The sequence below is a fragment of the Neovison vison genome, chromosome 12 (assembly GCF_020171115.1).
Source record: "Neovison vison isolate M4711 chromosome 12, ASM_NN_V1, whole genome shotgun sequence".
Classification (NCBI taxonomy): domain Eukaryota; kingdom Metazoa; phylum Chordata; class Mammalia; order Carnivora; family Mustelidae; genus Neogale; species Neogale vison.
In genome coordinates, this window is record NC_058102.1 from 62,306,075 (window position 1) to 62,450,253 (window position 144,179).

Genomic DNA, 144,179 nt, shown 5'->3' on the forward strand with positions numbered 1-144,179 from the left:
TCTTCTTAGTACTTGAATATTTTCTTAATACCTGCATAATAGCTTTAAAAGAGTGTAGCAAATGTAATAAATGTCATTCTTTATAGAAGTTAAGAAAGCCTATTTAAGGGGCTCCTGGGTGGCCCAGTGGGTTAAAATCTCTGCCTTCAACTCGGGTCATGATCCCAGGTCCTGGGATCAAGCCCCGCATCCCGCATCGGGCTCTCTGCTCAGCAGGGAGCCTGCTTTCTCTCTCTCTCTGCCTGCCTCTCTGCCTACTTGTGTCTGTCTAAATAAATAAAAAAGATCTTTTTTTAAAAAAAAAAAACTTATATTTAAGTTTCTGTGTATCTCCCTGTATGTTCTTCCCTAAATCAACCAAAATACCTAGTTTTCTATTTAAATGCCATTTTCTATTTAAATGCCAATCAGCACTTCATTCAAACTTTGTCTTCATCATCGGTAGTATTTAAAAAATATTAATTTTAGGGCGCCTGGGTGGCTCAGTGGGTTTAGCCGCTGCCTTCAGCTTAGGTCATGATCTCAGGGTCCTGGGATCGAGTCCCGCATCGGGCTCTCTGCTCAACAGGGAGCCTGCTTCCCTTCCTCTCTCTCTGCCTGCCTCTCTGCTTACTTGTGATCTCTCTCTGTCAAATAAATAAAATCTTTTTTAAAAATATTAATTTTAGTTTCTCTCATTAAAATTATTGCCAAAATGAAGAAATTAATATGTAGGAAATAGCGATAAAAGTGAAAATCCTCACTTTCAACTGACCACACGTTTTTGGTCTCCAGATAAATCTTTTGTTGAGTCCTTCCCCGACTATTTCTGTGCTTTTTAAATTGTTAAACATTCAGTTTCAGGATTTGGCTTTTACTCAAGACCTCTGTAATAGTTCTTTATTCTTTTTTATGGCCAGGTACGATGTGCCATAAATTATCTAGTCATTCCTACTGGTTGACATTGAAATTGTTTACAGATTTGGTGTCATATAATAAATACAGTAGCATCCTTGAAAATATAGTTGGAGAGATTTCTGTAGTGTAGTCTCCTGGAGAGATGATTAGCTGACTTAAAGAGTTAGTGAGTTGTGTCTATTTTAAGTTTTGGTATTGCCAAAGTTTTGGTGTGCTGTAAACATAAACTATCAACTGGGTATGAATGTGTTGTTCCTGCACTGTATCAGTACTTAAATATCAACCTTTAAATTTTAATCAGTCTAAGTGGAAAAGTGGGTTATGAGAATTGCCCAGGTTGATTCTCAGTTCAATTAAAAACTAGCTTTGTGGTTTGGGGAAGTTGAACTTTTGTCTTTTTTTTTTTTTTTTTTTTTTTTAAAGATTATTTGACAGAGAGAGACAGCAAGAGAGGGAACACAGCAGGGGGAGTGGGAGAGGGAGAAGCAGGCTTCTCACCAAGCAGGGAACCTCATGTGGGACTCCATCCCAGGACCCTGGGATCATGACCCAAGCCAAAGGCGGAAGCTTAACGACTGAACCACCCAGGTGCCCCATAATTTTTCATTTGTAAAATGGCATGCTATGGTTACTTACTTGATACAATTTGTATAGTCCTTGTTTTGATCATGGTTTGAAAGAGTACAGTCTTAATCTTTGTTTTCTTACTCCTTTTTCAAAAAAAGATTTAATTATTTTAGAGCATGTGAATGGGTGGGGGGAGGGGCAGAAAGCCGGGGTGGGGGGATATAAGCTGACTCCCTGCTGAGTGCAGAGCCCAACGTGGGTTTCCATTCCATGCCCCTGAGATCTTGACCTGAGCCAAAATCAAGTCAGAGGCTTAACTGACTCAGCCACCCAGGTACCCCTGGATCTTCTAATCCCTTTAAACTCCTTCTAGACTTGGTCTTTTCTTATCATTGGAAGAAATCTCATGTAAGTTACTTCATCTTTCTGATTATTCTTGGGGAATAAGAAGCTCTCCAATCACATGTAATCACAAAAATAATCTCATTTTCATCTTGACTTCAGTATTTTATCTCTGAGTCAGTTTTAATGGTACAATTAGATGAGTTTTGACAGATGCACATAACCATGAAATCGACAACAATTCCACAACATTTCCGTTGGCCTCCCAGAGTTTCCTCATGCTTGTCTGTATTGCGTCCTCTGCAGCCCAGGCCAGCCAAACACTGAGCTATAGTCTCTTAATGTAGATGGGTTTCCATTTTCTAAAATTTAAGCGAATCATATAGAGTGTACTCTATGGTGTTTGGCTTTCACGTAGCATGATGATTTTGAAATGCAACAACAAATATGCTAAATATTTACATTTCCTACTTACCTAGTGATCACATTTTATCTGTTTTCTATTTATATATTAAGTAGGTAGTGGGAGCACAAAATTACCTGAACTCTTCTGACTTCAGGTTATTATTCCAGATCATCACTTCAGATTTATTATGTATGAAAGACTTCTGGAATGTGATTAGGCAGTGTTTAAAGAAACTTTTAAGGCAGTTTTTTAAAAAGAAGTTATCTTGTAACTTATTATCAGTTTTTAAGATAGTTGTGTGGCCTAAGATGGAAGTCTTTGGGTGTTTATACTGAAGAGCAAGTATTTCTACCAAAGAAATTTGTTGTGCCGTACTAGGGATGTCCTGAAGGTAACTGTTAGTGTTTGAATTTAATAAACTATTAGTGAAACACAGAATATTAGAGCCTCTGCGAAGTTCAAGGGTCTCTGCCCTGGATGCTAGGGGTTTGGCGATGAACAAAATAAATATTCTTTTTTTTTTTTTTTTAAATAAATATTCTTGATCTCATGGAACTTAAAAGTGTGTGGATGGGGGATGACAGACAATATGTAAATGAGTAAAATGTACAGAGGGTTGAGGTGGTATAAGTTCTATGAAGGAAAACAAAATGGAGGGAAGGACAGAATTTGTCATGCATGTTAAGTAGGGTAGCTCATAAGGCCTTACTGAAGGGTTATACTTGAGCAAAGCCTTGTAGGAGCTTTAGTGGGAAGTCATGTAATATCTGGGGAATAAGCATTCTTGTCACAGAGAACAGCAAGTATAAAAACCCTCGAGGCAAGATCATTTATTCAAATGTACATTTCGCTTACATTGTCTTAGCATGACTCCAGGCATTGGTGATGCTGTGTTTAACAAGATATTAAAAAACATTAAAAAGTAATTTTATCTTTGCGGAGATGGGAAGCCGTTGGAAGGATTTGAGCAGAGAAAAGTGATGTTCTGAATTGTTTTTAAAGAGTCATTCTAATGACTGAAGAATTGACTATATAAGGGAGCAAAGGTAGAGGCTGGATGAGCATTTAAAAGACTGTAAGTATAATCTGGAACCAGAATGTGTGGTGGTAACAAGTTGGAACTTGGAAATTCATTGGAGGTAGATTTGCTGAGAGTTCAGATGTGGTATGAGAGTTAAGAATGAGTCCAGGTTATTTTGGCATGATACTGGTTAAAATAGAACTGCCAGCCTCAGTAGTTATGGGAACGACTGACTGCAAGATGGACAGGAGAGAGCTGAATTAAGCTTTGAATGGTTTATATTGGGATGCTTATTAGATGGCCAAGGTGGAGGTACCATGAGTTAGGGGAATTTGTTTTTTCCTTAAAAAAAAAAAAAAAAAGGATTTTATTTATTTATGAGAGTGTGTGTGCAGGGGGAGGAGCAGAGGGAGAGGGACAAGGAGACTCAAGTGCTGAGGGTTGAGCCCAACACAAGGCTTGGTCTCTGGACCCTGGCATCATGATCTGAGCTGAAACTAAGAGTCCTAAGCTTCACCAACTGAGCCACCCAGGCGCCCCAATTTAGAGGAATTTATAGTAGAATTGATTTAAGGTAGAAGACCAGTGAATTCAATTTACATACTTTCTTTGAAAATCTAGGTGAGGTTGTTAAATTTCACCTCCAGTGAAGAGTTTATAAATTCCTTGAGAGTTGGCTTGAGCAAGAGCAGGACCTGGGTACTTTCTGAACAAGCAGCAAGCTGCATTAATTCAACCTAAGACCTAGTTAGAAACAGATACTTGATATGCTTAACAGCTGCCAAATGATGGTAAACAATGATCAATGGTTCAAGTTGATTGTGATAAAAAATTTAGGTATAGTAAGAACTGCTTATCCTTACATCCCGTGTACCAAAGGTAACCCAATTAAATCACTTATTTTTAACGAACATGGAAATACTTCATTTCATTTATTTCATTTCATTTCATTTTTTAAGATTTTATTTATTTGAGAGACCAGGAGAGAGAGCCTGAGTGGGAGTGGGCAGAGGGAGAGGGAAAAGCAGACTCCCCCCGAGCAGGGAGCCCAACTCTAGGCTCCATCCCAGGACCGTGGGATCATACCTTAGCTGAAGGCAGACACTTTACTGACTGAGCCACCCAGGCGCCCCTATTTTATTTTAAAGATTGATTTATTTTAGAGAGAGAAGCAGTCTCCTTGCCACGTGTGGAGCTGGACTTGGGGCTGAGTCTCGCCCTGAAATTGTGACCTGAGCTGAAATTGAGCTGGAGGCTCAGCTGGCAGTGCCATCCATGCAAGCTCCCTGGGAACATCTCAGGTTTTATTTTGTATTTCAGCCAGAAATTTTTTAGAATTGAAATTTAGTTGATAATACAATGTTGCATTAGTTTCAGGTATACAACCTAATAATTCAACAGTTCTGTACATTATAAAATGCTCTATTGTCTAAGCTGTGCTTTTCATCCCTGTGACTTTTTCTTAGACATATTTCACTCAGTGTAATATTAAGTCGATCCATCTTGCAAAGGACAAGATATCTTTTTTATGGCTGAGTAATATTCCATTATTCTTACATATAGTGTGTGTATATATATATGAGATACATGTACGTATACACACCATAGCTTCATTGATCTACTGATGGACACTTAGGTTGCCTCCATATCTTAGTTATTATAAATAATTCTACAAGAATTATTTAAATTATTATTTGAATTAGTGGTTTTATTTTCCTTGGGTTAAATGCCTAGTGTGGGGATGTACTGGGTCATAGGGTAGTTCTTTTCTTAATTTTTTGAGGAACTTCCATGCCGTTTTCCACAGTGGCTGAACTGTCCCACCAGCAGTGCACAAGTGTTCCCCTTTCTCTACGTCTTCACCAACGCTTGTTAATGTTTTGTCTTTTTGACACTAGCCATTGTGACTGATGTGAGCTGATAGCTCATTGTGGTTTTGATTTGCGTTTCCCTGGTAATTAGTGATACATGAGCACCTTTTCACGTGTCTGCTAGTCATCTGTGTATCTTTGGGAAAATTTCTATTCAGATCATCTGCCATTTTTTAAAAAAATATTTTATTTATTTATTTGACAGACAGAGATCACAAGTAGGCAGAGAGGCAGGCAGAGAGAGAGGAAAGGAAGCAGGCTCAAGAGAGCCTGATGCGGGGCTCGATCCCAGGACCCCGAGATCACAACCCGAGCCGAAGGCAGAGGCTTTAACCCACTGAGCCACCCAGGTGCCCCCATCTGCTATTTTTTATTTTTTATTTTTTTATTTTTTATTTATTTATTTAAAAGGTTCTATTTATTTATTTATTTATTTATTTTTAAAGATTTTATTTATTTATTCAACAGAGAGAGATTACAAGTAGGCAGAGAGGCAGGCAGAGAGAGAGAGGAGGAAGCAGGCTCCCCACCGAGCAGAGAGTCTGATATGGGACTCGATCCCAGGACCCTGAGATCATGACCTGAGCTGAAGGCAGCGGCTTAACCCACTGAGCCACCCAGGAGCCCCTCTATTTATTTATTTGACAGAGAGAAATCACAAGTAGATGGAGAGGCAGGCAGAGAGAGAGAGAGGGAAGCAGGCTCCCTGCCGAGCAGAGAGCCCGATGTGGGACTCGATCCCAGGACCCTGAGATCATGACCTGAGCCGAAGGCAGCGGCTTAAACCACTGAGCCACCCAGGCGCCCCATCTGCTATTTTTTAATTGGATAATTATTTTTTTAGTTTTGTGAGTTCTTTATATATTTTGGGTATTAATTCCTTATTGGTTATATCATTTGCAATTAAGTGAATTCTCTAATATGGGTTAAGTGGGCATTAATACTACCACTTGGAATAATGGGAATATTGAACATTTATCAAACACCAAGTGCCAGACTCTCTTCTAAATATTTCAGATATATTGACTCATTTAATCCTTAAAATAACTCTGCGAAGTTGGTATCACTCCATTTTATGGTGCGGGAAACAAGTGCAGAGAGGTTAAATGGTATTTCCAAAATCACATAAATAGTAAATATTTGGAGAAATTTCTTGAAGAATTTGTGAATGGTATTCCAGAGGAAGTGACTTTCAAACTGGACATAGGATTTGCCAGAGGAAATGGCGTGTTCAAAGAAGACAGAAAACTTAGTACAGTCATGTAAATACTTAGTACCCAACACCTACTTAAAGTACTTTGAGCAGAAATGAATATTTTCTGTTTACACTTCAAGGACTTGAGAGTATGGAGAGGACGGCAGTAACAATTTCTGTGCGGTGTGAGGTGCCATGTCGGAGCTAGGCCTGGGGTATTGTGGAGGCCCAGCGAGCATTTGGCCAGTCCTGGAGCATGAGAGCAGGCAGCCGTCAGGTACCTTTTAGAGCTGATGACCAAGTTAGGCTGGGAATGGAGGGGGAGACGGAGTGGTTTAACCTGGGAGGATCTCCATGTGCCACAGTGAGGAACTGCCTGGGGTCAGGGGTCGGGGCTGGTGGTGGTGGTGGTAGTGGTGGGTGGGTGGGTGGGTGGGGTATGGAGGACCCCATGCTGAAGACCTTATCTCCATGCACCACAGGCTGGGCTCTCTGAAAGACTGGTGGGAGCAATTTAAGGTTACAGAAAGGGAACTGTTGGTCAGATTTGTTTTGGCCACCACGCCTCCTAGTAGATAAGCTGGGCCTGTTGGAGTGGCGATGGGAAGACTTGTCCAGAGTTTACTACTGGGGAAGTTAATATCAGGTTTTAGTCAAATTCACTATCCAGTTCCAACTTGTTTTGGAGTGAGGTGAGGGAGTAGGACAAGTGTCCTTTTAAGGGTGCCTGGGTGACTCAGTCAGTTAAGCATCTGTCTTCGGTTCAGGTCATGATCTGGGACTGAGCCCGGTGTCGGGCTCCCTGCTGAATCTGCTTCTCTTTCCCTTCTGCCTTCTCTCTCATAAACTCGAGCTCTGTCTCTCTTGCTCACACTCTATCAAATAAATAAAATGTTAAAAAACAAAGCAAGTGTCCTTTTTGCTCTGTGATGATCTGTACCAATGCATGTTTTCTTTTGAAATGGGATGTAGAAATGTAATGGAGTAATACAGAATACAGTCCATTACTTATTTTATCTTTTTGAGAAATAAAACACCAAAAATGCCCTTAAATCCTTAGAAGTGGTCTTGCCTTATGGTGCCTGGGTGGCTCAGTCTGTTGGTGTTCAACTATTGATATATTTTTTTAAAGATTTTATTTATTTATTTGACAGAGATCACAAGTAGGCAGAGAGGCAAGCAGGCAGAGAGAGAGAGGAGGAAGCAGGCTCTCCGCTGAGCAGAGAGCCTGATGTGGGGCTCGATCCAGGACCCTGGGATCATGACCTGAGCTGAAGGCAGAGGCTTTAACCCACTGAACCACCCAGGCGCCCCTCAACTATTGATTTTGGCTCAGGGCATGATCCCAGGGTTGTGAGATCAAGTCCCGTGTCAGGATTTGCACTCAGTGGGGAGTCTGCTTGAGATTCTCTCCCTCTCTCCCTCTGCCCCACTCCTGCCCTAGTGCATGCTCTCACCCTCTTTCTCAAATAAATAAATAAATCTTTTAAAAATAAGTGGCCTTGGGGCACCTGGGTGGCTCAGTGGGTTAAAGCCTCTGCCTTTGGCTCAGTTCATGATCCCAGGGTCCTGGAATCAAGCCCCGAATCAGGCTCTGCTCAGCATGGTGCCTGCTTCCTTCTCTCTCTCTCTCTCAGATCTCTGCCTACTTGTGATCTCTGTCTGTCAAATAAATAAATAAAATCTTAAAAAAAAAAGTGGTCTTGCCTTTATGATATGTCATATTCAAACCAGCAGACAAGTCCCATCTGGATATATTTCCAAATAGGGAAAAATATAACCTCATTACCATGAAACTGAGCCAAAAATTATTTGTTTTTTGTATTCAGCATTAAGGCTTATTTTGTGACATTGTGCAAATCCCTTAGGAATTTAGCAACATAGCGAATATTTCCTAAAATAGAGAGAGCACAAGCAGGGGGAGTGGCAGGCAGAGGGAGAAGCAGGCTCCCCACCAACCAAGAAGCCTGATGCGGGACTGACGTGGGCCTCTATCCCAGGAACATGGGATCATGAGCTGAGCGGAAGGCAGACGCTTAATCGACTGAGTCACCCAGGCGCCCCAAGATATAGGGAAGTAAGGTACAGCTGGGGAGATGTCCACAAAATGCATGCTCTGGAATTGTGTATATTTACTTAAGATTAGCTATAGACTTTTAGCTTTAAGCTAATTTATGAAGCTAGTGTAAAGAGAAAGTTACAAGATGCATAGTGTTTATACTCAGTCATTAAGCATTAGAATTGACTGGACAGAGAGTGAGACAAATTTGCATACCTTCATATTTAATACTGACAATTAACATATAAAATGCAGGTTTCACTATTTTTGTTTTATAGATGAGTTACTAAGGTAACTTTCCCAGTACTATACAGCCAGCAAGTTGCTGAGTCTGATTCAAAACCCAGAGGCCTTAGTACTATGTCTTTTTTAAAGGGTGTGTGGGGCAGAGGAAGAGAGAGAGAATCCTAAGCAGACTCCACACCCAACACGGAGCGCCATCTCATGACCTTGAGGTCATGACCTGAGCCGATATTGGGAGTCAGATGCTTAAGTGACAGAGTCACTCTGGTGCCCAACTACTGTGCTTTTTTGATAAGAGGTTAATAAGTTGAATGTATTTGTCAAGGCTGTGTTAAAAGCTTTAGGTCAGCATTTCAGAAAGAAAACAATTAGTGTCAAGGATTTTTTTTTTTTTTTTTCTGATGGGTTCTCTGGTATTTTATGGAATTCCTTGTTACCTTCAGAAGATTTCTTTCTTTTTTATTTATTTGACAGAGTGTGCACAAGCAGGGGGAGCAGCAAAGGGAGCGGGAGAAGGAAGAGTCCCTGCAGGGCTCTATGCGGGACTCCATTTCAAGACCCGACCCAAGTCGAAGACAGATGGTTACCGACTGAGCCACCTAGCTGCCCCGGGTCAAGGAAGTCTTAACCAAGTTTTCATGATCATTTCCTTGCCTGCTTCCAAACTATTTACACTTCTTTTTTTTTTTTTTTTTAAAGATTTTATTCATTTATTTGACAGACAGAGATCACAAGTAGGCAGAGAGGCAGGCCGAGAGAGAGGAGGAAGCAGACTCCCCGCTGAGCAGAGAGCCCGATGCGGGGCTCGATCCCAGGACGCTGGGATCATGACCTGAGCTGAAGGCAGAGGCTTCAACCCACTGAGCCACCCAGGTGCCCCCTATTTACACTTCTTAACACAAATCTGATTGCCTAGGGATTGAAATTACTTAAAAATATTTTTTTGAAATCACTTCTAATTTATGACACATAACAAAGTAAATATGACAAAAAAAAAAAAGGGCAGCAGTGGAAGTATTTATCTTCACTTCTTTCTTCTCTAATGTTCTTCCTCTTTGCAGATCTGAGTTTCTGACCAATATTTCCTTCTCTCTGAAGAGCTTTTCTTTTTTAAATATTTTATAAATTTTTAAATAGTCTCCACACCTAACATGGGGCTTGAACTCATGACCCAGAGATCAAAAGTCAGATGCTCTATTGACTGAGCCAGCCAGGTGCCCATGAACAACTTCTTTTAATATTTCTTGCAAGACAGGTTACTGGCTACAAATTCCATTCTTGTTTGCCTGAGAAAGCATTTCTCCTTTACTTTTTTTTTTTAATTGAAGTGTCATTGACTACAATATCATATTAATATCAGGTATATAACACAGTGTTCAACACACACACACACACACATTATGAAGTGATCACTGTGATAAATCCAGCCACCATATGTCACCACACAAAATTGTTACTGTATTGTTAACCATGTTCTCTATGCTGGACATTGCACCCCTGTCACTTATTTTATAACTAGAAGTTTGCAATTTTTAATCCCCTCCATTTTGCCCCTTCCCACCCCATCTCCCTTCTGGCAACCGGATTGTTCTCTGTATCTATGAGTCTGTTTCTGTTCATTTATTTTGTTTTTTAGATTTCACATATAAAGTGAAATCATATGGTATTTATCTCTCTCCTTCACTTTTGAAGGATAATTTCACAGGATACAGAATTTTAGCCTTTTTTTTTTCTCCCAACACTTTATAATTTTTTTTTCTTTCAACACTTTAAATATTTCATTCCACTTTCCTTAACTGTGTGGTTTCTGAGAGATGTCTGATGTTATTCTTATCCATGCTGCTCTATAGAGATGGTATTTTTTTGCCTCTGGCTTCTTTCCACAATTTCTCTTTATCTTTGATTTTCTGCAATTTGAATATGACGTGTCTAGTTGTAGATTTTTTTGGCATTTTATCTTGCTAGTTCTTTGAGCTTCCTGTACCTGTGGTTTGCTGTGTGACATTAATCTTAGGAAATTCTCTGTCTCTATGCTTTAAATATTTCTTCTCTTCATTTTCTCTCTCCTTGTCTTCCCATTGCACGTAGCTATCCCACTGTCCTTGGATATTCTGTTCCCTTTTTCTTTTCTTTTCTTTTTTCCCTTGCTTTTCTAGTTTTGGAAGTTGTTACTGATAGATCCCCAATCTCACAGATGCTTTCCGCAACTGTGTCCAGTCTACTAATGAGCCAATCAAAGTCATTCTGCCTTTCTTTCACAGTATTTTTGAAATCTAGCATTTCTTTTTGATTCTGTTAATTTCTGTCTCCACTTACCCATCTGTCCTTGAGTGTTGCCTACTTATTTTCATTAGTATTTTAGTACTTCTCTTAGCATATTCATTTTTAAAATTTCTCAGTCTGATAATTCCAACAGGCTTGCTCGTCTAAGGCTGGTTCTGATGCTTGCTCTGTCTCTTTACAATGTGCTTTTTGCCTTTTAGCCCCCATGTAATTGCTGAAAGCTGGACGTGATGTGCCCGGTATAAAGAACTGTGTTATTTGGCATCAGCACAGTAGTGGCGAGGTAGGCAGAGAGGGAAGTGTGTTAACAGTCCAGCCGTTGGTGGACTGGGACCTTCACCAGTGTCTCATGTTTCTCCCTCCTCGGATGGCTAGAGGAGACTAGAGTTGGATATTGACCTTATCTCACCTGGAAGACTTCTCCCAGATAAGTTAGTCTCTCATTAAACTGTGTACATTTAGGCTCTGGGAAAACAGTTTCCCTTGAAGAATGCGTTGGGTGTTTTTCAAAATGTCTACTTTCCCCCTCTTCTGGCAAAAGCAGGAGAGGACTTTTTTCTGTCTTCACTCTGAGAATCTTAGAAATCCTGCAGGTAAACGTTAGAAAACTGTAGGAGAACCTTCCCTAAGACTGGGTTCCCTTGAGTTTTTAACCTCTCAGACTTGTCCACACTGAGCCTTAGCAGTTTGCCAATTATGGTTTAGGTTTTTCTAACCCAGTGCTAGCTCCCATGGCAGTTTCTGCCCCAGTGAAGTTTTATCTACCCGTCTGTCTCTCCAGTTTTGGGAGCAGTGGCTTGCCCTGTGCTCTTAATTCTCTGATGGACCTAAGAAGAGTTGCTGATTTATAATTCAGCTTTTCACTTGTTAGGACAGAGTGATGACTTCCAAACTCCTTCCATGCCTGAATAGAAACCAGCCAGTTCACACTGCTAGAAATAAATAGTAACCTGCTGTTGATTTATGTCCATGGCTCTGGCGTCATTACTGTAAATGAGAATAAGTATATACAAGGGTCAGGGATGTGTTTTCAGATTGCATACTATGTAATTTATATCAACTTACATTAAGTATTCTCATGCAAAATTACAGTACAGTATTCTCATTTTTTCTTCTACAATTTATTATTCAAAGCAGAGCAACTCAAAGAAAAAAGAAGGAATCACATGAGCAACAAGGATGGCTCAAATGAGGATTGAGAAAGTCCAGTTGTTCAGTACTTCCTGAATTCCTACTCTGTGCAGTGTTCTGGAGATGCAGGAGTGAATAGAACAAAAGGCCTGCCCTCGTGGAACTTCATGTTCTCTGGAGAAGTAAGGGATCAGACAATAACGTATTTGAGGTCGATGATGAGGGCCATGAAGAGAAGTGAAGCAGCATGAGGAACTAAAAAGGTAGGTGCTGCTTTAGTGAGCAGAGTCAGGGAAGTTCTCTTTGTGGTGGTGATGTTTGAGCAGAGACGCCTGGCTAACATGGGATGTGTGGGAGAAGCGTGTTCTGGGCAGAGGCTGTAGTTTCCCAGGCCTGAGGTAGGAGTGGGCTCAGCCCGCTGCATGAAGAGAAAGCCAGCCAGTGTGGCTGGAACACAGCAGGTGAAGGGAGACCAGAGGCATGTCAAACTTTGTTCTGTAAAAAGTGGCTGGGTGCTTTCAGGTGTCTGTCCTAGCTGCCAGTCTTTGACACTGTAGCAGGAAAGCACCCAGAGGTGTTACATAGGCAAATGGGCATGGCCATATTCCAGAAAAGCCTTTTTTAAAATAAATAAATAAATAAATAAAAACATGCCATGGGCCAGATTTTACATGTTGGCCCTAGTTTGCTAACTGATAATTAAGGGTCTTAGAGGCCATTAGAGAGAGTGCTCTGAGTTTTATTCTAAATATGACCAGAGTCACTGGAGTGTGTTGAGCAGGTGAATAAAGTGATAGGACTAACCTTAAAAGGATTACTAGTTACTTCTCAGGGAACAGAGTGTATTGTTCACACATGGAAGCAGGGAAAGCTGTTGGGGGTTCTATGTGAGTCAAGGGAAGAAATGGTGGCTTCACCTGAGGTAGAAGGAGAGAGGTTGGCAAGATGGGGTATGAGGTGAGTGTGTGTGTGTGTGTGTGTGTGTGTGTGTCTGTAGCGGGTGACTCTGAAGGGTATTTGAGCAGTTGAGTTAAGCTTTGGGGAAGAGTTAACAAACATGAGATTTGGTAGAGAAATTGAGTTTGGTTAAATGTGAGATGCTATTAGACATGTCAGTGCCAGAAGTGAATAGGCAGTTGGGTGTATTCCATTCTTCTCTCTTCCAGGAGGATAAGTGAAGGTGTGAAAATTATCTGAAAGAGTGAATGGAATAAGCAAATGTGATAGAAATACTAGACAGCGCTGAAATAACGTGAGGTTTATTGTCCTAACTTTCAAGTGAGAACAGATATCTCTACTGTGTATATTTCCCCCAGCCCTGGGTGCAGGTGTGGAATTAGTGGAGGGTTGGTTTTAACTAGAGCTTGATTTTATTAGGCAGGTAGAATGGAGGAAAAAATTCCTTGGAAAATGTGTGGTCTATGGAATGCAATTTGGGTGGGGAGTGAAAAATCAAGGGATCATAGGTTCTGGTGGACTCATTGTCTCTAGTGGGAATGAACTAGAAAAGCAGGAGTTTAGTTGGAGTGGAATGCTTGAGATTAAGACTTTGCTCACAATACATTAATTGCTATGTTAAATATTCGGCAGATCACTCTGAGAGTGGGTGATTAAGGTGGGAGTGAGGATGTGATCACTGGATATAAGGAAGTTGAGTCACTGAGAGGCTAGAGTGTGCCACTAATCCCTTACATGCATTTTGGAATCTGAATGATCATTGGAGCAGTAGTGGAGATCAAGACTATGCTTAGAGGAAAGTGCAGACTCTAGTGAAGGTGAATGATGGGGAGTGAGCTGAGAAAGTTGTAACTACTAATTCCCATCAGCTTTGTGACTTTGCACCATCAGGTAACCCCTTGATGTCTGTCTCTTTCTCTTTGTAGTGATGGGTCTGCGAACTGCATGATTAAAGGCTGGGAAGGGAAAAATAGAAGTTTCTTCCTAGTATAGTGATTATCTCTGAGGATAACTCACTTCATGTCTGAGTTTAATGAATCCATCAATCCAGAATGTTTTTCAGTGACACAGTCACAAAGTTGTCAACCAAGTCAGAAGGCCAAAATCATAAATGCTCATTATTAACTGACTTTTGTATCTTGTGTTACAGTTGTCTGTATTTTTCAGTTTCTACCATAATGTTTTATATTTTAAAAGATGTCCAATAAATTGTTATTAAATGAATGGAAAAGATTTCCTAAAATTAACTTTTTAAGAAAAAATTTTCACCCTTTATGTAATTATAACATGATGAAAATAGAAAATGGTGGTTATAATTCTGCATATTTTGCTTAAAGTGTATGGCATTTACTAATTTTTAAAAAAGATTTTATTTATTTATTGGAGAGCGGGAGAGCAAGTACATGTGGTGGGAAGGGCAAAGAGAGAGAACCTTAAAGCAAACGCCTCTGCTAATTGTAGACCCTGAGGTGGGGTTCAAACTCACGACCCATGGGATGATGAGTTTGACCTGAGCCAAACCAAGAGTTGGACACTTAACCAACTGGACACCCAGGTACCTGTTGTTGTTGTTGTTGTTGTTGTTTTAACATGTGAATGACTCTAATGTATACTCTAAAGGGTATACATTCTTTCTGTTAATAAGAATTTTGTAGTCTGTAGTACTGAATAGCCAGTGTATGTTATAGGTAACACACACTGTTTTTGTTTTTTAGAGAAAGAGACCATGAGTGGGGCAGAAGGGGTAGAGAGAGAGGGAGAGAAAATCTTAAGCAGGCTCCACACTTGGCATGGAACCCAACTCAGGGCTCAATCTTGTAGCCTTCAGATCATGGCCTGAGCCAAAATCAAGAGTCAGATGCTTAACTGACTGAGCCACACAGGTGCCCCAGCTAAGGTATGTTTAAAATAACAAATTATCAGGCTTATTCAAAACTCAATTGGGTCAGAAGGAAGCAGGAAAATGATTCATTTCTGATTAAGTTTGCAATCTGATCTTATCTCAAGGATTTCATATTTCATAATATGTATTTTATTAACATAAATAAATTTATTTCATAATACATATTTCATAATAGGTATTTTATTAACAAGGATTTCATAACAGGTATTTCTTATTTTCCTTTAAGTAGCTCATAAAAAGTGATCTGTAAAGAAGTACTCTTAAATCGTGATGCTCACTTTTCATTTAAAATGTAGAGGTATCTCCTAGGTTAGAATAAATCTAACCAAAGAGGCAAAGAATCTATACTCAGAAAACTATAGAACACTCATGAAAGAAACTGAGGAAGACACAAAGAAATGGAAAAATGTTTCATGCCCATAATTGGGAAAATAAATGTTGTTAAAATGTCTATACTAACTAGAGCAATCTACACATTTAATGCAATCCCTATCAAAATCCCATCCATTTTTTTTTTCAAAGAAATGGAACAAATAATCCTAAAATTTATATGGAACCAGAAAAGACCTCAAATAGCCAGAGGAATGTTGAAAAAAAACCAAAGCTGGTGGCATCACAATTCCAGACTTCAAGCTCTCTTACAAAGACTTCAAGCTCTATACAAAGCTGTCATCATCAAGACAGTATGGTATTGGCACAAAAACAGACACATAGATCCATGGAATAGAATAGAGAGCCCAGAAATAGACCCTCAACTCTATGGTCAACTAATCTTCGACAAAGCAGGAAAGAATGCCCAGTGGAAAAGAGACAGTCTCTTCAACAAATTGTGTTGGGACAATTGGACACCCACGTGCAGAAGAATGAAACTGGACCATTTCCACACACCACACACAAAAATAGACTCAAAATGGTTGAAAGACCTAGATGTGAGGCATGAATCCATCAAAGTTGTTGAGGAGAACCCAGGCAGCGACCTCTTTGACCTCAATCGCAGCAACTTCTTCCTAGACACATTGCCAAAGCAAAGGAAGCAAGGGCAAAAATGAACTATTAGGACTTCATCAAGATCAATAGCTTTTGCACAGCAAAGGAAATAGTCAACAAAACCAAAAGACAACGACAGAATGGGAGAATATATTTACAAATGACATATCAGATAAAGGGTTAGTATCCAAAATCTATAAAGAACTTACCAAACTCAACACCCAAAGAACAAGTAATCCAATCAAGAAATGGGCAGAAGACATGAACAGACATTTGGCAAAGGCATCCAAATGGCCAACAGACACATGAAAAAGTGCTCCACATCACTCAGCATCAGGGAAATACAAGTCAAAACCACAGTGAGATACCACCTCACACCAGTCAGAATGGCTGAAATTAACAAGTCAGAAAATGACACGTGTTAGGGAGGATGCAGAGAAAGGGGAACTCTCCTACACTGTTGGTAGGAATGCAAGCTGGTGTAGCCACTCTGGAAAACAGCATGGAGGTTCCTCAGAAAGTTGAAAATAGAGCTACCCTACAACCGAGCAATTGCATTACTGGGTATTTACCCTAAAGATACAAACGTGGTGATCCAAAGGGGCACATGCACCCCAATGGTTATAGCAGCAATGTCCACAATAGCCAAACTATGGAAACAACCTAGATGTCCATCAACAGATGAATGGATAAAGAAGATATGGTATATGTATACAATGGAATATATTTGTAGCCATCAAAAGAAATGAAATCTTGCCATTTTTAACAATATGGATGAAACTAGAGGGTATTACGCTAAGTGAAATAAGTCAACCAGAGAAACAGAATTATCATATGATCTCCCTGATACGAGAAATTTGAGAGGCAAAGTGGGGGGTTGGATGTCGGGAAGGAAAAAATGAAACACGATGGGATGAGGAGGGAGACAAACCATAAGAGACTCATCTCACAAAACAAACTGAGGGTTGCCAGGGGGAGTGGGGTATGGAGAGAGTGGTGAGGTTATGGACATTGGAGGAGGGTATGTGCTATGGTTAGAGCTGTGAAGTGTGTAAGCCGGATGATCCACAGACCTGTACCCCTGGGGCAAATAATACATTGTATGTTAATTTCAAAAAAAAATAACTATAAAGCTCATTAGGACAACTAGGGGAAATAGAACAGAATTAGATAATAGTGTTGCATTAATATTAAATGATTTTCAGATGTCTGAAATCTGCTTCAACATGTGTCAAGATGGTCTGGAGGCAGACACAGATGGAATAAGTTTGGTCACATATTGATATATCCTAAAACTGAGGGTTGGGTGTCACACATTCATTATCCTTCTCTCTGTACACTTAAGTATGCTTGAAGTTTTACACAATTTTTAAAAAATGAAACCCAAAAAAGAACTTGAAGAAACAAATTACTCTGATATTGGATGGGAAAGGACATTCTACACATTAACAAGAAAAAGTCCCTAATTTTAAAAAAAAAAAGATTGAGATTTGATAAAAAATCTGTATAAAAATAACAAAAGTTAGACAAACACTGCCTGCAACATACAAGAGAAAAGGATGACTATTCTTACATGAATGAATAATAAATGGGGTTCTGGGTGGCTCATTTGGTTAAGCATCTGCTTTCAGCTCAGATCATGATTCTGGGGATCCTGGGATCAAGTCCCATACTGGGTTCCCTGCTCAGCGGGGAGCCTCCTTCTCCTTTTCTCTTCCTACCCGCATTCCCAACCCCTGTAAAATCTTTTTTAAAAATAAAAGGAATGAATAATAAAATAATAAATAAATAAACCAATTAAATAATAAATAATAAAACCAATAAAACCAACCAAATAATAATAAAACCAATCAACAAGCACAATAATATACCAGGCTTTATTGGAGTAAAATAAATATAAATTAAAACAATGAGCTGCCCTTTATACTTAATTATTTTTATTTTAATGATACTATTCAGGATTAGAAGGGCACTTTAAAAACAATGCCACATACCATTTCTAGAATGCAAATAATAAAAGACACCAGAACGAAAAAAAAAAAAGTGTCTACTCTTTGAGAAAATAATTCCCATTGTAGGATTTTAATTTGGGGAATAACCAAATACACACGCAAATTTTTCAGTTCAAGAATGTTTATGAAAGCATTATTTATACTGGTGAGACACTGAAAACTAGAATACTCAATAACAGGTGACCTGCTAACTGAACTACAGGATGCATTTCCAATGGGGTATTGCATCAGTACTAGGAGTCCAGGGATGAGAAGATGCTCAACATAGCCAGGATCATTTGTTAACCTAATATGAAAAAAAAAAAAAATCTGTGTACACAGGAACATCCGAGTGGCTCATTCGGTTAAGTGCCTGCCTTCAGTTCAGGTATTGATGAAAACATCCTCATGTATTGATACCTAATATATTAACAAAACATTATTAGGGGGATCCTGGTTGGCTCAGTCTGAGTCAGGATTTTGGCTGTCATGATCTCAGGATTCTTAGATCAAGCCCTGTGTTGGGCTCCACCCTGAGCATGAAGCCTGATTAAGATTCTCTCCCTCTCTCTGTCCCTCCCCCCACTTACATTCATACTCTCTTAAAAAATTTTAATTTAATTTTAAAGACGTTATTAGATTATAAATTTTTGCCTACTTATCTGTATTTTATGTGACTTTCATATGGAGAAAATTTTCAAGGAAATTATTTCATACTTTGGAAAATGTCCTTTTTGGCTAGGAATTACTTTAAAAAGATATAGAAGTGAACGCTACTGAAAGTGAAGTCACCATTTTTCCTTGTATGTTATCCAGTTGCTACTTTAAGTAAAAATTTAACTATTTGTAGTGTTAGAGTTTTTTGAAATGCAGATCTGTTTTCTCTCCCCAAAGCAAAGCCTACACAACCTAAATCCAGATTCGATACATATTTCTTCTTTATGAATTAGGTAAGCATGTAAACCAAAAAGGGAATCTTCCTTCACACATGATATACTGTTTCCTGCGGGATCCAACAGTCTGGCTGAGTCTTGTCCCTGAAACAATAATTGATTTAGGACCAAAACCTTCCTCTTCGATATTCTGTATATATGACTGCAAACAAGAGGTTTCTTCAATTTTCCAAATATTATCCTAAGTTTTCTTCTTACTTCTCTCTGGCTGTACATGGGTGAAAAACACAAGCTATTACAACGTCTCCTCTTAATCATGGCAATGGAACATTTCTCAGCTAGTTGTATGGCACTTAGTAAAAATTAGTTCAGATAGCTTTCATTAGAAAAAGAGTGAAAATCTTCAACCACCAAATCAAAGTAGTTTGCACAAACTGTGACTGTAAATGAAAGCTGTTTAAGCCAAGTAGGCAAGTAAAATTTGTCAAAAACATTAGCTTTACCAAAGCCAGCTGCCGTCCAGTGTTAATTTCACAGATAAATTGTTTCCACACTTTATCACTAATGCCCTTAATGGATTCTTAGGAGATTTATAAATTTTAAAAGAACTCTAGCAACTAGAAACAAAGTCTAACATTATCACAGCACCAGAATTCACTTAACAAATATTTCTTGAGCATTTGCTATGGGTCACACTATCAGGGGAAAGAGTACTTGTAGATAAAGGATTTTTTTTTTCCTAGCTGCCTTCTAAATATAAACTCAATATACCTCTATATACTCTATATAGATATATACCTCAATATACCTCTATATACCTTCACCTCTTTCTGGATTCATTTTTTTATGGGAATAAATAGAAACCTCCATATTTTTTATTTATCTGTATTACTAACATAATGTATTATTTGCTTCAGGGGTACAAGTCTGAGATTCATCAGTCTTACACAATTCACAGCACTCATACCCTCCCCATAGCACATACCCTCCCCAATGTCCATCACCCAGCCACCCCGTCCCTCACACCTCTCCCCTCCAGCAACCCTCAGTTTGTTTCCTGAAATTAAGAGTCTCTCAGGGTTTGTCTCCCTCTCGGGTTTCATCTTGTTTCATTTTTCCTCTCTTCCCCTATGATCCTCTGTCTTGTTTCTCAAATTCCACATATCAGTGAAATCTTATGATAATTGTCTTTCTCTGATTGACTTATTTCACTTAGCTTAATACCCTCTAGTTCCATCCATGTTATTGAAAATGGTAATATTTCATTTTTATGGCTGCATAATATTCCATTACATATATATACACACCACATCTTCTTTATCCATTCATCTATTGATGGACATCTAAGTTCTGTCCATAGTTAGGCTATTGTGGACATTGCTGCTCTAAACATTGGAGTGCATGTGTCCCTTCAGATCACTACATTTGCATCTTTAGGGTAAATACCTAGTAGTGCAATTGCTGGGTCGTAGGGTAGCTGTTTTCAACTTTCTGAGGAGCCTCCATACTGTTTTCCAGAGTGGCTGCACCAGCTTGCATTCCCACCAACAGTGTGAAAGTGTTCCCCTTTCTCTGCATCCTCCTCAACACATGTCATTTCCTTTCTTGTTAATTTTAGCCATTCTGACTGGTGTGAGGTGGTATCTCATTGTGGTTTTGTTTTGTATTTCCCTGATTCTGAGTGATGTGGAGCACTTTTTCACATGTGTGTTGCTATTTGGATGTCTTCCTTGCAGAAATGTCTGTTCATGTCTTCTGCCCATTTCTTGATTGGATTCCTTGTGTGTTGAGTTTAATAAGTTCTTTATAGATTTTGGATACTAGCCCTTTATCTGATATGTCATTTGCAAATATCTTCTCCCATTCTGTCAGTTGTATTTTGGTTTTGTTGACTATTTCCTTTGCTGTGCAAAAGCTATTGATCTTGATGAAGTCTCAATAGTTCATTTTTGCCCTTGCTTCACTTGCTTTGGCAATGTGTCTAGGAAGAAGTTGCTGCGATTGGGGTCAAAGAGGTCACTGCCTGGGTTCTCCTCAACAATTTTGATGGATTCATGCCTCACATCTAGGTCTTTCAACCATTTTGAGTCTATTTTTTGTGTGTGGTGTGTGGAAATGGTCCAGTTTCATTCTTCTGCACGTGGGTGTCCAATTGTCCCAACACGATTTGTTGAAGAGACTGTCTTTTTTCCACTGGGCATTCTTTCCTGCTTTGTCGAAGATTAGTTGACTATAGAGTTGAGGGTCTATTTCTGGGCTCTCTATTCTGTTCCATGGATCTATGTGTCTGTTTTTGTGCCAATACCATACTGTCTTGATGATGACAGCTTTGTAAGAGAGCTTGAAGTCTGGAATTGTGATGCCACCAGCTTTGGTTTTCCTTTTCAACATTCCTCTGGCTCTTTGAGGTCCCCATATAAATTTTAGGATTATTTGTTCCATTTCTTTGAAAAAAAATGGATGGGATTTTGATAGGGATTGCATTAAGTGTGTAGATTGCTTTAGGTAGCATAGACATTTTTATAATATTTGTTTGCCAATCCAAGAGCATGGAACATTTTTCCATTTCTTTGTGTCTTCCTCAATTTCTTTCATGATTACTTTATAGTTTTCTGAGTACAGATTCTTTGCCTCTTTGGTTAGGTTTATTCCTAGGTATCTTATGGTTTTGGGTGCAATTGTAAATGGGATCGACTCCTTAATTTCCCTTTCTTCTGTCTTGTTTTTGGTATATAGAAATGCAACTGATTTCTGTGCATTGATTTTATATCCTGACACTTTACTGAATTCCTTTACAAGTTCTAGCAAATTTGGAGTGGAGTCTTTTAGGTTTTCCACATAAAATATCATATCTGCAAAGAGTGATAGTTTGACTTCTTTTTTGCCGATTTGGATGCCTTTAATTTCTTTTTGTTGTCTGATTGCTGAGGCTAGAACTTCTAGTACTATGTTGAATAGCAGTGGTGATAGTAGACAGCCCTGCCATGTTCTTGACCTTCACGAAAAAGCTCTCAATTTTTCTCCATTGAGAATTATATTCGCTGTGGTTTTTCATAGATGGCTTTGATGATATTGTGGTATATTCTCTCTATCCCTACACTTTGAAGAGTTTTGATCAAGAAAGGATGCTGTACTTTGTCAAATGCTTTTCAGCATCTATTGAGAGTATCATATGGTTCTTGTTCTTTCTTTTATTAATGTATTGTATCACACTGATTGATTTGTGGATGTTGAACCAATCTTGCAGCCCTCGAAATAAGTTCCACTTGGTCGTGGTGAATAATTCTTTTAATGTACTGTTGGATCCTACTGGCTAGTATTTTGGTGAGAATTTTCGCATCTGTGTTCATCAAGGATATTGGTCCGTAATTCTTTTTTTCGATGGGGTCTTTGACTGTTTTTTGGATCAAGGTAATGCTGGCCTCATAAAATGAGTTTGGAAGTTTTGATTCTATTTCTCTTTTTTGGAACAGTTTCAGGAGTATAGGAATTCCTCTTTAAATGTTTGATAGAATTCCCCTGGGAAGCCGTCTGGCCCTGGGCTTTTGTTTTGGGAGGTTTTTGATGACTGCTTCAATCTCCTTCCTGGTTATGGGTCTGTCCAGGTTTTCTATTTCTTCCTGGTTCAGTTGTGGTAGTTTATATGTCTCTATGAATATATCCATTTCTTCCAGATTGTCAAACTTGCTGGCGTATAGTTGCTCATAATATGTTCTTATAATTGTTTGTATTTCTTTGGTGTTGGTTGTGATCGCTCCTCTTTCATTCATGATTTTATTTCTTTGGGTCCTTTCTCTTTTCTTTTTTATAAGTCTGGCCAGGGGCTTATCAATATTATTAATTCCTTCAAAGCTCCTAGTTTCATTGATTTGTTCTATTGTTTTTTTAGTTTCTATTTCATTGATTTCTGCTCTGATCTTTATTATTTCTCTTCTCCCGCTGGGTTTAGGCTTTCTTTGTTGTTCTTTTTCCAGCTTTTTTAGGTGTAGGGTTAGGTTGTGCGCTTGAGATCTTTCTTGTTTCTTGAGAAAGGCTTGGATCACTATATATTTTCCTAGGACTGTCTTTGCTGTGTCCCACAGATTTTGAACCATTGTGTTTTCATTATCATTTGTTTCCATGAATTTTTTAAATTCTTCTTCAATTTCCTGGTTGACCCATTCATTCTTTAGAAGGATGCTCTTTGATCTCCATGTATTTGGGTTCGTTCCAAATTTCCTCTTGTGTTGAGTTCTAGCTTCAGAGCATTGTGGTCTGAAAATATGCAGGGAATGATCCCGATCTTTTGATACTGGTTGAGACCTGATTTATGACCCAGGATGTGATGTATTCTAGAGAATGTTCTGTGTGCACTAGAGAAGAATGTGTATTCTGTTGCTTTGGGATGGAAAGTTCTGAATATATCTGTAATGTCCTTCTGGTCCAGCGTGTCATTTAAGGCCTTTATTTCCTTGCTGATCTTTTGCTTGGATGATCTGTCCATTTCAGTGAGGGGATGTTAAAGTCCCCTACTATTATTGTATTATTGTTGATGTGTTTCTTTGATTTTGTTATTAATTTGTTTTATATAGTTGGCTGCTCCCAGTTAGGGGCATAAATATTTAAAATTGTTAGATCTTCTTGTTGGACAGACCCTTTGAGTATGATATAGTGTCCTTCCTCATCTCTTATTATAGTCTTTGGCTTAAAATCTAATTGATCTGATAGAAGGATTGCCATCCCAGTTTTCTTTTGATGGCCATTAGTAAGGTAAATTGTTTTCTACCCCCTCACTTTTTTTTTAAAGAGCTTATTTATTTATTTGACATACAGAGATCACAAGTAGGCAGAGAGGCAGACAAAGAGAGAGGAAAGGAAGCAGGCTTCCTGCCGAGCACAGAGCCCGACACAGGAATCGATGCCAGGACCCTGAGATCATGACCTGACCCAGTGGCAGAGGCCTTAACCCACTGAGCCACCCAGGTGCCCCCACCCCCTCACTTTAAATCTGGAGGTGTCTTTGGGTCTAAAATGAGTTTCTTGTAGACAGCATATTGATTTTTTTTTTAATCCATTCTGATATCTTGTATATTTTGATTGGGGCATTTAGCCCATTTACATTCAGGGTAACTATCGAAAGATATGAATTTGGGGCCATTGTTATGCCTGTATGGTGACTATTACTGTATATTGTCTCTGTTCCTTTCTGGTCTACTACTTTTAGGCTCTCTTTGCTTAAAGGACCCCTTTCAATATTTCCTATAGGGCTGGTTTGGTGTTTGCAAATTCTTTTAGTTTTTGTTTGTCCCAGAAGCTTTTTATCTCTTCTTCTATTTTCAATGATAGCCTAGTTGGATATAGTACTCTTGGCTGCATGTTTTTCTCATTTAGTGCTCTGAATATATCATGCCAGTTATTTCTGGCCTGCCAGGTCTCTGTGGATATGTCTGCCAATCCAATATTTTTACCATTTTGTGTTACTTCTTTCCCGAGCTGCTTTCAGATTTTCTCTTTTTCACTAAGACTTGTAAGTTTTACTATTAGATGATGGAGTGTGGACCTATTTTTATTGATTTTGAGGGGGATTCTCTGTGCCTCCTGGATTTTGATGCTTGTTCCCTTGGCCATATTAGGAAAATTCTGTACTCTAATTCACTCCAATATACCTTCTGCCCCCCTCTCTCTTTCTTCTCCTGCTGGAATCCCAATTATTCTAATATTGTTTCATCTTATGGTATCACTTATGTTTCGAATTCTCCCCTTGTGGTCCAGTAGTTGTTTGTCTCTCTTTTGCTCCCCTTCTTTATTCTCCATCATTTGGTCTTCTGTATCACTAATTCTCTCTTCTGCCTCATTTATCCTAGCAGTAAGAGCCTTCATTTTTTATTGTGCCTCTTTAATAGATTTTTTGATTTCAGCTTGGTTAGATTTTAGTTCTTTTGTTTCTCCAGAAAGGGCTTTTATATCTCCCAAAAAGGCTTTTATTTCTCAGACAGAATTTCTCTAATATCTTCCATGTCTTTTCCAAGCCCAGCTAGCACCTTGAGAAATGTCATACTGAAGCCAAATCTGATATATTACCAATGTCTGTGTTGATTAGGTTCCCTAGCCCTTGGTATTGTCTCTTGTTCTTTTTTTTTTTTTTTTTTTTTTTTGTGGTGGGTTTTTCCACCTTGACATTTTATCCAGATAAGAATATATGAACAAGAGAATAAAATACTAAAAGGGTGGCAAAGACTACACAAAAATGTAAGCTAACCAAATCAGAAGAGACCCCAAATCAGGAGGAGAAGAAAAGAGGTAAAAAAACTTAAAGAAAAAAAAAATATATTTTAAAGTATATATTTATATATATATTTATATATATATATATAAAAATATTAGACTGAATACAGGAGAACCACCCACTTGATTTAGGGTATATTTTCTTCTCTTAGAAGAAACTATCTCCCAAAATTTTAAAGAAAGAAAAACTTATATATATATACAAAAATAAGGGTAAGCACAATGAAATGATGGAATATGACTGTAAAGATGAAAATTAAAACAAATTCTAAAATGGAATTGGTAAGATAAGTTGGTTGGAAAAGAAAGAAAAAAACAGTGGAGAGAATTTGCTCAAGCTGGAGGCTAAAACAAAGCCTTGTGCTAGATATAGGGTATATTTTGATCTTTAAGAAGAAATTGTACCCCCAAATTTTTTAGAAGAAAAAATCTATATATACACAAAAAATAAAGTTAGATACAATGAAGGATAAAATATGACTATAATAAGGAAGGTTTAAAAAGATTTTTTAAAAGAAAGGTATTATTAAAATAAACTAGTTTACAAACATTAAAAGGGGAAAAAGGAAAATTAGAAAAAAATCAGAATAAGAAAAAAAAATTAACTAACTTTGCAAGACTAAAGAATCATGGGGAGGAAGTCATGAAATCCATCGTTGGTTTGCTTTCCCCTCCTCTCGAATTCCTCTGCTCTCCTTGATCAGTGACCTTGGTCTTGACCGGATGTTCTTGCTGATTTTCTAGGGGAAGGGCCTGTTGCAGTGATTTTCAATTGTCTTTGCCTAAGGTGGAATTGGACCACCATTGCCAGGGGCCAGGATAAGTAATCTGCTCAAGTTCGCTCTAGTGAGGTTTTGTTCCCTGAACGCTTTCTGTAGAGCTCTGGAGGATGGAAAGAAAAATAGCGGCCTCCCAGTCTCCAGCCCGGAGGAGCTAAGAGCTTGTGGCCCTACTCCTCAGTGTCCTCTTGGAGAAAAGCAGTTAATCCCTCCATCTCCCTGGTTTCTGGCCATGTTCTGAGTTTACCTGGCCTGTGACCGAGCATTTCTGTCTCTGGAGCACAGCCCTGATTGGAGTCTCCAAACCCAGCAGATTTCCTGCTGCATTGCTCTTCTGGCAGAGGAAGGTGAGTCTCCCCAGATCTGCCACTTGTGGGGTCCCTGCTCAAAGAGCAGTGGTATGACTGTGCTGCGGATACAGTTTAAGGTAAAGGAGTGAGGCTCTGTCTCCTTGGGTCTGTTTCTGTAGTCAGCTTCCCTGCTCCAATACCTGAGAGCTCTGCCACACTCAGACACCTCCTATCTTTCAGTGACCCCATGGGACCTGCGACCACACTGTCCCCGTGAGGGCTCCACCCTTCCTTAGCCTCTGGAGCGATGTCCCTCAGTGGAGCAGACTTCTAAAAGTTCAGAGTTTGTGCTCTGTTGCTCCACCACTTGCTAGGAGCCGGCCCCTCCCTCCATGGTCTATCTTCCCATTGCTTCAGATTCACTTCTCTGCCTGTCTTACCTTTCAGAAAGTCGTCAATTTTCTGTTTCTAGAATTGCTGCTCTTCTTCTGTTCAATCTCCTGCTGGGTTTGTAGGTGTTTGGAATGGTTTGATAACCATACAGCTGAAGTCCTGTGACCTGATGTCCTCTCAGTTGGCTACTCCTCCACCATCTTGACTCTTCTCCCTTTATAGCTGGTTTTTTTTTTTTTTTTTAGATTTTATTTATTTATTTGACAGACAGAGATCACAAGTAGGCAGACAGGCAGGCAGAGAGAGAGAGAGGAGGAAGCAGGCTCCCTGCTGAGCAGAGAGCCCGATATGGGACTCGATCCCAGGACCCTGAGATCAAGACCTGAGCCGAAGGCAGTGGCTTAACCCACTGAGCCACCCAGGCACCCCCTTTATAGCTGTTTTTAAAACAAGGACTCAACCGAGGAGCAAGCAGTGCATTTACGGGTTAATGTCTCTTTGTTTTTATTTATATTTATTTATTTATTTATAAAAGATTTTATTTTTATTTATTTGACAGAGAGAGAAAATCACAAGTAGGCAGAGAGGCAGGCAGAGAGAGGGGGAAGCAGGCTCCCTGCTGAGCAGAGAGCTGGATGAGGGGCTCAATTCCAGGACCCTGAGATCATGACCTGATATGAAGACAGAGGCTTAACCCACTGAGCCACCCAGGTGCCCTATTTATTTATTTTTGAAGATTTATTTATTTATTTGAGAGAGAGCGAGTGCACACAAATAGGGGGAGTACCGGAGGGAGAGGGAGCGAATATCCCAAATAGACTCTGGCCCAGCACAGAACCTGACTCTGGGCTTGATCCTGCGACACCTAAATTATGATCTAAGCTGAAATGAAGAGTTAGGTGCATATCTGACTGAGCCACCCAGGTGCCCTTTGTTATATCTCTTTAAATCTCCTTTAGGCTAGCCAGTATAGTTTAGCTTAATTATTATTATTTTGTCCTTCACAACACTGACAGTTTTTGAAGTGTCCAGGTCACTTATTTTACAGAATTTCCCTCAATTTAGATTTGTTCAACAGCTTTCTTGAGATTCAGCTGGAACGTTTGCCTACAGCAATATACGCAGTAATCCTTTCATGATGTTTTGGCCATTCAGTGTGATACACAAAAGGGCACATGATAGCGGTTTGTCCAGTTATTACTGACGTTTAATCATCTGGCAATCTGCTGTCTGCTGTGTCTCAGTAAATTCTGTTTTCCACCAGTCTTTCATCCAGTGGTTTTAATATCCATTCATAACTATGGCCCGAGTCAGTTCTGACTGTGGTAGTTATAAAATGATAGTACTCAATATCCATCATCTTTATATATTTATTTGTTGACATTCTTCTGTCGTCTCTCTTCCCTTTCTTGTTTGACATGTCCCCATTTAGTGAGCACTTCATTTTTGGCACAAGGAGTTGTTCAAAATTCAGCTTACACTTTCTTTATTACACTTTCTTTATTACACTTTCTTTATTCACTTTATTCACTTTCTTTATTCACTTTCTTTATTCAGCTTTCCCTGAGCATTTTCCCAGGGAGTCCTAGTTCCTTTTAAGGGACAGAGTATTTGGAAACCAAGATCTAGGCCTGGGTGTAGAATATTTCCATCATCCTGAGAAGTTTTCTTGTGTCTCATTCAAGTCTAGTCCCTTACCCTCACCTCAGTCCCAAGCAAATACTTCTTACCTTTCTGTCACCATAGATTAGGTCGAATTCTTCCCCAAGGTTTCATATAATTGAAATCATGTTGTATGTTCTCTTTTGTGTTCACCTTCTTTTGCTCAGTCTGTTACTATTTTGCCCTTGTGTATTGTTTACAGTGTTCCATTGCATGGATATACCAGTGGTATAACCCTTGGCTTGCTTCCATTTTTTGGCTACTATGAATAAAACTGCCATGAACATTAGTGTCAAAGTCCTGTGAGGACATAGCTTTTCATTTCTCTAGGGTAAATACAACGTGTGGAATTGCTGGGTCATATGTTAAGTGTAAGTATGTTCAATTTTGTAAGAAGAAATAGCCAAACTGTTCTCCAAAGTGGTTGCACCATGTCTACCATAAGTGAAAGAAAGTTTGGATGTTCCATATCTTCATCAACACTTGTTATTGTTGGCATTTTTAATTTAACTATTCTAACTGGTGTCTGGTGTGTAGTGTTGTGTGAAATATGCTTTTATTTTGTATTTCTCTGATGACTAATGATGTGGAGCATCTTTTCATATATGTATTGGCATTTGTATATTTCTTTGAAGTTTGTGTACATATCTTTTGCTTATTTTTAAATTAACTTTTTTGGCTCTTTCTTAATTATTGTATTGTAAGAGTTTACTATATAACCTGGATATACTTTCTTTTTGTTCACATAGATGTATATATACGTAATACAGTTTGCTTTTTATTTTTTTTTTATTTTTTATTTTTTTTAAAGATTTTATTTATTTATTTGACAGAGAGAGATCACAAGTAGACGGAGAGGCAGGCAGAGAGAGAGAGGAGGAAGCAGGCTCCCTGCTGAGCAGAGAGCCCAATGCGGGACTCGATCCCAGGACCCTGAGATCATGACCTGAGCCGAAGGCAGCGGCTTAACCCACTGAGCCACCCAGGCGCCCCTACAGTTTGCTTTTTAAATTTAAATAATATCTCTTGAAAAATAGAAGGTTTTCATTTTTTGAAGTCCAAAGTATTTGGATTGGTTTTTGCTTTTGTTTTGTTTTGTTTTGATGGTTTGTGTTTTGTGTCCTAGCCAAAACTATTTTTGCCTACCTCAGGTTAATAAAGATTTTCTCATATATATTTTCTTCTACAGTTTTATAGTTTTAGCTTTTACATTTAGTTCTATGTGCCGCTTCAAGTTAAATTTTGTTTATGGCATGAAGTCAGTACATTTATTCTATTTAATACCCAGTTGTTCCAGCACCATTTGTTGCAAACACTATTTCCCCCCATTGGATTACCTACCCTTTGTCAAATATCAGTTGATCATGTATGAGTGAATCTATTACTGTACTCTTTATTCTATTCCATTGATCTCCATGTTTATCCCTATCTCAATACCTCATATTTTTGATCACAGTAATCTTATTTTTTTTAAGGATTTCACTTATTTATTTTTGTGAGAAAAAGAGAGTGAGAGAGAGTATGGGGGGAGGGGCAGTGGGAGAAGCAGGCTCCCGCTGATCAAGGGGGACCAAGGCAGGACTTGATCCAAGGACCATGGGATCATGACCTAAGCTGAAGGCAGACACTTAACTGATTGAGCCATCTGGGTGCCCTGATCATCGTAACTTTAAATTAAATTCTGAAATCAGGTGGTGGAAGTCTTTCAACTTTGTTCCTCTTTTTCAAGATTGTTTTTGGCTGGTTTTCTTTTTTCTTTTTTCCTTTTGTGTGGGTGTGTGTGTGTGTGTGTGTGTGTGTAGTTTTTTTTTTTTGTTTGTTTGTTTTTTGCTTTTCCATCTACATTTTAGAATCAGCTTGTTAGTTTCTACAAATAGACTTGCTAAGATTTTGATTGGTTTGATTGGGATTGTCTTGAAAGTATAGATCAGTTTGAGGAAAATGACAGTTAACAATATTGGCTTCCAACTGGTGCATATAAGGAACTCTCCTTTTTTTTTAGGTGTTTTTAAAATTTGTTTTGTTTCTATTCTATGGTTTTCTTTGGCTAAGTTATGTAAATATTTAAATTTATCATTAAGTATTTCATATTTTTGGTACTAATGTAAATGATGTTTTTAAAAGATTACTATTTCCAGTTGTTTATTTATTTATTTATTTGACAGAGAGAGATCACAAGTAGGCAGAGAGGCAGGCAGAGAGAGAGAGGAGGAAGCAGGCTCCCTGCCGAGCAGAGAGCCCGATGTGGGACTCGATCCCAGGACCCTGAGATCATGACCTGAGCCGAAGGCAGTGGCTTAATCCACTGAGCCACCCAGGCGCCCTCCAGTTGTTTTTTTTACCTTCTCATTTGTTTTTATTATTTTGAATTTATTTTTTGAATTTATTATTTTCAATATATAAATATATATTTATATTATGTTTTAAATAAATATTATATATTACATATAATATATATAAGATATAAATAAGTATTTATTATTTTGAATATATTGAGAAAAACACCATTCAAAGGTAAAAACTAGGTATTAAAAAGGTGTGCTTAGCAATCCTGTTCTATCACCTGCCCTTCCTGCTCTTTCTCATCCACTGCCTATATGAAAAAATTTTACTAATTTCTGTTTCACTCTTTGAAGGTAGAATTGCTCTAAAAGTCCAAACACTCTAGAAACTATGATCTGGCATAGTTCGTTTGGTTTTGGAGGGGACCACATTTTAGACTCAACATAGAGCTTTTTAGAAAATGGGGAGGGGTTCTGACACCTGTCATCTTTCCTTGGAGGTAGAGGTGATGACCCACGGTGGCCGGTTCAAAGAACAGGCTTTTCCTGAAACATATATTACATAATTGGTGAAGTTAATTTCTGGCAAGAGAGTTGTCCTATAGGACTTTTGGAAGTATTTTATATTTTCATGCTTGTTGCAAAATGTAAATACAGTAGTCCCCTCTCATCCATGGTTTCATTTTCCAAGGGTTCAGTTAGCAATGGTCAACTGGTATCTGGAAGCAGATGATCCTGCTTCTGATGTAAGGTTGGAAGGTCAGCGGGAGTTTAATGCTACGTCACAGGGCCTACGTCATTTACCTCATTTCTTCTCATCATGTAGGCATTTTATCATCTAACATCATCCCAAGAAAGGTAAGTACAGTTCAGTAATAAATCTGGAAGGAGACCACATTCACAGAACTTTTATTATTGAATATTATAATTGTTCTACTTTATAATTACTGTTTTTAATCTCTTACTGTGCCTAACTTGTAATTAAACTAGATCATAGGTACTTACGTATAGGACAAAACATAGTTATGTATAAGGTTTGCTACTATATATGATTTCAGCCATTCACTGGAGGTCTTGAAAGGTATTCCCTGTGAGTATAATGTATATATAATCCGTCTTTTAGGAAAATAATAAAAATTGGATAAGGTCAAAAGACAAGAGCAATAGTTTATTCATCCTGTTTGTTAGTAACAAGGAGATGTAGTAGACATGAGAGGGACTCATCATTTCTGATTTTATAGACATATGGGCTACTTGGCACCGTTTCTCCTGTCCTCCTGAGTGCATAGTGGATTACATCTCATCTCATCTTGAATTGCAGCCGTGTGAAATATGAGTGGAAATAACATACTTTCAAGTAAACATTTAAGGAGATGTTTCAAGGAAACATTTAAGGGCTGGAGCAAATTGTTCCTTTTTATCTCCTTCCCCCTGCTGCTCTGAATAATGTGTTTCAGATGGTGGAGTCTCTGTGTCAGCCTGGGTCCCTGATCGAGGGAGCTTGGAGCAGCCACCTCTCTGACATGCAACAGGTGTATAATTTGAGTAAGAAATAAACCTCGGTCATTTTAAGCTACTGACAGGAGGGTTATTTTATGCTGCAGTGTAACTACTTTTCCCTAATACAGGAGAAATTTATTAATTTTATGGTGGATATTGGAGGCTGGGGGCTTTAGAGAAACTGAACCAAGAGTCTCCAAAAACAGATAGATGTGGAGATCATGAGTTCAGTTTGGATCCAGAACTAGTAATTAGCAACAATCCATCTAAAAAGTGAAAAAGGCATTATAATATGGATTTACTGCTGTGGAAATGTAAATGAATTAAAAGTTTAGTTTCTTGTGATGGGAAGGAGCCTATGGAGAGGACATAGTTAAGGATACAGAAATGAGGGAAAATAATTGCTAATATGTCCTGTAGAAGGCTGGAAAGATGGGATCTCCAGAGCACAAGGGGCTTAGATAGGAGGAGGAACGTTACCTTTCTTGGAGCAGGAGGAGGAAAGATAGGTGCAGACTTAGGTGGGTTTATAGATCTGCTGGGGGGAGCTTGAGGGATAATAACTGCTTCAGTGGGAACACAATGCTTCCCACCCCGGCTGCTGATCCAAGTGCTTCGCAAATTATAACTCGTTCAGTCCTCCTCACAACACTGCTATGTGATAATCTTTTATTTTTATTTATTTATTTTTTTAAGATTTCTTTTTATTTATTTGAGAGAGAGAGGATGAGAGAGAGATCACGAGCAGTGGGGAAGGATAGAAGGAGAAGCAGACTCCCCCCTGAGCAAGGAGCCTGATACAGGACTTGATTCCAGGATCCTGGGATCATGACCTGAGCTGGACAGATGCTTGATGACTGAGCCATCCAGGCGCCCTGTGAGAGATATTCTTATCCCCATTTTACAGTTGAGGAAACTAAAGAAGTTCTTGATAGGTGAATTCACTTCGTCTTAAAAGCTCAAGGTCATCTGCTGAGGTTGAAGGTAGAGGTACAACAGGAACAGCTTTTTCAAGAATCCATCCACCCTCACCCCTAAAACTACTTCACATTAAAAAAAAAACATATTTGACTAGGATGATGAATATTTTTTGTAACTTATGTATATTATCAATGAAAATACCTTTAAATAGCTTTGTCACTTTAGTTGACACGTAACCTACAACCTAAGTATGAATTGTGAGATTCTGTGCAAATTCAAGCTCCAAATCGTTCTTTTAAATTCTTTACCCATCACATTGCTGCTCCTAAATCTCTCCTACAACTCCTGAGCTGCTACTGATGGTGGAAGTGTGGAACATTGGAGAGGTTGAGCGTGAGAGCGAGCCAGGAAAAACCAGTGTTCTCTCACACTGGCCAGGACCACCCAGTCCCTGTCTTTAAAGCCGTCTGCCCCGTCTGAAGCTTTTGTACAACTGCCCATCTGGGTCAGAGAGGCCACTCTCTTCTCAGAAATCTTTTTATTCCTGTTTAGTTAAAGCTCCCCTCTCTTGACATCAAACTTTTTAATGGTTTTTAAGTGCCCGTGCTTTCTTCTTTTATTTCTTCTCCTTTCACAATCATAAGGATTTCATCAGAATTTTGGGTTTTGATCTCCTGCCTGAGTGGTGATTTCTTAAGAAATATGGGCGGTCCCACTTTCCTCCCACTAAATGGGTCTCATGTATCCGTTAAGGGAGTAAACAGAGAAAGTGAATATTGGTTCCAGAATTATAACAATTTAGACTGATCTGAATATCCTTCTTAGCATAAGTTGATACTGCTCTGGAGGGTGAATGTAGTGGTGGTTTCTGTTGTATGTAGGCATAGGGATGGGATGCGAATCGCTCTTGCTGATGTAGACAAGACACTTGAGTTCTTCCATCCATGGAGGGCTCGTGAGATGAAGAATAGCCTAGGTGAGTCAGGGAGTTAGAAATGAGATCCCTGCATAAAAACAGGACTCCTGGAGGCCACTGGAGGGAAGTCTCAAAGGATTAATGAAATCTGCCCAAATGAGACGTCATTGGGAAGAATTGAGTACAATAGCCATGGTAGCTGAGACAGAGAGGGAATGAAAACGAGTTACTGTTTCTGTTGAAGTAACATGTGACTATACACTTGTGGAAATAGATTTTGGTATGTAGAGAAATTATTTGGTGGAATTTTGTAAATGCTTCTATCACAGTTGTGAATTATTAAGGAAAAAGTAACTGATGCCCTGGGTTTTAATTTTGCTGTCAGAAGCATAAAGTATCTTTGATGACCGCTCCTACTCAGAAGATGAGCTTAGCATTGTTCCTTAAAGGTCTGAGTGGTTCTGCAATTTGCTTTTACCTTGCAACCCTGTAGGGAAAGTGTTGGGTTTTTTATATATATTTTAAAGGTTATTTATTCGAGAGACAGAGAGAGAGAGAGCATGAGCATGCAGGAGAGGTGGGAGGGAGGGGCGGGGGAAAGGGATAGAGAATCTCAAGCAGACTCCCCACTGAGTGTAGGCCTGTCCTCGGGGCTCAATCTCATGACCCTGAGATCACAACCTGAGACCAAACCAAGAGTGGGGCACTCAACCGACTGTGCTGCCCAGGCACCTCAGGTTTTTGTATTTCAGGGTCGTTGACAGTGAACAAACTGGATGGCTCAGAGGATAAGAGGAGGGTGGCAGGGCTGGTTGAAGGCTGATTCAGGAAGAAAGGCCCTTGACTTTGGGAAGAGTCAGCCTGCAGCACCCGAGACTGTGTGTGGAGACTGGACAGTGAGGCTCTGGGTTTTGAGAGCGTCACTGAGTATCTCTCCAGGTGAGCCTGAGGTAAGAGCAAAGGGCAGCTGGGACTGCATCTCAGAGCTTCCTGGAGGTGATGGTGACCAGGCTGTCAGCCTGTCAGCATTTTCACTGCAGAAGGAACATGGTTATCACGACAACCACTAAAACCCCTCCCCTCGTTTTCCAAGCCCCGTATCATCTCCAGGAATTCTTGTATGATCTTAGGGAAATAGATGGGAAGACTTTCCCCTGAATACCCACCATCCTTCTAAACCATTTACACTGAATTTTCCATTAATCCTACTAGGTGAAGGTAGGTTGGGACTAAGACTGAAATTAATTTGATTTATAAAAATAAAAAAAAAAAGAAAATTTAAGTCTTATTACTGAGCCTCATGAAGCAAATTCATACCTACTCACTTCTTTATAATTAAAACCTGTGGGAGTCAAATGAAAAGCTACTTGGCAAACAATGTTTTACAAAGCACTTTGCTTTTGAAGTATTATTTTTCAATGATTAATTACTTTCTCTAAGAAAAAAAAATCCCAACCCCAAATGTATAGTGTATTCATTCAGTAATTTCCAGCCTTATAGTGAAACCAGATTATTCTGTTCTTTTTATTTTTTCCCTCTATCTTTGGACAGAGCGGTCTCTCTGTCATGCTCATTTGTTAGGTGATCTCAAGTGTCCCAGCCAAGCGAGAGCCTACGAGCAATGCATTCATATGTTTAGGTATTCATTTATTTGCACTTTCATAGCACTTATTATAGGCCATATAAAGCTAGTAAGCACTTACAAATAACAGCTTATTAAACAGCTGGACAGGTCTTGGCATATGGGTTATGTGGACACCCTTGCTTCTCTTCACTTTCATCCTCCCTGTGTGAATATTTAGCTGGTGGAGAGAAGCCATCAGTTTGGGTCTGATGTCTGTTTGTCCAGGATTCCCTGCTCTCCTGTGCTTTGGTGTCTTTAAACATGCTGTCCCTTCGACCTGGAGCACCGTCCACACCTTTCTTCTTGAATACCCAGCTTTGATCATTCATCCTTCTGATTTTGGCTTGAGCAACAGCCTTCCTTGGGTACCTCTCCATCTCATTTAGGATTTCCTGTTTTAGCTGAGGGTCCTGGGGCATCAAAGGACTGATCATATTTGTGTCCATCTGTGTCATTGTGTCTTTTCCCTTAGCCTGTCGGCTCCATGGAACCAGGAACCTTATTTCTTATTTCTCTCATCCTCGCCTTCCCATGTTCTGGAGTTTATGTTGCCTGGCACGTAATGGACACAAAACAAAATGATGTGGAATTACGAATAAATGTTATTCTCACATGTATTCTTGGATTTGTTTTGGAGACATCCAAAACTCAGTTTCTGGTTACCATGAAAAATAGCAGATGTTTTCTGAACTTCTAAGACAAAGCTGGGGGTAGGTGTGACCCAACTCTTATTAAGAAGGATGGGCTGCAATTTGTTTCTTAGCTCATCGCATGTGGTAAGTTCATAGATGAGAGAACGGGCATTGAACTCCTTGATCACTTGAGCCAAGATGATAATACTGTTGAGAATCCATCCTTAGTTGCCCTGGTGGGGAAAAAACAATTGTGTCTAACTGGTGTTGAGTTTTTCTTCGGATAGAATGTATTTTGGTGTCACGTGAGTATTTAAAGAACTGGTTGGTCTGTTCCTCGATAATGGAATTACCTAGGAATTTAAAAGTCAAAGTGTTGGGGCGCCTGGGTGGCTCAGTGGGTTAAGCCTCTGCCTTCGGCTCAGGTCATGATCGCAGAGTCCTGGGATCCAGCCCTGAGTTGGGCTCTCTGCTCAGCAGGGAGCCTGCTTCCCTTCCTCTCTCTCTCTGCCTGCCTCTCTGCCTGCTTGTGATCTCTGTCAAATAAATAAATAAAATGTTTTTTAAAAAGATATTTATTTATTGATTTATTTGCTTGCTCTCTGCTTATGAAATAACCATTTGTAAATATTCATTTATCCACTCATCCACAAGACAGATATATTTTAAGCACATAATTTTTTTTTTAAAGATTTTATTTATTTATTTGACAGAGAGAGATCACAAGCAGGCAGAGAGGCAGGCAGAGAGAGGAGGAAGCAGGCTTCCCGCTGAGCAGAGAGCCCGATGAGGGGCTCAATCCCAGCACCCTGGGATCATGACCTGAGCCGAAGGCAGTGGCTTAACCCACTGAGCCACCCAGGTGCCCCTTAAGCACATAATTTTTATTAGGCATTAGTAGCTTGGGCAATAATGACAAGAATTATGTGATAGGCACTTTACATAATGTATTATCTCTAATTCTCGCAATGACCTTGAAAGGAAGGTTGCATCAGATCCATCTTACAGACAAGACAAGTTGCTGGAGTTTGGGTTGCGTGTCCATGATAGCTCAGCAAGTCTGTGAGTGAGCCCTGATTTGATTCCCGTCCCATCTGACAAATCCCCTATTTTTCCATCTCTTTTGTCCTAAAAACAGAGGGCACAAGATCTTCTACTTTGAAGACCTTGATAAGCTTACAGCTCATTTTGGATGGACATAATGAAAAGTGAAACATGATCTGGTTACTTGGGTACTTGATTTGCTAAGCCTTCTTCTGGAAAAAGCATGTAGAGAGGAGAAAGCAGAAGTTCCTAAATAAATGTGTTCCACTTTTCTGTCCATACCAGACACAATAAATGAAGTGAAGCTAATTTCAAACCACCAAGTCTGGAAAAATCCCTGGAGAGCTGTATTGCTCGTATTCTGTGTCAAATCTTCAGTTGTCCTCAAAAGCCCACTGACGACTTTAGGTCAACAAACAAACAAACAAACAAAAAACAGGAAAGGGATGGGTCTGTGTGGCTGTGAGCTGGCTGCTGATTTCCCTGGATCTCAGGGCACATCATTAAGTAGGTGAGTAGACAGGGAACTTGGCCTGCGGTGCGGGGGCAAGATAGCAATTTTTGTTCCCACTCACAAATCAACCCGCTTTGCTTCAACAGAATGCTGCCTGAGGTCCTGCTCTGTGTCTCCACCTTCCTGTTTGCCTGGAGAGAGACTCCAGCTGCAGGCAGCGGATGCCACGAAGAGCCTTTGATTTCTTCTCCAGAGTACTGGGGCACATGTATTTGCTGGGGAGTCAACAGAGTTCTTAGTGTTGTAGTCCTATTTTCCAACGCAGTAAGATAGCCCATGTATGATTTTAGCACCAAGAAACAAAGAAAAGTGTTTCCTTTTTTGCCAAAAAGAAGAGGAAGGGGGAGGAAGAGGAGAGGGAGGAAAAGGAGGAGAAGGAGAAGAAGAGGAAGAGGAAGAAGGAAAAAGTACCATTACAAAATCCTGACGGATTCAGGCCGAGCAAGGAAGATACGGTTCAGGCCGTGTGGTAGGTACACTGCAGGCTTTCCTAAGGCTCAGGGACTGGAATACTGAAATGTAGCTTTGTTTAGGACTGCGATAGGTTCCATGAGCTTGCTCTCTGCTTGTGAAAGGGAAACTTGCCTTTTGAAGGAATGTGGTGCACAGGCTCTTAACATAACATGAAAGGAAAGGTTCTTCGGGCCAAGAAATCACTCACATGAGATGAAATCCTTTTAAACAAATCTGGCGGCAAGCTTTTCCTGGAAGCTTGAAAGAAGAGTGAAGTGGCTTAAACTTGTATTCGTGGCAGTCCCCGTCAACCTTTGGTAAGGGGTTCGCAAAGCCCGGGTGAAAACGCAACCCCAGCCCTTGCGGCTCTTGTTTCCTGCAGCCAAAACGGTGTGCCAAACCCTCTCCAGCTAATTCAGAAAGCTTTCCGGTGGTGGTGATGATTTTTAGATTTATGGCAAATTCTACATCTGACTAGAGACACCGCACATTTGGAAAAACAAGGTGTGAGTCCTCCTGGCTGGGAGCAACCCACCCATGCCTCCCAGTCATGATGTTGGAGTTCAGAGCTACAGGGGCAGGCAGTTCAGCATTGAGGGAAACGGGCCCCTTTGGAGGGTTTTGTTCTCTCTGCAACCAAGGACTGAATCTCTTTTCTTTAAATTTTTATTTATTTTTAAAGATTTTATTTATTTATTTGACAGAGCTCACAAGTAGGCAGAGAGAGAGGAGGAAGCAGGCTCCCTGCGGAGCAGAGAGCCCGATGTGGGGCTCGATCCCGGAACCCTGGGATCACGACCTCTGCCTAAGCAGAGGCTTAACCCACTGAGCCATCCAGGCGCCCCTGAATCTCTTTTCTTCATGACATTTAGCTCCCACCTTTTTCTTTGCCAGTGGCCCCATTCACAAGTCATGTTTTGCTGAGGACATCTCGATACTTCTGGAAGCGCCTGAACTTGCATCCTTCCGTTCCCAAGCTTCGGTACAAATCTACTGTCTTCTTATTTTCAAGTTTTTCCCATCCCGTGAACATTCCTCTTTAACATGGAAACACACTGTCAGCCCTGCTCGCTTGACCTTCCGTATCACTGATGATTTGTGGACACCAAGAAGGCACCACTGCCTCAGCCTTCTTTTTCCCAGCGTGGGTCTTTTCTTCTTATGGAGAGATGGCGGCCTGTTGTTTGGGAGGGCCCTCTGACTGCAACCTTTGGAGAGAATTCGACCAAGGCCAAGAACTCAGCCAAGAAGTTAAATTGAATCAAACTTCTGAAAAGTGTACAAAACACAACATGAGGCCTCTATCTTCTGGAATAAGGACCCAAATAACCCCGAAAAGTTACTTCCCTCAGCAGCACAGGCATGATAGGCAATATGGGGATGTTATTACTTTTTTACTTTTCTCTTTCATCCGGAATCTCCTAGGACGGAAAAGAAGTAATTGTTCACATTGGGAGTGGTAGCTGTCTTACGTCCCGCTTTCGCTTGTTCTTTTTTCTTTCTCTGACTCAACAGAACACAATTGTTTGAAGTTCGTTTGCTTTTGCCATCAGAAAGGGCAGCATTCAGTCCTCTACCCAAACGCAGGAGAAATGTTTGTAGATTTATGACAAACGCTAGACCTGCCTATGGTAAAGAATGTGTATTTATTTCAATATGAAAGGCAATCCCCTGAGAGCACTGTGTGGGAACCGTGCTGTTTAAATATTTTTGTGCTGGAAAGACTGTCTTTTTCAAATCATTCTTGGCTTCCAGCCCTGGAGAGTGAAGCCTCATCCCAAGGGGCAGGAGAAAATTCCTGGGTTAGAAATCAAGAGATGTAAAAGACCTGGCTCGTTCTCTGCTGCGAATTTGCTTTGTCGCCTTGAGCATACCATTTCCCTCCCTCTACACCTTGGTGGACTGATGAGTGGAATGAGATGGTTGAACTGAGGCACTGAAATTGGACTTTCTTCTTTTAGTTTATGTTTTTCACAACAGTGTCCTCTTTTCAAATGTCATCTTGCGTAAACTCTAGTACATGATATAGATAAAAGCTATATTTAATTAGATCATTTGTGAATTCTAAATTACAACCTTTATTAAAGAGTCAGGCCAGGGCTCCTGGGTGGCTCAGTGGGTTAAGCCGCTGCCTTCGGCTCAGGTCATGATCTCAGGGTCCTGGGATCGAGTCCCGCATCGGGCTCTCTGCTCAGCGGGGAGCCTGCTTCCTCCTCTCTCTGCCTGCTTCTCCGTCTACTTGTGATTTCTCTCTGTCAAATAAATAAATAAAATCTTAAAAAAAAAAAAGAGTCAGGCAACAAGGATGCCATTTGGGTGTTCCTAGACAACTGAAATGGGAGTTGTAGGAATTTCCTGGGGCTGCTGTCACAAACTACGAAAAACCAGTGGCTTCGACCAACAGAAATTTATTCTCACTCCGTTCTGGAGCCTAGACATCCAGAAATCAAGGTGCTGGCAGGGCAGTGCTCCCAGTGAAGCCTCCAGGGCAAGACGCTTCCTAGCCTCTTGCCCCTTGACCCTGCTTGGCTTGAGGTAAACTAACTCCCGCCTGCCTCATCTTCCCCTGACTGCCTTCCCTCTGCGTGAGGCTCTGTCTTCACGTGGTAATCTCCTCTCTTGTATCTGTTTTCTCCTTATAAGGACACCAATATTTGGGTTAACTTGATTACCTCTGCAAAACCATATATATTTTTTATTTTTGAAGATTTTATTTATTTATTTAAGAGAGAGTGACCGATCGAGAGAGAGCATGAGCAGGGTGGAGGGGTGGGGGAGAGAGAGAAACAGACACTCCCCTGCTCAGGAAGCCCAATGTGGGGCTCGATCCCAAGACCCTGGGATCATGACCTGAGCTGAAGGCACACGCTTAACTGATAGAGCCACCCAGGTGCCCATGCAAAACCATATTTTTTTTAAAGTCAGGTCACATTCACAGGTACTAGGGGTTAGAATTCCAACATATCATTTTGGGGAAGGATTATAGAATATAGTATATAGTTATATTAACAAGTATTTATTTTGTTTAGTAGTACAGTATTGAGAAAGATACTGGTCCACCCTAATTGTAATTTTTTTAAACATGTCATCTTGCAATCCCAATCTCCCTCTCTTAAACTGATCCAGAGATCTCAAAGAGCCATATTAGGAAATTTACATATCAACATTAAATTACTGACAATATCCTAAAAAGGTTTAACCTTCCTTAACTAACAAGCGTTCACTTTTTAAAAGGAATTGATGATTAGATTCCTGAGATCGCCTAAATCATCACTGCATTTGGCTGACACTTTGTTTTCAAATGTCATAAAACCCTGAGTTATTCAGTGGTGCCATTTCAAAAACATCTCGTTAGTGGCATATTCTGTCTGACATTCTCTTAAAATTGCAAAAGAGTAAAAATAGTATTACTTTGTATTGAGTCTAAACTTGGTTTCAGTTTTGTTGCTGACACTTTTTCTGCTGTTGTGAGCACAGACACAGGGAGCAGGGACGGTGACTACAAGAATGAACCCATTTAGCTGGTGAAAATTAGCATTTAGATACTCCAGCTGGTTACAACTAAATCACACTTAAGACATTTTTAATTGACAAAGTTTTTTTTTAAAAAGCACAGAAGTTATTTACATTTTAATTTGAAATATCTGTAGCAAAGCCTTATCTTGGAACTCCTAACAACTTTAATGTAAAACCATGCATTCTGGAATTTATCACCCTTATCATTAAAATAACTAAAAAGTCCCCAGTTTAAAGTCTGACGCCTTAATAAATTTGACAGTTTTTACGTCTTATTCAACTTCTTTCACAATGCTGAATAGACATTTCTTCGGCACAATTCTTTGGTACAATAACCACAAGCATATTTCAGCCACTGCTTTTATCTGAGCAACCCTTTTTATATCATCAGAGTAGAAATGATATGTTTTTTGACAAGTTATTCAATGATATAATCAAATCTAAAAACCTAATTTTTTCTCCAGTTTTGTATTATCTAGAAAGCCTTCCTTGTGTTCATTTTAAAAAAAAAAGTAATCTCTCCTTCCAACATGGGGCCCTAACTCACAACCCCAAGATCAAGAGTTACATTTGGGCTCCACTGACTGAGCCAGCCAGGTGCCCCCTGTTTTTGTTGTAGTTGTTGTTTTAATTTTATTTATTTACTTCTTTGAGAGAGTGACAGAGAGAGATCACTAGCAGGGGGAAGTGGGAGAGGGAAAAGAACACTTCCCACTGAGCAGGGAGCCTATGCAGGGCTCGATCCCAATACCCCAGGATCAGGACCTAAGCTGAAGGCAGATGCTTAACCGACTGAGCCACCCAGGTGCCCCCGTGTTTTTAGAGTATTCCTTGTGTTCATTTGTGTGACTCTTTATAAAAACAAGCAAAATGTAGACAACTGAAAATCCATGTTTTCATTTATCTGAATCTTAAAACCTGAACTTTGAAAGAATCCATCAGATATGTACTTTGAATGTGCTTTTGGGGGTTAGATCAGTGATGGGAACCAGCATGGGTATGGGTTCTCAAAGGTATTTGGAAATATGTGGGGGCAGTTTTGGTTCTCAATACCTAAGGCCACACCTGACCCTTGGTTTCCTTGAGCCAAGGAAGCTAAGTGACTCACACTCGTCTCAATAGAAATGTCAGCAGAAAAGAAGAAGGATTATATTTTTGTAAGTATCTGCTTATTTAATATAACTCAGACTTTAGCAGGCTCTTTTTGGTACAGTTTGGTTTTTCCTCACTTGTAACTTTGAATGGGTCTGTTGAGGATCTTTCATTGTCAGATTTCAATTTTGTTCATATAAAATTTTAGTTGATGACACTAAAACTTTAGTTGATGACACTACACCAGTAGGCAGGAATATTGGAGTTGCTTATTTTTTCAGAACTTTTGTGTTTTGTTGCAAAATCATATAATTTAGCCGGACTAAAGATCGGAAAATTTCACTGCATGAATTTTAAGAATTTGAGCAATTTTTGTCTCACTGAAATGAGACTGAGTGACCACTCTCATTGAACTTCCTTGCCTTCACAAGATTTCACGTGAAACATATATAGGCACTTGGTTTCATTTCACTGACCGTTAGTTAAATATCACTTAGTGTCAAATTGGCCCTTCTCACAATGAGATGCAATCTTATTTATTTATCATATTTTCTCATTAAACTTAATCTTTTAACTAATGACTCATTTCTATTTTTAAAGGTAGTTGATCTCACTAGAAAATTTTTAGGTAATCAGCTCACTTTGGGGTACCAGCTGAAAAGGTGCCTTTTCCTATTCCCCCACCATCTTGTCCTCCCCTAAAAGAATTTAAACAAAAAGTAGCTAAAATAATTATCATGACATGTGTTACTTGTTTGCTGCACAGCTTTCTGCGGCTTTCTGACAAGAGCAAACACAGGGCAGAAGCATCTGCGCCTTGCCAGGCATTTGATGAATTTGATTAATGTATGCTGAGGTAAGTCTACACCCCTGTGTAATTGTATGGGAGAGACTATGTGCAAGTATGAGTTAAAAAAAAAAAAAAGACTGTTGCAGAATTACTAGCTATTCAGGGCATTATATGTGTCCCAAAGATAGCTTAAAGAAAAAGGTATAGTTCAAGGTCTGCATAAAGATGAGGAAACCTGAGTAAAAGTTAATATGATGGTGGTCTCCAGTGTTTACAAAGACACTTTAAAAATAGTTCCAAAGTAAAAAATAGTTACAATATGTAATGACTGATTTATACCAGCTGGCCTAATGGTCTTGCTTGGTCCAGTCCAAGCTAGTTCCATGCTTTTCTTTTTCCTCAGTCTGATCTCATCACGTCTATGTCAGCTTCAGTTTAAATAATTCTGGAAAAACACGGACCCTTCTCAAGATCTCGTTTCCCCTCATCCAGTTCCTGATTCTAAACTCCCAGGGGCTGACTGACATAATCATTGTTTGACATCGTGGAGGAGGGAACCCTTCATTTCTTGGTCTTTCCTTAGCTTGTTTTACTGGGGAGTGAATGGCAAGTTTGCCTGATTTTATTTAATTTGTACCAAACAACTTGTCAAAAGTGATAGCTCTCAAATTTAGCTACATTCTCTTTTACTTATGTCAGGAGGTCCATGCCCTACTTTTTTTTTTTTTTTAAGTTTTATTTATTTAAGTAATTTCAACATGCAACATGGGGCTTGAAGTCATGAACCCAAGATCAAGAGTTGCAAGCTCATACCACTGAGCCAGCCAGGTGCCCCATGTCTTACCTTTGTAATGTGTGGACCTTTGCCTTGCAGATGGCCTCCAGGCAGGTGGACATCCATGTCTACCCACACGGGACCCATGGAAACGTCTGGATTTCCTCCATTCCCTTAGGAGCTGCAGGAAAATCCAGGGGTTTGTTTCTATCTCCTTTTTGATATAGATATGCCTTGTTGTTCTCTCTACCTTCTTGCTCCCTTAGAACCCAGAGTGCTCTATATGCTGTGACTTTCAGAATACTCCATACTTGGAGCTGAACACATGTTCTGTTTACTTTGGGATTTCCCAATTAAATGTTGGAGGGTCAGAGGGAGAAGAAGATTACCTGCTGAGAAGGGAGCCTGATGTGGGACTTGATCCTGGGACTCCAGGATCATGACCTGAGCCAAAGGCAGTTGCTTAAACAACTGAGCCACCCAGATGCCCTGAGATTTTTTTTTTTTTTTTTAATTTGTGGCAAAAAATGGAGGGGCTGGTGAAAAATCTGTTCTCCCACTTTGAATCTACTTCTTGTAATATTTTGTGGTCTTATCTGGGCAAGGGTAGGGGAGGCAATTTCTTTGTGACCTTAGAGATGAAAAATGTGGTATCTTTTTCTCTCCCTGTTTTATAGCAAAAGATTCTGCTGTGGGAGGATCAGCTATTTTACTGGGCAGCTTGCAAAGAGTGCACCACTAATACTTTGAAATCTCACCATGCCACACAAATTAAACACAATGACCTGAAAATTAGCACTTTAAGAATCAACCATTTCTTCTTCCCTGAAATTTATATGAAAGCAGTTTAGCTAGAAGATGTGTAAAGCTCCTTCAAAGATTCTTCAGTTTTCTGATGCTGAGTGATGATGACAATTATACTTTGATTTCTCAAGGATTAACACAAGCAGGATGGAGGCACTCATCATCTGCTTAAACACTGTTAACAGTGGGAAGATATCCTTTGTAAAGAAAATGTGAATTGGTGGTCTCAAGGTTGGAAGGAAGGAGAAGAGAAGGGATACATAGGGGAAAGTCTAGAAGGGTCCTGAGCATGAGGGATTTTTTTCCCCTTCGAGATGGGGGATGCGCCACCTTCCTGGCACACAGATGTATTCATTAATTCAGAAGTTCTCTGAGCCCTGTAGTTTTGGGATTTTTTTTTTTAAAGTAGGTTCCATGCCTAATGTGGAACACAATGTGGGGCCCAAACTCATGACCCTGAGATCAAGATCTGAGCTAAGATCAAGAGTCAGACACTTAGCCAATTGAGCCACCCAGGCATCCCTGAAGTTTTTGGGATTTTTATGGATGTTTCGTCATGTAGGCATGATCAATTATTAACTCAATCTCCAGCTCCTCTCCCCTCTCCAGAGGATGGGAATGGACCTGAAAATCCAAGTCTGCTAATCATGGCCTGCTCTTTCTGCACTTGATCTTAGCCAAAAGGCCGAGAAGTGATGGCCTACTCTTTCTGGCAACCAGCTCCCATCCTGAATTTATCCATGAGCCCATGAGTCCACCAAACATTACCTCAATAGGACAAAAGACACTCCTATTACTCAATAAATTCCAAAGTTTTAGGAGCTCTGAGTCAAGAACTGGCAACAGAGATCAAATGTATGTTTTTCATTATATCTGTTTAGGTGAGATGAACTTGACCTGATGGCTATAACATTCAATATAACTTAGAGGGTAAAGGCCATGGCCAGTAGGGAAGTTTAAAGAAACATCTACATAGCCTTTTTCTTAAATAGGCAACAAGGAAAAGCCACTCTGGCTAATGATTCAGATAAAAAGTTTGCTACATAGGTTAGTCTCAATCTCTGACTCAAAGAAAAATTGGGGTAAAAAGGAAAAAGGTCCTGATAGGAGAAGAGATTCCACAGTAAAAATATCTGTATCAGGACGCCTGTGGCTCAGTTATGCATCTCTCTTCAGCTCAGGTCATGCATGATACCTGGGTCTTGGGATTGAGTCTTGCATCAGACTCCTTGCTCAGCGGGGAGCCTGCTTCTCCTTCTGTCTTCTGCTCCCCCTGCTTGTGCTCTCTCTCTCTAACAAATAAATAAAATCAAAGCAAACAAAACAAAACAAAACAAAACTTCTATATCCATTTGTGCTGTTTTTGAAGACCCCCAGAGCCAGTTTCACATTCAGATGGGTGTGGATACTCTTCCTCTATTCTCAGAAATGAGGAAATGTCTCTTATGATACAATCAATTTCAACTAGTTGAAGTTTCAAATAAGAGAGAAATATTCTTGGGGAACCCCCTGAGGAACTCCTTCCTCTTCCTACCTTTGTTCAAATCAACCAGCTAACCTCCATCTGTGCCCACACTCTCTGACTTTGCTCGCTTTTTAATGTCCCTGCTTCTGTCACAGCCAAATACTCCACCCGTTTTCTTCATGCCCATCCCTCTCATCTTCTCATGGACTCTCCTGCGTCATCATGTCTCTGTCCTCCAGGACCATTTTTTTGTGAATGAGTGGAGACAGGGAGAGGTAGAGAGAAAATCTTAAGCAGGCTCCATACTTAGTGTGGAGCCCAATTCAGGGCTCCATCTCATAACCCTGAGATCATGACCTGAGGTGAAATCAAGAGTCAGTGGCTTAACTGACTGAGCCACCCAGCTGCCTTATGTTTCTTATCTTTATAAAAGTTTAGTTACCCAGGTACTGAGCTCTTTTATACTCTTCATGGCCAATGTTCATAAAATAGTTAAGAGTTAACTTCATTCATTGTTTGCACATACTCTTTCACCTCTTCACCGGATTCTAGTTTAACTTTAGCCAACCAGTGCACTAAATCCGTTCTACCAGTGAACTCCCTGTTCTAAATCCAAAAATGTATCAATCTTTATTGGTAGACTCTTCGTCGATATTTGACACCATTAACTACTTTCTTCTTTAAATGCTTCCTTCTATTGTTTTTATGACCCTCTCCTCTTGAAGGTTTCCTCCTGTCTTTCTAGCCCACCTATCTTAGCCTTGTGGGCTTGTCTTTCTTTATCCTTTGACTATTAGTAAATTTTAGGACTATTTTTAGGACTAATTTTTAGGACTATTACCAATTAATTGGTAATTACCAAGGTAATTACCAAGTAATTACCAATTACTATTGGTAATTGGTAATTCTATCTGCGGCTTTCTCCTGACACACTTCACATGTTTCCCCTCAGTAATTTCATCCACTTGCATAGTTTCAAGTATTATCCTTATGTCGACAATTTCATCCCTTTTTCTCCTGACATTTAGGCTTATACATCCACCAAATCTCTTAATATTTCCATTTGGTTATCCAGTACATATGTAAACCCAGTGTCTTCCCCACTACATCTTCATTTTCCTCTGGGTTCCCATCTTCATGAATAAGTATTTTGTCTATCCAAAGCCAAGCTTGAGTTCTAGGTAAGTTTTATTTCCTAATATCTTGAAGAATACCAAGATTTACTAACACCCATACTGTGTTTTAGCCATGCACATTTTCTCCAATCAAGTGAGGAAGACTAGAGGAACATGTCTACTAATTTATAATTACAATCTCAAGTTAAATATTTTAAGACTCAGATGTTAACCTAACATGGATAAAGGAAGATCAGCAGGACTATTTTACTATAAATTGAGTTAATGTATTCTTTATGGCCAGAATTCTATTGTCTATATATTGTTCAGAAAATTGTTAATCCATCTTTCAATAGATTTCAAGAGATGTGGTCTAAAGATTAATTGTGGTGATTTCTGGGAAGATTTTGAATCTAAACCCAAGGTACCCATGCTATAGTTAGGTCCACTAAAATTCCAGTGAAATATTCTCTAAGAAAGAAGAGTTTGCTGATGTTCCAGAGCTGGGTATTATGGCTATTAAAATCCCACATTAAAGAGATATGCTGGATTCATTTTTCAAGATTTGTTGGAGAGAGAAAGGTTATTCAAAGGATTTTATAGTAGACTTTTGTGGAATTTTATTTCCCTGGCCCTTAAAGAAGAAGAGTCTTTATTGATGGGTCTCTTAAGTCATGTGATGGGAGATTTGGAACCACTGCCACAGGGACTGAACCAAAATGCAAACACACCACACTGGCATGATTTCCCTGAAGTCCTCCTCCCTGGAGGAGAGAGACTGGTATGTGGGATTGGGAAGTTGGGTTGGATGAATACATTTTATTTTATTTTTTTTTAAATTTTATTTATTTATTTGACAGACAGAGATCACAAGTAGGCAGAGAGGCAGGCAGAGAGAGAGGGGAGGAAGCAGGCTCCCTGCAGAGCAGAGAGCCCGACATGGGGCTCGATCCCAGGACCCTGGGATCATGACCTGAGCCGAAGGCAGAGGCTTTAACCCACTGAGCCACCCAGGTGCCCCGGATGAATACATTTTAAATTGGATATATAGAGAGTTAAAAATAATAAACATTTTATTTTAGAATAGTTTTAGATTTAGCAAAATAATTATGAAAGGCATTCAGAGAGTTCCCATATATCCCACACTCAGTTTCCTCTTATCAACACCTTATATTAGTATGGTAGAGTTGTCACAAACAATGAACCAGTTTTTTCAGTTTTTCCCTGAACTATTCAGAAATACATATAGGAAAAAATAAAAGATAAGAAAAATGTATGTAATAGAACAAAAGATACATAAGAAATCCAGTAAGCATATAACATGAGTATTCTCTTTTTCTTTTCTATCCCACTATTATACACAGTTTGTCCTGGAACTTATATAAGTTTTTTATATAAGTTAAAACATTTTTATATTTTAAAGATTTTGTTTATTTAGGGAAAGAGAGAGAGTGCGTGCACATGCACATGTGTGAATGGGGGAAGGGTTAAGGGAGAGAGAGAGAGAGTCTCAAGAAGAGTCCATGCTGAGCGTGGAGCCTGATGTGGGGCTCCAAACCACAACCTGAAGATCATGACTGGACCTGAATTCAAGAGTCAGATGCTCAACCAACTGAGCCACCCAGGTGCCCCTAAAAAATATATATTTTTAAAGAAATTGTTAAGTTCACCATGGAAAAATGGATGATGGCTATGATAGAGAAAATTGCATAAAATGATATATAAATATTAATTTAACATTTACAAATTGTTGAGAGGAAAGCAAGCTAAGAATAATATAAACAAAAGGTAAAAAAAGTATTGCTAATACCTTGGAGAGAGTGACAAATCATCATTTCTGTGGAACACTATTAATTGATTCACCAGTCTCGAAGAGCAATTTGGCAATCATGAGCCACAGATATTTTAGACTTTTTTTCCCCAGTAATTGTAATTCTGAGAATTTATTCTATAGAAATAATCCTGAAAAATAAATGTACTATGCTCAGAGAGATTACCTTGGTCTCTCTATTTATAATAGAAATAGAAATAGTTAGGGGTGCCTGACTCAGTTGGTAGAGCATACAACTCTGGGTCTCAGGACTTTGAGTTCTGACCTCATGTTGTGTGTAGCAGTTACTTAAAAATAAATCTTTTTAGAGAAAGGAAATAAATCTTTAAACAAAAATTTTAAAAGTTAAAAATTAAAAAATCAAAAAATCAAAAAATTAAAAGTTAAAAAAATATTTTTTAAAAAAAGGAAATTAAACAATTTACATTCTGATAACTTAATGGGCTATTTTGTAATCATTAGAAATAATAGTTCTGAAGACAATGTATGTATATGTTTGTCATTTTAAAGATTTTATTTTTAAGTAATCTCTACACCCAATGGAGAGCTCAAAACTTACAACACTGAAATCAACAGTCACATGCTCCACTGACTGAACCAGCCAGGTACCCCTGTATATGTTTTATGTACAAAGAACAAAAGACTTGTATGTATGTAGCAAACAAATTTTAATTAAAAAAAATTTAAAAGAATTTTTTCTCAATAAAGATTAAGTTTATGTAAAAATAATACATTTCAAAAGGGTCAGTCATAGAAATGTAATCAGTAGGGCTTACATAAATTGGTTATCAGTACGATTTTTTAGAAGAAATTTTATTTATTTATTATTTTTTAAAAATGTGTTTTTTTTAAAAAGATTTTATTTATTTTATTTGACAGACAGCGATCACAAGTGGGCAGAGGCAGGCAGAGAGAGAGGAAGGGAAGCAGGCTCCCTGCCTAGCAGATAGCCTGACACGGGGCTTGATCCCAGCACCCTGGAATCACGACCTGAGCCGAAGGCAGAGGCTTTAACCCCCTGAGCCACCCAGGCACCCTGAAAAAAAAGTTTTATTTATTTATTTGACAGAGAGAGAGCACAAAAGTATGTAGAGTGGCAGGCAGAGGAAGAGGGAGAAGCAGACTCTCTGATGAGCAGGGAGACTGATGTGGGGCTCTATCCCAGGACCCTGGGATCATGACCTGAGCCGAAGGGAGCCACTTAACCAACTGAGTCACCCAGGTGCCCTAGAAGAAATTTTAACAATAAAAACTGTCATTAAATTTTATTAATTTTATATTACTGCTTTTGTGCAGAAAGGTGGTTTTATTAAAGCATGGGGGAAAGCTCTGTGGGCAGAAAAAGCTGCCATTAATGCATATTTTTAAAAAGATATATTGAAGGAGATATCTTCTTCCTGAGAAGAGCAAATAGGTATTCTGATGTCAACAGATACAATAGTGTCTTATTAATAACTGTCCAAATAGCGAATAAAATCTAAAATACTTTTATTTAATTCTTTTTCCTTTTGTTTAATCCATGTATATTTCAGAGAAAAGTTCACCCAAACGTCAGATTCACCTTTTAATTCACAAGAACGCTGATTTGGAAAATGTAATGTCTGTGTCTAAGTGTTTCATTTAATAGATATTCAGTGTTCTCATGTTTTGCTGACAGAAATCACAATTAAACTTCTATGATTCTAGTTGAGAAACCATGCCCCCTTTCATACTGATAAAAAGAGCCGTGACATGTTATAAAGGCATAATGTGCTAGTTATGTTTATTGAATTTTTATGAAGAGAAAAGGGTCAGAGTAAGTTCTATAAGTAGGTCTCGTAAAAAGAGATTCTAAAATCTAGAAACCAAGAAAAATAGAATAAAAATAAAACAAAATAAATAGAAAGAAAATAAAACTCATTAAGGCCTATGAAGAATGAAGGGATAGGTTTTTCAAGACCATTTAAAGAGGTGAACTGAGTCTTAATTTTGGCTTAATTAGCAATTGATATAAAATATTTACTTCTTTTCCAAGGCAAAGGGTCAAGGCAAAATATGTGGTTTGTTCAAAGCTCATAGTCTTTTTACTGTGGGCGAATAGTGGTAACATAATTATCAAAAGATAGCTGTATCATCCTTTTAAACGTTTATATTTTTCCCTAAATTTTGATATTTTGGCAGGCAACACTGAGTAAATAGATTTAATATTTGTGTAATATGACACACGGTGGCATTTAAACTGAAATAATGAATTTCGTTAAGTTTGTTTAAGAACTTGCAATGGGGGCACCTGGGTGGCATAGTCAGTTGAGTGACTGACCCTTTGCTGTGGTTGAGGTTGTGATCTCAGGGTCCTAAGATGGAGCCTGACAGCATGGCCTGTGCTCAATGCAGAGATGGTTTCAGATTCTCTCTCCCTCTTCCTCTGTCCCCCTTCCATGGGTCTCTCTCTCTCAGACAAATAAATAAATCTTAAAAAAAAAAAAAAAAGAACTTTTAATGGTATGATAGTGAAAAGCTCACTTTTCTCTCTTTTACTTCCCATTTGTTCACGTAAAATGAGATTTTTTTGTTGTCAAACGTTTTTCCTCTTAAGATTTAAGTATGTATGTATGTATGTATGTATGTATTTAAATAGGCTCCACACCCAACATGGAGCCCAACACAGGGCTCGAACTCACGACCCTGAGATCAAGACCTGATCAAGACCTGAGCTGAGATCAAGAGTTGGACGTTTCACCAACTGAAACACCCACGTGCCCCAATTACATATTAATTTTAAAAGACAATTCAGTTTAAAAGACTGGTTTATGCTTCCAAAGAATAAGATAGTTGTCACAGAAATCGAGATGAGCAGATGATGGCATGTTTGCCCATTTCCTTGAGAATTAATCATCAAAAATCTTTGAGAAAAGGAGTGCCTTCTTCATGGTCCTTCCAAGGGCAAAGGGATGTTTTCCTAGATTCCCTCCACGTGGGGTGGCTTTGGTTTGGATTGCCATTCAGAGTGTAGCTGTGTTAAGGCTTCACTTTCCATGAGCATTCTCCTCACCTTGAAAAAACATATGGTCTCCAGACCTCTTTTCCACCTGAAAAATAACTCTGAACAACAACCAGATCCTTCCTGCTCTTTATAGAATTTTTTTACATGAACATTTCTTTCTCCTCCACCAGCCCTTTCTCTTGTGAAATTTTATACGAAGAGAGACATTCTCTCAATCATTTGTCTGAGTTACTTTTATCAAAAATTGCTTCATACATACCACATATTCATAGGAATGTCTTCTCAGAAACTCTTTATTAACATCTAAAAAATTACTGCCTCCGCTCTTTTTCAAAAGAACAAAACAGGAGGGTGCCTGGGTGGCTTGGTGGGTTGAGCCACTGCCTTCGGCTCAGGTCACGATCTCAGGGTCCTGTCAAATAAATAAATAAAATATTAAAAAAAAGAACAAAACAGGATTTTATATCATGTTCAAGAGTAATTCTGAACTGTGATTGGGAGAATATAGGTCTGTTCATCCATTCTGTTGGAAGGCCTCATCAGATTAGGAAGGCAGGAGAGATTGGTTTTAGAATGATCTCTTGAAGAACTCCCTGTGTGGCCTACATTTTCTCCCCTGGAGTGTCCTGATCAGGTCTTTTTTTTTTTTTTTAAGATTTTATTTATTTATTTGAAAGAGAGAGAGATCACAAGTAGGCAGAGAGGCAGGTAGAGAGAGAGGGGGGAAGCAGGCTCCCTGCTGAGCAGAGAGCCCGATGCAGGGCTCAATCCCAGGACCCTGAGATCATGACCCGAGCCGAGGGCAGAGGGGTAACCCACTGAGCCACCCCCACACCCACTGATCTGGTCAGGCATCCCTCAAATGTTTTATCTTAACATAGCGTTGGCTCAGATTTCAGTGTTTCTTTATTTGATTAGGTTCAAATGTGTTATGGACTGAATGTGTGTCCTCCGAATTCCTATGTTTGAAATGTAGTCCTCAATGGGATGGGATTTTGAGGTGGGGCATTTGGGAGGTAATTAAGTGGAGCCCACGTGAAATGGATTAGTGCTTCCATAAGAGGAGGCCAGGGCGCTAGCTTGCCCTCATTCTGCCAGGAGAGGATGCAGTGAGAAGCCAGGCATCTGAAACCCAGAAGAGGGCGCTCACCAGGACCTGATCGTGCTGGCATCCTGTTCGTGGGCTTCTAGTCTCTGGAGCTGTAAGGAATAAATTTCTGTTGTAGTTAAGCCACCTAGTTTATAGTGCTTTGCAGCCTGAGCTAAGGCGAAGTGTGCCTGGGATTCCTTGGTATAGTTCCTTAGGAGGAAAGCCATGTTAAAAAACCCAAAAAACAAAAACAGAAATAAAAAACCAAGTTGCCTGACACTCAAGTATCCAGCGTGTAATAATGACAGAGGGATAGGATAACCACGGAGACAACCCTGTTGAAAAAGGGGGAGAAAGGAGGCAGGTAGCAATTTTGGAACCAAGCTGGGCACATGTCACCATTTCTGCAGACTCCGGGAACAGGAAATACTCTTTAATTAAGATTCATTTCTGCTCCTGGAAAGTTGTGTTCTGTGGCTTTTGGTTCTGCCTTCTGGGTTTTGGGTCAACACTCTAAGTCACACTTTTTTCCCACAAGAAAGGGCGTAAGCTTTCATCTGAGGAACACGCTCAGCTTGATTTCTGCTCAGAAGCCTCTTCTTTTTTTTTTTTTTTTTAAGATTTTATTTTATTTATTTGAGAGAGAGAGACAGTGAGAGAGAGAATGAGCGAGGAGAATGTCAGAGAGCGAAGCAGATGCCCCATGGAGCTGGGAGCCTGATGTGGGACTCGATCCCGGGACTCCAGGATCACGCCCTGAGCCGGAGGCAGTCGTTTAACCAACTGCGCCACCCAGGCGTCCCTCAGAAGCCTCTTCTTATTTTGAGCTGTTTTCGACCCATTTAGCCCAAGCTTTCAAGGACTTTGTAGGCTTCGTACATACTTCCTTGTGTATCTTTACAACCTGTGTTACCAAGTGAGGATGTGCTCCTTTAGACAAAAGCCACACTTGCTAAAGCCCTCTAACTTGTGCTGGAACACAGGGTGCTGTGGGAGGAATGCTTTTAAGATTCTTAGTAATCTGGGGCACCTGGGTGGCTCAGTGGGCTAAGCCTCTGCCTTTGGCTCAGGTCATGATGTCAGTAGTCCTGGGATCAAGCCCCGTGTCGGGTTCTCTGCTCAGCAGGGAGCCTGCTCCCGCCTCCCACCCCCAACCTGCCTGCCTTTCTGCCTACTTGTGATTTCTGTCTGTCAAATAAATAAATAAAATCTTAAAAAAAAAAAAAAGATTCTTAGTAATCCTGTGGTCTTTCTGAGAGGAGCTATGAGGCAACAACTTAATATTTCTGAGGTTTAACAAAGGGCTGATCTTGGCTATGTTCACTCATGTGTCTCCAGTCCCTTGGGAGAGTTGGTTGTCTAGCTGGGGTGACTGGGTCACGTGGCTTTTATCCTTCAGCAAAATAGTCCAGGTTTGTTCTCATGGTAGCAGAGTTCTAAGAGCAGCAGATAACAAACTCCAAAGTGAAAGTAGTTTTTAAGCTGGTGCTTGCATCACATTGGCCAAAGCAAATTATATAACCCACACAGATTCAAGAGGGAGGGAAGGTAATAGACTCTACCTTTTGGTTGGAGGAAATATATTTGAGGTCATTTAGCAATTTATTGCGCCTTTTATCTTGTCTATGAACAAGGCCTTCTAAAGTCTCAGTTGAACTACCTGTGTTGAATAGTCGTAGAGCTATGTAAATCCTGTCAAGTCTTAGGAGAGCTGCATATAGTTATGAATCTTATGTTATGCCTATCCTCACATTCCTTTTTACATGTCACTAATGTTGCAAATACTTGATCTTATTTTCTTGTTTGTTCAGGAATTGGTAGGAAGACCTTGAATCAACTTCTGAAGAAAAATTCATTGTTTATTGGTTGTTAATCATGGGAATTAAATGCTCGTTTCACCAGTAAAATACATATTTTTTATATTTTTATTTATTTATTTGACAGACAGATCACAAGTAGGCAGAGAGGCAGGCAGAGAGAGAGGAGGAAGCAGGCTCCCTGCTGAGCATAGAGCCCGATGCGGGGCTCGATCTCAGGACCCTGAGATCATGACCTGAGCCGAAGGCAGAGGCTTAATCCACTGAGCCACCCAGGCGCCCCTCACCAGTAAAATATTAATAGAATCATGAACATTCAGGGACTCCTAGAGCAGATACATTGTCCAGTTTAATGGACAATAGAGAATGTTCTTTTGACTTTCTTTATTAAGAAGAAAATCAGCTGGTTCTTTTAGCTTCAGGCATTTCAGTATAATACCATAGAGTTCCAGAATGCCATCTTCTCCTGTATTCTGTGGGTGGAGGGTATGAATGGAATCTCTATCAGGAAATAAGTTCAGTTCCAAGTATCCTTCCAATTCCGGGGTGACCAAGACCTCTCTGGTTATTTGTGAGGCTGACCTGCACTTTAGGGGATTTTAAGACCTAGGTAGATTGATTCTAAGTCTGGTACCTTCTCTGACTGTGGGTAACAGTCTAAATGTGGTCATAGGGTCACTATACTTGCTGGAATCATTGTATTTTGGATTATATAGTATGTGAGAGAAATTTCTTGATGCAAATAGCTTGTAAGCCTTTAAAAAAATTTTCTTCTAAAAGCTTTATTTATTTCTGCATTGCTTGGGAGAGGGCTCCAGGGTGGTTAGAATGCTGCCTAGTCCTACAACTAACAAATCAGGAAACGGTAGATGTTGGCGAGGATGCGGAGAAAGGGGAACCCTCCTACACTGTTGGTGGGAATGCAATTTGGTGCAGCCACTCTGGAAAACAGTATGGAGGTTCCTCAGAAAGTTGAAAATAGAGCCACCCTATGACCCAGCAATCACACTGCTGGGTATTTACCCTAAAGATACAAATGTAGTGATCCAAAGGGGCACGTGGACCCAAATGTTTATAATAGCAATGTCCACAATAGCTGAACTATGGAAAGAGCCCAGATGTCCATCGACAGGTGAATGGATAAAGATTTGCTATATATCTACAGTGGAATATTATGCAGCCATCACAAACTCTTTTGATGAAATCTTACCATTTGCAACAACATGGATGGAATTAGAGGGTGTTATGCTAAGCAAAGTAAGTCAATCAGAGAAAGACAATTATTGTATGATTTCCCTGACAGGAGGAATTTGAGAAGTAAGACAGAGGATCATAGGGGAAGGGAGGGAAAGATGAAACAAGAGGAAGCCAGAGAGGGAGACAAATAATAAGAGACTCTTATTTCAGGAAACAAACTGAGGGTTTCTGGAGGGGAGGGTGGGTGGGAGGGATTGGGTGGCTGGGTGATGGATATTGGGGAGGTTGTGTGCTATGGTGAGTGCCGTGCATTGTGTAAACCTGAAGAATCCCACCTGTACCCCTGAAACAAATAATACACCATATGTTAAAAAAATAAAAAGAAGTGCTGCCTAGTGGTTGCATGCAGGGAGGGGCTCAGCCCCGAGCCCTGGCACAGAGGGATGCCCACGGAGTCCTTCAGAGGCGGCTGGGCTCCGGAGGTTTTCCAAGAGGAAGCGACAGCCGCTCAGCCCGGGCCTGAGGGTGGCCTGCGGAGGGGAGGCAGGTGGTCGCCACCTTGTTGATGAGTTTCCCCTCCTCTCCCAGGAAGTGGTTCTCTGGGAAGTGGTCGAGATCTGCGTCTGCGCAGACAGATGCCCTGTCGCAGAACAGGAGGGCCGGCCTCGGGGGCTTCGCCAGGACCCTGGCAGGTTCCGTGGAGTTAAGGCCTCAGCCCTCTGTCCACTTGGGGCCGCTTCTCCACTTGCTGGGAGAAGCCGTGGCCCCTTCTGCGCTGGTTTGGCATCTTCTAGAGAAGCTGGTGCCCTCGAACGTGTCTGCTAATTCCCAGAAGGGGCCTGTGCGCTCCGGCACCTCACGGTCTCCGTGCACCTGCCCTCCCAGAGAGAGTTAAGTGTTGTGTGGGGGGGTCTGCAGGTACCTCTAGATGGTGGCCTCCTCCAGTGGAGTAACTCGGACAACGTGGACAGCCCATGGTGGATTGGCGGTGAGGAGCTAATGGCCGGCCCTGGGGGCAGAGGATGGCAGAGAAGGTGGGCCTGGAGGTTGGGACTGGAAACGAGGTCAGAGGGTGGTCAAAGGCTGCAAGAAGGGGTGACGCTGGGGAATCTCTCTTGTCCACTGTTGAAGCGAGGGGACAGATCTGTGATGCTGGGGCGGGGGCGGGCATGAGAGCTGAAATCACTCTTGGGAAACTTGCTCAAGAGGGATCTTACTGAAAGAGCGCAGGAAGGGTGTATCTATTACATACACAATCGTCTGAACCACCTGGATGCCCCTAAAATTTTTTTCTTTTTCTAAATGGAGTTTTGAGAGTCAAAAAGAGAGGAGCTGGACACAGAATTTATGCTGTTGTACAATTAGCAAGAAACTTGAGGAATCATGAGATGGCCTCATCTGTATCCCTGAGGAGACCAGTGGAGGACACCTGGGCTGGGGGTGGGGGGTGGTCTTACTTGTAGGAGATCAGAGTTGGAGGATAAGAGGTCTTCACCTGGGGGCTCAGCTTTAGGAGCCTGATGAATTTCACTCGTGCATGAGTTGAGGAAGACAATAGGAACCAAGCTGATCCTTGTAGATCATTTATCCCTGTTCATATGTGCCAGGTGTGGGTTATACACCAGAAGGGCAGTCCTGCCAGTTTGGAGACTTTGATAAGCTTTGTTGAAATTGTCCAGTCTGTACATTTCAAAGGTACAGTGCACCTCTCTCCCTATTTTTCCCTCTTCTCTCCAATGACATGAGGGAGAGGAATCTTAAGAGCCAGAAAAATGATTTGGTTTTTGGCCATACAGTGAATGATGTTCTCATCTGTATCCATTAATCCATTCTTTTTCTCATTAAAAAGTTGATATCACATATAAAATTTACATATATAAATGGGCCTGCCTCTGGCAGCTTACCTTCTAAAATAATAGGCCTCCAACTTTCTTGCATTTTCCATGGCAGCTGAAGGATAGAAGGAAAGGAATTAACTGTGGAACATACCTACACTGTGTCACTGGCCTGAGGTGAGGCAGGCGGGATGGGAACTGCAAAACTTATCAGCTGAGCCTACACAGGTTTTTTTTTTTTTTTTTTTTAAAGATTTTATTTATTTATTTGAGAGAGAGAGATAGTGAGAGAGAGCACGAGCGAGGAGAAGGTCAGAGAGCGAAGCAGACTCCCCATGGAGCTGGGAGCCTGATGCGGGACTCGATCCAGGGACTCCAGGATCACGCCCTGAGCCGAAGGCAGTCGTCCAACCAACTGAGCCACCCAGGCGTCCCCACAGGTTTTTAATATATGGTGGGTTGCATAAATGGAACTTTGTAACTTTGAGTGGAAAAGCTTGGAGAATTTGGCAAAGCAGGGTTATATTCATGCTACTCAGTTAAAAAAGAAAAATAAGCTGGGCAAGAATGGGCAGAGAGCAAATGGGTTACATAGAAACTTCTGGAATATTCTGAGAACATAATAGATTAAGTAGAATTTTATGAACTGGCCTGAGAAGATGATGATTGTTTCTATGAGAAAATGCATTCCACTTTTCAACTCAGGATATCTGGAACACATCTCCCTTTGTCACAACTCCAGAAAGATTCACAGGAATTTCACTTTCTCTCTATTCTGATATCAGAGATGGGAACTGTACTCTCGTTAAGCTGAAACTCCACGGATAGAAGCAGGAACAAGTGGGTGGGACTGTTGATTTTTATCTCCATGGAGAAAGGGAATTTTATAGCAACAAGAGTAGGGTCTCTGATGCCAGGGTCCTATCCATGCATATTTTTATGAAACATAAAACAGCTTGGAGAAATGTGGGAACAGAGCCCAGAACCCAGGACTTGGTGGGAAAGCAGGCCAGAGCTCCATTTCTGCATGTGAACCCTTGACTTGTTCACGTGCTGCTTAGGACGCAAATGGTCGATAATGTCATTAAAGCCTAGACTATCTTTAAAGCCTGCCTGTCATGCAATGTGATACTGATGGGTATCTCCTTTCCTTTTCATTCTGGGGACAAGTGGGATGGACTTGTTGCTGGGGCATAGTCTGTGAACTCATAACACGAGTTGGATGGAGCTAAAGCTTGGCCAGCACCTGAACTGGTCTGTCTGCAGAGTTAGGGAATTGGTTTTCACTGATTAAATAAATTGGTTAAAACATGAGACAAAGATAGCATTTGATCTGTCTTCAACAGATTTGATTTTTTAACAAATCTTAAAAATATACTGAAAGTAGCTAAAATTTTTCTGTCGTTGCCTAGATATAATAATTTGTGCTGGAAATACATACTGACATCAAAGCATAAAGAAATGGAAATATTAAATGTCACAGAAAACCAGATGAATAACTTCTTTCTCTCCTTTTCCTCTACCCCTTTCTCTTCCCCATTTTCTCCTTTTTAAAAGTTAATTTAATACATAAAGGACATCTTCATATGTCTATAAAAACAAAGATGATGTTTAGACAGTTTTCCCAGCTGGAATGCTCTGTTTAAAACACTCTGTTTTCGTGGCCTCCACTGTTTATTTTACATTCAGAGATGTGGGCACATGGGAACTGTTTGCAGAATATATCTCTGTTTGCTTCTGCAATTGATATAATACAGAAGCAGAGGGTAGAGGTTCAACCAGCTGTCTTTCTAAAGCCAGATGTACAACCTTTTCTTTTATTACTATTGGCAAGTACTTTTAGAAGGAGAACAAAAAAAAAAAAAAAAAAAAAAAAAAGGAAGTCCTGGAACATAATGAAGAGATAAATCCATTCTGACTCTGAAAGTGTAACACCCAAGATTTACAGAAGTAAAGTTCTCAGTGATTGTTTGAGGTCTAATTCTCATGGAAACGCTCAGGATGGTTCCCCTGCTTGCATTGAACAGTAACAGTGATTAGGTAAACATGATGCCTTGATGCCTTGAATCTCAGCACATCTGTCAGTGATCGATTACAAGGGCCTTCAAACTTCTCTCTGTATGTAGTTCCAACTTCTCACTCTCCCAATCAGTCCATTCTGGATTCTGCCACCAGGGTCATCTTTAAACCTGTGGCTCTGACCATATGGCTCCACCCTGTCTTCAAGGTTTACAATGGTGGTTTTCTCTTCTAAAAGAGGTAAAAACTTGTGGTCTGTTGGCTGAAACTGGCTTTCAAGTATATATACATATAATATGTATATATATAGTATTTCTTGACCACAAACTATGAGCCTGAAAAAACAAAAACAAAAACATGTACTAGTTGCCAACAGTTAAAAATGGGAGAATTTGACAGAAATTTGGATATTCTGCTTTTATTAAAACACTGGAAGCTCTGGCAACACTGACCTCATATTTTGAGTAAAAATAATTAAACTGAGCCATTGGGAAGGGCACAGTTTCCTTAGTTTCCCACAGGATTGTACACTTCCTGTCTTTTTTCTCATTTACATGATTTCATTTTGCTCATTTACACGATCTGTTTGGCATTTATAGACATTTACATTTCCAGCTCCTGGACTCTGGGCACAAGGCCAGCTCCTTAGCCTCACATATAAGGACCATCTGACTCTTATTAACTTTTTAAGGCTCATTTCTCACATTTTCTCCTCTTGAACTTTATACTGCAAAAATACAGGTTCCCCTAAGACACTGTGTGATTTTTACCATTTCCAGTCCTTTCCATTTATCTGAAGAGCCTTCCCCACTTAAGAAACTATTTTTACCTTCAGGAAAGTGTTTTCTTGATTTCCTTAGAGTTAACCATTCTTCTTAGAGTTTTTCCCTGAGCATTGAATGTACTTCCATGATTGATTATACTATATATTTTACTAATTAGTGTAAAATAAGGAGAAAATTTCCTTTATAAGCAGCAGGTAACAGATTCCTTGTGGGGAGATCCAAACTTTTTTTTTTTTTTAAAAAGATTTATTTATTTATTTATTTGACAGAGAGAGATTACAAGTAGGCAGAGAGGCAGGCAGAGAGAGAAAGGAGGAAGCAGGCTCCCTGCTGAGCAGAGAGCCCGATGTGGGACTGATCCCAGGACCCTGAGATCATGACCTGAGCCGAAGGCAGCGGCTTAACCCACTGAGCCACCCAGGCGCCTGAGATCCAAACTTTTGAAGAAGGGTAGCTTTGGTCTTGCTCAGGAGCAGCAGCTGAGCCCCTGGGACTGAGACCTAGACGAGTCTCTGCACTTTTTCCTCTTGGGGAAGAGAAGCAGATAAAACTGAGAAGACAGAGGAAGGAGGACAGACATTTCAATTGGAGGACTTTCAAGTAAAATCCACCAGAAGAACTAAATACAGAATTTGTTGAAAAGAATGAAAAGAGTTTGGCCTTCTAGAATGGACCGGGAATGGAAAGCAGGTAGGGTGAGGCAGTCGCCTACCTCAACTACCACAAGCCTGTAGTGCTTGAATTTAAAAATCAAATTCATGCAACAGTTTGATACATCTTTAAAAAAATGATATTTAGGAAAACTTCAGTGTAACAGTTGATTTTTTGGTGATATGATCCTTTTCCATGACCCTAAAAAATGTCCATAAAGATTTCAAATAATCACCAAATGCGGAGTGATTTTTAAAACATTTTTTAAAATTTAATTTATTTTTTTTTAATGGACACCAGTGAAGAAGCTGTGTTCTAAGTGTTGGCTGGTGTGAGACCAGAAGTGGCACCTTGTAAAGGTCAGAGAACTACTCATATTTTAACTACATATGTATTTTTTTAAATACAATTTTTTAAAAAGATTTTTTTGTTTTATTTATTTATTTATTTTTAAAAAAGATTTTATTTATTTATTTGTCAGAGAGCGAGAGAGAGGAGCGAGAGTGAGCACAAGCAGACAGAGTGGTAGGCAGAGGCAGAGGGAGAAGCAGGCTCCCTGCTGAGCAAGGAGCCCGATGTGGGACTTGATCCCAGCCTGCTGGGATCATGACCTGAGCTGAAGGCAGCCACTTAACCAGCTGAGCCACCCAGGTGTCCCAAGATTTTTTTATTTTTTAAAGTGATTTCTAGGGGCGCCTGGGTGGCTCAGTGGGTTAAGCCGATGCCTTCGGCTCGGGTCATGATCCCAGGGTCCTGGGATAGAGTCCTACATCGGGCTCCTTGCTCGGCAGGGAGCCTGCTTCTCCCTCTGCCTCTGCCTGCCTCTCTGTCTGCCTGTGCTCACTCACTCTCTCCCTCTGTCTCTGACAAATAAATAAAAAATCTTAAAAAAAAAAAAAAAAGTCATGGTCCCCATCCTACTGTTGATCAGCCCCAATTCCGACCTCCAGGGTTGATCTCTTTCACTTCTTTTAAACTGGTTCTGTGTTTAGCTCTTTTGGTGGTTACCTTAACATCTCCAAATAATACACTATGGTCACTGTAGCAGATCACATTTTTTAAAGAGAGTGTCTCCTATGCACATACTTTGTTTTAAAAAAATTTATTTTATTATGAAAAGAGCCCTTAACCTGAAGTTTCCCCTCTTCCATTTTCAAGTGCACAGTATACTATTGTTGACCCTTGGATACACATCTCTGGAGCTTATTCATCTTGCTTGACTGAAACTATATGCCCTTTGATTAACAACTCCTCATGTCCTCCTCCTCTCACGCTCTGGCAAAGACACCATTCCAAAGTCTTTGATTCTACAGATTTGACTATCTTCGGTACTTCCTGTAAGTGGAATTATGTAGTAGTTGTCTTTCCGTGCCTGGCACATTTTCCTTAGCATTTCCTCAAGTCGTGTAACTTTCTGTAAACTTGCTGTTCTCCTATCAAGAGGTAGAGTTTCTATCTCCTCTCCTTGAAGTTTGAAGGGCTTTTTTCCTCCAAATCAGAATGTTTTTACTTCTTTACGTTTATAGCTGAAATTTCCATCTGGGTATAGGCAAGACTGTTGTGCACGCTGGTGTTCTTAAAATTTAATTATGCAAATAAGTCCTTTTCAAGTACTAATAGGTTGTGTTACCATTCTTATAGCTTCATAGCTGAGAAAATGAGTAATATCGGGCTTGTAACCAGAGCACCGTTCTCTGCAAGTTCAGACTTGGCTCTGCCTCCCACCCACCCAGCGCCGGGGAGATGCAGCACGCTCTTCCTGCCCCCTTCCAGATGGCAGTTAGATAACTGCCACTCAAGTCAGTGAGTCCATGAGTGTCAATGAGAGTCACTCAAGCTTTGGAGCTTTTTGTATCCTGGCCCTGAGCAGTGCAGTTATCTCTGGAAATTCAAATGTGACACAGAAGAGTTCTCATGAACTGGGAGGTACTAACGTGTCTTCTGCCAATCAAAGTGATTGAACCTCTGGTCTAAGCCTGACTGGACTCTCCTTGCCTCTCAGAATGGACCTGCAGAGCCTGACCACACTCATTGGCAGTCCTGTCCCTGGAGCTAGTTAGTAAGAATGGGCTCCTTCCAGTGGGGGGCTGCCAACAACGTAGGTAAAAGAAGAGAGAACACAGTGTCCCATAATCTTTAGGTGCTTAACAAATACTTGCTTGTTAATCTACATGTAAAAAAGTACACAGTAAACTCAGTAAATCACCCCAGAGAAACTACATCTTTGTAGCCACAATTCAGACCAAGAGATAACATTATCAGTAACCCAGAGGCCTCCCCAGAGCTCCCTGTAGTCAATACCTGCTCTTCTCCCCAAAGGTAAACACTATCCTAATTTCTAACACCATAGTTTATTCTGTTTTATAGTCATGGCACCTTATACCCAGGAAACAATAAAATACTGTCATCTAGAGCTCCCTGGTTTTGAACTTGACAGAAATGCAGTTGTACAGTGTGTATGTTTGTGAGATTGACCCAGGTGGATGCATATAGTTGAATCTGACTCATTTTTTACTTTTTTTTCTAAAACATTTTTAAAAAAAGATTTTATTTACTTATTTGACAGAGATCACAAGTAAGCAGAGTGGCAGTCAGAGAGAGAGAGAGAGAGGAGGAGGAAGTAGGCTCCCTGCCAAGCAGAGAGCCTGACACGGGACTTGATCCCAGGACCCTGAGATCATGACCCATGCCGAAGGCAGAGGCTTAACCCACTGAGCCACCCAGATGCCCGTCATTTTTTACTTCTGTATTCGATTGGCTTCATCTCTCAGGATACATGCATGCACCTTTTCTACTGTTAATGAATAGCTGGATGGTTTCCAGCTTTGGACTATTACAAATAATGCAGCAGTGAACATTCTTCGGCATGTCTTTGGGGCCATATGCATGCATTTCTGTTGGGTATATATCTGGGAGTGAATTGCTAGGTCTTAGGGTATAGATAAGACTTTTTCTCTTTTCCAGTTTTACTGTGCAAAACATAGCATTGGATACGTTTAAGGTGTACAGGGTGGTGATTTGATACACATAGATATTGCAAAATGATCACCACAATAGGATTAGCTACCACCTCCCTCATATCACATAATTACCTTTTTTTTTTTTTTTTTTGGTAGAAAGAACACTTAAAATCTGTTCTCTTGGCAACTTTCTAGTATATAGACAGTATTAACCCATTAGTCACCATGTTGTATATTAGATCCACAGAACATATTCATCTTAAAACTGAAGCTTGGTGGCCTTTGACCAGCATCTCCCCATTTCTCTGCTCCTGGTTCCCTGGCAACTGTTCTTCTACTTTTGGTTTCTATGGGTTAAAAATTTTTTTAGATTCCACATATAACTGAGAACATACTGTATTCTGTTTTTCTCTGTCTTAGTTACTTCACTTAGCATAATGCCCTCACAGTCCATCCATGCTGTTGCAAATGGCAAGGTTTCATTCTCGTGGCTGAATAAATTCCAGTGTGTGTGTGTGTGTAATCTCTTCTTCATTCATCTGTTAACAGCCACTTAAGTTGTTTCCATATCTTGAATATTGTGAATAATGCAGCAATAAACATGGGAGTGTGGCTATCTCTTCAAGATTCTGATTTCATTTCTTTTGGAACTATACCCAGAAGTGGGATTGCTACTATATAGTAGTTCTGTTTCCAGTTTTTTTTTTTTTAAAGATTTTATTTATTTATTTGACAGAGATCACAAGTAGGCAGAGAGGCAGGCAGAGAGAGAAGGGGGAAGCAGGCTCCCCGCTGAGCAGGGAGCCCGATGCGGGGCTCGATCCTAGGACCCTGAGATCATGACCTGAGCCAAAGGCAGAGGCTTTAACCCACTGAGCCACCCAGGTGCCCCTGTTTCCAGTTTTTTGAGGAACTTCCATACTGTTGTCCATGGCGGCTGTACCAATTTCTATTCCCTCCAGCAGTGTACAAGGGGTTCCTCTTCTCCACATCCTTGAGTACTTGTTATCTCTTGTCTTTATCATAGTCATACTAACAGGTGTGAGTTGACATCTCCCTGATGACTGGTGATGATGAGCATTTTTTCATATACCTGCTGGTTATCTGTATGTCTTCTTTGGGGAGGGCCATTTTGACGGCCTTGGCCAGCAGAATATTGTGGAAGTGATACAATGTGACTTATAAGGGTATGTCATAAAATGTCATGAAGTTCTGCTTTGTTCATTCACATGTGATGGAAGCAGAAGGAAACAGTCAGGAGACACTGCCCACATGCTTTGAAGATGGGGGAAGGGCAAGGAGCCAAGGAATGGTAGGAATGCAGCTTCAGAAGCTGGATAAGGCAAAGAAAGGATTCTCTGCCAGAGCCTCCCAATGGAGCATGGCTCTGCTGAACCTGAATTGTTGCTCAGTTATTACTGATTTTGGACTTCCGGCCTCCAGAACCAAGAGAGAATAAAATTCTCTTGTTTTATGTTACCGAGTTTGTGGTTGTGCACAACAGCAGCCTTAAGAGACAGAAACAAATGGCCAAAAGTAGGATGCTCCCCATCACTAGACATGAGACAAGTGAAACTTAATTCCAGAATAAAATACCACTACATACTTATTGGAATAGCTAATATTGAAAAAAATAACCGACTAGTATGTATTGTATATTAATTTTAATGAGAAATGTAATATACAAATATATTTTCTTGTGTTTCGGTGAAGACCCTAGAAGGATATCCAAGAAATTAATCAGAGAGGTTATCTTCGGAGTGGCAGTAGGTAAGACTGAGGTGGGTGGGGAAAAGTGGGAATATTTAAACTGTATTCTTTTTATGTATTATTTGATTTTTGATTCTGAACATGTGACTATTTTCTATTTTTTTAAAATGAAGACTTATGCAATAAAAAATTTGATTTCAGTGGATGTGAGTGAGGCCTCTTTACTGACAGGCTTCATCTTAGGAACCTTGTTGTTAAACTGGGATCACTAAGTTCTGAAAGAACTTGTGGGGCAACAGCATTACCACTGGTTATTCTGGTTCATCCCAGGTGATTAGTCTTATTTCACTGGAGATAAATCATTTTTATATTCCTAGAGGTGGGGGCAGGGGTTTGACTGGCTGCTGAGCATGGAGAGGAAGCCCATCTTTAGGCACATTTAATTCAGCCTGGTCCCTGAGTTTTGCCCTCCCTGTGGAGGGGTGTATCTGGTTTCTATCCCTTCTGGGGCTCTGCTGGGTGGACTATCTCGGTCTGTATTCACAGCCCTTTCTATGTGTATTTCAGGCTGTGGTTTTCTCAGCTCTACTTCATCACTTAAAAGTCTTTTTACCTCTTAACTTTGGGATGAAGAAGAAAGAAAGATGGGCTGTCCCCCATCTTGAAAAGAAATCACTACATTTATTGGTTGATTTCTTTTCTGAACTGGTTTGTGAGCTCCTGGAAGGGAGGAACGTTTATTATTTTAATATACCCCAAGTAGGTTAGTCACTGTTCAGTCACATAATAGAGACTATACTAAAGATTTCAACAGAGAGAATTCAGTATAGGGAATTGTTTCCACGGGTGCTGGAGGATAGAAGAAACAAAATGGGGCACTGAACTAACATGGAGATAATTACCAAAGAAGCTGCTACCAATCCTGGTCTTGGGGAAAAGACAAGGACGAGGTTGGGATTGTTGAAAGCTAGAACTTTCAGAGTAGGGGACCTGCAATGCTGGGGCTCAGGCCTCTGAGGAGTGGTTATGGCCAGGTTGCAGCTAGTAACTCTAATGGCTTGAGAGAGGTTGGTTATGGGTGCCAGCAGTACTTCTGGTGGGAACTGGGTGTTGCTGCTGGGACTAAGTGCCGTGACAGGAACACTGACAAAAGGGAAGGAGAAAGTTGTTTGCTTGATCTGCCTTTCAGTTTCTCTCCAGTGCAAGACTTAACAAGAAGCCAGCTGGCAAAGGAGTCTGGGAAATGTATTTTGCAGAATCTTTGTTCCAGCATCACAAAACACAGTACAGAGTTCGATTTAGAGTTGGAGGATAATAGCTAAAAAAAATGGCTCAAAGGTACATATAATTTAAAAAAATGTTTTGTATAAATAAAATATTTAAAAAATATCTTTATAGGCCAGAATCTTTCTTGAGAGTTCCAGACTTGTACTTCTGTTTATCAGCCATCCCCTTTTGGGTGTCTCTTTGGATATCAAAAGCAAACACAGAAAATTAACGCTAAGCATAAATTCCTTTCCCCCATACTCACTGTATCTAAAAAGTACTACATGTCAATTTCGAATTGAATCAGAACAGAAGCAAAACACTGTTTTTCAGTTGAAGAATATTTACCAAAACTGAATGAATCATGTTTTCATCAAAACTTGCCCTTCTGGGGCGCCTGGGTGACTCAGTGGGTTGAGCCGCTGCCTTCGGCTTGGGTCATGATCTCGGGGTCCTGGGATCGAGTCCCGCGTCGGGCTCTCTGCTCAGCGGGGAGCCTGCTTCCCTCTCTCTCTGCCTGCCTCTCTGCCTACTTGTGATCTCTCTCTGTCAAATAAATAAATAAATTCTTTAAAAAAAAAAAAAACCCAAAACACAAAAAACTTGCCCTTCTGAGGCACCTTGGTGGCTTAGTGGGTTAAGCATTTGCTTTCAGCTCAGGTCATGATCTCAGGGTCCTGGGAGTAAGTCCCACATTGGGCTCATTGCTCAGTGGGGAGCCTGCTTCTTGCTCTCTCTCAGCTGCTCTCCCACAAATAAATAAAATCTTAAAAAAACAAACAAACCTGAAACTTGCCCTTCTTCCTGTAATCTTTCCTCATAAAGGACAACATTGCCCAGCTACTGAAGTCCAACTCTCACAAGTCATTCTCTGTGTCTTCCCACAATCTCCATATCCCAGGCAGAGTCTGGTCAGCTCTGCCTTGAAGGGTCTCTTGACTCCATGTTGCTTCAGTCCCTGCCCTGACTAGTCCTGATGATATTTTCTGTGGACTAGTGCAGTTACTCCTAATTTGGTCTCCAGCTACTATCTTATCTTTCTTTACCCATTCATCTGTTGAGGACCACAGTGATTTAAAAAAAACAAACACAAATCTCAAGTAAGTATTAGGGATGGAATGGACAGCATGATGAGTCTAGTTATCACTGCTGTGTGATATGTATATATATAGAGAGTGAGTATGTGAGTGAGTGTGATATGTATATATAGAGGGAGTGAGTCCTAGGAGTTCTTATTGTGAGAAGTTTTTTTTTTCCTCTCCTTTCTTTTTATCCTATCTGTATGAAATGATGGATATTAACTTGTTGTGGTAATAATTTTACAAGATATATATATATATAAATATATATGTCAAACTTCTTTGCTATATAGCTGAAACTCATACAGTGATATGCGTCAACTATATCTCAAACTGGAAAAAAAATGAATCTCACCAGATCAATGTCCAGGTTATATCATTTAATGGAAAAGTTGTTAGTAATGTATAATACTTAAAGACCATTCTAAACTGGGAAGGGGAGAGCAGTGCTCACCAAATGTCACTGACAGAAGGTAGACAGAAGAGAGAGCTGTGCGTGCTCATGACCCTGTTTGAAATTACTGAATTCCTGTTTTGTGCAAGGGTTACAGGGTGGTATGGAGAAATAGAAGAAAAAGATTGATTTTGAGGTTTAGAAATTGAAAAGGTAAGATAAAAGGAACATGAGGTAAAGATTAGAAAGAGAAGAGAGAAAAATAAAATTAGAGTCATAACTTTTGTTTCTGTTGAGTTGGGAAGTAACAGAATTTTTGCATTAATGTGAAGGAAATTATTTTATAGATCCCAGAAGTGTCTCTAACAGTTCCCTAAAAAGATGTAAGGAAAGGAACCCCAATTGATACTGTAAGGGAGAGGAAAAAAACCAGGGGATGATGTGGTTCTTTTTTGAAGTTCAGGGGAAGACCAAAGAAAGTTATAAAAAATTTTTCAGAGTTTTTTTTTTTTGGTTGGTTTACTATCAAGAGAGCCACCATCATTTTCCTGAGTCTGGAAAGGCATTTTCTGACATCTGCTAAATGATCCTGGAACAAGAGCAGTTCAGGCCTGGTGTGGTATAATGTGTGGAATTGTGGATAAGGTTTGCTTTCTAAATGATTAAGTATGGTATTGTCTCTGTTTGAAAATAGGAGAATTAAAGATATCATAAGAAAAATAATGGAAAATTGACAGCTGATGAAAGACCGTGTACTCACATCTGTGTTAGAGCTCTGGATCAACTTGTTAAAAGACAACAGAGGCAAAGCAGGGAAATCTACCTTTTCAAGTGAGAGGAAGGGAAGACTTAGGGGAAGGAGGCTGTAAGTTTCCTCAGAGTTGTCTTCCACAGTGCTATAAGCATTTGAAGATCATGGTGATAGGAAGGATAAGAAAGTAGCTAATATAAAATCGCTATTTTATTGGGGTATGGGTAAAAATATTGCTGCCATCAGAAGCTTCCTCAGTAATGCTGTGAGTTTAAATAGGTTATAAAAGTTTAAAAACAAAGCCAAAAAAAGCATTTTTACAGTATAAATATGTAGTAGAGTTAATAAAAAAGGCCTGTGTGATTTTAGGAAAAATCTAAAGGAATCTCTGAACTTCATTTTTTTAGATGGCTTATACCAAATTGCGTTGTACGTTTACCTATGTATGGTTAGGGGAGGGGGGACATGCTTCACACAGAATCACCTGACCTGGTCACCTCAGAGGAAAAGATTTTTGTAATTCGTCCACCCAGAGGGGGTGCTTTTCCCTAATTTATTCAAAGTCCTGTGCAGAGTTAGCATAAAGGAAGACCAGGAGTCATCCTTGGATAGCTGTGATAGAACATGGGTCTAGAAACACATAGAGCCAAGTTTAAGTACTTCCTGCATTACTAACAGTGAGTGTGACCTGCCTTCTCTGCCCTGATTTCCTCATCCACAGAAGCCCCAAGACTACCTCACAGTATTTCTGGAAACACTAAAGATGATAACATGTGAAAGTGTTTTGTAAACTGTAAAAGAGAATTCAGTCTTCATTTGGAGAACACATATTGAGCACTGTGGTATGCAAGGTACTTTGTTAAGTTTTGCAGATACAGAGCTGAAAGACCTTGCCCTTGGGAAGCTAACAACCTATGGGCATAGCAGATGGACCCATACTTATAATGCATTGTGATCTGGAAGGTAAAAATTGATATGGACTTAGAGGACTGAGGGACCCTCCTAGTATAAGATCGCTGGACCCCTTGTGCTCCTCATTACAAGTTTACACAATTAGATAACTTCAGCTCTGGACTACTATGTATACCTGAATAGGAAAATGGTTACACAGGTGGAGGACCAACTCCAGCACAAGTTACCTTGTGCAAATTAGAAAGAAAACTCCTCTTGACAGATAACGTTGCAAAATGTGCCTCTCCACTCTTCTGCCAAGACCAGTCAGAAAATAAGAGGGCAGGATTGGAGCAATCTGTCACAGTGAGCTGCACCCTGGGACTCTGTGGAGCACAGCCGGAATCATTAAACATGGTGGCCTGCTAAGGGTAGGTTTTTATAAATCTTGCTTTTGAAGACTACAGTTAAAAAACAAAACAGGATAGAGCACATGCAACCATATGTGCATGCAATTTAGGGGACGGATTTAATTTTGTGAACTTGGCTTCCATAGACAGACAGAAGTGTATCCTGTGAGGGATGGGAGCACTTTGTAGTAACTGGGGTGGCTACTTGCCAGCTTTCCCATGTGAGCTTGAACAGATTTTAAAGAGATGGGTCAGACCTTAGCCAGGAAGACAGAAACCTCTCTGAGTAGTTACAGAAGTTGAATGTAGGACTTGGTTACATAGGTAATGGAATTACCAAGAAGTCAAATGGGGTGGTGAGCCAATCCTGATATTAGCAGTAGTAGCAAGCTAATGTCACTTTTGGGCCAGGGTGACAGAGGAAAGCGTTAGTGTCATTGGAGCCTGGAGACCAGGCACGCTATGGAAAAATGCAGCCATGGTAGCCTGGCTGGTCTAAGCTGACACTGTGGAGGGAGAAACTGAGCTCTTGTTGGACATACTGCTGAAGATGGATAAGGAGGGGAAATACCCTATGTTCTCTTTTCCTCTAGGTCTCCAAACTCCCTCCTGTACCCTTTCTGGCTGATTGCAGATCTTCTAACTACAGGGGAATCTTGGAAAGGTAGCCTTGGGAGTGTAGCCTGTGTGCTCAGCCCCCTTGCTGTACAGAGCAGGCTAGGGAACAGGAGAGGAATGGCCTCTCAGAGCTCACAGGTTCCAGCTTGGTGTAATGAAGATAAGAAAATATGGGACTGAACTGAATAACCAAGAACTATACAAAGTTCTTTTTTAAACAGTTTTTTAGGAAGGAGCATAGAGGAATAGGGTATAGATTTTCAATTAAAGTATACCGATGAATACACAGTGACCAGTTAAACGTCAAAATGTGGAGAATGGCAAGTAAAAGGAATATAAACATGGAAAACATGGAAATTTTAATTTTATATTATTTAGACCTGGGGCTATATTATATTATTGAATAATACACGTTTCCCAGAGGAGAACATTCTTCCCTTCATTTTGTAACAGGTGTCAGCTATATGAGGAACAGCTGGGGTGACAGACTCTGATGGTCCCATTCCATCACAGCCTAGGTCAACCTCTGAAGAGCTGTGACAGTAGCACCTGCCCGAGACTCTTCCTTTAGTTCAAGGGAAGGAGAGGTCCCTGGCATCCCTCAAAAACTGCCTGTCACCCCTGGTACGAGCCCTTCTGGCTTTTAGTTGTCCTGGATGTTCAGGTGAAACGAGGTTATTCTAGTTTGTGAATCTGGATACCTGATGCTGACATCAACAATTCCGCTCTTTGGGGATACTCTTTGGAGTATCCTCTTCAGCTCTCTCTTACGTAAGCAGCCTCTAGGCCATGCTGTCCAATCTAATTTTCTGTGAGGGTGGCCATGTTCTATGTCTCTGTTGTGCAATAGGTAGCTCCTAGCCTACCCGAGTACTTGAAATATGGCTAGTAAAACTGTGGAACTGAATTGTGAATTGTTTAATTTTAATTATTCATAATTTAAATGTAATCTTCACATGAGGCTAGTGGCTACCATGTTGGCAGTGTATGTTTATGGAATTGAGACTGAGCTTTTGGATAATCTCATTAGCTTATTCCACAGAGGGAACAGTCTTTCCTTTGCTTTCCAGGTAGTCGGAAGAATTAAGCTAATTAACCCAGACCATCAAGATAGACCGAAATTTCTCTGTAGCTTGAGACGTTGTTTGTAGTTCTGTTGTTTGTGTGCCCAGTGTCCCATGCATCCAAAGAGATTCCAAATCCGTCTTCCTGATAAGTCAGGGGAGACAAAAACTTGTGGAAATTTTCTTGGCCAATGTGAATCTAGGAAGAGAGGGCCTAAGGCAGCAATTCAGTTGTTCATGGCCACAGAGTGCATGAGGGCACTCTGGAGGGCATCTGAGAGCTGCCCCCCACTCTTCCCAAGGAGGTATCTATGACATCTCCCAGAGGATGCCACCAGAGAACATTGCCAAAACCAAAACTGTGACAAAAAGAACAAAATCAGGATGAACTCTGTCCCAGAGAATGCCAGTGGAAGACAGAGGGTCACTGGACTAGGAGCCTTCTTGCCATACAAAATTATGACTCCTCATGATGGTGCATGGACTAATACCCCCCCTTATAAAAAAGATTTTATTTATTTATTTGATAGACAGAGATCACAAGTAGGCAGAGAGCCAGGCAGAGAAAGAGGGAGGAAGCAGGCTCCCTGCTGAGCAGAGAGCCCAATGTGGGGTTTGATCTCAGGTCAGATCATGACCTGAGCCAAAGGCAGAGGCTTAACCCACTGAGCCACCCAGGCACCCTTAAATTTTACCCCTTTAATGAAGAATTCAAGGACAAAAATCCTGAATTGACTGAGTTCAAATCTACTTTGAGAAAACACAAAGTGGCTGAAGTTACTCCCCAGAAAATAATAGAATTCTATCATATGTGTATCTCAGGTGTAGTCCACATCACATAAAAAGCATTAAAACAACAACAAGGTGAACTCCCATCAGTGCACCATCACCACAGTGTGGTCTGCAGTGTAGGCTGTTGCCCAGGAAGGAGGTACTGCTCTGTGAGCCAGTGTGGAAGAATTTCCAGACTAGTGCACGGAGGAAGCAAGTCACAGAAGGACATATACAAACATTATGTATGATAATAAACTGGCAAAATGGGGTAGTACTTGTCTTAGGGATACATGTGTAAGTGGTAGGAACTGTGTAACACAAGTAGAAGAATACGGAAGTCAAGATAGGAATTACCTCCGGGAGTTGAGGAGGAGGATGGACTCAAGGGGGCGCCTGTGGTAATGGAAATGTTCTTTTCCTCAAGCTGTGCGGGAGGCACAAAGTTCTTTACTTTTGTTATTATTGTTATTATTCAAATCTATAAGGCTAACGGAAAAGTTTATGTACAATGGGATGTTATTTCTATATAGTTTAACATTAGACTGAAGGAGGAAAAAAATCATATAGAACCAGCTATTGTTTCTAGATTCATATCAAAGTTATAAACTGTATCCCAAGGGGCACCTTGCTGACTCAGTCCGTGGAGCATGTGACTCTTGATCTCAAGGTTGTGAGTTCGAGCCCTACACTGGGTGTGGAGCCTACTTCAAAAAAGGACCCCCAAATTCAGGGTAGCGGTTAACTCAGGGAAGAGAAGGAAAAGCATTAAGCAGGGCTCTCGGGTGCTTGAGTTTCAGCAGTCGTTTTCATTTTTTACTTCTGTAGCCGAGTGGTGTCTGTTACATTTTTATATGCCTAAGATGTTTCACTAAAACTATAAAAAGCAGAAGCCAGTGTGGCTTCATTAGCCTGCAGGGAATGCAGGCTCCAAAGAACAGACGGACTGGAGAAGAAAGCACATGAGGGGAGGCTGAGGCCAGGTTCTCTCTAGGCTCTTTACAGCGAATGCTAGAGATAGAAAGAAGTCGGTAGAAAACCTGTGTGCAGAGCAAAGTACACCATAGGGAAGCATTAGGCCTGTTGGCTGAGGATACTCTTAACAGCGGGCTGTGAGAAAGCGGAGGGTCCCAGGATTTCATTCAGTCATTCACTCAGCCCAACTTTATTGACTGTTTCCATTGGAAGGCTTCATTTTGCTCATCTCCTGTTTTGTGCACCTTCTTCAACAAGTGGAGAATGAACTGGAAGGGATTGGAAAATTCCCCAAATAATCAGTGTCAAGTAGGTAAGGGGTTAAGAGACTACTTAGCATCTTGCATTTTTGTTTGCTAGCTTATTATTTTTTTTAAACAAGTTTTTTTTTTTTTTTTAAGACTTTATGTATTTATTTGACAGAGAGAAATCACAAGTAGATGGAGAGGCAGGCAGAGAGAGAGAGGGAAGCAGGCTCCCTGCTGAGCAGAGAGCCCGATGCGGGACTCAATCCGAGGACCCTGAGATCATGACCTGAGCCGAAGGCAGCGGCTTAACCCACTGAGCCACCCAAGTTCCCCTGCTTGCTTATTTTTGAGAGGTAACTTAGGACAGGAGTTAATGTGTTCTGGACCAGATTACCTCCATTCAGATTCCAGCTCCGTCGATTGTCGGCTGTGTGTTCTAAGCCAACTGCTTGACCTCTCTGTCTTAATTCCTTGGTCTGCAAAACATGAATCGCAGTATCTACCTCATGGAGGTATGAGGATTAAATGAATTAATGTATGTAAAGACCTCAGAGCACATGCCCTAAAAGGGTTTCCTAATAATTCTATCCTCATTAAGTTATTTTTTTCAAGTTTCTAGGGCTAAATTAATTACCATCTTAGAAAGTGTCAGAAACTGTCATACTAATTATTTACTCAGAAATGGGTCAAGTGTGGTGGGACTGGGACAGGGCAAGATAATCAGGTGTCCAGGTAGAGGGTTAGACTACAGATAAAAATTTAAGAGCCGTTAGTATGCAGATTTCAGCAGCTGTTCTTAAACTAGGTCTTAAAATCTGCCAGATGATGCTGGATATCCCTCATTAGGAATAAGAACTGTCCCCACTGCTATTCAAGTGAGAAGTTTTATCCTTGCTTTACCGTTTGCATTTGCTTTCCTCTTAGAATGGCATTAATCTGGGGTTCTATCTTTTTTTGGTGTAGTCCATTTTCATGATGACTTGAATGGACTGTGCTAGACATCAAGGAGGGAGGAGATAATAGTTTGTCATCTAAAAGAACAATAATAGTTTTTAGTAGCACACATGAGAACAAATAACACACTTTGGAAAGGCATGTAAGCTCATTTTGAAAAAGAAAAATAAACACAAAATCCTGTGGGATTTAATTTTGACTCATAACAAAAAATTTTATGGGCCTTCAGCCATTTAGTTCTCTGCTTTATTTGCCGACAAAACCCAGAAAGCTTATATTTCTGTTACTTTATATATATGTCTTCAGGTTTGCCTCTTTTAGTAACTAGGGAGCTGAAAATAGTATTTTTTAGGTGCTTCTACACAGCATTTCTTATATCTGGGATATTTTAATGTCATTGAAATGTATTTAAATTCTAGATGCATGTGTTACTATGTGGAGAGTCATTTAAAAGTTGATGTTTTGCTTGGGAGGCCTTGCCAGTTATGGTCTGTGTCAGAGGCCTGGACTATGTTATTCATGCTCTTTAGGAATATGACCAGCTTTTTTCTAGGCTTTAACACTAAGGATTGAAAATTAAATTTCTAGAGAAAAATTATCCTTGGATAACTTTGGAGAATGGCTAAACTTTTCATCCTATGTATTTGATTATTATCGTGTCTAATTTGTGCCAGTCATATTGATTCTGAAGATGCTAGATCTCCCGACAGACTTTTTTTCAGAACACTTCATTAAGGTTCTAATTTGGTCGGTTTCCTGTGTCACTGTGTTCATTGTCATTGACTTTCTCTTTATGCCTATTGATCCCTTGGACTACATATGCTTTCCCCCATAGTTGTCATTCTGAAGTGGTTTTCTTCTCATAAGGAATGTCAGGTCACTGTCTCTGGAGTGTTAAATAACTTTGGGGATGGTTCATCTTATTTTGCTTGGCTTATTTATCGTGTGTCTTAATCTTGAAAGCAAGAAATCTCAATATCCATCTTAGTGTGTGGTCTCAAGTTTGGAAGGAATTGCTTGCCAGGACTTTTAGAAATATTAGGAGCTCCTTGGATCATTTAGCTACTTAACATAATGGAAAAATGACCCCAAACTCTCTCTGAAATTGCAGTTAATTTGTACGACAAATGAAGGATCTACTGAGAGCGCATTTTACTACGTGGTGATAATTCAGCTTTTTAAAATTGTGTTAAAAGAGAAATCACTAACCACAGGAATAGCGGCAATGTTTCTGCCATAACAGACATTTCTAATGAAATTTTTGGGCATTGACCCTTTGGGCCAGTCTGCATGAGCAATAAAAAGGCAGAGGGAGAATGATGGAGAAAGTCTTTCTTTTTCGACTGTCAGTTTTTACCAGTCATATTTTTTCATTTTTCTGAGGTGCAAATTAGGAGCTGCAGATATTAAATAGCTATTAAAATAAAAATTCCACCTACATGTTATAGAATTAAGTGGTTCTGAGGATCATATTGCGCTTAGTATTCCTTCAGTAGTTCTTTTCTTGCAGTAACTTCCCACAGGGAAGACTTAGTGACAGAGCTTGTCTAGAAAGAAGCAGCAGATTCTGATTTTCATCCCAGTAGATGATGATTTTGGAACAGGAAGATTTAGTTTCCTTTTGAATTGTGTACACAGTTCTCCAAGAATGCCAAAGTGAACATTTTTCATCTCTGTTTTCCTTCCGATTTCAGGGCACGCAATAATTTGCCTTCCATAGCTACATATGGTTAAAGGCTCTCTCCTTTCCCTTAGCATCTTTCTTAAATTCTTTGTTTGGGTTCATCTTAAGCCAAATTTGAATAGGGATTCACTGTTTTGCAACTGGTGGCTAGGGAAGCTGCAGGCTCTGTTGCTTTTGTGTTAAACAGTGTCTAAATTTGGGTATGCCTGGGTGGTTCAGTAAGTTAAGCATCTGACTTTGGCTCAGGTCATGACCCCAGAGTCCCACATTGCTCAGTGGGGATTCCACTTCTCTCTCTGCCCCTCACCCTGCTCATACTCTTTCTCTCTCAAATAAATAAATAAAATATTAAAGAAATAAAACTATAGCTTCTGGAGCCCTCCTAGTGTCATCTTTGTCCCCCAAACCACATTAACTCTATGCCGCATTGCCCCCATGCTATAATGGGGTTTTCAGATACCCAGAAAGATGCAGTTGTAGCATAAATTGACAGTAGATTTGGGAATCTGAAGACAGGTGGTGAAGGTGCAACTCTACTTCCAAGTGACCTTGGACCTTTTAGTCAAGTGATTCTGCTTATCTCCACGGGGAGTGTTCTCCCTACAAAGATCCCCAAGCTGTTACAGTCCAGAGTTTCACAAGCATCTCTCTGACTTGTGGGTTAGAAAATCTGATTTGTCTTTACTATTCTCTGGTGAAGAACTTGATAGAAATTACTGGCCATTGTTATCATGACTTCAGTCCTCAGAAACACTTAATGCTGAGTGAATGGAATGATTATTTTCTAAATTTGAAATTCTTTTGATCCTGTAGATTGTTATTATGATAACTTCATTTTATAAATCAAGGAGCAAAAGGATTTAGGACTCCTTAATACCTTGTAAGTTCAAAACAGTAGCTTCTAGGATGCCTGGGTGGCTCAGTCGTTAAGCATCTGCCTTTGGCTTAGGTCACGATCCCAGGGTCCTGAGATCGAGGCCCACCTTAGGTTTTCTGCTAGGCAGGAAGCCTGCTTCTTCTTTTCCCACTTCCCCTGCTTGTGTTCCCTCTCTCTCTGTGTCTTTCTCTGTCAAATAAATAAATAAATCTTTAAAAGAAGAATAGTAGCTTCTAAATGCTGTTTTTACGATTTTATTTATTTATTTATTTATTTGTGAGAGAGAGAGAGAGAGAGAGAGAGAGAGGGAGAAAGAGAGTGTGTGTGTGTGAGTGGCCGGGGGAAGGGTAGACAGAGAGTGAGGCAAAAGGATCTTAAGCAGACTCCTCTGAGCTGAAGGTGGAGTTTGATGCAGGTCTCAATCCCACGACCCTGAGGTCATGACCCAGGCTGAAGCCACCCATGTGCCCCTCTAAACTTTCTTGATTAATACATACTCTACTAATAGTGCTATACGTAAAAATTGAAATTCCAAAGGATGAGGCAAAAAATATAAATGACCTTTCTTATATTTTCTTCTTTTCTTTATCCCATGAATGAGTTGTTTGGTTTATTCCCTGGATTATGTGCAGTCATCACTGGAAATTGCTGCTCTAAAGAACAAAAAAATATATCAACAGCAGACTTATTGAACAAGAATGAAATCTTGTCACGTGTTCTGTAACTCATTTTCTCTGGTCTTAATCAAATGCTGATTTCCAAGAGCACGTGTTAAGAATTAGAGTTTTGGGTCATGCTTCGTTCTAAAAAGAGAGTTGGTACAGTGAAGTAACAGTGGAAAGGTTAAAGATACAATACTAAACAATTATGAGGTACTTTAATAATGTGCAGCATATAGACAGAATCCCTGTGCATGAGACTGTAGGCCAACAACAATTGTGAGGTTCTAAAACTTTCTCACAGGAACTGTTTTAATGACTTCCATATATACATGAAAGAAAATATCCAGGAGGACATGGAGAAAATTAAAAAATTGTGGAGAATGAAAGCAAGCCTAGGGATAATCTCTAACCATATGCATAGGATATTTATAGCCTCATTGTCTTATTCATTCTTATCACAGCTCTGAGAAATAAGCATTATTAGCCCAGTTCTTTTTTTTTTTTTTTAAAAGATTTTATTTATCAGAGAGAGAGCGCACACACACAAGCAGGCAGAGTGGCAGGGAGAGGTGGAGAGAGAAGCAGGCTCCCTGCCGAGCAAGGAGCCCAATGCAGGACTCGATCCCAGAATCCTGGGATCATGACCTGAGCCGAAGGCAGCGGCTTAACCAATTGAGCCATCCAGGCCTCCCTAGCCCAGTTTTTTGGTTAGAAAACCAAAGTTCAGACCAAGTGACCTGCCCAAGATCACCTATTTGGTGAAGGTGGCATTGGAACTCAGAGGCACCCCTGCTGGTGTCCTCACTATCTGCCATATAGCTGGGTAAGTGCTTGTCCTTCCTGAAAATTGATGAGGAGAAATGCTCCTAAAGTGGGTATCCACCTGCATATAGAGGTAAACTGCTATTTGTGAATAGCAAAGGAATTGCGATTCAGGGCACAACCTGTAGCATGCTAGAGGCAAGTTCTGAGGGTTTGGGGCAGGCCGTGTGTATGGCCAGGAGTGCAGAGAAGGGGGGACTTTAGCCAGAGTCCAAATAACAAGTCCATTGGTTTGAGGACAGGGAGGGGTTCTTGGTGACTCTTCATTGGTTGAGTGATGTGTTTTGGTTGGCTGTAGATTAGGCATTTATGGGAAACTAGTTTCTCAGTCCTTGAGTTGGTTTTCCTGAGGACACGTTTGAGATTCTCCTTTTCTATCCTCCGTTCCATTTTAAACTGGATTCTTTTCACCTGAGGAGTTAGACACTGCTTTCCTACAAAGGACTAAGGCCAGCAGCATGGTTAAGATTCATGGAAAAGGCAGTGAAAGACAAAGAGTCAAAGCAAATTAGAAGATGCAGGTAAAAAAGTATGAAAGATTCAGCAAAAACTTGGTATAAACATATAAAATTTTAACCCTATGTTGGCGAGAAATATTAACCATGTTTTGAAAACTTTTTTTCCGCAATTCTAGGTAAAAATGTTAATTATTTCAAAGAATACATTAATGAAGTTTAATGATCTGAACAGGTGGGAGAGGGAAAAGGACAAGGAAGAGGAGTTGCAGGTGATGACAGTTTTCTTTAGATTAATTGCTCTCTTTGAGATGGGGGAGCTACGTCTTTAGAAACTCATATATAGGGGCGCCTGAGTGGCTCAGGGGGTTAAAGCCTCTGCCTTCAGCTCTGGTCATGATCTCAGGGTCCTGGGATAGAGCCCTGCATCGGGATCTCTGCTCAGCAGGGAGTCTGCTTCCCTCCACCTCTGCCTGCCTCTCTGCCTACTTGTGATCTCTGTCGGTCAAATAAATAAATTAAAAAAAAAAAAGAAACTCATATATATTTCAGTTGAAGCTTTTAATATTGTTGGAACTCACTTATTTGTAGAAGATGGGAACTAGCCATATACTTGGACTTTTCTTTGCTATTTTTCATTTGTTCTTTTTTTTGGAAAATATTTGTTTATTAGAGAGAGAGAGAGAGTGGGAGAAGGGGCAGAGGGAGAGAATCTTTAAGCAGACTCCCCACTGAGCACAGATTCCCAACTCGGGGTTCAATCTCGCAACCCATGAGATCATGACCTGAGCCCAAACCAGAGTCAGACGCTCATGTGACTCCTTCACCCTGGCGCCCCTCATTTATTTATTCTTTTATCTCCACATTTCACTTGAATTTTCTTCCTCTCACCCATGTGCACCCACTCTTATTACAGTCTGTATAAATTGCTTCCTGTACACCAGGCAGTTTTTCAACATGGTCAATATATATATCCTGTTTCTGTCTGTATACTCAGAAAATAGCCATGGTTTTGCATACATTGTCCCAAACGTTTTATTGTAAAAAAAAAAATCAAGTTCTAGAAAAGTTTGAAGAATTGTGCAATGAGCACCGTCTGGATTTTACATTTTGCTGTATTTACTTCATAATGTATTCATTCTTTTTCCACCCCTCTATCTGTATTCAAATCTCATTAATAACATGCATCCTGAAGTTTTAGAAAGGCACTGATATCTGCAATTTACTTTAAAATGCATTAAGAAATTAAGATTAGTGATGTATTTCTTTACAGTTTAGTTAAAATTTACACACACAGAAATGATTGACTTTTAAGGATAGTATTCTGAGTTTTGACAGCTGACATATGCATTGTTAATTCACATGGATGTTAGTGTGTTCTATAGCTGTTTCTTTCGCCTTTCTTCAGCAAAAGAGATGCTTTTAGGACGTGTCTCTGCTGCTGTGGTTCAACTGGCCAGTTGCTGACCATGCCAACTTGCAGGGTAGGAGTGACTATTCAAGGTCATCCGTTTGGAATACTCAGTGGAATGCCCTTCTAAGGCCTAGATGACTGTGAGCTTTTGCTATTCATTCCACATTTAATAAGTAGCTATTCAGTGTCTGCAGTGTGATGGGCATTGGATTTACTGTGGTGAACCTTTTTCTGCTGTCAGTACTCAGAGTTTTTTGATGAGAAAGTTATTTAACCTAGCTCTCTTTCAAGAGTAAATTGTGCGTTTCTTATCACACCAAAGTCTAACTGAAGTTCCTTGAAATACGCAAAAGGAACACTGAAAATGCATTAACTGGGGTGCCTGGGTGGCTCAGTGGGTTGAGCCTCTGCCTTTGGCTCAGGTCATGATCTCAGGGTCTTGGGATAGAGCCCAGCATCGGGCTCTCTGCTCAGTGGGGAGCCTGCTTCCTCCTCTCTCTCTGCCTACTTGTGATCTCTCTCTCTCTGTCAAATAAATAAAAATCGTTAAAAAATGCATTAATTTGTTCGAATTAAAGATGACTTTGGAAACCTGCTGTGGAAGTGTATGTTAGCTTGTGCCTAAATGAGGTAATGAAGCAGCTCATACTTGCTGGACACTTTGTCCATAGTAACCACTCTGCTGGGCATCTTACACCTCATTTTGTTACTACAGCAACCCTGTGAGGTAGGTACTATTTCCTTCATTTTACAGATGAAGAAAACTCGGGTCAGGGGCCTTCATACATTGCCCGGGGCAGAGTGGAATTTGGATTTATATCTGTTTCTCTCTAGAGCTGGGGCCATGAGTATTTGTTATACTGTTCATCAGAGGAGAAAAAAAGACTCCAGTGAGTGGCAAGTATTTTGATCTAATGAGTCCTAGTAGATTGCTGGTTTTTGATTCTGTGGAAATTCTGTTGTTTCAGTGCCCATCTAGACCCACAAGACTGCAGGACAGAGTATGGCATGGGTATTGCTGCTTCCCTGTGCACTTTGTATGGGGCTGCATATTACCGCATTTTCTGGTGGTCTGTATTTTCTGGGCCTTGATTCTAGCACACTCAGGTAGGAAAGGCCAGCAGAACTAAAATGATGGTGACCTCTTCAGTTTTTGAAGAGGGCAGGTTAGAATGAGGGGCAGAAAAGAAGGTTGACTGAGGAGGAGAGAGTTCCCAGCAGTTTGCTGGATACAGTTGCAGGGGTCCCTGTCTGGAATTGCTCCCTGTGTTTCTGAGTGGGGGATGGGCTGTCCTCACAGACGATCACAGAGGGGCTTTCAGTGCTCAGTGATTTGGGAGTGCTCTGAAATTTAATATGCAGGTCAGAAACGATAAACATCCTACAGTGCCTGAGTCAGGCTTATGCAGAGAGGAATGGTCTTTCCTCAAATGCCAGTTCTCCTCCTGTTGGAATGAGGAAGGGAGAAAGCATGAGGAAAGCTGGGAAGGGTTCTGGGAGGAAACCAGATATATCTTTACTATGTTTTGTTCATATGATCACAGTGTGCTTCTGTGTGTATGTGAGGAGAGAGGGAGGGAGAGATCTTGAGAGTCTTGTGTTATATTGAGAAAATTATTGAATTCTCTCATACATTTTGATGTTGATGAGACCAGCTAATGATGTGAAAATTGCTTATGATGAATTGTTCTTTTAATGCACTGCCAGAATTTATTTGTTATCATTTAAAAATGTGTGCGTCTTTATTTATAAATGCAATTTGCCTATGGTTTTCTTTTTCTGAATTATATGAACGTGATAATGCATAAAATAAAATGAATTCTTTGGTTGAGAATAGATAAATTAGGAATTATTTGTACCTTAAAAGTTAGGTATAATTCAGCTGTTATATTATCTAGTTGTCCTTCTAGAAATGGGACTTTTATTTTGCTACTAGTATTTTTTCTGATTATTCATCTCTTTGAGCTTTCTGTCTACTACTTGGTCAAATATAATTTTTATTTTGGTTGATAATCAGTATTTCTCCAAATTTTCATATTTACCACTGTCTTAGCTTTGGATCCTTAGAACACAAGGCTGAAGCAAGGCTTTAGAGCTGTTTTATTGGGAGTTGCAATCCTGGGACAGATAGGGAAAGAGAGGGAAAAGGGAGCCAGGAAAGATGGGAAGCAAATGCAAGTCGGTGCATGACCAAGATGCCCAAGTGGTTCCTGAAGGATGAAGGGCATCTCCAAACAGGTTGTATGGAAAATGTGTTTTGGAATAGTCTGTTGGAGAGAGGAAGAGAGCTCCCTCCCGTCTCCTTTCTCTCATTGGTCAGTGTTTGCCCCATTGGTAGTTTACTCCCTGCCCTTCCAGCCTATATCACCTGGCCTCTTTGCTGTGGAAGCTGGATCCCACTCATGCAGTGCCCATGATTCGAAGTCCTGTGGTTTCTGTCGTGATGGGAAGGGGTAAGGGAGGCCATGTTTCCAGATCCTGGCCCTCACCTCAGGAGAAAATGAGATCAGGAATGCCCACAGGTGGGTGGTGGCCTGAGCAGTGGCAGCTGTGGGCTGAGGGTCCAAGGAGACAGGTGCTATCTTGAGAATCTGAGGCAACCCTTGAAATGTGTCTGAAATAATTTCCATGGATTTTCATATATATTCTTTTATAATTTTTAAATCACTTAAAAATCTGTGATTTCATTAAAATAAAAATAAATACCTGTGGTTATCACCTTTTTTATCTTAAGGTTGTTTGTTCTTGTTTTTTTCTTTTTCTCCATTAATCAGTCTTGCCAGGGTTTATGCATTTTAAAGATTTTTTTTTTTTTAAAGATTCTATTTATTCATTTGACAGACAGAGACCACAAGCAGGCAGAGAGGCAGGCAGAGAAAGAGGTGGAAGCAGGCTCCCCATGAGCAGAGAGCCCCATGTGGGACTTGATCCCAGGACCCTGGGATCATGACCCAAGCCGAAGGCAGAGGCTTTAACCCACTGAGCCACCCAGGCGCCCCTATTTCTGAGATTCTTGACTCAACTTCTGCCTCAGAATCATTCTAAAGATAATTTATAGTAATGATAATTAAAAACAATGCTCGACATAGCCCTAATGTAGTTTTGGGTCAATAGATATAGCAAGTTAGTTTGGCATTGCCCTTCTTTGGGGAAACAGTCACTTGTGCTGTGTCTCATATGCTGGACAATTGACTCCTTCACAGTGATTTTAGGATTCTAATCACACAACTGTTCTCACCCTGTTGGTGTTTTGACTTTGTATGCACTAATTTACACTTTTTAATCAGACTTATACAGACATTGAGGACTTTTCATTAATTAAACAGTTTTTGGAGTAAACTCTGTTAAGCAAATTAAGTTCTTGTCAACTCTACAGTTACTACCTGTAATGGTTAGCGAGCCACTCCTGCCTCTGGTGATTAAGTGACTCTGTTGGCCTTTTCCACTCTGGGATCCTATAATCTTTATTGAAATAATGGGACCTGTTCCAAAGGTGGCTTTCCCACTTATCTTGATTCACAGGGTTCAACCATTAAAGTGCTTTTCAAAGACCTCAACATCTAAATATTTCTCAGTGCTGTGGTAAAGACCTTGGGCCTTCGTGGGAGGCATAATCTGGGATAGATAAATACATATATATAATAATTTTAGTTTATTATTCCTGTCTCACTGCCTCTCTTTCTATTTTTTTTTACTACATTATATAATCTGGTATCTCAGCCTCCTTTAGCATAGGCCACCCTCAAGTCCACATTTTAGTTAAGCCGTCAATAAAACAGAAGCAAGTGAGGTTACCTAGAACTAGTACCTTGGATCCTGCATTCTTGGCCTTTATTTCCATATTCATAACCTTAGTAAACCTAAAGTTATGTTCTTTTCCATCTAACATCCTCAGAATTGATTTTCATATTTATTCTCCAGATTTCTGGTAATAGAAATGAATCACTTGTTTTAATTTTTCTTGTGGATTCATGGTTTGACTTTGTAATTTACCTTAAAGGGCAGGGTGCAATATATCTCTACTTTTAGGTATAGAAGCAACAAAGAACGGGACATGGGGAAAAGTGGAATTGGTCCCCCTTGTGAAGGAACTACATTAGATGAGTCATTTACGATCAAGGCTTCTGTAGTAGGTCAGGAACGGACTTATGGGAGGAGAGAACTACTTCATCTGGGGAGGGAGGACTAGTGTGTGTGTGTGTGTGTGTGTGTGTGTGTGTGTTTGTTTATTAAGATTTTACTTATTTGAGAGAGAGTAGTTGTGGGGGTGGGGCAGAAGCAGAGGGAGAAGGAGACTCCCTGTTGAGTGGAGAGCCTGACTCAGGGCTCCATCCCAGGACCCTGAGATCATGACCTGAGCTGAAAGTAGACACTTAACTGACTGAGCCACCCAGGCATTCCTGGAGGGTTAGTGTTTCTGAAGGTTTAGAAGTAGGAGTGGACTCCATTCTAGCTCCTAACAGCCTTATTTTTTCTCATTAAGGGGTTCCCTAACTAGTACTTCAGAGAAGGTCTTCAACATCAACTGACCTTGCAGTTGTGCATCCTCAGGTCACACTCTTCTGTCTGACTTCCAAGCGATGTCCGCCAAGCAACTGTAAGATATAGGACACACTTTTTTACAGTCGTCATTGAAACTCTATTTGATAATCATGCCCAAAGCCAAGAAATTTAAATATTGAGCTTGACATTTTCTTTCTTGGAGTTCTTAGGTTCGGAAACAGGGATGGTGCTGTGTTGCCAGCGCTAGGCGGTGCATTCCAGGTTACTGCAGGTGATCATGAATGTGCCCCTCCTGCCCCTCGTAAAGTGAACAGCTAGGTCCTTCAGAGTCAGGACATGGTCACTGCCTTCAAACCCAATCCAGGAAGGAAACCGAAGATGCCTGTTTTCTTTTTTTTTGAGGCTATGTGGACTGCCAACTCTTTGGCACCATTGGCTCTGTGGCTTCCTGCTCTTACTTTGAATCCTCTCTTGCTAGTTATAACAGAAAGGGCTTTATCAAAGGGTATGAGGTAGCTCACAGACTCTCTGGGATGGCCAGATAACCAGGCTTTTACATGAGAAATACAAATACATTTCAAGTTGAACCAATTATATTTAAAGGAAATTCAGTCTGTCCTTACTTTCAGGGCTCTAGGATTGTTTCCTTTTACCTCGAAGGTAATTTCCAGTGAAGACAGTTTGGCTGAAATATGTATTCAATAGTTTCCTTAATCCCTTTGGCTCATGTTACTAGTATAAAACTCAGGTGAAGATATTAAAACTGAAAGGTAAATCCTACGTTCACTTCTAATTGGCAAGGAAACACCGTATTAAATGTTTTATAAACATTGTGTTGTCACAAGGCCAGCGACGGATGTATTTGTTCTTTCTTCTGCCTGAAAAGACCGGCAGTCAACTCGGATTTACCTTTGGGTGAACTTTTGTTTCTGATAGTAAGCAGATTTTTTTTTTTTTTTTTTGCGCTCAGAGGCTGAAGAGTTGGTGCTTTTACTTTTGGTTTTTAGGGAAAATAATTACCCTAGTGCCTTTTGATTTTCCAGCTCTGTTAGCTGTTAGTAGAATGGTAGAAATCCAGTTCCTGTTTTATTAAAGCAGAATCCTTCAGTAAATAAACATTGACAAACAACTATTTTCTATACTCATTTCAAAATGCCTTTTGGGTCCAATGTGTAGCATTTTGGAATTAGAAAAAAACAACCCAGGTAGTTAATGATTTTAGCTGAAGTGGCCAGAGCCCCAGCATTCAAATTTTTCTGGCAAAGGAACTCTGTTTCTACTAATTAAAAAAAAAAAATCCTTCACTATAAGAGAGAACAAAAATAAAAGGAAGGCCTAAATATATTGGCTGCTTATTCTAGCTATGTTGGTTAGAATCACTCAGTTCTTTCTTTCTTTCCTTATTTGCTGATGCTAGTGCCCTGATAGCTTTTAGTCTTTCCTCTTAGAAGCAGACCATCATTTTAGAAAATGTACACGGTTCAGGAAATTTAAACTCATGCAGAATCTTTACTTAATTTGCCTTGAGTTGCAATCCTGTGATGTTCCATCTCTCTCCAGAAAGTCTTTCAAGAGACTGATAAACAGGTAACTGTTTATATGCACTTTAGTGACTTAAATAAAAGATTCCTAATGCTGAATGATCATTAATGGATTAGCCTGAAATTCGAGCATATGCAGGAGTATGGTGAGGAAGGAAGTTGTAAATAGCAGAGGACTCAGGTCTAGGCTCCATTGCAAAGTGCTGGTGAGAGTCTTGTGGATATATGGAAACAAAGACTTTCGCCAGATCAGGTCAGGTTCCTGAGGACAAACTCTAAGACTGAGATTTCCATACAGGAGGTTTGTTGAATGACTGTCTCATAAATGCCTGTAGGGAAGGGAAGGAAGTGCAGAATAGGGCAGAGAGAGGAGTTCAACTATGATAGTTAAAAAAAAATTTTTTTTATATTACTTCTGTTTAATATGTATTTTTAAAAACGTGAGGCAGATACACAACTAATGAATCATTGACTGCTACATCAAAAACTAATGATGTACTATATGCTGGCTAACTGATCATAATAAAAAAATGTGAAGCAGATGTTTATTATCTAGTTTTCTTTCTTCCTCCTTCCTTCCGTCTTCCTTCATTCTCCCTCCTTTCCTCCTAACTTCCTTCCTCCCTTCTTTTCTTTTTCCCTCCCTCCCTCCTTCCCTCTCTCTTTCCTTATTTTCTTTCTTTCACATTATATAGTTAACATACAGTGTTATATTAGTTTCAGATGTACAATAGAGTGATTCAACAGTTCCCTATATTACTCAGTGCTCATCAAGATAAGGGTATTCCTTAATCCCCTTCACCTATTTCAGCCTCCCCCCCCATCCCCTCCCCCCACCTCAAGAGTCCTGGCAACTTGGAAAATGAGTGTGTTGGTGCTGCTGTGGGGGAATCTGGGCAGTGCATCCGATATGCACTATACACCATTTTTTTTTCATGATTATATTTGCACTTGAATTCTATCTAAAACAACAGTATTCGGGGTTTGTAATTTCTGAAAGTGACAGTATTCAAGCTTTTGTTCAACTATCTTCATTTTTCTGGAAGACATGACAAATGGGAAAGTGACATATATCACAAAAAAATGCAAGGCATTCGAAATATTTTCCCTACTTGCCAGATAACAAGTTAGCTTGCCACAGTTTCATAGATGCTAGAAGAAGACAGGAGATTCCTGGGTCAGAGACGAAGAACTTTTTAAATCATGGTACAACAGACAATGTGAGCTTCATGTGCACATGATTCTTGCCCTCTGAAGTCCCACAGGGGTGATATGGAGCAGCCCACGTGAATATTGTGTATGCAGTAGGGTTGTGTTCTGGCCAAGGAATTTTGAACTTTGGAAATGCAGAGTTTAGGAAGCCCCAATATTTTATAGTGGGCTTCAAGATAATAACTCACACTTTACCCTACATAGATAAATATAGATGTGTGGTTTTTATTAGTGTTCTCATTAGTGAGATGAGTTCTCTTTACTGCATGGTTTTTGTCACTTAAAACTTTGGCTCAGCAAACTATGAAAAGAACTTAGATGGCCATCAACAGATGAATGGATAAAGAAGATGTGAGATATATATATGATGGAGTACGATGCAGTCATCAAAAGAAATGAAATCTTGACATTTACGACGATGTGGATGGAACTAGAGGGTATTATGCTTAGCGAAATACGTCAATCAGAGAAAGACAACTATCATATGATCTCCCTGATATGAGGAAGTGGAGATGCAATGTTGGGGGCTTGGGGGTAGGAAAAGAATAAAGGAAACAAGATAGGATCGGAAGGGAGACAAACCATAAGAGACTCTTAATGTCACAAAACAAACTGAGGGGGGGTCGGGGGGAGGGGGGTACGGAGAAGGTGGTGGGGTTATGGACATTGGGGAGGGTATGTGCTGTGGTGAGTGCTGTGGAGTGTGTAAACCTGGAGATTCACAGACCTGTACCCCTGGGGTAATAATACATTGTATGTTTATAAAATAATTAAAAAAAAATTAAAAAAAAAAGAAAAAATCTTTGGCTCAGATTCTTAGGATGAGATGTCAGAAGCTTGGGCAAGTTGTTGGATTGCTTTATTACTTAAGGTGAAGGCAGATGCAAGGAAGGTGAGGTTTGGGAGAAAAGGAAGTGTTACTCAAATAATGGCATAACTGATGGGGGCAGTTTTTCTGGCTTTCAGCCCCCACATACTCCCCTTAGCTGTTTTTTGGCTAGGGTGGTTGCTGGCCACAACAACAGTAACTCCTGATCACCACCACTGCTGTCATTTCTAGGTGACTCCCTCATCTCAGAAATACCAGTTTGGAGTAGGACTTGGATCTGGTTCTCTCTCTTTTGTTGGGATATCTGACTTGACAGTGGCTACCCAGCAGCACTTAAAACTGGATGGTTTATACTTGGCAGCTGCAAAATGTGCAAAGACTAAAAGCATAAGACTTTGTAGAATGCTTCGAAGCCATGGTTCCTTATTACCAAAAAAGAAAAGGTCGAGGCTTATTTGGGTTTACCTTGCAGGGCCAGGTGGCCATCTCTTGTTTAGAGATAAATTGTTCTGTCTGACCAGATGCACTGTGAAGCCTTGACAATGATACACCACCTTTTCTAGTTAATAGATAGTTTGAAGTTATTTGTAGTTCGTTGTCATCGAGTCAAAAAGTTCAGATTTGAATCTTGAAAAAATTAATCTTGAGTTTCAATTCGACTGTCATTTCTAATTTTATAACTCCCATTGTAGGAATTGCTGTCAGAATATTGTTAAGTGATTCCTTGGGGCAATTTCCCAGCTTAGTCTATTGTGGTTTCACTTTGCAAGCTCCTGGGTATGTGTTTTAATGAGATATAGTCCATAATGACCATAGGGAACTATATAATAGGAGATTCTGAAAAGTTGTGTGTAGCAAACAAGGAAAAGCTTAATGTGAACATAAAAATGGGTGTGTATTCTGTATAGGTCGAAGAGCTGATGTTTAGCAAAGTTAGATAACTTGCCCAAGGTCATACACCAGAAAGCAAGAGCTGAGATTTGAAAACTGCTCCAAGTTCAGCCTTGTTTCAAGCCACTATAGTAGAACCACTGCCCCTGAGCTTTAAGACTGCTTCCTGTCCTGTGGACCAGCACTCCGAAAATTATAAATGTAGTGGGGTGCCTGGGTGGCTCAGTCGGTTAAGCATCTGCCTTTGGCTCAGGTCATGATCCTGGGGTTCCAGGATCGAGTCCCTTGTCAGGTTCCCTGCTCAGTGGGGAGTTTGCCTTTCCCTGCCCCTCACCCTGCTTATGCGCACTCTCTCTCTCTCTCTCTCTCTCAAATAAATAAATAAAATTTTGAAAAAAAAAAAAAAAAGAACACTGTTTGTCTCCTACTCTGACTTAAGGAGGGCACGGATTGCATGGAGCACTGGGTGTTATATGCAATGGATCATGGAACACTACGTCAAAAACTAATGATGTACTGTATGATGACTAACATAACATAATTAAAAAAATAAATAAATAAAAGAATTATAATAGTAATGATTGAGCTACTGATTCTACCCTTCTGGAAAATAACTTGGCAGAACTCTGTAGAAGCTCAAGGTTGGATCCATAATGCCACACCCCTTATTTCATTAGTTAGAAGTAGAAATTATCTTCTTGAATAGGTTTGAAAAGCTTACGTCCAAAAACTTAAAGTTAATGATTTTTTTTTTAACCAATCACATAAGTATGTGCAAGGCATTGTGGTAGGCTTTTTGCAAACAGAAAATAATTTATGATTTGGGCAAACATGAAATAAATGAATGAAAAAAGAAATAGCTGCCTAGGTAAAGATTTCTTTGAAGATTTTTAGGCAAGATTTTCAGTCTGTTTATGATTAGAAAAAGAATATAATTATCCATGAGGTATAATATGGGAGATATTCTGAATACACAGGCACTCCAATCCCACAACTCCTAAGGTTTAGTGATCTTTTCTGAAATTTAATGATTAGAGATTCATTCCTTTGAGATTTATGTAGTAGTGTTTCGGATTTCATGAGTGGCCTGTTAAAGCTGAAGAACTTTGGCTACATATAGGTGAACACCAGGGGGAAGAACTGATACCTAAAGGATGAGAATTGGCATCTCCCTGGGAGCAGCACCCTTCGGATTGAGAATGACTAGGCAGTAGGGTGAGGTAAGGTTCTCTGGAATGGAAGATGACTCACTTCTAGTTTGGAGCCCTTAGCTTTGCCCTTCCTAAATGTGTTTTATACAAGCTCCAGATTTCTTTAATTTTACTACAGGACACATTATTTGTTTTTCAAATCTGTTTCCATATTGCCATACTGCTCCCTCCTCTTGAAAAATATGTTTTTGTTTCAGGCTTGCACACCTGGATCCATCCTGAACCCCACAGCTGATGCAAGAGTAGAGATGATCTTTTGGACTTCAGTGTCCAGGATGGTATTGTTAGAAGTCAGGGTCAGAAGGAATGAAGTTTGTCTTTTTTTGAAATATAACTTAATAGCATAGTGAGGAGATTAAGTAACTGGGTGAATGAAATGTCAGAGTTAAGTGTATCTCTCTCTAAATATAACACTTTGTAGGGACGCCTAGGTGGCTCATTGGTTAAGCAGCTGTCTTCAGCTCAGGTCATGATCTCAGGGTCCTAGGATCAAGTCCCTCATTGGGGAGCCTGTTTCTCCCTCTGCCTCTCACTCATTCTCTCTCTCAAATAAATAAATAAAAATCATAGATATTTATCTATGATTTTATTTATATTTATATATAAATATATTTATTTATATTTATATTTATATTTATATCTATATATCTATATATATATGTGTCACTTTTTTCCATACCCAAGAGCTTCTCTGTTTTGCTTTGTTAAAAAGGAAAAAAAGTGTCAGGGCCCAGAATATAAGCTTTTGCTACTCCATAATTCACCTTAGTTTGTCCCTAAATTTGTAATAAAAATGAAACTTTATATCCTTCAGGATTTCCTAATCTCCATTTCTTCTGGAACACTGTAGGAATTACATTCCGTCTATAAATTTCTTTCTCTCAGAATTTTTAAATCTTTTCTGAGACAGTAGAATTGGGCAAATGGTATCAGAAAGGTTGAACGTTCTTGTCTAGTGTAGTGTTTTGAGGGATGCTGTTCCTTATGGATTGAAGCCCCTGCAGAGGAGCCCCTCGGAACCAATACTGTTGGGACATCTGGCTTCAACTTGCCATTGTTATTATGTCAGACTTTTCAGGTCCCCAAGACTGTGGCATAATTTTCCATTTTATTTGAAATCCATTCACTTTTGTAATCCATTTATTTGTAATCCATTCACTTCTTGTTGCTCTTGCTTAAAGAAAGAGATAATTTACTCTCATGTTAATTATGTTGCAGCAGGTGAGCTGTAGGAATGCTGGCCTGGTACTGTTTGTTTTTATATTGTGCTGTTGTTCTTCCCATGAGTGTGTTATCAGGCTCACTCACAGTAATGATTTAAGGCCCCCAAGAACCATGTGTTTCTTTGCTTCCCTGCCTTCTCCCAGTCATTCTCTCCTTCCTCTCCATTGGCCTTCTCTCCACCCTTGTTGAGTCTTCAGGCTGACACTGGCATCATACTCGTTAATGTCTTTCTGCACATGGATCCCCGACTACATTTCACAGCGAAATTTCACAGTGAAATCGAATCTGAGGGTTTCACAGTCTGTTAAATCTACAGCTGCTCTTGGCCATTACTATCAAAATGAGCATTAAGACAATTGGTCAAGTATATGACTTGAATTGAAGATTGCCATCCAGCTGGGAGTTCAGTCAGCCTTAAAACAAAAATACCTTACTCGCTAAAAGAGTTTCCATTTGAGTATCAGAAAGCAGCAGAGAGCTTTGGGTCATATGTTAATTTTGAATTTAAAGCTCAGTCTTCACACTCTCTCATTTTATTGAGGCCCAGACGAATTCCATCTCCATGACTTGACTTTCATTCCAGGAAAATTTGCATGCCTTTTCTGTTTTTCCTGCTTTTTCATGGATATATTTAAAAATCACTGTGGTCTAAATGTTTAAATCTGGAAGAACCAGACTGATAAAGAGTTGGAATTGCTTTATATTCTACCATCTGTTTTACCATTTGTCTTGTGTAATGAGAGCATTAAATTGAACTCCCCTACCTATTTCTCTTTAAGGCTCTGATTTAGTGTATACCAGAAATAGATGAACCATATGTAGGTTTTTCTGACCAGTAAGGATTAGTTGCCAGATCTTTTATGATGGTCTTCTATTGAGCAGTAAGTTATATAGGAGGGCAGTTCACTGGTCTTTATTCCCAATTTGTGTACAAACTATATAGAAAAACATTTGTGGATACACCATGTGGCAAAATGAAGGTATCTCCTGCATAGATAGATGCAAGGCTACAATTTGGAAGGGATTTCCTTCTGTTGTCTTATTTGGTGTACTATCAAGCTGGTTAATGTTTTAAAAATATTTTAGAAGGGAAACAAAGGAAAACTAAGAAAAATCTCATTTCTAAGCCTCTTACTTCCCTAGGGACATACAGCAGGCTATGGATTTTGACTCTAGGCATATAAACATGCAAAGAAGACAGCTGCTAGTTGCTATAAAATAGTTAAATTCTCCATCTGGTTTGCAATATGGGTGAAGATTTGCTGCAAATCTGGATTGACTGCCATGCCCCAGTTAGTTTACAAATATAGTGCGTCCTTTCAGTTATAGAACATGAAGCGTGGTCCTGAGCACCAAAAAATTAAACTCTTGCAAGTGTTCAGCAAAAAGGGAGTAAAGATAAAAACGCTACTGCCATATTTAAAATGTGTCCACTTGATATCTGAAAGTGATTTTTTATATCTTCAAGAATCTGACAAAGAATAGAAAAATCTTAGGCCTGGGGCACCTGGGTGGCCCAGTTGGAAAAGTTTCTGACTTTTGATTTCAGCTCAGGTTATGATCTCAGAGTGGTGGGATTGAGCCCTATGTCGGGCTCTGTGCTCAGCCCAGAGTCTGCTTGTCTCTTTTGCTCTGGGTCACCCCCCACCTCCGCGCTGCCCAACTTGTGTGTGTGAGTGTGCTCACTCGTGCTCTCTCTCCCTCTCTCTCAAGTAAATAAATTAAATCTTTCCAAAAAAAGATTAAAAAAAAAAAGGAAATTCTGAGGCCTACTTTAAGTTTGGGAAGATGGTGCACTGAAGAGAAGCACAAAGATGTTTGTTCTTGATGTTTAGAATTGAAACTGGCCAATATATAAGGCAACACTTTGAATGTGGTATTCCTTCCTTTGAGAAAGTTTTTTTTTTTTTTTAAACAAAACATATTTTTGTTTTAAAAAATGCTGTATGTCAATTATATCTCAAAAAGATTTCTATTTTTTTGAGATATAATTGACATACAGCATTGCATTTCAGGTATACAACATAATAATTTGACATGTATGTGTATTGTGAAATGATCACAACAGTAAGCCCAGTCTAGTTAATATCATCCATTATCACACAGCTACCAATTTCTTTTTCTTGTGATGAGAACTTTTAAGATTTACTTTCTTAGCAGCTTTCAATATACGGTACAGTATGGCTAACATTTATTTTATAACTGGAAGGTTGTATCTTTTGGTGTTAATTCCAAAAAATCATTGCCGAGAATGATGTCAAGGAGCTTCCTGCTTATGTTTTCTTCTAGGAGTTATATGGATTCTGGTTTTATATTTAAGTCTTTAAGCTATTTAGTTAATTCTTGGGTATGGTATAAGATAGTCATCCAGTTGCATTCTTTTGCATCTGGCTGTCCAATTTTTCAAACACCCGTTAATTGAAGAGACTGTCTTTTCTTCATTGTAAATTTTTGGCTTCTTTGTATAAATTAATTGACCATATATATGTGTGTTTATTCTTGGGCTCTCTGTATTATGAATCTGTGTGTCTCTTACTATGCCAGTACCATACTGTTTTGATTTCCATAACTATGTAATGTAGTTTGAAACCAGAAAGTGTGATGCCTCCAGTTTTGTTCTTTCTCAAGATTGCTTTGGCTACTGGAGGCCTTTTGAGGTTCTTGTATAGATTGTTTGTTCTATTTCTGTGAAAAATGCCATTGGAATTTTGATAGGGATTGCATTAACTCTGTAGATTGCTTTGAGTAGTATGTCCATACTAACTGTACTAATTAGTTGAATACTAATTAAATACTACTAATATTACTTTTTTTTCAGCTGGTAGAGAGAGCACGAGTTGGTGAGAGGGAGAGAGAAAATCCCAAGCAGGCTCCACACTTAGCATGGACCCTGACATGGGGCTTGATCTCAGGACTCTGAGATCATGACTGAGCTAAAATCAAGAGCTTGATGCTCAACCAACTGAGCCACCCAGGTGCCCCAAAACCACAATATTCTTTTAGTCCGAGAGTATGGAATATCTTTTTATTGATTTGTGTCTTCAATTTCCTTCATCAAAGCGTTCTAGTTTTTAGCATACAGGTTTTTCACCTTCTTCATTAAATTTATTCCTAGGTATTCTTTTTTATGCAGTTGTAAATGGAATTGTTTTCTTAATTTCTCTCTCTTTTTTTAAAAAATATTTTATTTATTTATTTGACAGACAGAAATCACAAGTAGGCAGAGAGGCAGGCAGAGAGAAAGGAGGAAGCAGGCTCCCCACAGAGCAGAGAGCCCATTGGTGGGCTCGATCCCAGCATCCCGAGATCATGACCTGAGCTGAAGGCAGAGCTTTAACCCACCGAGCCACCCAGGCGCCCCCTTAATTTCTCTTTTTGATAGTTCATTATTAAGGTGTAGAAATGCAACAGATTTTCACATATGATTTTGTATCTTGCAACTTTACTGGATTTTTTTGTTGTAACAGGGTTTTTTTTGTGTGTGTGTGGAGTATTTAGGGTTTTCTCCAACAAGTGAGTTTAACACCTTCTTTTCTGATTTGGGTGTCTTTTATTTATTTTTCTTGTTTGTTCTGGCTAGGATTTCTAGTACTTTGTTGAATAAAAGTGGTGAGAGTGGACATCCTTGTCTTGTTCCTGATCTTGGAGGGAAAAGTTTTAGCTTTTCACCATTGAATATGGTATTAGCTGTGGGCTTGTCACATATGGCCTTTATTATGTTGAGATGCATTCTCTCTGTACCTACTTTGTTAAGAGTGTTCATCATAAGTGGAGACTAAATTTTCTGAAATGCTTCTTCTTCATATATTGAGATGATCATATGATTTTTTTTAAAAAATATTTTATTTATTTATTTGACAGAGAGAAATCACAAGTAGGCAGAGAGGCAGGCAGAGAGAGAGGGAAGCAGGCTCCCTGCTTAGCAGAAAGCCCTATGCGGGACTCGATCCCAGGACTCTGAGATCATGACCTGAGCCGAAGGCAGCGGCTTAACCCACTGAGCCACCCAGGCGCCCCGATCATATGATTTTTATCATATGATTTGTTAGTGTGCTGTATCAGATCAATTTGCAGATGTTGAACTATCCTTTCATCCCTGGAATAAATCCCACTTGATTACAGTGTATGATCCTTTTAATGTATTGTTTAATTTGGTTTGCTAATATGTTGTTGAGGATTTTTGCATCTATGTTTATCAGGAATATTGTCCTGTAATTATCTTGTGGTGTCCCTGCCTGGTTTTGCTTTTCGGGTAATTTGGCCTCATAAAATGAGTTTGAAAGTGTTCCCTCATCCCTCTGTTTTTTTGTAAGAGTTTGAGAGGGATTGGTATTAATTCTTTTAGTGTTTGGTAGAATTTCCCAGTGAAGCTATCTGGTTCTGGACTTTTGTTTTTTGGGGGATGTTTTTGATTTCTGATTTACTCTCCTTACTAACAGCTGGTCTGTTCAGGTTTTCTGTTTCTTTACGATTTGGTCTTGGTAGGTTTCTATATATATATATACATATACATATATGTATATATATATATTTCAAAGATTTTATTTACTTATTGGAGAAAGAGTGTGAGAGTGTGTCTGTGTACAAGTGGGGGGTGGGTCAGAGGGAGAGGTAGACTCCCCACTGAGCAGGGAGCCTGACTTGACCCGGGACTCCATCGCAGGACCCTGAGATCATGACCTGAGCTGAAGGCAGAGGCTCAACCCACTGAGCCACCCAGGTGCCCTGGAGTACTGTTCTTAAGTACCATATCCCCAAACTCATGGTTGGGCCATAACTAATGGGTAGTGGTATTTTCTAAAAATGGATTAATGCACACATCCAAACCGCATTGTATTTCCAACTTTAGAGTTCACACATACTTGGAGCACGTGGGTGGCTCAGTTGTTAAGCACCTGCATTCGGCTCAGGTCATGATCCTGGGGTCCTGGGATTGAGCCCTGCATTGGTCTCCCTACTCCATGGGGAGCCTGCTTCTCCCTCTCCTACTCCCCTGCTTGTATTTCCTCTCTCACTGTGTCTCTCTCTCTGTGTCATATAAATAAGTAAAGTCTTAAAAAAAAAAAAAAAGAGTTCATACATACTCTATTTCCTTTTTGTAGTCGCTATCACTCCAAATTGTAGTTTTGAAATCCAAGAAGTGGTAAGACTGTCTTTTTGTTATTGATGCTTCTTTTTTCCTTCCTTCCTTTCTCTCCCCTCCCTCCCTTCTCCCTCCCTTTTACTCCTTGCCTTCCTTCCCTTCTCTTTTTCTTTCTTTCTTAATAAGAGGATTGAAAGAAATGGTTTATTAAGGAATTCAAAACGTAGTAATCATAAAATCTTACAGATCAGAGTGGCCACAGACTCTTTGTAATGATGATAAAATTACCGACAAAATGTTTTTAAAAACAAGAACAAAAATTCTAAAAACCAGCACATGCCAGTGGTGTTCCTTATTTAAGCAGCTGGCATTCCTTTATGCTTTTGAGACGTTTCTTCCAGGGCTGCTCAAAGTCACCATCTGAGTCATCACTAAATTTATTATCTTGTGATTCATTCCTGAATTCTAGTTTAGGAAACCGTTTTTCTGGATAAAGTTTCTTTTAGTATTAAGGGGTAGAACTTAGTGACCTATCAGTTGCATATGACACTCAGTGCCCATCCCCCAGTTACCCCTTCTCCCCATCCACCTCCCCTCCAGCCACCCTGAGTTCATTTCCTGTAGTTAAGAGTCTTACGTGGTTTGCCTCTCTCTCTGTTTTTATCTTATTTCATTTTTCCTTGCCTTCCTCTATGTTCATTTGTTTTGTTTCTTAAATTCCATATATGAGTGAAGTCATACGGTATTTGTCTTTCTCTGATTTATTTCCCTGAGCATACATTAATGCAATATTGAAAACCTCTTATAAGGCATTACTTGCCCTTGCCTGTACCAGCCATAATGGAAGGCATCTGCTCTGGAAGGGGAGTTCCTAAGTGAAGGGAGAGTGGGGCTCTGCTCTGGAGATGGGGGTGTGGGGTGGAGTTTATGTGTTCCTTGGTGCTGTGGAGAAGATGTTCTGAAGTGGCCATAGTTACTCAGGGGTAATGAGAGATTGTTAGGAGTAAGGGAGAAAATGACTGGCAGCAAGGGAAATGGCAGTTACATTAGCAAAGTTCAGAAAAACTCCTTAAGAAGTTAGTTGGAATTTGTAATAGAAATCCCCTTGCTGAGAATTTACTTTAGAGATGAAGCCAAACTGATGTCCACCCACATTGTACCAGATTCATAACTCCAGTGATATACTTTGTGCCTTTGGAGAAAGAAAGGAAATCTGAATCCTGGGTTCAGTTTACTTTTGGTCTTCTGGCTGCTGTTAGCTTTCATGGGAGATGTAGTTAGGGCATTTGAAGTGGAACTTCTCTAGAGAAAGGAGGACTGAAGGCTCTGTGTGATGAGTCACAAACATGCCTTAACTAGTGATGTGTCACTGCTAGTCCTAGCTGGGCCATCTGGAGAACACCCTCAGACTTGCCCCTTCTTACCAGGACCAGGGTGCTTTGTGGAAACTGTGAGTAGAAAAGCAGGGAATTGTGCTGGTACAGAAGTCTCTTTTCTCCCTTCTTCCTGCAGCGCAGCCCTGCTGAGTCTCGGGAAGTGCAGAGAAAAAAAATTAATATCTCTGAATACTGGTTTAAACCAGGAGACTGTAGCGTTGCTTTTGATAATTAGCCCAAGGAGCCATGACATTTAGTCATACTGCAACTTCCGGTACTTTTGACTACATAATTAGGGCTTGAAAATGACCAGGAGGGTTCAAAGACCTGGCATACATCCCTGAGGGGGTGGTACATGGGCCAATAAGCAATAACCTGGTAATTATCTTTCAGATTATGTTTATAGTCATATATACAGTATTTTGAGGTATTTGACAACAGTACATCTCCTGGGCTTTAGTAATCTGTAATAATTAAGATCACTCACTACCGTATTCTTCAACTTACAGGTAGAACGTAGATTTGGAAGAGATTTACGGAGTCCTCATGATGCCACAAGCAACCAGCATTGTCTATGGCTACACAGTCCCCTTCCTCCAGCTTCTGGCTTCTTGTCACTTCCAACCCCGGCTTTCTGTCTATAGGGCAGTCAGTGCCCAATCAGATACCACTTGCACAGTAAGATAGTAGACATGGGAAAGGAGTGGATTTAGTTACTTAACTATCAGCACCAGAGAGAATTTTCCCCCAATGAAATTGATAGAACCTGTCTGAAAATGTAAAGTGTTGTAAGTCATGCCAAGTATATAGAAATTGCTTATATTAAATATTCCCTTGAAATAATATTTATTTCTCCAATACAGCTGTTCTCAGTGAGTATTATTTCTGCCTACAATGATAAAATCAGTGTAAACAGAATGCAGGTAGCAGCATCTTGACTTCCTTTCAAAATAGGAGTTGAGCAGTTGACTATCAGCAGGACTTAGGGAAGCCCTCCACTTTAGTAAAGGCTCTACTTTCCCTTATTGGTAGCCCCTTATGCAGCAAAAAGGTACATGTGGCGTTGAAAAATGTGCACATCATCTGTTCTCTTCCTTCAGTCAAGTTGGAATGTGCTGACCTTGCCTGTGTCTGTTGAGCCTTATGAAGTATCTCCAGGGGTTTTCAAGGCCAGACGAGAAAAATGCTCTGAAGGCAGATGAAAGGGAGTTCTGTGCAGGGAGCTCCAGCACAAGCCAGAGAAAATTTTCTGTATCTAAAGTAGTCTGCTTTGTTACATCTGGACGAAGCTCTGAGAGGAGGGGGAAGCATGTGCTGCCTTCCAAATGGTGAGGACCGTCGAGTCAAACTCCTGTTGGCAAGAATTCCTGATTGGTGGTGCTCCTCCCTAGCCATGAGAAAACAGATGCATGGTACGGTCTTCTGAAATGGAACTCTTCACTGCTACCTCTTGTAAAAGACCTTCATATTTCTAGGAGACTTCATGTTTCACCTAGAAATCAATTGTACTTGGAAATATTTGAATCATATCTCATGAAATTTTAAGGTGGAGAATTGACTGGATAGATTATGAAAAGAACCACATAAATATTATGAATAAAGAAAGATGTCTTGTTTGAATTCAGTAAACACAGCTGGAGTCTTTTCAGGGCTAATTAATGAGCCTGCCTGGATGCAGACGACCCTGCCCCAATGCCTCCTTCAGCCCAGTGAACTAGTTACACCACTCAGTGCAGTATGGAAAGTGTATAATGGGGGCCCATACAGTGTGCCCCTGAGAGGCAGGGGTGACTATATCTAAAGAAGATTGGGAAAGTGGTGATGCCACTGTTGATGTGGTCTTATAGGTGTTCACCAGGTGTAGAAGAGGGGGAAGGACATTGCCAGCAGAAGGATGGTTAGATGCAAAAGACAGGAGGACGTGTGTGCATGTGACTTGTGCTGGGACTTGTGCTGGGACAGTGGGGAGGTTTCAGGCAGCTAGAGCTTTCTGGAGGATGTGACTTAAGGTGAGTCTAAGGTCTGCTGGGGTTAGGTGGAGATGGGAGGCTGAAAGTGTGGAGATAGGATGTTCCTCCACCCTGGGGTGTTTCTAAGCTGGAAGTGGGGGAGTTGGGAGCCAGGAGGCAACTGCTTCCTGAAGACAGTTTGTATGTTGCATGAGCAAAATATGTAAGATGTCAGCAAGTCACAATTGATGTTTGTCTCCCTTGACCCTGTATAAGTTATTTAGTGGGATAAAATACCCTCATGTCTGGATGAGAGTTCTGGCAGGCCTGTGACTTCTCACTTCTAGTGATTTGACTACCCTGCTTTAGATTGCACGCACACAGTCCCAATTCTGTATTTGCAAATGTCCAGCTTGGTGTCTTAATTAACATCTCAGCCTTTATTCAGTACAACTCTTATTCACCCTATAACTAGGGCATCCTGTGGGCTCCCTCCTCCACTGAAGCCTCATCTGGAGTAGATGGGAGGGAACCAGTGGTGTCAAAAGGGGAAGCAATGTCAGCTTCTTCTGTTACTCTCCATCCCCTGCCCCCCACCCAGATGCCGTTTTTGACCCATGAGAGTCTAAGGACTTTCTGTGATGGAGTAGCTTCTCTCTCCAGGCCTGACAGATGTTTGAAGCTGCCTCTTCTCCTTGTGGGAAACCAGGTCTGAGACTTTGCATTTGAAATTTTGGACAGGATCAGCTGCACATTTCTTTGAAGTTTTACGATTGTTATTTCTTGGGATCTCTGTAGAAATGTTAATTTCAATTTTCTGATAGGTGTATAACATCTGGGTGTGTGGGATATGAAAAGCTGGCTTGGAAATATGTTGGGAAAAGGGAAGAATAATGTAAATAGTTACAATTAAAAAGAGTTAACATTTATTGAGAATTTAGAATGTGTTAGGTGCTGTTCTAAGCCCCTTATATGGAGTAACACTCTTAACTGTCATAACTCTATGAGGTAGGTAGTAATATTTTCCATACTTTATAGATGAGGAAATAGAGGTACAGGGGAGTTAAATAACTTGCCCAAGGTTAGAGTGAATGGCATTCCTGGAATCACAGCCCGGGCAGTCTGACTTCGCAGATTGTTCTTAATTGCTCCGTGGCACTGATGTCTACAAAATGCCAGAAATTGAACTGAGTACTTTACATAGATTCTCTAATTTAATACTTTCATTTATTATGTGAGGTATGTTTTATTATAATTCTTCTTTTATATTTTAAAAGATTTAAAAATTTGAGAATGAGAGAGAAAATGAATGAATGGGTGTGGAAGGGAAGGGTAGAGGGAGAAGCAGACTACCCCCTGAGCAGGGAGCCCAATGCAGGGCTCAATCCCAGGACCCTGAGATCATCACCTGAGTTGAAGGCAGATGCTTAACTGACTGAGCCACCCAGGCGCTCCTATAAATCCTACTTTAGAAAGGAAGAAACTGAACCTCAGGTTAATATAGTCAGGGTCATATAACAAGTAGAGCTCCACTATTAATCCATGTCGGGTTGATTCCCAGGGTTTCAGTCTTAGCTACACTACTGTTTTCCTATGGAGAATGCAACATGGCAGCTCTCTGGTGTGTAATATTTTGGGGGATAACACAGGGATTCAGAGTGCAGGCTGTGGACCAACATCTCCTGGGCTTAGGTCATGAGCTCTTACTTCCCAGCTAGGGGATGTTGACTGCACTCTGATCTGCTATAGAGGGTTCTTACTCTGTGTCTCATTCAACCTCATCCATAAACAGGATAATAACTGTACCTACAGGGGGAGAAATCCCCCCTCACGATTTGGGATCTCTTCTGATTTGGTTAAAGCATATTTTCCTGGGATTGTTGCCACCCTTTTAGTATTTTACTTGCTCCTTCATATACTCTTAGCTGGACAAAATGACAAGGCGGAAAAATTCACAACAAAAAAAAGAACAAGAGGCAGTACCGAAGGCTAGGGACCTAATCAATACAGACATTGGTAATATGTCAGATCTAGAGTTCAAAATGACAATTCTCAAGGTTATAGCCGGGCTTGAAAAAGGCATGGAAGATATTAGAGAAACCCTCTCCAGAGATATAAAAGCCCTTTCTGGAGAAATAAAAGAACTAAAATCTAACCAAGTTGAAATCAAAAAAGCTATTAATGAAGTTCAATCAAAAATGGAGGCTCTCACTGCTAGGATAAATGAGGCAGAAGAAAGAATTAGCGATATAGAAGACCAAATGACAGAGACTAAAGAAGCAGAGCAAAAGAGGGACAAACAGCTACTGGACCATGAGGGGAGAATTCGAGAGATAAGTGACACCATAAGACGAAACAACATTAGAATAATTGGGATTCCAGAAGAAGAAGAAAGAGAGAGGGGAGCAGAAGGTATACTGGAGAGAATTATTGGGGAGAATTTCCCCAATATGGCAAAGGGAATGAGCATCAAAATTCAGGAGGTTCAGAGAACGCCCCTCAAAATCAATAAGAATAGGCCCACACCCCGTCACCTAATAGTAAAATTTACAAGCCTTAGTGACAAAGAGAAAATCCTGAAAGCAGCCCGGGAAAAGAAGTCTGTAACATACAATGGTAAAAGTATTAGATTGGTAGCTGACTTATCCACAGAGACCTGGCAGGCCAGAAAGAGCTGGCATGATATTTTCAGAGCACTAAACGAGAAAAACATGCAGCCAAGAATACTATATCCAGCTAGGCTATCATTGAAAATAGAAGGAGAGATTAAAAGCTTCCAGGACAAACAAAAACTGAAAGAATTTGCAAACACCAAACCAGCTCTACAGGAAATACTGAAAGGGGTCCTCTAAGCAAAGAGAGAGCCTACAAATGGTAGATCAGAAAGGAACAGAGACAATATACAGTAACAGTCACCTTACAGGCAATACAATGGCACTAAAATCATATCTCTCAATAGTTACCCTGAACGTTAATGGGCTAAATGCCTCAATCAAAAGACACAGGGTATCAGAATGGATAAAAAAACAAAACCCATCTATATGTTGCCTCCAAGAAACTCATTTTAAACCCGAAGACACCTCCAGACTTAAAGTGAGGGGGTGGAAAAGAATTTACCATGCTAATGGACATCAGAAAAAAGCAGGGGTGGCAATCCTTATATCAGATCAATTAGATTTTAAGCCAAAGACTATAATAAGAGATGAGGAAGGACACTATATCATACTCAAAGGGTCTGTCCAACAAGAAGATCTAACAATTTTAAATATCTATGCCCCCAACGTGGGCGCAGCAAACTATATAAACCAATTAATAACAAAATCAAAGAAACACATCAACAATAATACAATAATAGTAGGGGACTTTAACACTCCCCTCACTGAAATGGACAGATCATCCAAGCAAAAGATCAACAGGGAAATAAAGGCCTTAAATGATACACTGGATGAGATGGACATCACAGATATATTCAGAACATTTCATCCCAAAGCAACAGAATACACATTCTTCTCTAGTGCACATGGAACATTCTCCAGAATAGATCACATCCTCAGTCCTAAATCAGGACTCAACCAGTATCAAAAGATTGGGATCATTCCCTGCATATTTTCAGACCACAATGCTCTGAAGCTAGAACTCAACCACAAGAGGAAGTTTGGAAAGAACACAAATACATGGAGACTAAACAGCATCCTTCTAAAGAATGAATGGGTCAACCAGGAAATTAAAGAAGAATTGAAAAAAATCATGGAAACAAATGATAATGAAAATACAACGGTTCAAAATCTGTGGGACACAACAAAGGCAGTCCTGAGAGGAAAATATATAGCGGTACAAGCTTTTCTCAAGAAACAAGAAAGGTCTCAGGTACACAACCTAACCCTACACCTAAAGGAGCTGGAGAAAGAACAAGAAAGAAACCCTAAGCCCAGCAGGAGAAGAGAAATCGTAAAGATCAGAGCAGAAATCAATGAAATAGAAACCAAAAAAACAATAGAACAAATCAACCAAACTAGGAGCTGGTTCTTTGAAAGAATTAATAAAATTGATAAACCCTTGGCCAGACTTATCAAAAAGAAAAGAGAAAGGACCCAAATAAATAAAATCATGAATGAAAGAGGAGAGATCACAACTAACACCAAAGAAATACAAACTATTATAAGAACATACTATGAGCAACTCTACGCCAACAAATTTGACAATCAGGAAGAAATGGATGCATTCCTAGAAACATATAAACTACCAAAATTGAACCAGGAAGAAATAGAAAGCCTGAACAGACCCATAACCAGTAAGGAGATTGAAACAGTCATTAAAAATCTCCAAACAAACAAAAGCCCAGGGCCAGATGGCTTCCCGGGGGAATTCTACCAAACATTTAAAGAAGAACTAATTCCTATTCTCCTGAAACTGTTCCAAAAAATAGAAATGGAAGGAAAACTCCCAAACTCATTTTATGAGGCCAGCATCACCTTGATCCCAAAACCAGACAAGGATCCCATCAAAAAAGAGAGCTATAGACCAATATCCTTGATGAACACAGATGCAAAAATTCTCACCAAAATACTAGCCAATAGGATTCAACAGTACATTAAAAGGATTATTCACCACGACCAAGTGGGATTTATCCCAGGGCTGCAAGGTTGGTTCAACATCCGCAAATCAGTCAATGTGATACAACACATCAATAAAAGAAAGAACAAGAACCATATGATACTCTCGATAGATGCTGAAAAAGCATTTGACAAAGTACAGCATCCCTTCCTGATCAAAACCCTTCAAAGTGTAGGGATAGAGGGCACATACCTCAATATCATCAAAGCCATCTATGAAAAACCCACTGCAAATATCATTCTCAATGGAGAAAAACTGAAAGCTTTTCCACTAAGGTCAGGAACATGGCAGGGATGTCCATTATCACCACTGCTATTCAACATAGTACTAGAAGTCCTAGCCTCAGCAATCAGACAACAAAAGGAAATTAAAGGCATCCAAATCGGCAAAGAAGAAGTCAAATTATCACTCTTCGCAGATGATATGATACTCTATGTGGAAAACCCAAAAGACTCCACTCCAAAACTGCTAGAACTTATACAGGAATTCAGTAAAGTGTCAGGATATAAGATCAATGCACAGAAATCAGTTGCATTTCTCTACACCAACAACAAGACAGAAGAAAGAGAAATTAAGGAGTCAATCCCATTTACAATTGCACCCCAAACCATAAGATACCTAGGAATAAACCTAACCAAAGAGGCTAAGAATCTATACTCAGAAAACTATAAAGTACTCATGAAAGAAATTGAGGAAGACACAAAGAAATGGAAAAATGTTCCATGCTCCTGGATTGGAAGAATAAATATTGTGAAAATGTCTATGCTACCTAAAGCAATCTACACATTTAATGCAATTCCTATCAAAGTACCATCCATCTTTTTCAAAGAAATGGAACAAATAATTTTAAAATTTATATGGAACCAGAAAAGACCTCGAATAGCCAAAGGGATATTGAAAAACAAAGCCAAAGTTGGTGGCATCACAATTCCGGACTTCAAGCTTTATTACAAAGCTGTCATCATCAAGACAGCATGGTACTGGCACAAAAACAGACACATAGACCAATGGAACAGAATAGAGAGCCCAGAAATAGACCCTCAACTCTATGGTCAACTAATCTTCGACAAAGCAGGAAAGAATGTCCAATGGAAAAAAGACAGCCTCTTTAATAAATGGTGTTGGGAAAATTGGACAGCCACGTGCAGAAAAATGAAATTGGACCATTTCCTTACACCACACACAAAAATAGATTCAAAATGGATTAAGGACCTCAATGTGAGAAAGGAATCCATCAAAATCCTTGAGGAGAACACAGGCAGCAACCTCTTCGACCTCAGCCGCAGCAACATCTTCCTAGGAACATCGCCAAAGGCAAGGGAAGCAAGGGCAAAAATGAACTTTTGGGATTTCATCAAAATCAAAAGCTTTTGCACAGCAAAGGAAACAGTTAACAAAACCAAAAGACAACTGACAGAATGGGAGAAGATATTTGCAAACGACATATCAGATAAAGGACTAGTGTCCAAAATCTATAAAGAACTTAACAAACTCAACACCCAAAGAACAAATAATCCGATCAAGAAATGGGCAGAGGACATGAACAGACGTTTCTGCAAAGAAGACATCCAGATGGCCAACAGACACATGAAAAAGTGCTCCATATCACTCGGCATCAGGGAAATACAAATCAAAACCACAATGAGATATCACCTCACACCAGTCAGAATGGCTAAAATCAACAAGTCAGGAAATGACAGATGTTGGCGAGGATGCGGAGAAAGGGGAACCCTCCTACACTGTTGGTGGGAATGCAAGCTGGTGCAACCACTCTGGAAAACAGCATGGAGGTTCCTCAAAATGTTGAAAATAGAACTGCCCTATGACCCAGCAATTGCACTACTGGGTATTTACCCTAAAGATACAAACGTAGTGATCCAAAGGGGCACGTGCACCCGAATGTTTATAGCAGCAATGTCCACAATAGCCAAACTATGGAAAGAACCTAGATGTCCATCAACAGATGAATGGATCAAGAAGATGTGGTATATATACACAATGGAATAATATGCAGCCATCAAAAGAAACGAAATCTTGCCATTTGCGACAACATGGATGGAACTAGAGCGTATCATGCTTAGCGAAATAAGTCAAGCGGAGAAAGACAACTATCATATGATCTCCCTGATATGAGGAAGTGGTGATGCAACATGGGGGCTTAAGTGGGTAGGAGAAGAATCCATGAAACAAGATGGGATAGGGAGGGAGACAAACCATAAGTGACTCTTAATCTCACCAAAAAAACTGTGGGTTGCTGGGGGGAGGGGGGTTGGGAGAAGGGGGGTAGGGTTATGGACATTGGGGAGGGTATGTGCTTTTGGGTAAATTGGAAGGGGAGATGAACCATGAGAGACTATGGACTCTGAAAAACAATCTGAGGGGTTTGAAGTGGCGGTTGGGTGGGAGGTTGGGGTACCAGGTGGTGGGTATTATAGAGGGCACAGCTTGCATGGAGCACTGGGTGTGGTGAAAAAATAATGAATACTGTTTTTCTGAAAATAAATAAATTGGGAAAAAAAAATAACTGTACCTACATTGTAGAGTCATCATGATGATAAAATGAATTAATGTAGGTAAAACACTTAGAAGATGCCTAGAGCATAGTAAGTGCTCTATAAATGTTAGCTATTATATTAATTCAAAATAGAACCTGGAGATTTTCCTGTACCTTGTGCTTATTCCTATACTATTAATAAGTAGGAAGTACAAATTGAGGTTGCAGAAATAATGTTCTGCTCCTCAGTGTCTCTGAGGACTAAGAACTTTTGTACGGAAGTAAAATTGCTTTCTGTCAAGGTGTTGATAATTCTTAGGTCTCTTTTTGTTTCTTTAACGTTCTATCTTGTCACCTGAGTACACCCTTGAGCAATTATATAAGGATATAAGACTTCAGGTTTTCTTGGAAAGAACAAATTCAAAGAGTCTGCTGTCTTGCTCTGTTTAAAAGCTTAGTTGACATTTAAGGCTAGGATAGGGTTTTGCCCTAAGTTTATCATATGATTACAGTCAGTCTGGGTTTTTTTTTGGTTTGTTTGTTTTGTTTTGTTTTTTGTTTGTTTTGTTTTTTCCTAAAAGTAGCAGCATGCTCAGGGTGGGGCTTGGACTCGGGACCCTGAGATCAAGACCTGAACTGAGATCAAGAGTTGGACACTTAACTGACTGAGCCACCCTAGTGCCCCCTGAATCCAATCTGTTCTTATAACTTCAATGGATTCTTTTATTCAGAAACAATTTATTGAGTGCCTTCAATGTCTGGCACTGTTCTAGATACTAGGAATATGGTAGAGAACAACACAGACAAAAATACCTGCTTTCAGGGAGCTTACGCTCTAGTGGATAAGACAATGAAGAAGTAAACACAATATATAGTAAGTCAGATAGCAATTAGGGCAATAGAGAATGAGTAAGGAAAAAAGTGCTGTAATTAAATTTTTTTTTTTTTTTTGAAGAGAGAGTGTAAGCTGGGTGGGGGGAGGGCAGAGTGAGAGAATCTTAAACCAACTCCATGTTGAGCTTGATTCAGGGCTTGACCTCATGACCCTGAGATCATGACCTGAGCCAAATTCAAGAGCTGAACACTTAACTGACAGCCACCCAGGTGCCCCAGGATTTGTAATTTTAAATAAAATGTCAGGTTTAGGTGTAATGCCGTAATTGTGATTATTGGTTAAAAAAAAAAAAATAGAGTCTTTGTCATTTGGAGATATATACAGACATATTATGATGAAGTATACTGAGGTGTTATGATGGAAGAAAGTCTTGAGATTTGCTTTAAAATAATCCAAATAAAATAATCCAAAATTGGGAAGGGGGCATCAGGAAGGAATTATAGCTGGAACAAGGAGCCTATGTATTGAGTGTTGAAGCAGGGTGACAGGTATGTAGCGATTTATTAACCTTTTACTCTATATTTGTTTGAAAATCTTGACAATAGAAAGTAAAACAAAAATTATAATATCTTAAACATGTACTAAATTAAAATAGTAGGATTCCATTGTGAAAACATAGACCAAAGCCCCTAAATCTAGAGTTAAAAAATTGATTAACAAAGCAATTATTTAAATTATTAAGCTTATGTAAACAACTTATATAAATTATTAAGTTAAAAATTAACCAATTGTCACGGATGGCTTTTCTGAGAAGGTGCTCGTCCAAGTGGAGACCTGATGGGGTGTGGGTAAGGATGAGGCCGTGGGCCCCGAGAAATTCTGGAGAAAAGTCCTTCAGACCCAGTGATCCAAACTGTGAGTCAGATTCTGACTCTTTTGGGAGAGCAGCATTACCCTTGTATTGGGGGCAAATGGACAACGATGAAGCCCTTCCTGGGTGATGCTTTTTACAAACCTACAAGGTAGGGCCGATATCTGACTCATCACTGCTTCCCCAGTGTCTAACAGAGATCCTGTGCTCTTTGAGGCTTGTACATTAATTTTCTCATAACTTCTCCTGCACCAGACCTGTAGGATAGACAGGGAAGAAATCTTTACTGTCATTTAATACAGACAAGGTATCCTTTGATGTCTTTAGGAGTCTTAAATCACAGATCTGCTTACTAAGTGGGGGAGCGACTTGATTTCAAGTTCTGTGGATCTTTTCCCTCTAGCACATAATCTATTAAGGGACCCGATTTCTTGATATAGCTGGATGGACAGACGAACTTTTCAGTGGTACGGTTTCTTTGAGAGGTAAATAAAACACCTAGTGCTTCATGTGTAGACTCTTAGGGCCAAATTTAATTTCCTCTAACTGTGTGTGGCCAGAGAAAATAAGAAATCTCATTCAAGTATAAACTGGGCATGAAGCTGTTACTCTGAGACTCAGTATCATTTAACACTGGAAAAAGTAAAACAGGGCAAGACTCACAAAGGTATTTTACATGCTGCTTAAAAGTTATACACCCAGGAAATTATGTGCAGTGTCTATATGCACATACATTGAATTTCAAGTTCAGTGGTTTTAAAGTGACTTTCCATATGTAGAATTTTTCTAACCAGCAAGTAGATGAGACTTTGGGCTTTAATGAAAAGATTTGTATGGATAACATATGTTTCCCTTTATAGAAAATAATCTCTTAGCCTCTTGAAAATGCCCAAGTTTTTAAGTGTCCATGGAATAATTTTATTTGACTCTTAAATCATACAGTTTTCCCTTCTTTTTTTTTGGTGTGTCATGGTTCCTCTAAGGGTCTTATGTTTAATTCTGGAGGCTGTTCAGAGTAAGAATAAGGAATACTGTATTTTTAGTTGATTCTATGTAGATATGTCTTTTACAAATGCTAAAATGTTGTAGGTGTTGGGCAGTATGTCAGGAGTATATTTAGAATTGTAACTTCATGTTCTTTGTTTCATCTTTGGGGGACAGATTTAATTAACAGCCTAAATGAGTTTCTTGGCTCTTAGAAGAACATGCTTTAGGGAAATTAGAGTAAGTTAAAGGCAAGTCTGCAATTTTTAAAATCTTAAATGCCATTTGGGAGAAACGGTTTGTGTTAGTTTGAAGTTACTCGGGGATTCATTCTCTTTTAAACACACACTTTAAAGAGGTCATAAGTTTGTAATAGAACTTACCCCAAGGTCTGATTTTATATTTTAAGCTCATCCTGGATGTACCCAAGGTCTGCAATAATATGTCCCCCACAGGCTTTTCTAAAGGGTCAGCTGTTTGAGATTTCTATGGAAACCAAACTAATCTTAGCAGAAATAATTACACCCTGGGAAGGTCTATGGCTAGGCGTAGTGATACTTGTATGTAAATAGTAAGTAATGTTGGCATGAAAAAGTTTACATCAGAGATGTAGGCTTTAACCTCAAAAACACATACAGAAAATATTTTCTGAAGTTGTAGTTAAAAACATTTCATCACCTGGAAGTCGTGTGAATGCTTTTCAATTGACAAGTCTTTTTTGTTTTACTTCAGTTATTAATTTCTAATTTTATTGTATTATGGTCAACAACAGTGACCTGGATTATTTGTTGAATTTTGTACTTTATGAGGTCTTTTTTACTGACTATGTGGCTGAATTATATGTATTTTTATTGTATTTTTTAAATTACAGAAGTATCTCATGAGCATACGAAAAATCTCAAACTGTAAGGTTGAATATCATAAAAGCTTTCTAATGACTTGAAAAATGGTAAGAGTTATCTGTTTTTAGTAAATACAGTTATATTTACTGTGTGTTTGTGTGGGATACTGTATATGTGTATTTCTTTTCCTTTTATTCTTTTTTTTTTGATAGAGAGAGTTAGTGTGAGCATGGAGTGGGGCAAAGAGAGAGGGGAAAAGAGAATCTCTCTGAGATCATGATGACCTGAGACAGAATCAGAAATCAGGAGTTGGAGGCTTAACCAACTCAGCCACTCAGGTGCCCCTGTATGTGTGTATTTCTAGGAGTTTTTCTGTATATTTCCATAAATTGTTGCTTTATTTATTTACATGCCAGGTTGACATCAATGTAGATTATGACTTTAAACAAAATAAAGAGACCTCTTAAGAATTAACAACACTGCGGCACCTGGGTGGCTCAAGTCGTTAAGCATCTGCCTTCTGTTCAGGTCGTGATTCCAGGGTCCTGGGATCGAGCCCTGCATCAGGGTCCCTGCTCAGCTGCTTTTCCTTTCCCACTCAGGTGCCCCAAGGATGTATTTCATATGAGATGTTCAACAGTCTTGTTGAGAGGCAGGAAGGCTACTTGAGTTGTAATGAGGTCTATCATCCTGTCTGCAAATTATGAATGCTTTTGGATCATCTGTAGTTGTGGGTAAGGGGAGTTTTTCAGAGAAGTGATGTGTCCTATTGGAGACCCTAGGTCTCAAATTTCATGTGAATCTCTGGCGATTAGGGGCAACTGATAAATGAACAGAGCTAAAAGGCCTCAAGAGAGACCTACTTCACTGTTAAGGTTACGGGCTCAGTTGTCAGAGTTATACTCCTGGATAAAGAATAGGAGAAGTCTGAGGCATCTCCTGCTCTCCTGGGGCAGGTCACTGGTGATACAGAATGAGTGCTTGGAAGAAGAACTTGGAGAAGGTTTTTAGCAGTAGTCAGCTGACAGAGTGTAGGGGGACCTCTCTGTTGTGATAAGAGCCTTCGTCTTGGTACTGTCACCAATATTGGGGGAACAAGGATATTTACCATGTTGACATCAAAGAGACGTGTAAATTTAGGACCGCTGTAATCTTTTGTTAATTGTTTTCTTCCAATAACATATATTTTTCATACTTACTAGCACTGTGATCATTATTTAGGAAAATGATGTCCTACTGGGGCTGTCCGAAGATAATTTTTTCTGTGATTTCTAGGAGGGGTTTCTCAGCCAAATAAAATATGAACCCCCCTTAAAATAAAATCCCATGGGCCTCTTTGACAGGACAGCCACTCTGTCCTTGGTTTTTTGGTACCACTGATACTTTCCTCATGTTTGAAGTACCAGAATTCTCTTAAGATTTTTGAAGTGTGAAATGGCATGTCTGCTATCCAAAGGCTTCAACCTGTAGGGGTACTCACTGCATTTAAAATCCGGGGCACTCAGATGAAGCCAGCTTTATTTAAGATGTACCAAATAGGTATTGAAAATCTTAATGAAAGGATGCTTGATGTTATTGGCTCATTTCCTACCGTATTGAGTTTCTGTCACAGTTGCCTGAACAATGTAGGATGACTTAATTTAAACTTCTTTCTTCCTTTCTCCCTCCCTGCCTCCCTTCCTCCCCCCTTTCTTTCTTTACCTCTCTCTCTTTCTTTCTTTCTGACAGGTAGAAAAGAAATCTACCAGAAATAGCAAGATCTTATAGCTAAGCAGACGTATGTAGACAATTAGAATATGGGATGGGAAATCTGAGATAATTATACTGAAAAACTGATTGGACATTATAAAAGGGATTGAATCTTTTGATAAGTAGAGTTGAAATTATAATACTTTAAAAAATTGCGTTGAAGAAAAGGTGATTTTGCAACCATAGCATTCTAGAAAAGAGTGCCAGCTAAGAACTAGGACAACAGGTTTGTATTTTCAAAAGTCACGTCCCTTTTCACCTATGGTGTAGTGTTAACTTCATGGGCTCTGCAGGCTACTGGGATTTCCACCTTAGACTGACTATTTCCTACTACCTGTGTGATCTTGGGCAGGTTTCAGAATCTTTCTGCAAAATGGGTATAGTGATAATAGCCTATTTTATAGCCTGGTTGTGAGGCGAAATGAGTAAATATGTGTGAAATGGTTACAAGAATGTCCAGCACATAGTACGTGCTCAGTAAATGTTAGAGATTATAATTTGCAGGTAATTTAGTTTATCTAGATCTCAGTTTTTTTATTTGTATAGAATATATTTTCCTGAGCTTCTCTGTATGGATAAGAAGAAAGGATCACTTGCCTGAAGGAATTTTGTCTCCAGGAGGAGAGAGAAATATACTTAAAGGACAAGGGCTCATAGCAAAATAAACCACCTCAGAGGTCACTTTGGGTCTGGGCAGATAATGGAAGGCTTCCTGGCCAAGGTGCCAGTTGAGTTACACTTTTTAAAGCAATGTTTGCCAGACTTGGGAATATTACAAAGTGATAACATCTAGAAAACAACATTGGAAGCAAAATACAGATACCATACTTTATTTTGCTAAATAAAGAGGAGGGAACCCTTTCTGTCATCTAATGTCACCATTGTTTTATAAAAGAAGGCACTTAAATATAAAAGAATTTATCTCTGTACAAGGAGAGTGCTTTAAATTCACCCTATTTACTTTTATGGGATCTCCTTACATTGTCCTTTTTCTCTTCCCCTTGACTTACGTACAGTTTCATCATGGGACAGGCAATCTGCCTACCCAGTTTGGGAAATACTACCTTTAAGGATGAGAGGACCTCATTAACCAGAAATCACAGGGGGAAGAGAAGAAAGATTTTAGCATGGAAACAAAAGTAGAGCATTGAGACAGTTCATGCCAGCTGCATCAATAGGTGAATCCCAAATCCTAGTGGTGTAAAAAAGTGTGTTTACTTCTCACTCACGTGAAGTCTGGTATGGGGCAGGCAAACTTTCTTCGCCTTGTGGCTATACCATTTGGGATATGTGCCCTCCAAGGTGACTGGCAGGGGAGACGAGAGATGGAGGAACACTTGGCTCTCAATGTAGAGTTTTGGAATAAGGACTAATATCAAACCCTTCCTATAGAAAATAATAATTAACTGTAGGAAATAGTAGATATAAGGAGAACGAGAGCATAAATGAAGGTAGTCATTCTAACGTTAACTGTGAAAGACAATGTGGGAGCAGAATTGATAGAAATTCTTGGCAACTGCTCAGATATGGAGGAACAAAGAAAACTAAGAAGAGAAAGGCACTGAAAATAATTCCAAGGTCTCTTGTCTTGGAGATTGTGTGAATGATGAGAAATGAAACAGAACTTTATATAAAGAGGAAAATCCAGATAGAGATGCTCAGAAAACAAACACTTTGGTATAAACACAAGGTAGACATTGGGATCCAGATTTAGGAGAAGGTAGCTGAAGTCAAGGAGTGAGTGAGATCATGGAGAAGAAAGTGCAGAGATATAAAAGTGGCAACGAAAGAGCCATAAAACACTACATTTTGGCCCTTTTACTGGGGGTGGGGGTGGGAGGAAGCTGAAACAGTGAAGAAGCCAGAGGAGTGATAAAAGAGGCCTGGGAAAACCAAGGGGGCTTCCCATCCATCTTGCTCTCTAGAATGTGGCTAGAGGAAAAAAGTCCAAACTTTTCTGACAGGTACCATTTTTCAATTTGGAGATTGAATTGGAGCTGTCCAGAAATCCTATTGCATTCTCCCTAAGGAATTCACCTGTCCCATTCAACACTTTCTCCCTTCTCATTAAACCCTTAACACTCCCCATGTCTCCTCACTCGTGACAGATGGGCTTGCTTCTTGTTTCACTGACAAAGTGGAAGCCGTCTGAAGGGAGCCACCTCATCTTTTCACCACCACATCCATGCAAGACCCAACCTCTGGTCTGCTGTGCTCCCCTCTCTGGAGGAGCTGTCCCTGCTTCTCTCTGAGGGTTTTTCCTCCACGTGTGTGTTGGCTTTCCCGTCCATGTGCTTCTGCTCCTGCAGCTCTGCTCCTTACCTCTCCCCTATCATCGTCCTCTTCTCTCTCTCAGATCATTTCTGTCAGCACATAAATGGGCCAAAGTATCTCCCATCTTTAACTCTTCGTAGAACCCCATTTCTGTCTAGTTTTTGCCTCATTTTCCTGTCTCTTTACAGCAACACTCTGCAGGATGTCTGTGCTCAGGGTCCTCCCCCAGTGTTCTCCCTTTTGCTCCAACCAGTCCTTTCCCTACATTTTGTCAAGAGAGCACTTGCCAACAGCAGTAGTGACTTTCATCTTGCTCAGTCCAGTGGTCAGTTCTTGGTACTCATTTACCTGAATTCTCAGAAGCTTTTGACAACGTTCATCACTTCTTATTAAAGCACCAACTTCTGGAACACCTAATGACTGTGCTTTTCTTTTCATTTCGCTGGCCTCTTTCAAGGTTGGCAGGCCACAGGGCTTAGGCGTGCATTTGCTTCTAGGTGATCTTATTCAGTTGATTGGTTATATATATTATAAATACACAGGACTTTGCAAATTTTCCCCAGTTCTGAGCTTTAGATTTGTGTATCAATTTGTCTATTTGACATCTGTAATAGAATGATTAATAGAAACTCAAATCCAACTGCCCCATGCAGAACTATTGGCCTCTCCTAAGCCCTCCCAGCAAGCAAACCCCTGAGTCTTCTGCTCTCCACTCCTCCTCCGCTGCAGGCCACCATCATCCCTCCACTGGCTTTGCAAACAGCCCCCTAACCCACCTCTCTGCTTCCAATACTGCCTCTCCTAACCCCACACACAGCATATACTCTATACAGCAGCTGGAGTACTCTGGTTTACTGAAATCAGACCTCTGTTCCTCTGTTCAAAACTCTCCAAAAGGCTTTCTTTAACTTTTATGATAAATCCCAGCACCTTTTCCACGGCCTGCAAGGCCCTAGAAGGCCTCATCTCTCTGGTTGCTCCTTGGTTTGCCTTTCCAATTCTAGTCATGCTGGCTTCCACCTTTTCCCCAAACAAACCAAGACTATCAGGGTGATATGGCTTTAGCCTTCTTTCCCCCCAGGTATCTAAGTAACTCCCTCCCTCGACTGTTTCATGGGGTCTTTGCTCAAACATCACCTCCTGAGAGGAATCTTCCTTAACAATCCTGTGTGAAGTGGGCATTCCTTACACCCTTTCTAATTCCCTTGCCCTGTTCTGTTTTTCTTCAGTCCTTATCACCACCTCAGTTAATATTGTATACTTGTTTACTTTTTACTCATCTGTCTCCTACACTAGAATACATGATCGGTTTGGGCAGAATAGGTGGTGTAGAATGATGTTTCATTCGCCTCTCTCCCACTGTCCCCTGTTGGCCACCCTGCTAGGAGACAGAGCCCCTGTCCAGTCCTGGCTGCCGCCCTATTTTTCTGACACACATTAGGAAGTCTATAAATATGAACGGAAGGAATGAGTGCAGCAAAAGACATGTTGTTCAGAGTCTTGCCGTCCCAGGGAGTGGGCTGTGGTGAAGACAGCCTTCATGTGCGCTGTCCTGGGCAGAGATGTGGTAGCTGGAAACCTGTGATTCTGCAGACAACTTCTGGCTTCTCCATTTTTCACATGTTGACGCTTAGTGACTCTTCTCTCCCCTTTCAACTCTTCCTACTCCTCAGCACACCCTCAGATAATTTAACCTTAAAATTCCTCTTGATTGACAAAACTGCACAACGTGGGGGAGAAAAGGCAGTAAATTGCTAAGAGATCATGCTGCCATCTAAAGGACAGAAGTGGTATGGATCCTGTCTTGTTTGCAAAAGCGAGGGAACTGAGATTGGAAATCTCAAGGGCAGCGGGTCTGGTCAAACCAACTCAGCCTCAGAAACCTCTGGTTCTATGGTTGCTCTTCATAAGGAAATGAGGGTTGTTGGGAAATTAGTACAAATGTCTGCAAAGGATTTAAAATTGGAAAATCACTTCGTATCTCTTTTTTTCTTCCCACCTTTAAAATACTGTGTGTGTGTGTGTGTGTGTGTGTGTGTATGTGTAGTGGGAAAGGAGAACTTTTTTTTTTTGGCTCCGAGAAATGGTCCAAAAATGTTGACAGTGGTTGTTTTTGGGTGATGGAAATGTGGTATTTTTCCTTCTTTGTTCTCTTTCTCTGAAGTGTCTTCAAAGTCCTTTATTAAATGATTTTTTAAAGAAATGCTTTTTTTAAAAAAAATTTAAATGGGGGAATGAACAAGGTTGAGCTGGAAAATCGTGCTTTGTGAAGATGAAATTGAAGGAAATCCTTGATCAAATCAAAATTATTTTGAGAGAGTGATAAGGTATTTTGTGTTTTCCCTCTTTGAAGAGACCTATTTCCTAGGCTCAACTTAACAAAATGCAAAGGCTTAAATTTGGAGAAATAATTTAATATGATTAAAAGTGACCGTTAGGATGAATAGGCAAAATTGTGAAAAATAGTTCAATAATTTATGACTTTTATGGGTAGAAGACTTAGGAGAGATAATTTGGCCTTTGGAGGGAGAAGAAGCTGTAGGAAATTGAGAGAACTGCATTTTGGCTAAGAAGCAGGAGAGTTTGGAAGAGAACATTGCATGAGCTGAAGGTCAGGGAAACCCTCCAAAGGAATCAGAAAGTAGGCATGCCCAGTCTGCAAGAATTATAGTTGAAGCAGAGTGATTTTTTTACCCTGAAAGCATTTATAGCTCCTCTGCACAAACAAAATCATTTGAGCTGGAAAAAAAAATTGTTTTTAAACCGTGAAAGCTATCTCAAAATTGAGTAGATCAGCAAAGGAAAGCCTGAGATCCAGGCTTGTTAGAGATCCCTTAAGGAACCAGAACAATCATTAGGAGGAGGCTTGGGTGGGATACATGTCTAGTAGAAGAGAGAACTGATGTCTGATGTGTGCTTAAGGAATGTGGGGGTTACAGAACTAGGGCACTTTTTAGAGGCTAAGTGGAGATGCTGTCCGTTATGAGCTGAGGTTGGAATTAAGGACCAGTGTTTTCGTGCCTACCCACAGAACCCTGGGGACTGACATGAAGGGAGGGTTAGAGAAGGGTGAGTCTCTCAGGACAAGCCAGATTTTGGGAGTTCCTCGTGTATTGAGGTCTTGGTGGGTTATAGTCTGCAAATGATACCTGCTGCATGATAATAATAACATTTGTTGGAGTTACTGTGTGTCAGGAACTATACTGAGTGGTTTGCAAATATTGTCTTGGTTCATCTTGTCCTAAACTGGATGAAGTAAGTGCTTAATATAGTATGTTAAAACAACAACAACAACAACAACCCCCTGGCCAAGGAATTCCATTTAAGTAATTGTCCTAAATTCACACAACTAATAGGTATGTACAGTATAATCCGAGTCCTTATTTTAAACAGCTACACATTATTGTTTTCAAATTTTGCTCGCATGACCCTTAAACAGATTTCAAACTGGCCAGCCTCCACCATCACTAGCCAGTTCTTTATTTTATCTCTTGTTGGTCCTTTTTCTCTTGAGAATGCTGACAGGTTCACCTTAGAAAATTTAATGGCAATAGTAACAAAAAATATGTAAGTTGAAGTTAAAAATTACATGTTTTTCTGTGACCCTGGTTATTATGTTAAAATAGTTCTGTGGCATTGAATTATCACTATGATTATTAATGGTCTGTGGCTGATCAAAATAGTATTGAAATATTAAAATATTTGATTGTTTTGTTTTTAAGTGAAAATACATGGAAAGTGTATCTTTTAATTTAGACAGAGAAGTAGGCATGTGAAACTTTTTCTGAGGTTTTGATTAAAGGAATTAATGAATTCTTTTTGGTTCTGAACCATTTTTAAGGTTTGAGATGGGTGAGGGATAGACTTTTCTTTTGTAAACAGGGAGAAAAGTGACTTTGAGGAGAAGAGTGCACTATTAGACTAGTTATAGGAAAAGTACCTATAAGAGTAGAGGACTGTCAACTGATTCTGTTAAAACCATCTGTGACCTTGTACCCATTCTAAAATCTTCACACACTTCTAGGGCAAGAATGCCCTCCTTGGAAGACTGCTGCTTGTCTGGTTTTTTAAGATGACCTGTTTCTCTCAAATATCTCAGTGGCTGGCCTCGTTTCGTGAATTTGTCAGACCTCTGGTTTCTGCTTGTTTTCCTGGGTTGTGTTAATTGAGGCCCATGGCTTCACTCTAATCTTTGGATTCAGTGACTATCCTGGGTCTGTCTTCTTGATTGGTCTTCTTTTTCAGGTCTCCTGTCCCAGCAGTTTCCTTGGCTTCCTAGCTTTGTCACCTGACAGCTTGATCTTCCATTATACACATTCCAGAAATGCACAACAGCTATGATCAGCTCAGGTGCTGGATAGATGCTGGAGGTGGTGACTTCAGTCCACCTGTTAGTCATCTTGCTTTCATTGACTTTATCATGAGGTCTCAATTAACTTAAAAAATACTTTGTCGTCCTATGTGGAAATCTGGGTCCTTTGTCTGCTTCAATCTGTTTCTAGGTATCCTACTTATTCTTATTTACCCTTGCATCTTTGCTCTTTTAGCCTTAATTGCTTCTCACATGTCCTTCAGAGGTTTTAATTTTTCCTGGTTTTTCTAAATGCTAGCAAAGATAAACCCATAAAAAATAATGTCAAAATGTACGAAATTTTAGAGATGGAAGGAACGTTATAACTTGTGGTTTCTCTGTAATTTTGGGATCGTGCAGAAGTCATTTAAGCATAGGAAGTCTGAAGTTATGAGAGAAAAGTTGGAGGACTAGCATTCCTCCAGGACTTTCCAGTCACTCTGTGGTAACACAATCTGTGCGTGCTTCCTTTGCCTCTCCATGTTGCCACCAATGTTACTGACCCTGGCAGTTGAATGAGGAAGGAGCAGAGAGAGATGGAGGAAGGGGAAAGGAGGCTTATGGTTGACATTTACAGAAAAGGATTTGCCAGTATTCAAAATGAAATCTTTCTCACCTGGGATGTTTTCTTTTGTTCTGTCAGCACCCATTTTGCCTCATAGATGGGGGCTCTTCATCTGTTCTCTTCATAGTTCTCTTGTTCTGGTTGAATGCTCTTGCTCAAGCCCTCTGCCGACTCTTGGAGTTTGGTGGTCCACCCATGGCCTCTGTTTACCGAGGTCTTAAGAACATTTGCAGGTAACCGTATTGAATCCCTGTGCTGCTACTCCCTTGTTCTCACGTACATCTAGAGCCCACATTGTACCATTGCTTGCCCATGTGGTGCTTTTGAGTTTATTAGAAAAAAAATACTCATTTCCCAAGACACTTTTTTTTCTCCCTGTTGGGAAATTGTGGTCCTGTATACCAGTTTTATTTGAACAAGACCCTCTACTGCCCTGTGCCAGAAAATAAATATTCCTGTACTACCATATAAATGAATTCCTCCTAGCACCCCTGCGCTCCACCCAATAGATTATGTACTCTTTTTTTTTTTTAATTATGTTCAATTAGCCAGCATATGTGGGTGATGTACTCTTGACAGCACATAACCTGCACACTATACATGGTGGCTCTGGGCTCACATATGAAATGTTCTTTTCCTAATTCTGAAAACGAAGACTGATTCCAACATAGCAGCAAACACTCTTCTTTGCCCTATTGCCAAATCCAGAGATTGTTTACTCCCAGAGTAGTCTTCTCGAAGCTCTCTCTTGCCATCAGGTGAGGGTCAGCCATCCCCCCAAATCCAATGGGGGCATTGAAGATTGGGATTCACAGAGGAGCAACAGCTACCTCCATAGAAATCTTCTTCATAAAATCTCACCAATATTTAACTGTCTTTTTTTTTTTTTTTTAAAGTAAGCTCTAGGCCCAACTTGAGGCTTGAATTCATGGCCCTGAGATCAAGAGTCGCATGCTTTACTGACTGAGCCAGCCAAGCACCCAACTGTCTGATCTTTCACAATGTTAATATTTGCAAAGAATTTCAGGAGTCATGTAGCAGGATTTGGGCTTATTCCTTTGTAAATTTTGCCTGTGGTATATCATACCACTTTTTTCATTTATTTTTATCTTGGTACTTCAGTTAGAACTTCTATTTTAATTTTCTATGATGTGAATAAAATACAATACACAAGTGTTTCTCCAAAGGTGATCAACACCTTTCATTTCCCTTTAGTAAGAATAACTTGGCATAAACAGAACTTGTCTTCACTAGAAAACTAAAATTTACCAAAAAATCTTCTTTATGGATTTGCTTGTAAGAACAGGGCAAATGTCTTTCAGTATAATTTATCAGGAAAAAGTATCATGAGAGTCTTTTATTTTTGTTCCTTCTGGAAGGCACAGAGGATCATGTGAAAGAGAGATCCCTGAGGACAGTTTAAGAGGAGATGGGTTAGAGCAGCAAATAGCAAGATTTAAGGTTAAGTATGAAGAACTTCCTAACATAGAAAATTCTTTAGCACTGGAATGAAATATCAAAACCCCTCCCCGTAAAGCTAGCCACCCAACTAACTTTGTGGGGTTAGTTAAACTGCTTTGTTTCCTATTAGTGTTCACAGATCTCTTCAAGTTGATGAAGGTTGATTATATACTTAGTACTTGATTAAACTAGGAATATTCTACTAAAAGGATCTAGTTATAGTTTCTCTTTCCACAGGGATATGGAATTATCTAGCCATTTTAACCCATATAAATGAATGTAGTTTTGTGATCCAATTCTGTCAGTGTCCTATTAAGAAAAAAAACAAAAGGTAGCAGTAACTTGCCTGGTCATCAGGGGCTTTGGTTTTCATATCTGTAAAACAGTATTAAAATATAGAATTTAAACCAATTAAAAGTATTCACTCCCATATCCTATGCAAATATATTAAGGGTAGCAGGTGGGGATGGCATCTTAGAAGACACTTTTTCTTGAGTTATTCAGGTTTCTGCATGTCTTATGAAGGAAAGCTCTGATTGCCCTTTGTTCTAGACTGTCTTTTTAAGGATATTTGTGTAGTTAATAGCTTTGGACAATAGAAATTATATCTCCTTCTGGAACAAAGGGCAGGTTTTCTTATAGTTTGTGTGGCAGCATAGCGGTCCCTCCAAAGATATCCATGTCTTCATCCCAGGAACCTTTGAATGTGCAACCTTATAGGTCAAATGGGAGTTAATGTAGGTAGAATTAAGAATGATAATCATCTAAAAGGATCTTAAAATAAGGAGGTTGTTCAGGATTATCCAGGTGGGCACATTGTAATCAAAATGATCATTCAGAGTGCAAGAGGGAAGCAGAAAGGGAGGCCAGAATGCTGCGATGTGAGAAAAACTCAACTTACTCTTGCTAGTTTTGAAGATGGAAGAAGGGGCTCATAAACCAAGGAATGCTTGGTGGCTCCTAGAAACTGGAAAAATCAAAGAAATTTTCCTCCCAAAGTGCATAAACCTGCCAACACCTTGATTTTAGTTCAGTGAGATCCCATTTGAGCTTCTGATCTCCAGAACTGCAAGGTAACTCATTCATATTGGTTAAGACACTAACTTTCTTTAATCCTCTTTAAACCTCACTGTGTCATGTCTTAAAGGAAATTGTCTTAGTCACTCTGACTCCTCTTTTCCCTGATGCAAGACCTGGCTCCATTGTTAGTTTGCTTAAACAGTACTGCTTCCCTCCAGAAATATAATTGTAAAATTGAATTGACTGCATTTACAGGCCAACTGTGGCTAGAGACTGTGAAAGAATTTGGGAAGAAACTTAAAATGGTGCTTATAATTAGCTCAAGAAACAGCCCAAAATCATTCATTGAGGGGTTATATGCAAGGCAGTCTTTTGTTTTTATTTATTTATCCAGTGTGGGGCTTGAACTCACAACCCTGATGAAATCAAGAGTTGGATGCTTAAGTGAGCTACCCAGGTGCCCCCAAGGCAGTATTTTGCGTAGGGGAACAAGGATAGGAGTAAAGGCTGGGAGATGGAACTTCCTGAGGAAGGTTGAAAAGGATCTGGCCTGGGAAGAAGCTGAGAGATGTGTATTCCAGGGTTTGGAATTGTGAAGAAGTTTGGGGATTCTGGGGAAGGGAAATTTTGTGGGTTCCTCATTATATTTTTTATGGAACATGTCATTTTTTTCCAGACCCAGAAGCTTCCCTGAAACATTTCTTCTTATAGCAAGAAAAGCTAGAGGGGCGCCAGGCTGGCTTAGTCAGTGGAGCATGCAGCTCTTGATTTCAGGGTTGTGTGTTCAAGCCCCACGATGGGTGTAGAAGCTCACTTGAAAAAAAAAAAAAAGCTAGTCTTTTTTTTTTTTTCTATTTCTTTTCCAATTCTTCTTTGAAAGAAATAATGAAAAATACCAAAGCTCATGCTCTTGAAAGTCATTGATAATATAGGTCAGAGGTTTGTTCATCAGGGGACCCACTGAATTTTTTCCTGAACGTTCTGTCTAAACTGTGTGCTTCTTTTGTTCTGAGGGCTACAAAGTTACCCACTTCCTTAAGAAATTTGGAAGGAGGGGTACCCAGGTGTCTTAGTGGGTTAAGCCTCTGCCTTCGGCTCAGGTCATGATCTCAGGGTTCTGGGATCGAGCCCCACATCGGGCTCTTTGCTCAGCAGGGAGCCTGCTTCCCCCCCTCTCTGCCTACTTGTGATCTCTTTTTGGTTTTTTTTTTATATTTTTTTCTTCCTTTTATTTATTTATTTATTTATTTTTTTGGTGTTTCCAAAAGTTCTTTTTTTTTTTTCCAATTTATTTATTTTCAGAAAAACAGTTTTCATTATTTTTTCACCACACCCAGTGCTCCATGCAAGCTGTGCCCTCTATAATACCCACCACCTGGTACCCCAACCTCCCACCCAACCGCCACTTCAAACCCCTCAGATTGTTTTTCAGAGTCCATAGTCTCTCATGGTTCATCTCCCCTTCCAATTTACCCAAAAGCACATACCCTCTCCAATGTCCATAACCCTACCCCCCTTCTCCCAACCCCCCTCCCCTCAGCAACCCACAGTTTGTTTCGTGAGATTAAGAGTCACTTATGGTTTGTCTCCCTCCCTATCCCATCGTGTTTCATGGATTCTTCTCCTACCCACTTAAGCCCTCATGTTGCATCACCACTTCCTCATATCAGGGAGATCATATGATAGTTGTCTTTCTCCGCTTGACTTATTTCGCTAAGCATGATACGCTCTAGTTCCATCCATGTTGTCGCAAATGGCAAGATTTCGTTTCTTTTGATGGCTGCATAGTATTCCATTGTGTATATATACCACATCTTCTTGATCCATTCATCTATTGATGGACATCTAGGTTCTTTCCATAGTTTGGCTATTGTGGACATTGCTGCTATAAACATTCGGGTGCACATGCCCCTTTGGATCACTACGTTTGTATCTTTAGGGTAAATTCCCAGTAGTGCAATTGCTGGGTCATAGGGCAGTTCTATTTTCAACATTTTGAGGAACCTCCATGCTGTTTTCCAGAGTGGTTGCACCAGCTTGCATTCCCACCAACAAATACTCAGTTTTTAAGAAAAGACAATTGGGCATGCAGAATTTTGGTTCCTAAAAAAATCTTTTCTTGATTGGAAGAATGTAAGCAATGAAGTGCATTTTGGTGAAGTTAAATAATCTATTCTTTTCTGTTCTGACCACTGCAAAAGAGAGAAAAAAGGATGTATTCCAAAACCAGGAGACCAGTCAATCCCACTTCTATCTCGCCAGTCTTCAAGCATGAAGATTGTCTATGTAACAAGACATGCTTCAGAACAAGTTCTGAATCCTTAAGAGATAAATTAGCAACTTTTTATATTTATTAGTTGTAAAGGAATGGTTATTGCCAAAAATGTCCTGTAATGAGGTCACATCCTGAGGCTGTCTCTCAGGCTAAATTTCTGTATAGGCAAGAGACCACATGTAATTCATTGACTGATAAAACTGTAGGTGAGAACAAATACAATTTCTACCATTTCATGAGCAATAAAAAGACATTTGGATTTAGGTGGAATTTTTTTTTATTGGTTGATATTTATATACTTAAGGTGATTAACACATAATTAAAAAATCTTCCTTCAGGCAACATGGAACAATACTCGTACTCTCATTTTTGTACGAAGACATTTTTCTAAAGAAGAAACATATATTGTGACTCATGTACCCCTTCTTGGTGTTGGCCTGGCTTTTTGACCTACCAGGCTTAAGTCAGGTACCACCATTCACCTGATGACTCTGTCTCGAATTGGAAGAATGGTATTTAGAAAGATAAACTCTTTGGGATTATACATTATAAGCCCATAAGTACTGGTAAAATTCAATGATGGAATAAAGAAGTTAGGGAAAAAATGCTTTCCACAGATGATCAAGATAAGGAAGCAAAGAACTGGACAGAAAGAATTAAGGACTGAGTAAAAATAAGTAAAAATGCTGCATTTTTTCCTCATGGGATAGATTTTTCAACAACTCCTGAGGACCAAAATACAAACTTTGACACCTCAAGTTCCTTTGCAGTTCTGTTCTAAGAAGTAATTAAACCCATTTAATATTTTTGTCTTTGCACAACACTAATTTATTCCTACTTTGATCTTAATGGTTCTAGCAGAACTTATGGTTTATTCATTTGCATAAATATGGATTGTATAAAAACAGTCTTTAAATGACTTAATATATATGAGACACTTAGAAGAGGATCTGGTACATGTTTGTACTACATAAGTGTTATTATTTTCTCTCAAGAAGAAGAAATTCTACAAGAAATCGAAAAGCATTAAGCTGTTTATGGTTAATCTTTGGAATGCCTTTTGGTTAAACTTTCCACAGCTTAGCATGACTGACATGAGATTGAAGGGATTGAACTTGTTTCCCAGATGGTCGGATGACATTTTTGACTTTTTAGGATGACTTTTGAGGCTGTCTTTGTCTGATGGTTTATGTCAAAGTCTGTCTTTTCTAGTCCCTTAAGTTTTGAAGAGTAATGGGAGATGTTTTGAACCATTAGATGTCGCTTTCTTCTCATTGCTTTTGGTTTAGGAAATAAACTCAGGGTTTAAGCTTTTTAGTTTTCTTTTCTTCTTCTTCTTCTTTTTTTTTTTTTTTAAAGTCTATAAATAGTCTTTATGTCAAAGCTAAGTGGGAAATTTAATTTTAGATCAGTAGATAAGAGGCATAATACTCAACTCCTTGGAATGATTTAACTTTGTGCCTGTTTTAAGTGATCTGACTCAATGTCCCTAGTTGACTAAATTTGGAAATGCAGTTTGTGTGTATGTGTTGTTGAGGTTAACATAGCACTGTTTCTACACCACGCATTTTTGTCTGGGTATACCTTTATTTAAGTCAAAGTTCATGGGTTTTTTCCTAGCAGTCACTGAGTGAAAACTGTATCCTCAGATACCTGATAAGTATTGCTCTTCCAGAAAAACCTCTGATTCCCCTCCCCCACCCAAATCCCTCAGGAAATGCCTTGTACTTACCACTTAGTTTTTAGCTTCATGAAACCACCTTAAGTAACCTTGAGAATGTGGACTCTCTGTTTCAGTCTTATAACATGCCACATTGTTGGAAGGGTCACAGAGAGGACATGACTGTTAGTTGAGCCAAGAGCTGGACCCAGGCAATCAGGGGCTCTTTAGCCCCTCCCCTGCCCTTGGAATGTATCTTCCACCCACTTTTCCCACAGTAGGAGCCAATTCAAGGGCATGGCCTTGAGAGAGTAAGGGGTCACAGAGACCACCTGGATGGTATACATGACTGAGCCCAGTTGTGGCCTGTTTATGAACTCTTAAGATTATGGTGGGCAGGTGCTGCCACGCAGACAAGCTGTATAAGTTCCCTTGCTTATTCAGTCTGCCACCAACCAGCCGGGAGTGGCCTGTCTGAGTCTTTGTTCAGTCTCTCTTTGCTCTCCATGTACAGGGACTGATTTCACCTGGGGAACTCTCCAAGTTTGGAACCAACACAAATATAATGCACAGAGTTCTATCAGGTACATCATCAATAAGTATTTGTTAAATGAACGAATAAATAATTAAATAGGGCAAAAAGTGATTTGGGAATGCTTTGATCTTCCAAATGGATTGACCTTTTTTTGTATGTGGTTATCCTGTTGTTTCAGTACCATTTGTTGAACTGTCTTTTCTGCACTGTACAGCCATTACTCCTCTGCCAAAGATCAGTTGACCCTACACACAAAAATTGTTTCCTGGGCCCTTAATTCTGTTCCATTGTTCTCTTTGTCTTTTACCAATATGACACTGTCATGATTACTCTAACTTTAAGTCTTAAAATCAGGTAGCTTCAGTCTTCCAACTTTGTTCTTCAGTATTGTGTTAGTTATTCTGAGTTTTGCCTCTCCATATAAACTTTGGAATTAGTTTGCAATATCTATAAAATAACTAGCAAAGATTTTGATTGGGATTGCACTGGATCTATAACTGAAGTTGGGAAGAAATGACATCTTCACAATATTGAGTTTCCCTATCCATGAACATGGAATTTCTACACTTACTTAGTTTTCTTTGATTTTATTATCAGAATTTTGTAGTTTTTCTCACATAGATCTTATACATTTTTTCTGAGATTTTTTAAAAAAATATTTATTTTAGAGAGAGTGTAAGGACACACGAGTTGGGGGAGGAGCAGAGAGAGAGGAAGACAATAAGACTCCCTGCACAGGGAGTGATCTCACTGACCCTGAGATCATGACCTGAGCCAAAACCAAGAGCCAGAAGCTTAACAAACTGTACCCAGGTACCCCCAAGATTTTTTCTTTAAGGATTTAAAAAATTTATTTGTTAGAGAGAGAGCGTGAGTGAGCAAGGGAAGGGGCAGAGAGAGGGAGAAAGAGAGAAGTAGACTCCCCACTGAACATGTAACCTCACTTGGGGCTTGATCCATGACACTGAGATCATGACCTGAACTGAAATCAAGAGTTGATACTTAACTGAGTGAATTACCCAGGCACCCCTGTTTTCTGAGATTTATACCCAAGTATTTCTTTTTGTTGGTGCTAATACGAATGATATTGTTTTTAATTTTACGTTCCACTTGTTCATTATTGCTATATAGAAAAGCAACTGAATTTTATATATTAATTTTGTAATCTGTAGCCTTGCTAAAATTGCTTAATAATTCCAAGAAGTTTTTTTTTTTTTTTTAAAAGATTTTATTTATTTGACAGAGAGAGATCACAGGTAGGTAGAGAGGCTGGCAGAGAGAGAGAGAGAGAGAGAGAGAGGGAAGCAGGCTCCCCGCCGAGCAGAGAGCCCCATGTGGGACTTGATCCCAGGACCCTGAGATCATGACCTGAGCCAAAGGCAGCGGCTTAACCCACTGAGCCACCCAGGTGCCCCCCAAGAAGTTTTTTAAATTATTTTTTTGACTCTTTCAGATTTTCTACATAGATCATGTTACCTGTGAACAAAGATAATTTTATATCCTCCTTCCCAGTTCATATACCTTTATTATTGCCTTGTCTTACCTTATTGCATTAGTGTCAATATGCATCTAGTATGATGTTGAAAAGGCATTTGAGAGGGACATCCTTGCCTTGTACCTGATCTTAGTGGGAAAGCTTTGAGTTTCTCATCATTAAGTATGATGCTGGCCATAGGTTTTTGTAGATATTCTTAATCAAATTGAGGAAATTAACCTCTATTCCTGACTTGCTGAGTTTTTATTGTGAATATATGCTGACTCTTGTCAGATACTTTTTCTGCATCAATTTGTATGTTCATGCGATTTTTAATTGTTGATGCAATGGATTACATTAGTTGATTTTTACAAAATTTTATTTATTTAAAATAATAATTATAAAATAATTACATTTAATATATAATTATATTTAATATATTCAAAATAATTATATTTTATATAAATCATATAAATTAATAATAATTAAATTATATAAACTTAAAATAATTTATTTAAAATTGACAGAGGTCACAAGTAGGCAGAGAGGGAGGCAGAGAGAGAGAGGGGGGAAGCAGGCTCACTGCTGAGCAGAGAGCCCAATGTCGGGCTTGATCCCAGGACCCTGGGATCATGACCTGAGCTGAAGGCACAGGCTTTAACCCACTGAGCCACCCAGGCACCCTGGATTAGTTGATTTTTGAATGTTGAACCATACCTGGTTTATACCTGAGATAATCCCACTTTGTCATGGCATACAGTTCTTTTAAAATATTTTTGGATTTGATTTGTTAGTATTCTAGAAATGATATTTAAAGCTTTGTTTATGAGAAATAATTGAGAAATGTTGGTCTTTAGTTTTCTTGCAATGACTTTTCTGGTAATGCTAGCCTTATCAAATGAGTTATGAAGTATTCTCTTTGCTTCTATTTGAAAGAGTTGTAAAGAATTGATATAATTTGTTCCTTAAATGTTTGGTAGAATTCATCAGAAAAACCATCTGTGTTTGGTGTTTTCTGTTTTGGAAGGTTATTAATTACTGATTCAGTTTCTTTAATAGATACAGGCCTATCCAGATAGTCTATTTTTTATGTGTCAGTTTTATAGGTTGTCACTTTCAAGAAATAGATCCATGTCACCTAGGTTACCAAATATGTGTGCACAGTTCTTCATAATATTTCTTTTTATATTTTTGATTTTAATGGGATCTGTAGGGAATGTCCCTTTTAAAATTTCTGATACTAGTAATTTGTGCTCTCTCTTTCTCTCTTTCTCTTTTAAGTTATCCTGGCTAGAGGCTTATCAATTTTATTGATGCATTCAAAGACCCAGTTTTTGGTGGTGTTGATTATTGGTCTGTTTTCAATTTCATTAATTTCTGCTCTGATTATTTGTCTTTATACACTTACTTTGGATTAATTAGCTCTTTTCTTTCTAGTTTCTTAAGTAGAAACTGAGATGATTGATTTTAGAGCTTTCTTCTTTTCTAATGCATCCATTTATTGCTATGAATTTTCCTCTAAGCACTGCTTTTGCTGCATCCCACAAATTTTGCTAAGTTGTGTTTTCATTTACTTCAAAATACTTAAAGATTTTTCTTTGGTTTTCTTTTTTGACCTTGTGTTACTTGGAAGTATATTGCATTGTATCATCTCCATGTATCTTGACATTTTCTAGCTATACCTGTTAGTGATTCCTAGTTCAATTTTGCTGAGCTCTAAGAACAGACATTGTATGATTCTCTTCCTTGTAAACTTGAGGAAAAATGTTTATTCTGATGTTGTTAGATGATAAATATAGATGTCAATTATATTCACTTGATTGATGGTGGTGTTGAGTTCAGCTATGTCCTTAATGATTTTCTCCTTGCTGGTTCTCTCCGTTTCTAGGAGAGGAATGCTAAGTCTCCAACTATGATAGTGGATTCATGTAATTGTCTTTGCTCTGCTATCACTTTCTGCTTCACAAATTTGATGCTCTGTTGTTAGGTGCATACACATAAGAATTATTAAGTTTTCTTGGAGAATTGACCCATTTATCATTAAGTAATGTCCATATTTATCCTTGATAACTTTCCTTACTTTGAAGTCTGTTCTTCCTGAAATTAATACAGCTACTCCTGCTTTCTTTTGATTAGAGTTAGCATCATATATTTTTCTCCATCAGCTTACTTTTAATTAATGTATGTCCTTATGTTGCAAGTGGGTTTCTTATAGACATCATATAGTTGGATCACATATTTAAAAAAAAATTATTTAATTTTTATTTTTTAAAGTAATCTCTAGGCCCAGCATGGAATTTGAACTCATGATCCTGAGATTGAGTTGTATGCTCTACCTACTGAGCCAGCTAGGCACCTCAGTTGGATCATATTTTTTGATCCATTCTTATAATTTCCATCTTTTAATTGATGTATATAGACCATTGACATTCGAAGTAATTATTGATATGTTGGGTTAATATCTGACATATATATTTTTTTTTGACGGAGACTCACACACACACACACACACACGCACCACACAGCAAGAGAGAGAACACTAGCAGGGGGAATGGGAGAGGGAGAAGCAGGCCTCCTGCTTAGCCGGGAGCTGATACTGCTTTCAGTCCTAGGACCCTGGGATCATGACCTGAGCTGAAGGCAGATGCCTAATGACTGAGCCACCCAGGTGCCTCAGTCTACCATATTTGTTATTGTTTTCTACTTACAGCTTTTATTTGTCTTCTTCCTACAGAAGTTTAATTTTTTTTTTGATGATTTTATTTTTTTAAAGCTTTATTTACTTATTTATTTTAGAGAGAAAAAAGAAGAGTGTGTGAGTGGGGGGGAAGGGCAGAGCAGGAGAATTTTCAAGTCGACTCACTGCAGAGCTTGGAGCCTGATGTGGGTCTTGATCTGACCACCCATGAGATCATGACATGAGCTGAAACCAGAGTTGGTGTTAAACTGAATGATCTGCCCAGGCACCCTAGTTATTTTGTGATTTTACTTGAGCATTTCATATAATTCCATTTTCTCTCTTTTTAAGCACATCAGTTATAACTTTTTTTTTAACCTTTTTAAGTGGTTCCTTAAGGCTTGCAAAATACATTTATAACTAATCAAAGTCCACTTTCAAGTAACATTATACCACTTGAAATGTAGCATGAGTACCTTATAACAAAAGAACACTAACTCCTTCTCATCCCTTGTATCATTACTGTCATTCATTTCCCTTATAGATAAACCCTAAATAGGGGTACCTGGATGGCAAATTGGTTAAATATCTAACTCTTGGTTTTGGCCAATGTCATGATCTCAGGGTTATGGGATCAAGCCCTGTATTCAGCTCTGTGCTCAGCAGGGTCTCTGCTTGGTATTCTCTTCCTCTCCCTTTCCCTCTGTATCCCCCTTGCTCCCGTGATCTTTCTCTAAAATAAATAAATCTTGAAAAAACCCTATATAAACATGTTTGTATGTATATATATAAGATATATATATATATATGGAAAATATAATTACTATTATTACTTTGAACAAACTATTACCTATTAGATCAATTAAGAGTAAGAAAAACAAGTCTTTATTTTACTTTCACTTACTCCTTCTTCAGTGGTCTTTATGTAGCTCCAAATTTCTAAGAACTATATTAGCTTTCTTTTCTTTCTATCTCTAGAATTTCTTTTAGGGTCTTTCTTAAGATTCCCATTTCTTATATTGCCTCTCTATTCTTGCATACTGTTTATACATTGGAACCCTTAACATATTTATCATAGGTGTTTTAAATTCCCAGTGGGAATTTCATCATTTCTGCCATGTCTCATTATGACATTTGCTCTTCCTCTTCAAATTATGTTTTTTGCCTTTTGATATGTCTTATAATTTTTTCTTGATAGCTGGATGTGATGTACCAGGTAAAAGGAACTACTGTAAATATGCTTTTAGTAATGTGGGTGTCAGCTGTGGGAGGAGGGGCATCCCATTCTTTAATGCACCTTTCCCTCTAGATTTCTCAATCCCTGCACTCCCTCCCTGAATGATTAGAATAGGTTAGAGCTGGGTATTTCCTGTCTCCTGCGTGGAAATTGGGGTTGGATATTTCCCTTTTCCAGGTCAGTTGTATTCTGGTAATACCTCCGGAGTTTAGGCTATAGTTAACTAGTTCTCCTGAGGGCAGGCTCTTGTGTAGGTAAGAATGGTTCCTTTTCACCCTCCTTCTGCCAGAAGCAGGAGATTCTTCTCACCTATTTATTGTGGGAATCTGATCAGGCCTCTGAGGTAAATTTAGAATATTGTGGGGGTCACTCAGTGACTGAGTTCCCCTGAGGTTTTTAACTTGTGCACATTGGAGCCCCAGGAATTCATCAATTAGAGCTCAGGTTTTTCTACCCCACACTGGATTCCATGGTGGTTTCTGATGGTGAGTCTCTGCTCTGTTAAGACCTGACTGTATTTGCTTGTCTGTCTCTCTAGAGTTACAACACAGGGTTACCCTGTCTGTGTCTTCCCTTCTCTGATGTTTATTTTAAAGGTCATCTTTTTTTTTTAATGCATCTCTTCATTTTAAAAGTTGACCCCCCTATTTTTAGTTCAGCTTGATTTCTCATATATAAGCAATTTTTTTGCACTTGTTTGGAAAACTCATTGAAAGAGTCTAAAGAATTACTTTCTCGTGTTTATAGGGCATATGGGGAACTTTCTATCATATGTCCTGGCTGTTGCTGAATTCATTTCACCTTTTATCCAAAACTTACATTCTCTGGCCTTTTTTTTTTTTTAAAGATTTTATTTATTTATTTGACAGAGAGGGAACACAAGCAGGGCGAGTGGGAGAGGAAGCACTCTTCCAACTGAGCAGGGAGCCTGATGTAGGGCTCCATCCCAGGACCCTGGGAACATGACCTGAGCCAAAGGCAGATGCTTAACAACCAAGCCACCCAGGTGCTCCCATTCTCTGGCTTTTAATCATCTCTCTCTCTCTCTCTTTTAATGAAATCATTGTCTTTATCTTGTTTTACATCATTAGCTAACTTTATTTTATTTATTTATTTTGAGGAAGGGGCAGGGGCAAATGGGAGGGCATTTTGCAGAGAGAATCAAAGAAAGTTTTATTACTTAGCAAGAATAATTCCAGAGAGCAGACTGTAGGAAGCCATGTTGAACTATAAATTTTGGGCCATTGTCTAGGCCCAGTCACTAAAATCATAGTCACCTTGCCTTTAATTTAGTTATTTCCTTTGCAAAATTGGACATTACTAAGATATAATGAAGCTTCAGTGGTTTTCACACATAGTTAAATCCATGGATGCTAAATCCATGGATGTCAAAACTGAAAGTAATACAGAGTTGGCAATGTATGTTGGTTTTAGAATGCTAATTTTAGAATCAGTTATTTTTGTGACTTAGCATTAATCACAGTAATAGCTAACAACTATTTAATGTGCCCTGTATATTGAGTACTGGTCTTACTATTTTCTGTGTATTAATTACTTAAATTTCTAATAATTTTTTGAGGTAGGTAATATTTCATTATATATAAGAAACTTATGTTATAGGGAGGTTTAGAAACTCCTTCAAGGTCACAGTTTTAAAATGTACATGGGATTTGTTTTAATTACCTATGATAAGAAGTACAGACATGGAAATGAATGTCATGAGGAAGAAGTTTTTATTCAGTGGTTCCTAGAAATAAGACAGCATATCACAGAGGGTCACATGGGGAAATACTAGGGTCCATTAGGGGGCAGAAGGAGCAGATCAAAGAATGGGAAAGAGCCTTTATTGTGTCTGTGGGAGGGACTGGGAGAGGCAGGGTAAGCAGATTTAGGATTGAGTAGTTTGAATAATTTCAGCGGGCTGTGGAGCGTAGGGACTTTGCCTGGTTTTTCTACGTGGTCATGAGATGATTAGGGCAAAGGAATATGACCTCTTGCAGTGTAAGGGCCAGATAGAGGGGTTAATTCCCAGTATGGACCCTAGATCATTTGATTTCCATAGGAAAGGTACACTTGCATTGGCTAGTCTTGAGAGGGTTAGTCTCCTCCACCTTTTGGTGAGGCCCTAGATGCTGGAACATCAAGGATGCAGAAAATACAAAAATAGAGTTCATCTAGTTACATAGCTCATAAATAGTGGAATAAAGATTCCCCAGCAGACTTCTGATTTAGGACACTCCGAAGTCCTCTGGTTGATACTAATGGATTTTAGACAATTCTGAAATATGACACACAGATTAAGCTACCTGTCACTGTAACTACTGGGCTCCCACATAACTGAATGAAGAGCTTCAAAAGAGATTTAATAATGCTGTTCTAAGGCTGTTATTTGACATTTATTGAGTCCGAGCAGTGTACTCAGTACATTCTCATATACTGAGGTAGAGGTGGCTGTTGGGACTACTTTGCAGACTTTGACTTTGATTGTGATCATCAGCCTGGCCACAATGGACAAAAAGCTAATAGAGTCACAACACTTTTACATTATGGGACCATCTTAAAAAAAAAAATCCTAACATGCATTTCAATGCAAAGGTAGAATCAGTTGGAAAAAAGTATTTTATGAATTTATTTGACTTCTAAGCTAAAATTTTTAAATATTTATGCTTTCCCCGGTTCCATGCAAGGTGATGTAGAAGCCACTACCCACACCCCCCAGGAAAAAGATTTATTCTAATTTGCCCCCCAGTTTCAGATTGTTTTCTGGTGAGGTTCATCAGGTCATTTATATCATTGAGCTTCAGTTATCTTTTTTATAAAATTAGAATGATTATACTTAATTCCTAGTGTTAGCTATGTGATGTAAGTAAAACAATTGATGTAAAACACTTAGCTGGTTTATAGTTATAAATCAGAGAATATGGGCTACTATTTATTATACATGTATTATACATAGTATGTGTATATATATTCTCTGTATATACAGATTTGTTAGTCATAGACATTATAGCTTCCAGGGAGTTAACTCTTTTTTCCCCTTCTTTTCTCCCTCTCTCGTGCTTTATCTTTTCTTTCATATTAGCAGATAAGACTTCTTTCTGATATCCCAGTCATTTTAAATAATTCTAAATAGCTGTTACATATACCTTCTATCACATAATGCAAGCCTCAGAAAGAAGACTGATAATTGACAAGATTACAAATAGGCTTCTTTTTTTTCCTTATTAAGAAATGCAATAGTTATTCTGAGTTGTTGTAGGAGGAATCCTATTGGTTACATTAGAGGATTGGCCCCACTGTCTTGACTTTTTTGAAAAGGTCGTGTCAGGTTAGCCCATCTTCCTGAGTCAACATAGGACAGGGTATCTCCTTGGGTCTGAGGATCTGCAACCCGGTGTGTCAGAAGGGACTCAAACTCCATGAAATTGTAGCTAAGTTTTTTTCTTTGCCTTTTTTTCCCATTTTTTTTATTGTGGTAAAAATATGAGATCTATATCCTTAACAAATTTTTAAGTGTACATTATAGTATTGCCAATTATAAGCACAGTGTTAGAAAACAAATCTTTAGAACTTTTTCATCTTGCGTGACTGAAACTCTGTACCCACTGAACAGCAGCTACCCATTTCCTTCTCTTCACAGACCCTGTCAACTACCAGCATACTTTCAGTTTCTAGGAGTTTGACTGCTTTGGGTAACTCGTAGAAATGCAGTCATGGAGTACTTGTCCTTCTGTAACTGGCGTATTTCACTTACCATAGTGTCTGCTGCTATGGAAAATGGTATGGAGATTCCTCAAAAAACTAGAAATAGAGTTACCATATCATCCAGCAATCCCACTTCTGATGGTTTATCCAAAAGAATTGAATCCAGGTTCTCAAAGAGATATTTGCCCTTCTGTGTTGATTTCAGCATTCTCAATAGCCAAGAGGCAGAAACAACCTACATGTCCATTGATGGATGAGTAGATAAAGATATGATAAACACACAAATATATATAATAGGATATTATTCACCATAAAAAGGAATCCTGATGTATGCCATAACATGGATTGTAGCCATGTTTTTTCCCAAGTATGTATGTATGTATGTATGTACATAGGTATTTAACTTTATAATTGTTTTTATTATGTTACATTAGTCACCGTACAGTACATCATTAGTTTTTGGTGTAGTGTTCCATGATTTATTGTTTGCATGTAACATCCAGTGCTCCATGCAGTACATGCCTTCCTTAATACCCTTCACCATGCTCACCCATTCCCCTCACCCCGCCTCTGCTCTAAAACCCTTAGTTTGATTCCCAGAGTCCATAGTCTCTCATGGTTCATCTCCCCCTGTGATTTCCTCCCTTCATTTCCCTGATGGTTAATGATGTTGAATATTTTTTCATGTGTCTGTTATCCATTTGTTTGTCTTTGGAGAAGTGTCTGTTCTTGTCTTCTGTCCATTTTTTTTACTTGATTATTTGTTCTTTGGGGTGTTGAGTTTGATAAGTTCTTTATAGATCTTGGATACCAGCCCTTTATCTGTAATGTCATTTGCAAAAATCTTCTCCCATTCTGTGGGTTGTCTCTTTGTTTTGTTCACCATTTCCTTTGGTGTGCAGAAGCTTTTAATCTTTATGAAGTCCCAGAAGTACATTTTTGCTTTTATTTCCCTTACCTTTGGAGATGTGTTTTGAAAGAAGTTGCTGTGCCCAATGTCAAAAAGGTTACTGCCTATGTTTTCCTCAAGGGTTCTGATGGATTCCTGCTCTCACACTGAGGTCTTCATCCATTTAGAATTTATCTTTGTGTATGGTGTAAGAGAATGGTCACATTTATTTCTTCTGTATATAGCTGTCCAATTTTTCTGGCACCATTTATTGAAGAGACTTTTTTCCATTGGGTATTTCTTTCCTGCTTTATCAAAGATTAGTTGACCATTAGGGTTGAGGGTCTGTATCTGGGCTCTCTGTACTGTTCCATTGATCTATGTGTCTGTTTTTGTGCCAGTACCATGCTGTCTTGATCATAGTTTTATAGTAAAGCTTGAAATCAGGCAACATGATGCCCCCAGCTTTGTTTTTCTTTTTCAACATTTCCTTGGCGATTTGGAGTCTTTTTGGGTTCCATTAAGGATTGTTTATTCCGGCACTTTGAAAAATGCCATTGGTATTTTGATTAGGATGGCATTGAAAGTATAGATTGCTCTGGGCTGCATAGACATTTTAAAAATATTCTTCCAATCCGCGAGCATGGAATGCTTTTTGATCTTCAATTTCCTTCATAAGTGTTCTATAGTTTCTAGAGTATAGATCTTTTACCTCTTTGGTTAGGTTTATCCTAGCCAAGGTATCTTAAGGTTTTTGGTGCTACTGAAAATGGAATTGATTATCTAATTTCTCTTTCTACAGTTACATTGTTAGTATATAGGAAAGCAACTGATTTCTGTGGATTGATTTTGTATCCTGCCACATTACTGAATTGCTGTATGAGTTCTAATAATTTGGGGGCGGAGTCTTTTTGAATTTTCCAAATAAAGTATCATGTCATCTGCAAAGAGAGAGAGTTTGACTTCTTCTTTGCCAGTTTGAATACCTTTTATTTCTTCTTCTTGTCTGATTGCTGTTGCTAGGACTTCTAGTACTATGTTGAACAATAGTGGCGAGAGTGGGCATCCTTGTCATGATCCTGATCTTAAGGGAAAGGCTCTCAGCTTTCCCCCCATTGAGAGTGATATTTACTGTGGGCTTTTCATAGATGGTTTTTATGAAATTGAGGAATGTTCCCTCTATCCCTACTCTCTGAAGTGTTTTAATTAGGAAAGGCTCCTGTATTTTGTCTAATGCTTTTTCTGCATCAATTGAGAGGACCATGTGATTCTTATCTTTTCTCTGATTTATGTGTTCTATCACATTGATTGATTTGCAAATGTTGAACCACCCTTGCATCACAGGAATAAATCCCACCTGGTCGTCATGGCTAATCCTTTTAAGGTACCCAGTGGGATCCTATTAGCTAGAATCTTGTTGAGAATTTTGACATCCATATTAATCAGGGATATTTGTCTGTAATTCTCCTTTTTGATGGGTCTTTGTCTGATTTTGGGCACAAGGTAATGCTGGCCTCATAGAATGAGTTTGGAAGTTTTCCTTCTGTTTCTGTTTTTTGAAACAGCTTCAGGAGAATAGGTATTATTTCTTCTTTGAATATTTGGTAGAATTCCCCAGGGAATCCATCAGGCCCTGAACTCTTGTTCTTTGGGAGGTTTTTGATCACTGCTTCAATCTCACTGGTTATTGGTCTATTCAGGTTGACAGTTTCTTCCTGTTTCAGTCTTGGTAGCTTCTAGGTTTCCAGGAAGGCATCCATTTCTTCCAGGTTGCTTGCTTTATTGGCATATAGTTGTTGATAATAATTTCTAATAATTGTTTCTATTTCCTTGGTGTTAGTTGTGATCTCTTCCCTTTCATTCACAATTTTATTAATTTGGGTCCTTTCTATTTTCTTTTGGATTATTTTGGCAGTGGTTTATCGATCTCATTAATTCTTTCAAAGAACCAGCTTCTAGTTTTGATGATCTGTTCTACTGTATTTCTGGTTTCTAATTCATTGATCTCCGTTCTAATCTTAATTATTCCTCTTTTTTATTAATTATTTTTATTAACATATAATGTATTATTTGCCCCAGCGGTACAGGTCTGTGAATCATCAGGCTTTCACACTTCACAGCACTCACCATATCCCATACCCTCCCCAGTGTCCATAGCCCAACCACCCTCTCCACACCCTGCCTCCCCCCAGCAGCCCTCAGTTTGTTTTGTGAGATTAAGAGTCTCTTATGTTTTGTCTTCCTCCCAATGCCATCTTGTTTCATTTTTTCCTTCCCTAATTATTTCTATTCTTATGTGTGGCTTAAGCTTTATTTGTTGTTCTTTCTCCAGTTCCTTAAGGTATACAGTTAATTCGTGTATTTGGGATTTTTCTATTTTTTTGAGTGAGGCTTGGATGCTTTTCCCCCTTGGGACCGTCTTTGCAGTATCCCATAGATTTTGGACAGATGTGTTTTCGTTCTCATTAGTTTCCATGAATTGTTTAAGTTCTTGGATTTCTTGGTTGACACAAACAATCTTAAGCAGGATCGCCTTTAGCTTCCAAGTGTTTGAATTTCTTCTGATTTTTTTTTTTTTTTTTGTGATTGAGTTCCAGTTTCAAAGCATTGTGGTCTGAGAATATGTAGGGAATAATCTCAGTCTTTTGGTATGGGTTGAGTCCTGATTTATGACCCACTATGTCTATTCTGGAGAAAGTTCCATCTGCATTTGAGAAGAATGAGTATTCTATTGTTTTAGGGTGGGATATTCCATATATATATATATATATATATATTCCATCTGGTCCAGTGTGTCATTCAAACATTTGTTTCTTTGTTGATTTTCTGCTTAGATGATCTATTGCTGAGAGTAGAGTGTTGAGGTCTCGTACTATTAGTGTATTATTATTATTAATATATTAATAAAATTATTAATATTAATATGTCTCTATTTTGGTTAACAGTTGGCTACACCCCATGTTGGGGACATAGGTATTTACAATTGTTAGATCCTCTTGTTGGATAGACTCTTTAAGTATGATATAGTGTCCTTCTGTATCTCTAACTACAGTCTTTAGCTTGAAACCTAACTTGTCTGATCTGAGAATTGCTACCCCAGCTTTCTTTTGAGGTCTGTTAGCATGAAAAATGGCTGTCCATCCGTTCACTTTCAGTCTGGATGTATCTTTATGTTCAAAATGAGTCTCTTGTAGACAGCATATGGATGGGTAATGTCTTTTTATCCAATCTGCAATCCTGTGCTGTTTCATGGGAGCATTTAGACCATTCGTGTTGAGAGTGATTATTGAAAGAGGGTTTTAATTGTCATCAAGTTGCCTGTGAAGTCCCTGTTTCTATAAGTGTCTCTGTAAATTTCTGTTCTATATCACTCTTGGAGTCTTTCTCCTTTTATAGACACCCCCTTAGTATTTCTTGCAAGGCCAGCTTGGTGGTCACATATTCTTTCAATTTCTGCCAGTCTTGGGGGCGCCTTGCCTTTCCATCCATTCTGAATGATAGCCTTGCTGGATAAAGTATCCTTGGTTGCATGTTCTTCTCATTTAGTATCCAGAATATATATTGCCAGCCCTTACTGGCTTGCCAGGTCTCTGTGGACAGGTCTGATATCATTCTGGTGTTCTTCCCTCTGTTGTAAGATATCTCTTTCCTCTTGCTGCTTTTAAGATTGTTTCCTTGGATCTAAGATTTGCAAATAGTACTATTATATGTTGTGGTGTTGGTCTATTCTCATTGATCTGGGAGGTGTCCTCTCTACTTCTTGGACATGAATGCTTGTTTCCTTCCCCAGCTGAGCCATTCTCAGCTACAATTGGCTCAGATATATCTTCTAGACCTCCCCCCACCCCGCTTCTCCCCTTCAGGGATCCCAATAATTCTGATATTGGAACATTTCATTCTGTCACTAATCTCTCTCCATTTGATTCCTTGGGTGCTAATTTGTTGATTCCTTGGGTGCTGATTTGTTTTTTCCTCAATTTTCTTCTTTTCTCTCATCTTATCCTCTATCTCCATAATTTGTTCTGCCTCATTTATCCTGGCGGTCAGTGTATACAGCTTAGACTGCATTTCATTCATCACATTTTTAAGTTCAGCCTGATTAGATCTCATTTCTGCCCTTAGAGATTCTATACTGTCAATATTTTTCTCAAGCCTAGATATCACCTTGATAATTGTTACTCTGAAGTCAGTTTCTGATGTCTTGGTTATATCCATACCCATTAGTTCTGTGGCAGAGGCTGCAATATCTGAATCTTTCCTTTGTTGAGGGTTCCTCGTCTTAGTCATTCTGTTGAGGAGTGATTGAGGGAATGCACAGAGTCCAGATTATTGACCGCAGCCCTAGCAAGATGCACCTGTATTATAGGGACATTAGGGTTGTTGGCCTCTTGTTCTTCCAGCCTGTCTTGTGGGGGAAGGGCCTGCCATGCTGTTACTCAGGCAACCCTGTTTGGGCAGAGTTGCTCTGCTCCCTGTTGGAGGGGGATGGGCTCAGTCAAAATTGGTTTTGCAGGACTCTTTTCCTCTAGCAGCTTTCCTTGGTGGCTTTCTGCATCTCTTCTGAGAGTCAGAGCAGAAGTGACCATATCTAAACTTCTGTCTCAAACCAGTCTGCTCTTCACAGAGCTCTCCAGGCCACACTGTCTCTGTTTCTGTACTGCTAAAAAACTGCAGTGTCCTGGGTTGTGCAGCCTTCCCAGCCCTCCCTTCCAGGTCTAGGCAGGTCTCTGCCCTTTGTGTTGCTAAAACTGCAAACCACCACCAGTTCGCACATGAGCCCCCGAAGCTCCAGGTTTCATTCTAGGGGGCTGCTATAAAGTCCTTTCCCCGCTGCTATGGGTTTGCGAGTCTATGCATGTGAGGCTTTTGTGGTCGTATGTTATTTCACCTTCCGGTCTCTAACACTTACGTCAGCTCCCTCCCTCCTCTGTTTATCTTCCTATATCTGCCCTTGGAATCAAGACTCTGCTTCATTCCTCAAGACCAACTGCAGGAGATACTCTGTTCAGAGTGGTCTGGGGGTGCCTGGGTGGCTCATTTGTTAAGCTCAGGTCATGATCCTAGAGTCCTAAGATTGAGCCCCTATTGGGCGTGAGGCCTGCCTCTCCCTCTCCTGCTTGCCCTGCTTGTGTTCCCTCTCTCACGTCTCTCTCTGTCAAATAAATAAGGTAGATACCAGCTCAATTCAGGGGACTAGTTGAAATAGGGTCTCCTACTTTTCTGCCATCTTTTCCCTCTCCACCTGTAGCCATGTTTTAAGGGAAAATTTGGGGGAAGAAATTTTTAGCTTTATATTACATTGTCAAAAGGATTTGATATCCAAACAAAATTAAGGGCCTGCATCAGGGCAAGCCTAACCCAGAACACACGTGGGATTAGTTAAATTTGCCTTTGTATTCCATGATTGTGTTTATTCCAGATAATTAATGTGCTCATAGCAAGCCTTTCCCTGCCTTGACTTTTCAAAGTCATCCTCTGTAGTTGCTTCCTCCAATCTGCTCTTCCTAGATAGATGCCCACTAGAGAGACTACCATTCTGTCCTTTGAAAACATGCTTGTCCCATTTTCTCAGAACATTGCTGTTCGCCAAGAAAATGAAAATGGATGGGACACAGAGGTAATGGCTTGCCTTTCTCAGATATGAATATTTCCACAGGGAATTTCAGTGATGGAAGCTGAAGAAGGCAAGTAGTGGCAATTTTGTAGGGGCACAAGGGCCAATTATAGTGGTGGAGGAGATTTTGACAGGGAAGCTCTTCTCACCTCTTTGAGGTGACAGGACATACACACTCACCATACAAGACAGATCAGCCTACTTAAAAACAAAAAAGGAAACATCCATTTAGTAATGTCTAGTACTCATTTTTGTACCTTCAGGAAGTTTTCCTTAAAGTTATTATTTTTTGGTAGGAAATATATCCATTAGTATAACTGCCTTTCTTAGGACCAAACTTTCAGGGATTAAGGGTTAAGAAGTTCTGTTGCTTTTTCCTCTCTGTAAGAGCTTGTGGCCAGAGATTTCTGTCACATATGAGTGAAGAATAAATCTCAGGGGAAA

The 144,179-nt window shown here is 39.7% G+C and overlaps 1 long non-coding RNA gene across 1 annotated transcript; it reads left to right on the plus strand.

Moving 5' to 3' along the window:
* The first annotated feature begins 43,415 nt into the window (after positions 1-43,415).
* LOC122891687 lies at positions 43,416-101,234 on the plus strand. Its single transcript, XR_006381309.1, has 3 exons — positions 43,416-43,484; positions 44,293-44,392; positions 100,170-101,234. It is a non-coding gene; the product is annotated as an uncharacterized LOC122891687 (long non-coding RNA).
* Positions 101,235-144,179: the final 42,945 nt, after the last annotated feature.